The sequence below is a fragment of the Callithrix jacchus genome, chromosome 14 (assembly GCF_049354715.1).
Source record: "Callithrix jacchus isolate 240 chromosome 14, calJac240_pri, whole genome shotgun sequence".
NCBI classification, from domain to species: domain Eukaryota; kingdom Metazoa; phylum Chordata; class Mammalia; order Primates; family Cebidae; genus Callithrix; species Callithrix jacchus.
The window spans coordinates 83,760,417-83,904,595 of record NC_133515.1 but is presented as its reverse complement, the minus strand read 5'-3'; the positions used below and the strand labels follow the sequence as shown (position 1 = coordinate 83,904,595).

The 144,179-nt window shown below is 43.3% G+C and overlaps 1 protein-coding gene across 2 annotated transcripts; it reads left to right on the top strand.

Annotated features, from left to right (window-relative positions):
- The first annotated feature begins 60,036 nt into the window (after window positions 1-60,036).
- On the top strand, window positions 60,037-143,782 carry CAPN13 (calpain 13). 2 transcript variants are annotated; one of them, XM_008980924.5, is made up of 23 exons: window positions 60,037-60,174; window positions 78,626-78,855; window positions 88,708-88,780; window positions 90,317-90,438; window positions 95,884-96,020; window positions 102,624-102,798; window positions 103,756-103,830; window positions 108,407-108,498; window positions 112,162-112,236; window positions 113,323-113,468; window positions 115,285-115,430; window positions 120,554-120,565; window positions 122,687-122,895; window positions 124,095-124,128; window positions 124,484-124,567; window positions 127,917-127,974; window positions 128,056-128,114; window positions 129,730-129,798; window positions 131,997-132,072; window positions 133,986-134,114; window positions 135,152-135,207; window positions 135,749-135,806; window positions 143,324-143,782. In XM_008980924.5, the coding sequence occupies exons 2-22, from the start codon at window positions 78,658-78,660 to the stop codon at window positions 135,773-135,775; spliced, it is 2,052 nt and encodes a 683-aa protein (XP_008979172.2). In that variant the 5' UTR covers window positions 60,037-60,174; window positions 78,626-78,657; the 3' UTR covers window positions 135,776-135,806; window positions 143,324-143,782. The 2 variants fall into 2 exon arrangements, with proteins under 2 accessions (XP_008979172.2, XP_008979173.2); XM_008980925.5 differs by having other exon boundaries at window positions 78,623-78,855.
- Window positions 143,783-144,179: the final 397 nt, after the last annotated feature.

Below are 144,179 nucleotides of genomic sequence, written 5' to 3'. Positions count from 1 at the left end.
TTGTGGTTAGGAGGATGGGTTGACTCTGGTTGGTTAAGACTAATCGTGACCTAATGTGGAGCTGCTGCAGGTCAGCTTCTACTGAGATCTCATGAGGGAACAGTGGCAGTGGTAACCTAAGCAACACTGGGCTCTGCTGGAATGGAAGAAAAGGGAACTGATATTTGGCAAGACCACCAACAATGGCCACTATAGGGAAAAACAAAGACCAGTAAGTGGAGACAGATCTGGTCATAGGAAGAGGAGCTTCTAGCACTAGAGGGCAGATATGCTGGCTCTGTTCCACAGCAGCTTCCTTGGATACCAGTGGCAGACATACTAATTAATCAATCACTCTCTACCAATGACCCTGGACACAGCCTCAAAATCCACCTTAGCTTAGTCTTCCAGGCAGTCAGTAACAATAAATTACAGACAAGGTCTCAAAAGAACCCTTTTCATCTTGCTGCTCTAACAGCTAGAACTGCTCAAAGATAGAATGCGTAGACTGAGAAGGCAGTAGGAGTTCAGGCACCGATGGTGTCCAAGCACAGGCTACACGACCTGCGCACAGAGATACTGTCATGGGGATTTGGTCACAGGTGAAGGTTAGAACCCAACTAACTGTCCATGAGATTCCGTGGTTACATATGGCTTGGGAAGGAAGCTGAGGTTTAAAGCAAGTTTCAGATTCACAGGAGAGGAAGTTTTTGAGAGCCTTGTCCTACTCCTTTGCTTTTTCTCCGTGATCCTAAAAATACAGATTCCTCATGTGGGATATAACACCCTAGGCATTTGCAATTCTCTGCAGCCTTTCTAGTCTCAAAATATTAAGGTTTCTTTCTGGGATTTGCATTTGTGCAAATACTTTCATTTTAGCTTTAAAAATATTATTTTCATTAAAACACACACAAGAAATAGAGACCATGGTCATTTTATGGATGCATGAACTTGAAAAGCTGGTTATCTTGCCTAAGATTATACAGCTAAGTGGATGCCAGGGCTGACACAGGAATTCAGGTCTAATCTGCTATAGCCCAGAACCCTACTCTGGAAGCACAGGGCTGCAGCACTGAGGTGTCCTTCCTTGGGCATACACATGACAGAGACACATCCAGCACTGATATGGGCCAAATAGGCCCCTGCATCTGAACCACACTCCTCATGAGCCATGGGCCATGCTGACTCCTGCAAGAGACATGAATATCAGGGTCTCTGACTGTGGGAGGGTCACTTATCCTTCCCGGACTTCCCTTGCTCCATTCCCTGCCTCACCTACCTTGTCTAAATATGAATGCTAGCCTGGCTAAGATGCTATAGGGCTAAGATGAAATATGGAGGCAGTTCCTCCAGCTTTTCCCTTCAGAGTGGACACTCCAGGTTCACCTGAGCAGAGTGGGAGCCCTGTGGCTGCTTCTGTCCTTTGGTTCCCGGAGCCAGTAATCTCACTGGGCCAGAGTGAGAGTGGGGAGTGGCCTGGGATTAGGGCCACATCTCCTGGGCACATCTAATGGGGGTGCTTCCAGCTTATTGCCTGGACACACAGCTTCCATCTCCCTGCTCTGTTTATTCTCTAAGCCATTTTCAGCTTGTAAAAATGTATAAAAGACCAGCAAAGTGTGAAGGAAGAACTTGAAAGGAGTTCTCTGAAAGGAGCTTTTATCCCCAGTGGCTTCTGACAGCCCAGTTAGCACATTAAACACCTTCTCTTTGCCAGGCCCAGTGGAAAGCACTGAATGTACATTATCTGGGTGGTTCTTGCTGGCAGCACTATGCACGTTGGTGTGTTTCAATCAGCTCTGAAGGATGCTGCTAGAAATTTGGCAGAACCTGTCTTTGTTATTCACAATGTACAGCACAATCTAAACTTAGTAGATATTCAAAAAGTAATTAGAAGACAGACAAAAATGAATGATTCAACCCATTTCCATAGGCGAGTAAACCAAGGTTTGTGATCCTTAATGGATCGACCAAGGTATTTAGGAGTTACAGCAGAGGTGGGACTGGAGCCTAGTTCTTCAGCATCCCACTGTGCAGAAGGGCAAGACTGCAGATCCCAGGTTTGGGGGCAAGCCTAGACAATCTCAGAGATCCCTCTGTGCTCTCTAAAATTTATAGACAGATTCTGAATCAGCAAATTAGTCTGTAAGCCAGCACTCTCCAGCAAAGCTGTGATGATGGAAATGTTGCATACCCTCACCGTCCAATACAGTAGCCACTAGCCACATGTGGCTAACAAGCACTCGGATCATGGCTAGTGTGAACAAAGAGCTGAATTTCCACCATAATGGACAGCACAGCTCTAGTGTTTTTCCTTCCCCATGGCTCAGCCCTGCAACCTCTGCCATGCATTGATGCACTGAAGTTTGCAGTCAGCCATGGCACCTAGGGACGCTTTCCTATATCCCACACCAGGTCCCCTCAAACATGCCACTTATTCTCCAGTGAATGTGCTTCTTTCTACAGAAGGGGGAGGAAAACAAAATTGAAAGAGTTGAAGCAGAAAGACTATTGATTTTTAATCCTTTTTTATCATCCAAGAATTTCAAGGTGTATTCCTCATGTCATTCCATCCCTCTCCAGGGAGCTGGGAGAAACTGACCCAGAAGGCTTGGATAGCATCTAGTTGTGAATTAAACACACTTTGAAGAAAACCTCTCTAGTCAACATCATTTTTCTCAGTGAAATATTCGGATCTTTAATAACTATCATTTTCCTTTGGGTTCTTGCCAGGAGATGATTTTTTAAATAGATTAAACCATTAATCTATTAACTAGCAATTTAATTTTTAGGCTTTCATTCTTCCAAATTGTTTTCTCATCACTTAATAGAACCATGGCACATCTGAGCTGGAAGAGAGCTTAGGCATTTCCAGTCCATAAAATTGATGGGGATGAAACACTCCTTATTTAAACATGTGCCAACCACTGGAGCATGTTCTTTATAATCATAATTGTAGTTATTACCATGATCCTGTGGCATAGATAAAATTCTCCCCATCATACAGTCGGATAAGTAGCTAAGCTAGAATTTAAACCGAGGTCTATCTGGCTGTGAAGCTAAGAAGACTCTTCTGTTCTCTAAGCTTACTAGTTATTTTATAAACACCAAGGAAATAAGAGACCCACAGAGCTATAATCACTACAGCAGCCAGACTTGACTTCATATTCCTGCCTCATATTTCTGCTCCATTAAATTCTTGTTGTTGTTGTTGTTGTTGTTGTGCAAGTGATTCTCCTGCCTCAGCCTCCCAAGTAGCTGGGACTACAGGTGTGCACCGCCACTCCGGACTAATGTTTTGTATTTTTAGTAAAAATGAGGCTTCAACACGTTAGCCAGGCTATTCTCTAACTCCTGACCTCAGGTGATTCACTACCTCAGCCTCTCAAAGTGCTGGGGTTACAGGCGTGAGCAACCTCTGCCACACACTGATGCACTAGCCCGGCCTTTGCTCCATTACATTTTATCCTTAGACCTCAGATTTACAGCCCCACACTTGGCTTACACATCACCTTCCTTTTCTCTTTAGCAACACCTTACTCCTCAGGAAAAAAAAAGTAAAAAGACTGCACTTCCCATTCAAGCCCCTGCATGATTTGGTACTGACCCTTCCTGAAACACTCCTCCCAAGGGAGCTGTCTCAGCAAACCCAATGTTTGTATTCTTTGTTTTTAGAAATTAGCTTTTTGGGGGTTATGATTATAAAATATACACAAATAAATTATGTTCCTGTATACCAACAAAGGTGTTTCGGCATTAAATACAAAGATGTTTATTGCACCAACATAGCGTACAGTGAAAAGTAAAACCAATCTACATGGCCAAACATGACGGAAGGGGTAAGAATAAAGGACTTCTATTCTTTAATTAGTATTATAGAAAGCCACTAAAATGGGGTAAGAACCCATGACATGGGAGCGTTTGACTCCCCACAATAGGAATAGCTAAAGGAAAATAGAGTCTATTTTTCTAAGGACCCCTGGGCAAAATAATAATAATGTGGACTAATCAAGCTTCATATTCATTTATAAAGTTTCCAGTTTTTGACAGCCCTTACTTGAAGCAGTCCCTGATAGCAGCTGACAGAGTGAGAAATATAATGGGCGTGGAATCAGAAACCATTAATTCAAAGTGGGCCCTGGGACTTCATTGTGCCCACCTTTGAAGTGGGAAGGCTTCTGTTCACTGTCAGGAGCTATACAACTGGTAGCTGGTAGCATCCCCCCTACTGGGTCTCTCCTGATGATCTTTTGGTGAGGGAGCAGCAGCATTAGGGGCTTTCTTGCAAGCACAGAGTGAGGGCAACTCCACTCTGGTTCCCTGGCAGAAAAGGGGGCGAATCACTGCCCTGTTTGAGCTTTCAGGCCCACCAGCTTCTTCCTTAACTTGAATCAAACTGATTTGCAGGCCATGTGTGGTGCCTCACACCTATAAGCCCAGCACTTTGGGAGGCCAAGGCATGAGGATCACTTGAGGCCAGGAACTCAAGACCAGCCTGGGCAACATAGTGTCTCTACAAAAACAAAAATTAAAAAACAAAAACCAACCAACAAACAAAAACCTACCAAGTGTGGTGGCACACACCTGCAGTCCAGCTACTCAGGAGGCTGAGGCAGAAGAACTGCTTGAGCTTAGGAGGTTGAGGCTGCAATGAGCCATGATTGCACCACTGCACTCCAGCCTGGGCAACAGAACAAGATTCTGCCAATAAATAAATATTAAAAATATACCTATATTGATTTGCAGCAATCTGTCCACTTGGTGGCAGGAGTGAAGAGGCAGAAACCTGCCATGGGCTCCCCCTAGAGTTCTGCCATATTTGTGGCTTCTGCTGAACCAAAATATTAGAATTAGGCCTAACAGCAATGATGGTAACAGCCATGTGCACCTCTGGGGTTTCTCATGCTTTAGCAACCATTTAAAGGACCATTTTCATCTTTGGTAAATGAACAAGACAATTACTATTTCCACAGGAGGTTGCTACCACCAAATGCTCTTACAATTATTTAGTTCAACTGGACATGCCAGTGGAAACCACCATGGAAAGACTTCAGCTCTGTGTTGTAACATTCAACCTGGGAATTTGTCATTCAGGGCCACATAGAAACTGGATCAGTATCTGAGTATCTGAGTTTGCTTTTTATCATGTACTTAGAATCATGTACAATGTCTAAGAACTGTGGCTTTCAAAATTTTTAAGCTGCAGACCATTTTTCTCTCAAACGAAATCTCGTCTGGAACTTGATGTGCGTATCAAGTAAATAAATGGTAACTACTTTTTATGCATTTAAAAAATAATTTCTAATGAATAGAAATTTTTACAAGGTCAATCAATGACAATAATGAGGTTGTTTTAACAGAAAAGATTAAGTCGGAAATTGTGGATGAGTTGCATTTTTTGGTATACACTTCAACATCTCACTTCTGTATTTTGTTTTGGTTGAATTATATTACTAATGGACAATAATATTTCAGCACTGCTCTGAGTGTTTCAAACATGTTAATTCATTTAACTCTTAACTCTGAGATACTATTATTCCCAGGTGAGAAAATGGAGGCCCAAAGAGCAAGACATGTGGCCCAAAGTCAACAGCAAGCCAGAGCTGGGCTTCAAACCTATTCAGCCTCGTCCTGTACTCTATGAACAAATAATGATTTTCTTTTGCTGCTTCAATTAAAAGCCTGCTATATATATGTAGTTGTAATTAATAACTTTTTAATTGCCTGCCTTGCAAGCTCAGACTATTCTTTAATTAAACTTGGAAAGGAGAAGAGGTTTCATTCAAAGCTGTAAACAAAAAATAAATTAAAAAAAATAACCTAACATCAAAAGGACCCCCATTAGGGCTCAGGAAACAATTTGAAAATTCCTGACCTAGAGCAGGAGGGCCATCTTGAAGGGCCAGTCAGCCTGTCAAAACCCACATGTGAAGGATCCTCAGGGAGTAGTAGAGACAAAAAAACAGTGGCTGGCATTTTACCAAATGGAAATCTCTAGTCTCTGGCACTACCAATATTCCCCATTACAAATCTTCCAGCTGGTAAACAGAATGATGCCACTGACATTTAATTGAAATGTCAGCACATTCCGAAAGAGCCCTGATGAAACTGCCAAGTTAAAGTTATCGCTGATGACTTAAGCTAAATAGAAACAGAAAATCACCATGAACACCCCCCACCTCCCACCCCCGCACTATAATATCAGACGGAGAGAAAGCAGAGAGCTCAGCTGTCCAAGAAAAATTTACAGGTAGTTTTTAAATGGAGTTTTATTCTAGCTATGAAAAACTATGGGGTAATTGGAAAACACTTGTGAAAGTAATCAGGTCTGAGACAGGCCAATGCCCATGTAAATCAATTCAACAAGCATACATTGATTAAATTGCCTTTGGATAGTAATATTGCCTTACATTTATTTGCATAGTTTACAGTTTATAGAGGCTATGGTAGATGGCAGAAATGGCCCAATTCTTCACCACTCTCTGATCCTCACCTTATGCCACTGTAACTTTGTCACACCATCTCACTCTGCTGCTGGGCTTAACCATGTGATTTGTTTTAGCCAATGGGATGTTAGGAGATGTACCATCGGAGAGGCTAAAAAAGCACTTTCGTGTTTCCATTCATCCTTGCCCTATATATTGCCATTAGAAAACATGCCCGTGGACTAGAACCAAGGCATCGCATTGTTCCAGCCTAAGGACATCGTAAGTCAGCAATAGCTAGCTTGCTCACTTCCAAACATACGCACGAGCCCAGCCCACATCAGCAGACACATTCAGTTGGCCTGCAGCTGAGCATAATCACATATGCAAGTAGTTAGGAACAGCCAAGCCCAGATCAGCTGAAGCCCAGTCTCATGAGCTAATTCAATGAGTCCTCTTACATGCCACTGTAGTTTTGAGGGTTTTCTTCAGCATCATGAATGTGATAACAGATGTCTGGTGAAGAGACTTGCCTTGAATGGCCTCCTTTGTTCGCTCTTTGGGGAATGTGGGACAGCGCTTACTTCTCCCATCTTATAGATGAGAACACTGTGATTCATACGGTTAAGTGGATAGCCTTGATTCCTACAGCTGCTGCTTCTTATGCCTGTTCTCTGCTCATGTGTAAGTTATGAAGCTCCTCTGCGAAAGACTTAGCCAACAGCATTAACCTAGCAGCTGAATCCTCTTTTTTTTCCTTTTACATCAAAAGGGCAGGTTTTATCATTTGAAAGCACAGAGGGAGAGCACAAATCTCAGAAGTCTCTGAGCCCAAAAGGCAGGAGCTTCACAGCATATGGCTCTGCAAACTCCCTCCTGTGCCTGCTCACCCTGGGATACCTCCCTCCTGGCCTGGTTCCACTCTGCTTTGAAGAGATAGTTGATCCAGGCCATGTCAGACATGGGTTTCTCTCGCCGTCTCTGGCTGATTCCACTTGCTGGCGTTCTTCAAATGCTGCTAGGTAGGAAAACCATGGGGGAGTTATGATGAAATGATCAGACATACATTTTTTGTTCTTGCAACAGCTCACCTTCAAAACCTACTTACTTTTAATTTCCCTTACTGAAGCCCAGACTCACATAAGGTCCTTTACAATCTGGATTGACCTACATTTCAGTGTCACCACTGCCGTCTGCCCCTGCAACGTTCTCTGTTTCAAAATCAGAAATGTTTATCTCTTCCAGGGGCATTTTGAATTTTTGTTCCTACTCATACTCCTGATTCTGTTTAGAATTCTCTTCTCTTCCTTTTCCTCACCTGGTGAACCCCTATTCTTTCCTGTACAATTACACTTCTCTAAAACACTTTAAAGATCCACTTGCTTTGTGTGTTTGTTCATGCATTGCCGTGTGAGTACGAGTCTGGGAAGAGTCATGTGGCTGGCCTGGCTGCCGAGACCTGGGGCAGCCTGGTTCACGGAGCACCGTTGGAAATCTGTGGAAAGATTAGACTTTTTTCTCCTCTTGGGTCGTGCCCATGTTAAGTGTGAAATATGATGAGTCCCAAAGAAATGTGCTTTAAAAGTTCAGAGGGAGGCCAGGTGCAGTGGCTCACGCCTGTAATCCCAGCGCTTTGGGAGGCTGAGGTGGGCGGATCACTTCAGGTAGGAGTTTAAGACCAGCCTGGCCAACATCAGGAAACCCATCAAAATACAAAAATTAGTTGAGTTGAGGGTGATGGTGTGGGCCTCTAATCCCAGCTACCCGGGAGGCTGAGGCATGAGAATTGCTTGAATCTGGGAGATGGGAGATGGAGTTTGCAGTAAGCTGAGATAGCGTCACTGCACTCCAGTCTAAAAAAAAAAAAAAAGCAAGTTCAGAGGGTTCAGAGGGAGAGATAGGGTCACTTCCTTTTAGAAACAGGTAGGTCGGACCAGACCTATTTAAGTGAGTCTTTTTCTTTCAATGTTGGTTTTTCTTTTCTTTTTTAAAAATTTTTATTGGTACATAATAGGTGTATATATCTATAGAGTACATGAGCTAGTTTGATACAGGCATGCAATGTGTAAGAATCACATCAGGATAAATGGGGTATCCATCACCTCAAGCATTTTTCATGTCATTGTGTTATAAACATTCAAGTATACTTTTTAAATTATTTTTAAACATACAATAAACTATTGTTGCCTATAATCACCCTGTTGTACTATCAAATATTAGATCTTAATCATTCTATCTAAATAACCATATTTTTATACCTGTTAACCATCCCCATTCCCCTGCAGCTACCCTTCCCAGCCTCTGATAACCATCAATCTACTCTCTATCTCCTTGAGTTCATTTGTTTTAGTTTTTAGATCCCACAAATAAGTGAAAACATGTGAAGTTTGTCCTTCTGTATCTGGCTTATTTCACATGACATGATATCCTCCAGTCGCATACATGTTGTTGCAAATGACAGACTATCATTCTTTTTTATGGCTGAATAGTACTCCATTGTGTATACCTACATTTTCTTTGTCTATTCATCTGTTGATGTGGAAACTTAGGTTGCTTCCAAATCCTGACATTGTGAATAGTGCTGTCATAGATATGGGAGTGCAGATATCTCTTCATTATACTGATTTTCTTTCCTTGGGGTATATGCCTAGCAGTGGGATTGCTAAATCACATGATAGTTCTATTTTTGGTTTTTTGAGGAACCTTCGTACTGTTCTCCATAGCAGCTGTACTAATTTACATTCTCACCAACAGAGTATGAGGGTCTCCTTTTCTCCATATCCTTGCCAGTTTCATTATTGCCTGCCTTTTGGATAAAAGCCATTTCAACTGGAGTGAGATGATATCTCGTTGTAATTTTGATTTGCATTTTTCTGATGATCAATGACATTGGGCACCTTTTTTATATGTCTGTTTGCCATTTGTATGTCTTCTTTTAAGAAATGTTACCAGGCACAGTGGCTCACACCTGTAATCCCAGCACTTTGGGAGGCTGCAGTAGGCAGATCACCTGAAGTCCAGCCTGGCCAAGTCCAGTCCAGTTTAAGACCAGCCTGGCCAACATGGTAAAACCCTAGCTCTACTAAAAATAAAAAAATTAGCTGGGCATGGTGGCAGGTGCCTATAATCCCAGCTACTCAGGAGACTGAGGCAGAAGAATCACTTAAGTGCCAGAGGTGGAGGGAGTGAGCCAAGATTGCACCACTGCATTCCAGCCTGGGTGACAGAGTGAGACTCTATTTCAAAAGAAAAAAAAAATGTCTATTAGATTTTATTTTCCTGTTGAATTGTTTGAGTTTCATCCAAAATATTTATTTTGATTATTAATCTTTTGTCAGATAGATAGTTTGCAAATATTTTGTCCCATTCTGTGGGTTGTCTCTTCATTTTGTTGATTTATTTCTTTGCTGTGCAGAAGTTTTTTTTAACTTAATGTGATCTTATTTGTCCATTTTTGTTATGGTTGCCTGTGCTTGTGGGGTATTACTCAAGAAATCTTTACACAGACCAATGTCCCAGAGAGCTTCCCCAATGTTTTCTTTTAGTAATTTTATAGTTTGAGATTGCAGATTTAAGTATTTAATCCATTTTGATTTGATTTTTGTACATGATGAGAGATAGAAGTCTAGTTTCATTCTTCTGCATATGGATATCCAGTTTTCCTGAACCATTTATTGAAAAGACTGTGCTTTTCCCTAGTGTATTTTCTTCACATCTTTGTCAAAAGTGAATTCACCGTAGATGGATGGATTTGTTTCTGGGTTCTCTATGATGTTCCATTGGTCTGTGTGTCTGTTTTATGCAAATATCATGCTGGGTTTTGGTTACAATAGCTGTGTAGTGTCATTTGAAGTCAGGTATGTGATTTTTCCAGTTTTGTTCTTTTTGCTCAGGATGGCTTTGGCAATTCTTGGTCTTCTGTGGTTCCATATATATTTTAGGATTATTTTTCCAACTTTTGTAAAGACTGTCATTGATATTTTGATAGGGATTGCTTTGAATCTGTAGATTGCTTTGGGTAGTATGAACACTTAAAAATATTAATTCTCATCCATGAACATAGAATATCTTTTCATTTTTTTGTGACTTCTTCATTGCACTGATGTTTCATGTTTTCATTGTAGACATCTTTTATTTCTTTAAGTTTATTCCTAGGTATTTTATTTTGTTTGTAGCTTTCGTAAATGGAATTACTCTCTTGATTTCTTTTCAGATTATTTGCTGTTGGCATGTAGAAATGCTACTGGTTTTTATATGTTGATTTTGTATCCTGTAACTTTACCAAATTTCTTTATCTGTTCTAATAATTTGAGTAGAATTGGTATTAGTTCCTCTTTAAATAAAATTTTGGTGAAATTCAGCAGGGAAGTCATTGACTCTGGGGCTTTTCTATGCTGGTAGACTTTTTATTGTGGCTTTGATCTATTACCCATTATTGGTCTATTTAGGTTTTTGAATTTCTTCATGGTTCAATCTTGGTAGGCTGCATGCATTTAGAAATTTATCAATTGCTTCTAGATTTAATGATTTATTGACATATAGTTGCTCCTAGTAGTCTCTAATGATCCTCTGATTTTCTGTGGTAACAGTTGTACGGTTGTATTGTCTCCTTTTTTCATCTTTGAATTTATTTATTTGGGTTTTCTCTCTTTATTCTCAGTCTGGCTAAAGGTTTATCAGTTTTATCTTTCCAAAAAACAACTTTTCAGTTAGTTGATCTTTTGTACTTTTCATTTAATTTCATTTATTTCTGCTCTGATGATTATTATTTCTTCTACTAATTTTGGGTTTCATTTGTTCTTGCTTTTTACTTCCTCAAGATGCATGATTAGGTTGTTTATTTGAAGTGTTTCTTCTCTTCTGATACAGGGACTTCTTGCTATAAACTTTCCACCCAGTACTGATTTTGCTGTATCTCATAGATTTTTGTAAATTGTATTTCCATTTTCATTTGTTTTAAGAAATTTTTAAATTTCCCTACTAATTTCTTCATTGACTCACTGGTCATCCAGGCGCAAGCCTATTGTTTAATTTCCATATGTTTTTATAGTTTCCAAAGTTCCTCTTGATATTGATTTCTAGTTTTATTCTATTACGTTCAAACAAGATTTCAATTTTTAAAAATATTTTGAGAAGACTTGTTTTGTGACCTAACATATGGTCTATCCTTAAGAATGCTTCATGTATGAGGAGAAGAATGTGTATTCTGCAGCAGTTGGATAAACTGTTCTGCAAATTTCTATTAGGTCCATTTTGTGTATAGTGCAGATTAAGCCCAATGTTTCTGCATTGATTTTCTTTCTGGATGATCTGTCCAATGCTGAAAGTGAAGTGTTGAATTCCCCAACTATTATTATATTTTGGGTCTTTCTCTCTCTTTAGCTCTACTAATATTTGCTTTACATATCTGAGTACTCCAGTGTTAGGTGCATAGATATTTGCAATTGCTATATCCTCTTGCTAAATTGATCCCTTTGTCATTGTGTAATGACTTTCTCTGTCTCTTCTTCTAATTTTTGTCTTAAAATCTATGTTGTCCAATATAAATATAGTTATTCCTGCTCTTTTTCAGTTTCTCCTTGCATGGAATGTCTTTTTCCATTCCTTTATTTTCAGTGTGTGTGTCTTTATAGGTGAGGCATGTTTCTTGCAGGTAACAGATCACTGGGTCTTTTCCATTTTTTTTTTTTTTTGCAAAAAATTCACTTAGCCACTCTGTGTCTCTTGATTGGAGAATTTAGTCCATTTATATTTAATGTTATTATTCGAAAGTAAGCACTTACTACTGCCATGTTCTTGTTTGTTTTGTGATTGTTTTGTGGTCTTCTCTTCCCTCTCTCCTTCTCTCCTTCATGAATCCCTTCCTCCCTCTTTCCCTCCTTCTTTTCCTTCCTTTCTTCCTTTCTTTTTTCCTTACTTCCATACTTTCTTCCTTTTAGTGAAGGTGATTTTCCCTGCTGGTATGTTTTAATTTCTTACTTTTTATTTTTTGTGTATCTGTTTTAAATTTTTTGATTTGATCATGAGGCTTGCAAATAACATCTTATAACCCATGATTTTAAACTGATAACTTAATACTAACTGCAAAAACAAACAAGCAAAGAGAAAACTAATAAAAACCCAACACTGTATCTTTCCTGCTTTTTACTTTTTTCTTGTTTCTATGCATGTCTTATTATACTAGTCTTGAAAAGTTATTATTTTTGATAGGTTCATCTTTTAGTCTTTCTACTTAAGACATGAGTAGTTTACACAACACAATTACAGTGAAGTAATATTCTGTGTTTGTGTGTGTACTTACTATTACCAATGAGTTTCATACCTTCAGATGATTTCTTATGACTCATTAACATCCTTTCCTTTCAGGTTGAAGAACTCCCTTTAGTATTTCTTATAGGATAGGTCTGGCATTGATTAAATCTCTCAGCCTCTATTTGTCTGAGAAAGTCTATTTCTCCTTTGTATTTGAAAGATATACTATACTAGGATAAAAGTTTTTATTTTCATCACTATATGTCATGTCATTCTCTCCTGAACTGTATGGTTTCCACTGAGAAGTCTGTTGTCTGGTGTATAGAAACTCCTTTGTATGTTATTTCTTTCTTTTCTCTTGCTGCTTTTAGGATCTTTTCTTTATCCCTGACCTCTATGAGTTTGATTATTGAATGTCTTGGGGCAGTCCTATTTGGGTAAATCTACTTGATGTTTTATATCCTTCTTGTACTTGAATATTGATATCTTTCTCAAGGTTTGAAAAGTTCTCTTTTATCCCTTAAATAAACTTTCTACCTCAATCTCTCTAATTCCTCTTTAAATTCAATAACTTTTAGATTTGTTCTTTTAAGGTTATTTTCTAGATCTTGTAGGCATGCTTTATTTCTTTTTGTTCTTTTTTCCTCTGTCTCTTTTGACTGTGTATTTTCAAATAGCCTGTCTTGAAGCTCACTAATTCTTTCTTCTGCTTGATCAATTCTGTTTTTGAAAGGCTCTGATGTATTCTTCAGTATTTCAATTGAATTTTTCAGCTCCAGAATTTCTGCTTGATTTTATAAAAATTATCTCACGTCTTTGTTAAAGTTTTCTGATAGGATTCTGAGTTCCTTCTTTGTGTTGTCTTGAATTTCTTTGAGTTTCCTCAAATGGCTATTTTGAATTATCTTTCTGAAAGATCACACATCTCTGTCACTCCAGAATTAGTTGCTGATGCCTTATTTAGTTTGGTGAGGTCATATTTTCTTGGATGGTCTTGATGCTTACGAATGTTCATCAATGTCTGGACATTGAATATTTAGGTATTTATTGTAGTCTTTGCACTCTGAGCATGTTTGTGACTATCCTTCTTGAGAAGGCTTTTTGTGTATTCAGAGGGAATTGAATGTTGTCTTTGGTCACTGTAGCCATATTTGCATTAAGAGGCACTCCAAGCCCAATGCTATGACTCTTGAAGATTTGTAGAGGTACCACCTTATCAGTCTTGAGTAAGATCTGAGATAATTCTCTGGATTGCCAGGCAAAGACTCTTGTTCTCTTCCCTTACCTTCCCCCAGAGTCACTCCCTATCTCTGTGCTGAGCTGCCTGGCACTGGGGGAGGAGTAACACAAGCACCCCTTTGGCCACCACAGTTGGGACTGTGCTGAGTCAGATCAGAAGCTGGCACAGCACTGGATGTTACTCAAGGCCTGTGGCAACCAATGCCTGGATACTGTCAGTGCTCCCTAAGGCCCAAGGGCTCTTTAGTCATCAGATGGTGAATCTGGCCAGGCTTGTTTCCTTTCCTTCAGGGTGACAAGCTCCCCCTTGGCCCATGGTAGGTCCAGAAATGCCATCTGGGAGTCAGGGCTGGAGTCAGGAACCTTAGGAATCTCCTTGATGCTCTATTCCTCTGCAGCTAACCTGGCACTCACAGAACAAAATAAAGTCCTTCCCACTTTTCCTCTCCTTTTCTCAAGCAGAGGAGTCTTTTCACCATGGCCACCACTGCCCCAGCCTGGCAGCAAGTACTGCCTGGCTACTGCTGATGTTCACTCAAGACCCAAGGGTTCTTCCATGAGCTTGTGGTAAATGCTGTCAGGCCTCAGTCTCTCCCTTGAGGGCAGTAGGCTCCCCTGTGGCACAGGGTGGATCCAGAAATGCCATCCCGCAGTAAGAGAGAAGTCAGTGGGGGAGGTGCTACATGCTTTTAAGCAACCAGATCTCATGAGAACTCACTTACTACTGTGAGGACAGCATCAAGGGGATCGGTGCTTAACCATTTATGAGAAACCACCCTCATGATCCAGTCACCTCCCCCCAGGCCCCACCTCCAACACTGGGGATTACAATTGAACATGAGCTTTGGGTGACAACACAGATCCAAACCATATCATGAGTCCTAAATACCAGCTCCCTGGAAGCCTTCACAGGTACTCCTAGGTAAGATAAATTCCAATTCTAGCCAGGCATGGTGGCACATGCCCGTTGTTCCAGCTACTCAGAAGGCCGACCTCTGAGTTAGAGGCCACAGTAAGCTATGGTTGTACCACTGCACTCCAGCCTGAGTGACAGAGTGAGACCCTGTTAAAAAAAAATCCAAATTCCTCCAGCTCATTAAATTGAATGTAAGTGCCTCTTTATACTGATCTAGCTCCTTCACTTGCTGTGAGCTCATCAAAGACAAATGTCCTGTTTTGTTTACCTGTGTATTTCCACATCTTGCCACCAACCTCCTCATCCCTCACTACAAGTGCCTCTTTTAGAGCCTGGCACATATTTGAAGCTCAATGACTGCTTGCAGAATAAGGGGACACTAAAACAAGCTATGGGGCTTTAGACTCCCAGAGGTCCTTATGGGAAGTAAAGGCACTTCCTCAGAGTCTTTGGTGAGAAGTTTGGAGTACAGTAGAAATGGTGTAGTTTCTACAGTTAGAAGACCCTAGAAATGTCATTCAATCTCATTGGTCCTTAGCTTCCTAGTCTGTAAAATGGAGGAGTTATACAGTACCATCTAGTATGATCATTAAAAAAAGGGTTTCTTTTTTTAATGTGTCATAGGGGAGAATGGCAGCCATGTGTATTTTGAAAAGCTTTCACCACAGAATTTTGATGCACTAACCCATCCTCTATATGAGACTCTCTGGTCTAGGTCTGAAGAAAAGAGAGTCGGGTTGGAATGGAGGAGTACATGGAGTTCTGAGAGAACGCAGAAGCTCCAGATAGTGAATGTAAGTAGTGAAGTTGACTCCCAGAAGAAGGATGAGGAGAGGAAACATGAGAGGGCAGGATAGTAGTGAAGGAAGGTCACAGCTGGGTCTCATTATTATCCATAGAGCTCAAAGATAAATACTAGGGAAAAGTTATGAAGATCTCATTGTGGTTGTTTTATGGATCCTATCTGTTTCTGTGGGGTTCCACAGTCCAAATTCATGGAGAATGTCAGGAGAATGTGAAAGAATGCTTAGGATGACAACTTGGGAAGAATTTGGGGTAGGGAGAAGCTGTGCAGGTGCTTTTATTCTGCACTGTCCTTGTGGGAAAAGATAATCCAAAATTGAAAAATGAGGGTGGCAGTTGAGCAGGCGACTAGCAGGCCTATTGCCTACTGTGCAGGAGGAAAGGCATGTGAGTACACTGACAACCAAAAGAAAGCCCCAGAGAGGGATACCAGGAAGATTTTCAGGAGATGCCCTGTCTCCTGGCCTCCCACATTGATTTAGCCAAGGTCTTCATCATATCTTTCCTGGACTGTTTTAGGAGTCTCTCCACTGATCTCTGTACTATCTATTATTGTTTTCCTTTCCATCTACCAGCAAAGTTATCTTTTTCCTCCTCTGCTTTTATACATGTATTAAAAAGTATAATCATATATACATTTATAGATATATATGCACATATACAGATATTGGTCCCAATTATTAAAAAGGGATTGAATTATAATTTTCTGTATCTCTCTTTTCTCATCCAATAAAATCTATGAAGTTCTCTCTAAGTCTTCTGGGAATTCTCCAATTCATGCTTTTCTGTGGTTACATGCTATTCTGCAGTGTATATATACACCACAGTGTATTCAGTTTGAGGCCTCTATAAACATCAATAACTGGTTCAGCAACAATATACATATATTTCTATCTTTAGAAAGTGCTATTTTTATTATATGGGATAATTTCACAGAAGTAGGTTTGCTAGATCAAAGGATATACGTACTTTGAATATTATTAATAATAGATGTCACTGGCTAGCTTTCAAAATAGCTAAGTACATAACTATTCCAACCAAAGTGTATGAGAGTATGCTTTATTCCCCACATCCCTGCCAGCAATAGATATGAGAGTTCTTGTTTTATTTTTGTCAGTCTGGTGGGTACAAAAAATATTTCACTGTTATTTTAATTTGGATTTCTATGACTGTCAGTGAGTTGAACATATTTGATGCCATTTGCATATGCCCTTCTATTAACTGTATTTTGATATAATTTGTTCTATTTATTGTGGTTTAGTCATTTTGTTAATTTATAATTTATTTCCATAGTAAAGAAATTAACTATTTAGCTACAATCAGAATTATAAAATTTTAATAAAACGATTGTTTATCTTTGTTAGATCCTTTTTTCAAAAATATATAAACTAAATTTTTATTGAGACATAATTTACATACTATAAAATTCACACTTTTCAGTGTACAAATTCATTGGTTTTTAGTATATTCACAAGGTTGTACAACCATCACCACATTCTAATTCCAGGATATATTCATCACCCTAAAGGAACCCTGTACCTATTAGCAGTCACTTTCATTTCCTTATTTCCCCAGCCACTGACAACCACAAATATGCTGCTTATATGGATTTGCTTATTTTTGACATTTACAATGTGTGGCCTTTGTGTCTGCTTCATTCACATAGCATAGTGTTTCCAAGATTCATCCATGTGTCAAAACTTAATTCCTATTTATGGCTGAATAATAGTCCATTGAATGGCTATCCATAGTTTGTCTATTCATCAATTGATAGACAGTGAAGCACTTCCATTGTTGGCCTCATTGTGCTTTTGATTTGCCTATTGATTTTCCTACTATTAACATTGAAATAATATTACCCATTTGTATATCTTATCTGAAGAAATGTCTGTTCAGATCTTTTGCCCATTTTTAAATTAGGTTGTCTTTTAATTGTTGAATCATAATAGTTATTTATATATCATAGACAATATATATATTGCATCTACATAATTGCAAATATTTTCTCTAATTCCATATGTTATCTATTCACTTTCTTGATAGTGTCCTCTGGAGCACCAAATTTTCTAATTCAGTGAAGTCTAATATATCTATTTTTTTTTTATTGATTGTGCTTTTGGTGTCATAGCTAAAAAACTACTGCTTAATCCAGCATTATGAAGATTTATACCTATATTTTTTTCCTAAGATGTTCATAGTTTTTGGTCTTTAGGTCTTTGATCCATTGTGAGTTAATTTTTATGTAAATAGTGTTACGTAGAGTTGCAACTTAATTCTTTTGAATGTGGATAGCCAGGATCATTTGCTGTCCCAGGATCATTTGTTGAAAAGGCCATTCTATCCATAATTTATTGTATTGACACCCTTGTTGAAAAGCAATTGAACAAAAACATATGTGTTTATTTCTGGACTCTTGATTCTATAATACTGATCTGTATGTCTATGCTTATAATAGTACCATAGAGTCTTGATCACTATACTTTTGTAGTGAATTTTGAAACTGTGAAATATAAGTCCTCCAACCACATTCTTCTTCAAGATTGTTTTGGCTATTCTGGGTAACTTGTATTACCATATGAATTTTAGTACAAGCTTATAAATGTCACACAAAGAGCAACTGAGATCTCACCTAACCTATAGATCAATTTGGGTAGTATTGCCATCTTAATAAGATTAAGAATTCTAATACATAAACATGGGCTGTCTTTTCATTTTTTGGATCTTTAATTTCTTTCAAGGATATTTTATAGTTTTCTGGGTGCAAGTCTTAAGCTACTTTTGTTAAAATTATTCCTATGTATTTTATTCTATTTGATATTATAAATGTAATTATTTTCTTAGTTTCATTTTCAGAGTGCTCATTGCCAGTATATAGAAATATAGTTGATTCTATATTAATTTTTTAAAATCCTTTAAGCTTGATGAACTTGTTTATTACCAGTGTTTGAGTAGGTTCCTTAGGACTTTTTGTATGTAAGATCGTGTCTCTGCAAATAGAAATACTTACTTTTTTTTCTAATCAGCATACATTTAAAAAAAATTGCAAAATTTCCTAGCTAGAACTTTCACTCTATTGTATGTTGAATAGAAGTTTAATGTTGAACAGGAGTGGCAAAAGAAGACATATTATCTCATGGCTGACATGATGTGAAAGATTTCAGACTTTTATAATTAAGTATGATGTAAGATGTAGATTTTTTCATAGATGCCATTTATCAGATTGAAGAAGTTTCATTTTATTCTTAACTTGCTTTTATCATGAGAGGGTGTTAGACTTTCTCAAATGCTTTTCTTGGGACTTCCACCAAGATGGCTGAATAGGAATAGCTCCAGAGCCCAGTTCCCAGTGAAAGTGACAGAGAAGGCAAGTGATCTCATTTCCAACCGAGGTACCAAGTTCATCTCAATGGGACTGGTTAGACAGTAGGTGTAGCCCAAGGAGGGCAGACCAAAGCAGGATGGGGCATTGCCTCAACCAGGAAGTGCAAGGGGCCAGAGAACCCCACTCCTAGACAAAGGAAGCCATTAGGACACTAATGGCTTTTCTGGATACTCCGGCACTCTGGCTCAGATACTGCACTTTCCCACAGTCTTTACAACCCACAGACCAGGAGTTTCTTGCTGATGCCTACGGACCCGGGTTTCCAGCACAAAACTTGGCAGCTGTTTTAGCCAGCACCTACAACACCAGCAAGACAGAACCACTCATTTGCCTGAGAAAAAAAGGAGAGCTGAAGGCAGGGAGCCAAGTGATCTGGTTCAGTGGGTCCCACTGTCACAAAGACCAGCAAGCTAAGACCCACTGGCTTGAAATTCTCACAGCCAGCACAGCAGTTTGAGCTCCACCTGGGATGATGGAGCTCATTAGGGGAGGGGTGTCCCCCATTACTGAGGCAGTTCTAACCTAGTTTATGTAAACAAAATCAGAGGGAAGTTTACACAGCAGCTGGGCAGAGCCTGCAGCAGCTCAGCAAGGCCTCTGCAGGCAGACTGTGACTAGACTCCCTTCTTCCTGGACAGGGCATCTCTGAAAAAAGGCAGCAGCCCATCAGGAACTGTAAATAAAGTCTCACCTTCACAGGACAGAGCACCTGGGAAAAGGGGTGGTTGTGAGTTCCACTTCAGCAGACTTAAACATCCCAGTCCAGCAGCTCTGAAGGTAGCAGCAGAGCTCCCAGCACAGCGCTTGAGCTCTGATAAGGGACAGACTGCCTCCTTAAGTGGCTCTTGGACCCCTGTATATCCTAAGAGACACCTCATACAGGAGAGCTGTGGCTGCCATCTGGTGGGTACCCTTCTAAGACAAAGCTACCAGAGGAAGGAACAGGCAGCAATCCTTGCTGTTCTGCAGCCCCGCTGGGTGATTACCAGGCAAGCAGGGTCTGGAGTGGATCTCCAGCAGTCCTGCAGCAGAGGGGCCTGTTAGAAGGAAAACTAAAAAACAGAAATAGCTTCAACATCAACAGAAAGGACATCTACTCAGCGACCCCATCAGAAAGTCACCAATTTCAAAGACCGAAGGAAGATAAATCCACAAAGAGGGAAAGAAAACTGCACAAAATAGCTGAAATCACCAAAAACCAAAACACTTCTTCTCCTCCAAGGGATCACAACTCCTCACCATCAAGGGAACAAAACTAGATGGAGAATGAGTTTGACAAATTGACAGAAGCAGGCTTCAAAAGTGGGTAGTAACAAACTTCTCCGAGCCAAAGGAGCATGTTCTAACCCAATGGAAAGAAATTAAGAACCTTAAGAAAAGGTTAGGCAAAATGCTAACTAGAATAAACAGCTTAGAGAAGAGCATAAACAACTTGATGGAGCTGAAAAACACAGCATGAGAACTTCACAAAGCATACACAAGTTTCAATAGCTTAATTGATCAAGCAGAAGAAAGAATATCAGAGATTGAAGATCAACTCAATGAAATAAAATGAGAAGGCGAGATTAGAGAAAAAAGAGTGAAAAGAAATGAACAAAGCCTCCAAGAAATATGGGATTATGTGAAAAGACCAAATCTATGTTTGATCAGTGTACCTGAATGTGACAGGGAGAATGAAACCAAATTGGAAAACACTTTTCAGGATATAATCCAGGAGGACTTTCCCAACCTAGCAAAGCAGGACAGCATTCAAATCCAGAAAATACAGAGAACACCACAAAGATATTCCTCAAGAAGAGCAACCCCAAGGCACATAATCATCAGATTCACCAGGGTTGAAATGAAGGAAAAAAAGGTAAGGGCAGCTAGAGAGAAGGGTTGGGTTACCCAGAAAGGGAAACCCATCAGACTCACTGTGGATCTCTCAGCAGAAATCCTACAAGCCAGAAGAGGGTGGGGGCCAATATTCAACATCTTTAAAGGAAAAAATTTTCAACCCAGAATTTCATATTCAGCCAAAGTAAGCTTCATAAGTGAAGGAGAAATAAAATCCTTTATGGACAAACACTTGCTGAGAGATTTTTGTCACCACCAGGCCTGCCTTACAAGAGCTCCTGAAGGAAGCATTCAACATGGAAAGGAAGAACCAGTAGCAGCCACTGCAAAAACATACCAAATTGTAAAGACAGTTGACATAATGAAGAAACTGCATCACCTAATAGGCAAAACAACCAGCTAGCATCAAAATGGCAGGATCGAATTCACACATAATAATATTAACCTTAAATGTAAATGGGCTAAATGCCCATTCAAAAGACACAGACTGGCAAACTGGATAAAGAGTCAAGACCCATCAGTATGCTGTATTCAGGAAACCCATCTCATGTGCAAAGACACATATAGGCTCAAAGTAAAGGGATGGAGGAAGATTTGCCAAGCAAATGAAGAGCAAAAAAAAAGCAGGGGTTGCAATCCTAGTTTCTGGTAAAGCAGACTTTAAGCCAACAAAAATCAAAAGAGACAAAGAAGAGCATTACATAATGGTAAAGGGATCAATGCAACAAGAAGAGCTAACTATCCTAAATATATATATGCACCCAATACAGGAGGAGCACCCAGATACATAAAGCAAGTTCTTAATGACCTACAAAGAGGCGTAGACTCTCACACAATAATAGTGGGAGACTTAAACACTCCACTGTCAATATTAGACAGACAATGAGACAGAAAATTAACAAAGATATCCAGGACTTGGAACCAAGCAGACCTAGTAGACATCTACAGAACTCTCCACCCCAAATCCACAGAAAATACATTCTTCTCAGCACCACATCGCACTTACTCTAAAATTGACCACATAATTGGAAGTAAATCACTCCTCAGCAAATACAAAAGAACAGAAATCATAACAAACAGTCTCTCAGACCACAGTGGAATCAAATTAGAACTCAGGATTAAGAATCTTACTCAAAACCAAACGACTACATGAAAAATGAACAACCTGCTCCTGAATGACTACTGGAAAAATAATAAAATGAAAACGGAAATAAAGATGTTCTTTGAACCCAATGAGAACAAAGACACAACATACCAGAATCTCTGGGACACATTTAAAGCAGTGTCTAGAGGGAAAGTTATAGCAATAAATGTGCATGTGAGAAGTGAGGAAAGATCTAAACTCAACATCCTAATGTCACAACTAAAAGAACCAGAGGAGCAAGATCAAACAAATTCAAAAGCTAGCAGAAGACAAGAAATAACTAAGATCAGAGCAGAACTGAAGGAGATAGAGACACAAAAATACCCTTCAAAAAATCAATAAATCCAGGAGCTGGTTTTTTGAAAAGATCAACAAAATCAACAGACTGCTGGCCAGACTTGTAAAAAAGAAAAGAGAGAAGAATCAAATAGATGCAATAAAAAATGATAAAGGGGATATCAGCACTGATCCCAGAGAAATACAAACTACCATCAGAAATTACTACAAACACCTCTATACACATAAACTAGTAAATCTAGAAGAAATGGATAAATTCCTGGATACTTACACCCTCCCAAAACTAAACCAAGAAGTTGAATCCCTTAATAGATCAATAACAAGTTCTGAAGTTGAGGCAGCAATTAGTAGTCTACCAACCAAAAAAAGTTCAGGACCAGACAGGTTCACAGCCAAATTCTACCAGAGGTACAAAGAGGAGCTGGTACCATTTCTTCTGAAACTATTCCAAACAATAAAAAAAGAGGGAGTTCTCCCTAACTCATTTTATGAGACCAAAATCATCCTGATACCAAAACCTGGCAGAGACACAACTAAAAAAGAAAATTTCAGGCCAATATCCATGATGAACATTCATGTAAAAATCTTCAATAAAATAGTGGCAAACAAAATCCAACAGCACATCAAAAAGCTAATTCATAATGATCAAGTCAGCTTCATGTCTGGGATGCAAGGCTGGTTTAACATATACAAATCTATAAATATAATCCATCACATAAACAGAATTAAAGACAAAAAACACATGATTATTTCAATATATACAGAGAAGGCCTTCAACAAAATTCAATAGCCCTTTATGCTAAAAACTCTCAATAAACTAGGTATAAATGGAACATATCTCAAAATAATAAAAGCTATTTATTACAAACCCATAGCCAATATCATATTGAATGGACAAAAACTGGAAGTATTCCCTTTGAAATCTGGCACAAGACAAGGGTGCCCTCTCTCACCACTCCTATTCAACATAGTATTGGAAGTTCTGTCTGGCCAGTGTGATCAGGTAAGAAAAAGAAATAAAGTGTATTCAATTAGGAAAGGAGGAAGTCAAATTGTCTTTATTTGCAGACAACATGACTGTATATTTAGAAGACCCCATTGTCTCAGCCCAAAATTTTCTTAAGCTGATAAGCAACTTCAGCTAAGTCTCAGAATACAAAATCAATGTGTAAAAATAACAAGCATTCCTATACACCATTAACAGACAAACAGAGAGCCAAATCATGAGTGAACTCCCATTCACAATAGCTACAAAGAGAATAAAATACCTAGGAATACAACTAACAAGGGATGTAAAGGACCTCTTCAAGGAGAACTACAAACCACTGACCAAGGAAATAAGAAAGGACACAAACAGATGGAAAAACATTCCATGCTCATGGTTAGGAAGAATCAATATTGTGAAAATGGCCATACTACCCAAAGTAATTTATAGATTTAATGCTATCCCCATCAAGCTAACATTGACCTTCACAGAACTGGAATAAACCACCTCAAACTTCATATGGAACCAAAAAAGAGCCCACATAGCCAAGACAATCCTAGTCAAAAGAAAAAAAAAAAAAACTGGAGATATCACACTACCTGACTTCAAACTATATACAAGGCTATGGTAATCAAAACAGCATGGTACTGGTACCAAAACAGAGATATAGCCAATGGAACAGAACAGAGGCCTTGGAATTAATGCCACAAGTCGACAGTCATCTGATCTTTGACATACCTGACAAAAAGAAGCAATGGGGAAAGGATTTCCTATTTAATAAATGCTGCTGGGAAAACTGGCTAGCCATATCCAGAAAGCTGAAACTGGACCCCTCCCTTATACCTTATACAAAAATTAACTCCAGTTGCATTAAAGATCTAAACATAAGACCTAACACCATAAAAACCCTAGAAGAAAATCTAGGCACTACCATTCAGGACATAGGCACAGGCAAGGACTTCATGACTAAAACACCAAAAGCAATGGCAGCAACAGCCAAGATAGACAAATGGGATCTAATTAAACTTAAGAGCTTCTGCACAGCAAAAGAAACTATCATTACAGTGAACCAGCAACCAACAGAATGGGAAAAAAATTTTGCAATGACCCACCTGACAAAGGGTTAATATCCAGAATCTACAAAGAACTTAAACAAATTTACAAGAAAAAAAAACCCCCTCAAAAAGTAGGCAAAGGATATGAACAGACACTTTTCAAAAGAAGACATTTATGCAGCCAAAGAAAACGTGAAAAAAGGCTCATCATCATGGGTCATTAGAGAAATGAAAATCAAAACTACATTGAGACACCATCTCACACCAGTTAGAATGGTGATCCTTAAAAAATCTAGAGACAGATGCTGGAGAGGATGTGGAGAAATAGGAACACTTTTACACTGTTGGTGGGAGTGTAAATTAGTTCAACCATTATGGAAGACAGTGTGGCAATTCCTCAAGTATCTAGAAATAGAAATTCCATTTGACTCAGCACTCCCATTACTTGTATATACCCAAAGGATTATAAATTGTTCTTTTATAAAGACACATGCACATGTATGTTCATTGCAGCACTGTTTACAATAGCAAAGACTTGGAACCAACCCAAATGCCCATCAATAATAGACCAGATAAAGATAATGTGGTACATATACATCATTGAATATTATGCAGCCATAAAAAAGGATGAGTTCATATCCTTGCAGGGACATGGATGAAGCTAAAAACCATCATTCTCAGCAAACTAACACAAGAACAGAAAACCAAACACTGCATGTTCTCACTCATAAGTGGGTGTTGAACAATGATAACACATGGACACAGGGAGGGGAACATCACACACTGGGGCCTGTTGTGGGGTAGCGGGGGCTAGGGGAGGGATAGTAGGGAGTGGGGGGACTGGGGAGGGATAACATAAGGAGAAATACCTAATGTAGATAATGGGGGGATGGATGCAGAAAACCACCATGGCATGTGTATTACCTATGTAACAATCCTACATGATCTGCATATGTACCCCAGAACTTAAAGTAAAAATAAAAATAAATTTAAAAATGCATTTCTTGCATTTCTGAAGATGATCGTGTGGTTCTGCCCTTTATTCTGTTAATGTGCTATATAACCTTGCTTGATTTTTGCATGTTCTACCAACCTCACATTCTCAGGATAAATACCATTTGGTCATGTATGTGTATCAACATATACAAACAATATACATATTATGTGTTAAGTATATATACATACACACATATGTATTCAATTTATTTATATAATGGTAGAAATTGATATAATTGATATATACTGATATAATGGCATAATGGATTATTTTAATAAATTCTCTTACATCACAATATACTATTCTTTAGATCATTGACAGATTCTATTTGCCAACATTTCATTTAGAACTTTGCATCTATATTAATAAGCCATCTTAACATATAGTTTTCCTTCATTGTTATCTATATTGAGTTTTGTTATTAGAGTTATAGGGTAGGTTTTGTTTCTTTATATCATCTGGAATCGTTTAATTGCATTGGAATTACCTGTGCTTAAGTTATATAAGAGCTCAGCTCTGAGGACTGGTTACTAATCAGCTTTCTATTTCTTCTCTAATAATTGATAGAGTCAAGATTTCCATTTCTTCTTAATCAGTATTAGTAGAGTGTGTTATATTTGGAATTAATTTATTTTATGAAGGTTTTAAATTTTCTTACTATGCAATTCAAGCATGTAACTCTGGAACTCGTGTCCCCTTTTTTGTTTTTAAGCTTGTCTACTTATATGCTCTTTTTTCCCACTTAATTAAGCTTGTAAGAGGCATGTCTGTTTTATTAGTTTTCTCTAAGAATCTATTTATTTATTCCTTTGATTTTTTGCTTTCTTTTTTTAAACTGATTTCAAAGAGGAAATTTAAAAAGAAGCCACATATCACCTAGATGCCAATGTAAAATATAACACTTCATACAAAAATAATATAAGATACTATAAAAGCAGTACTTAATTATTAAAGAAAAACAATGAAAAATAAAGGAACCAAGGGCCAATTTAAACTAGGAAAATAACAGTGAAATAAACCAATCAGGAAATATGAATCAATAAAGAGTAAAGCTAAAATCAAAGCTCTTTCAAAACCCCAAGTTTTTCTTGCTTATGCCTTTTCTCTCTATCTCCAAGGTAGAGACCAAGTTCTTAGCCTAAAGCATGGCACCTGAAGCAATTTATGTTCAGTTCCTGTCTACCTTTTAGCTTCATTAGTTGACACTCCCCTTCTCACTTCATGATCCAATAATGCCAAATTGTTTGAGGCTACCAAAGTACATTCTCTTTCTTGCCTTCATTTAATTGAATTTACTATTTCCACTTGTTGGAATGAATTTCATCTTCTTGCACCTGGTAAACTATTTTTAATCTTTTAAGACACAAGTTTATTGCACCTATGTAGGAAGTTTCTTGAATTCTCTACCAGATAGAACAAATGTTTCTTTCTCTGAGCTACATACACCCGTATCTTTATATACTTTCATTATTGCCTTCATTGCAACTTGCATCTGCCTCTCTTACAAGACTGAGCACCTTGGAGGCAGGAATTATACCTTACTGGTCTCTATAATGACCCCTAGCTCAGTGTTTAGAGTGTATTAGTCAAGCAATATTTATTGAATGAGTGAACGAATGTCTTGGAGAGAGATCCAAGATGGCTGATTGCTAACAGCTCAGGATTGTGGCTCCCAGTGAAAGCGCAGAGAACGAGAGGATGCCACACTTTGAGACATATTTTTATCACTCACTGACCAGAAGATTCCCAGCGGAGGAGCCCCACAGGTCGCCAGTGCAACTCTTGTGGCCGGTGTGGCAGTTTTGCTTGCACCTCAGCGCAGCAGCTCTTGGCACAGAGTAAACGGGACTGGTTCCCCTTCTGACCGTCTTTGGAGCTCCGGGAAGTCAGAGTCTCCTATTACGGACTCAAGAAGGAAGCCAGACTGGAGATTCCCAGGCAGAAGAGCACCATCAGTCTTAACCCTGCTGTTTTGGCCAGCGCAGTGGGTTGCTCAGATTCCGGCTCTGGGAATCAATAAATTGGACATCCACTCAGAAACCTAATTAGAAAGGTGGTAATTGCAAAGATGACAGACGGATAAATTTATAACAAAGGGAAGAAACCAGCCTAAAAAGACTGAGAATACCCAAAATCAAATGCCTCTCCCTCTACAGGGGATTACAGTTCCTCATCAGCAACAGAACAAGACCTGATGGAGAAGGACTGTGTTCCATTAACAGAAGTAGGCTTCAGAAGATGGATGATAAGAAACTTCTGGGAGTTAAAAGAACTTGTTCTAACCCAATGTAAAGAAACTAAGAACTTTGAAAAAAGGTTTGACAAAATGCTAACAAGAATAGACAAGATAGAGAGGAATATATATGAATTAACGGAGTTGAAAAACACAACACAAGAACTTTGCGAAATATGCACAAGTTTTAATAGCCAAATTGATGAAGCAGAAGAAAGGATATCAGAGGTCGAAGATCAACTTAATGAAATAAAAAGAGAAGACAAGAATAGAGAAAAAAGGATAAAAAGGAATGAGCAAAGTCTTCAAGAAATATGGGACTATGTGAAAAGACCTAATCTACATTTGATAGGTGTACCTGAATGTGATGAAGAGAATGAATCCAAGCTGGAAAATACTCTTCAGGATATTATTCAGGAAAACTTTCCCAGCCTAGCAAGGCAGGACAATATTCAACTCCAGGTAATACAGAGAACACCACAAAGATATTCCTCAAGAAGAGCAACCCCAAGGCACATAATGATTAGATTCACCAGAGTTGAAATGAAGGAGAAAATACTAAGGGCAGCCAGAGAGAAAGGTCAGGTTACCCACAAAGGGAGGCCTATCAGACTTACAGCAGATCTCTCGGCAGAAACCCTACAAGCCAGACGAGAGTGGGGGCCAATATTCAACATCCTTAAAGAAAAGAACTTTCAGCCCAGAATTTCATATCCAGCCAAACTAAGCTTTACAACTGAAGGAAAAATAAATTTTTTTATGAACAAGCAAGTACTCAGAGATTTTATTACCAGCAGGCCTGCTTTACAAGAGCTTCTGAAAGAAGCATTACACATAGAAAGGAACAACCAGTATTAGCCTTTCCAAAAATATACCAAAAAGTAAAGAGCATCAACATAATGAAGAATTTACATCAATGAATGGACAGAACAGCCAGCTAACATCAAATGGCAGTAATCCTAAATTTAATCAACTAAATCCCTTAATCAAAAGATACAGCCAAAATCCAATGGTATGCTACATCCAGACCCATTTCACATGCAAGGATACACAAAGACTCAAAACAAAGGGATGGAGAAAGATTTACCAACCAAATGGAGAGCAAAAATAAATAAACATATAAAAAGCAGGAGTTGCAATTCTCGCTTCTGATAAAATAGATTTTAAAGCAACAAAGATATAATGGTAAAAGGATCAATGCAACAAGAAGAGCTAATGATCCTAAATATATACGCACCCAGTACAGGAACACCCAGATACGTAAGACCTATAAAGAGACTTAGACTCCCTAGACTCCCACACAATAATAGTGGGAGACTTCAACATCAATATTAGATAGATCAATGAGACAGAAAATTAATAAGGATATCCAAGACTTGAACTCAGATCCAGAACAAATAAACTTAATAAACATTTATAGAGCTCTCCACTTTAAATATACAAAATATACATTCTTATCAGTATCACATCGCACCTACTCATAGCTTTAAATGAAATATTGATCGGCCATTATTAAGCATAATTATTGGCATAAAAGAAGTTTTTAATACCCATTTTTAGAATAAAACAACATTCCTGTTCTCTCTCCCTCTTTTTCTTCCTCTGTCTTCCTCTCCTTCATTCCTTTTTTTCATTCTTTCTCTCCTTCTTTCTTAAAAAAATTTTTTTTTCTATCAATTTACTATATGTCCTGTAGCCTCCACAAATTCGATTGTATGCTTTTCCTTTAACCACCTTTTCCTTTTATATTTCTCATATTCAGGAATGGTGTAAATATTTCCCAAGTCACTTGATTCATAAATGATATAGTCTTTGCCTCTCTCTTGCTCACTGCTCATGTCATCAAATTTTGTTCGTGCCTCTTAAAATTCTTTTCAAATCTTTCCCTTGTCCTCATTTTCATGGAGAAAGTCCTGTATCCAATCTCATCATCTTTTTCTTAGATTGTAGTAATAACATTCTAATTGCTTTCTCAGCATCCAGTTTCTTTCCATCTAATGTATTCCTTACTCAGTTTTTGTTTTAGTTCTAAAACACAAGTCAGCTAATGTTTCTCCACTAACAAAATATTTGTTAATGTCCCACTACCCAAAAGATAAAATACACTGCACTCAAGACATTCCACAACCTTTTGTATATTTTTAAGTTCATGTCCAATTTCTCCCCAGCACATACCTTACTTTAGGCACAGACATCTCCATTTCCTAAGACCACCATATTCATGTATATAAATATTTGTTTAATACCTGTTGCCACCCACTTGATGGTGAACTTTATGAAATGAGAGACTGTCTTCTTTACTATTGTATCCATAGTGATCACAAATATACCTGGCATATAGCAAGTAAATAAATGTTCTTCCATTATTCTTTGCCTTTGCTGTTCTATTTATGTGGGGTGCGCTTCTCCTGTTTTCTCAGTTGGGGGATGTCTATTCATCCATCCTTGAAGGCCTAGGCAAAATAGCAATTTCTTCATGAAAGATGACCTAAACACATCCTTCCCCAATTCAAAGAAGTAACTTTCCTTCTCTGTACACCTAAAACATTTTCTTCAAAATGTCAATTTGCATTTACCTCCTTGTGCTCTAATTACCTGAGTATGCATCTCCTACTTTGCTAGACTCAAACTCTTAGAGAGGAAGAGAATGAATCTTTCTCATGTGTAGCTTCAAATACTGCACTTCGTAGTGAAGAGGTCACTTCTCAATCAACTGTTGAGATGGAAGAAGGTGGAGTCAGACTTCTGTCTTTGGTGATATAAAGTCTTGTCTCCAATTGGGAATGGGTACTTCTCTTCAGAGTACCTCTTTCACCAGTCTCTAAATCACCTGCTGTTCCTTTTCATTGAATTACAGAATCACAGAATGTCAGCACTGAAAGGGGACACTGAGATGCAGCAGTAGAAGTGATTTCTTTAAGGCACACAGTAAGGATAACAGCCCAGGCTGGGGCCAGGTAGGCTGATTCTTTTAGTCCCTTGCCTTTTCTGCTCTCTCTCTCTCTCTCTCCCCCGCCTCCCTCCCTCACACCCTTCAACCAATTGCCTCCCTAATAGGCAACAGTAAAAGGCAAAGTATCAGGAGTAAGAGAAAATGCATGGATCCAGAAGTAATTAATATCACTAAGTTTGCTGAGGGGCGGAGAGGGTTATCTTCTTTCTGATTCTACCTACAACACTGTATTATAGGCTGCACTGAACTCCTGGCAGTGATCAGAGTAGTCCATGACATTGAAAGGAGCTTTGAGGAGAGAAAGCATTACTTCTGGCTCTTCCCAAATCATTCACCTTCTAGAAAATGCTCAACACTGACCCAAACTGTGTTATAACATACTCTACCACAGCAGGGTCCAAGGCGAGCCTTGAAATGTCATGATTACCAGGAACCTAGGTCCTTAAACATGATGGCAAATGACAACCTGTATCTCAGTCTCACTCTATCTCCTCGGCAGACAACTCACAGACAGCCTCTGATTGCTATCCTGCCCCTAGTCCCTTGGCCCAGACACAGAGCAAACACAAGCTCCAGGGGATGTCAAGTCTCAGCCATCATCCAGTACCAAATTTGAAAAATAACAAAACTGTTCTTCCCTCAATAGATGTGTTTTTATTGTAATTCCTTGAAATTTGAATAGAATGCCATAACCATCTCCATAAATTGGACTTGTTTAGATTAATTAAGCTATTTATGGAATGGTGGGTAATAAACATTCAGGATTAAGGATTCTGTAACTGCTCTGCCCCAGTTACATATAGAGTTGCTAAACTCCCATAAAATCATTATGAATCAGTTACCATGCTGACAAACCATAATTGTCAAAAGTTCAGTGCAGACTTAAGGCCTTATTTAAAAGTTTGTTCTTATTTGCAGCTTTGCGCCTTCTCCTGTCTGCTGCCTCGCCCTCTCTTTATTCTTGTTTTCTTTCTTTCCATTCTCTCCATCATCTTCTCTTCTCCCACCACTTTCCCCTTTTCTTCCATTTACAATACATGCAGGTAGAATAGTACGAAGGAAAGAGCATATCCATCTGTGCTCAGGACAAGCCTCTGCCACCTGGTAGAGCTAGGACATGGGGCAGACCACTTCTCTGAGTCTGTGTCTCCCTAGCCATAAACATGGAGACATAGGCAGAGCATCCAGGACACAATGCTCGGAATAACTCTTGGCTCCCTCCCTCTCGCCTGCTAGTCCTGCCAGATTCATCCTGAGCGTGGTGGCCAGACTGGTCCTCCCCAGCCCGCCACTCCACATCTCCTCCCGACGGCTCTGATATCACAGACCAGCTGGGAGCTCAAGGCTCTTAGTGATCTGGCGCACCACCTTCCAACTTCATCACCAATTTTATCATTTTATCTGATCTCCTAGTGTTATCTGAATTTTAATTCAAATTGGATTAAAATATTTTCAACTGTGGTAAGATACACATAACATGAAGTTAACGTCCTGACCATTATTAAGTGTACACTTCAGTGATATTAAGTACATTCACAGTGTTGTGCAGCCATCATCACGGTTCATCCCCAGAGTTCTATTCATTTTGCAAAAGTGAAACTCTATACCCATTAAATGTTAACTCCCTCATATCCCCTCTCTCTGGCTCCTGGGCAACTACCATTCTACTTCTTGGCTCTACAATTTTGACTACTGTAAATATCTCATGTAAGGGAAATCATACAGCATTTGCCTTTTTGTGACTAGCTTATTTCAGTTAGCATTATGTCTCCAAGGTACATTGCTGTTGGAGCAGGTGTCAGAATTTCCTTTCTTTTGAGGGCTGAGTAATATTCCACTGTGTATACATATCACACATTGTTCATTTGTATCTTCATAAACAAACACTTGTGTGGTTTTACCGTTGGCTATTGGGAACAATGCTACTATGAATATGAGAGCAAAGATATCTGTTTGAGTTCCTGCTTTTAAATAGTTTGGGTTTATATATGTAGAAGTGAAATTGTTGGGTCATATAGTAATTCTATATTTAATTTTCTGAGAAATCAACATACTGTTTTTCCTAGTGACAAAAAATATTTGCTAAAAAGTCTTTTCACTAATTTTAAGGGTAATATACATGCTCTATGAACAACTTGGAAAATATAGAAATGTCCAGAGATGAGAATAAGCTGCTGATACTGCCATTCAGAGGTAACCTGAATTTTGAAATATTTCCATCCAGTCTTTTCTCTTCCCATCTTTACATTTATGAATTTACCATATTTTATTTCATTTTTCAAACAATTATTTCATAGTACTGCCTATGTATTCCAATATGAATTTACTATTATTTTTAGGATACAGATAATTTAGATCAATTGTTTATTAAAATTTTTCTACAAAACTATCTTTCCTTATTATAAAAGTTATGTGACAACTCTAAGAATTGAAAATTAATTAATATCTAAATTTTTTAAATTGGTGGGTTCTCTCAAACTCAAAGCACCTGCCCTGTACCTCTAGCCCTTACCTCTTTCATCTGAAAACAAGTAAAATAGTTATTTTTATCTTGAAGAAATAGGTAATAAAAATGTAAAAACCAATAGGGATTTTTTTAAAAACCTACTATCCCATGATTAAGAAAAAAAGTGTAGGCTTTGTTTTGTAAGTCGTAGGTTGCTTCTTTTTTCTTTTTGCATAATTGTTATAAAACTATATTTGCCTAGTTATTAAACTGTATAAACAATTCCATACTCTAATCTTAATAAAATTAATTGTAATGGCTTCATACTATTACCCCAAGGGCATGTATCATAATTTACCTACCTTCAGATCTTGTTTGATTCAGGGTCTGTTTGACACAGGTAAACGGATTTACTAATCATAGTCCATGGGCTGGTTCCTTCCTTCCCTCTTTCCTTCCTTCCTTCCTTCCTTCCTTCCTTCCTTCCTTCCTTCCTTCTTTTTCTTTTCTTTCTTTCCTTTCTTTCTTTCCTTCTTTCTTTTCTTTTCTTTTCTTTCTTTCTTTCTTCCTTTCTTTCTTTCTTTCTTTCTTTCTTTCTTTCTTTCTCTTTCTTTCTTTCTTTCAACAGAGTCTCACTCTGTCACCCAGGCTGAAGTGCAATGGCACTATCTCAGCTCACTGCGGCCTCCACCTCCTGGGTTCAAGCAACGCTCTTCTTCAACCTCCTGAATACCTGGGGTTACAGGCACCCAACACCACGCCCAGCTAATTTTTTTGTATTTTAGTAGAGCTTGCGCTGTATCAACTTGGCCAGGCTAGTCTTCAACTCCTGACATCGTGATCCACCCTCCTTGGCCTCCCAAAGTACTGGGATTCAGGCATAAGCCTCCATGCCCAACAAAGCCCTTCCCCTTTCTTCACTGCTGAACTGTGTCTCTCTGCTCCTGAAATGACTGCCTATGTGTCTTCCCTCCTCCCAGGAGCTTTCCTTGATTTCATTTTACCCAACTCATCTAAATACCTTCCAATACAGTTAGCACTAAAATACATGTACAGAGAAAGACACATTATAAACATGGAGAAATTCATTTCAGGAAAAATTTTACAGTGCTGAGTCTAAATCCCTGGTATGCAAACTCCTTTCAAATTAATGTTCTCCAAAACAAGTTATCATTGATAGAAATTCCATTTAAGAGATTATATATGTGGGCAACTCCCTAAGCACCTGGCATCATCACCAAAGAAGAGCATCTAACATTGAGAAGAGGACAGCCCCGAATGTTAACCAGTGCTGTGGCACATTATCCACATATGATCCTCCATAGGACCCAACTAGATTCAAAAAGAAGTTTCAGAGATGGAACATTGCCCATTGGGAAATCTGAATATTATATCTCCATCCAAACATAATGAACCAGATTCTCAGCTGCTTCCAAATTCAGTCTAGAATAATCTCACAAAATATCTTCAAACAAAATAAAATAAAATAATTTCCTTCCAAAGGATTTACATGAATAGACCATAGGTCTTTGTATCATCAAGTTTAGACTCACACCTTTTGTTTAAAAAAATCTATAATGTGAAAACTTGGAAAGGTTTCTTTCTCACATACAATTTTGAAACCAAGAGAAATCCCCTCTTTCTTACAGTCCATAACCAATTTCATCTCAGGAAACCAGGAAAAAACACAGCTTAAAATCATGCCAGTCCCTGAACGGTCAAGATAAAACTATTTACAGTTCCTGCTGCAGTTAAGCTGGTAATCCAGCCTGGGAGTATTTGTCTACGTGAGGTGAATGGACTCAAAACGAAATATCTCTCTCTCAATCAAATAAGCATTTCTCAGGAATAGGGTGTACCTAATTTAAAGATTTAAGCTGTTTGCCTTCTAAAGTGAGTTTTATGATACACTTAAAACTCATTTTAGAGAGTGAGCTTCTTAAGAATTTTTTATGTCTTTATAATTGTTTTATTGTTTTGTTCTTGGAAAAATAAAACATTGCATTTAGTAAAAGGTGAAGGGAAGGTGAAAACAGAAGTTTCTGGTTACAGTGTTTAATATCTCAGGGGCAAAAATGGCCTGGCCGAGAAAAGCTCTGCTGAGGGTCTTGAACTTCTCTGAGATCAGAGTGTGAATTAACCTCTGGATCCTGGAGTCCAGGGCCTTGTAAGCTACAGAGCCTGATTTCCTTCAGCTTCTTCTGAGGTGCTTTAGGGCCCTGTATCTAGGGTAGGTGAGAAATGAGGAGAAATCTTATTAAAAATATCAAATACATAAAAATACAGATTTAAAAATTCAAAGAGAGTGGCTCTGCCCCGGGCGTGGTGGCTCAAGCCTGTAATCCCAGCACTTTGGGAGGCCGAGGTGGGTGGATCACGAGGTCAAGAGATCGAGACCATCATGGTCAACATGGTGAAATCGCGTCTCTACTAAAAATACAAAAAATTAGCTGGGCATGGTGGCACGTGCCTGTAATCCCAGCTACTCAAGAGGCTGAGGCAGGAGAATTGCCTGAACCCAGGAGGCGGAGGTTGTGGTGAGCTGAGATCACGCCATTGCACTCCAGCCTGGGTAACAAGAGCGAAACTCCACCTCAAAAACAAAAAAAGAGTGGCTCTTTTTTAAAAAATTATGGTAACATGTATGTAACATGAAATTGACTACTTCAGGACCTCTTGTAAGTGGAATCATACAGTATTTGTCCTTTTGTGAAAGGTCTACTTCATTTAGCATTATGTCTTCAAGGTTTATCTATATTGGAGCGTGTGTCAGAATCTCCTTCCTTGCTAGGGCTGAATAATATTCCATTGTATATGACTCCCTCATTGTGTTTATCCATTTACCCATCAATGGACACTAGAGTTGCTTTCAACCTTTGGGTATGGTAAATAATGCTGCTATGAATATGGATTGTACAAATATTTGATCGAGTCTTTGCTTTCAATTATTTTGGGTATAACGAGAAGAAAAAATACTAGGTCATATGGTACTTCTATTTGTGTGGGGAACTGGCATAGAGTTATCCACTGTGTCTCCAGCATCTTGCATGCCCACCCACAGTGCGCAAAGGTTTTCATTTCAAATCCTCACTAACACTTGTTATTTTCTGGGTTTTGTTTTTGTTTTTGTTTTGTGTTGAGGAATACTCATATTAATGGGTGTAAAGTGGGATCTCACTGTTTTGATTTATAGTTCTCAAATGGCATATGAAGTGATACAAAGAAATAGTTCAGCCAAATTAAATTTAAAGGAGTTTATTAAGGAATAAACCATTCGCAAATCAGGCAGCCTTCCGAGCCAGGGTAGGCTCGGAGACTCCAGTGCAGCCACGTGTTGGAAGAAGGTTTACAGACAGAAAATGGAAAGAGACGTACAGAAAAAAGTGAGATACAGAAAACAGAAACAGCTGGATTGGTTACAGCTCAGTGTTTGCCTTATTTGAACATGGTTCAAACAGTTGGCTACATTTGATTGGTCAAAACTCGGTGATTGGCACAAGTGTAAGCTATGGTTGTTTATACCTCCACTTGTTATAGTTCAGGATGTACAGAAAACCCTTTAAGCCAACTTAAAATATCTAAGAAGGCAGCTTTAGGCTGAACTTGATTTAACAATTCCACTCATTTTATCATCTTCTCAATTTTGAGAGATTGGTCAAAACATTAGTCATTAATGTCACCACCAGCATCATAAATGTACTTATTTGGTCTTGAAACTAATTGGAAAACAGTAGAACACTGGGTTTTGCAAAGTGGAGGCAAGGACTGACTGAAAAGAGGGTATCTCCTTATGCTGGAACATCCTGTAGACATGAAAAAAACAAAGCCTGGTCTCTTCTAGGACCTATGTGTTTTCTTAAAGTCTTCATTTATTTCACATTTAGCGCAAGTGGCTCTGTTTTGGTTTGGTTTGGTCTGTTGGGGCCTTGTGAATAAACTCAGTTGAAAACAATGGCCTCTCATAAATTTGTTTAAAACCTTCCCTTTTTGTTCAGGTTCTGTTAGGTGAGAGGGTAACCAAAATTTAGGACCTTAGCACCACTCTCCATTACCACCATTTTGGGTTTCCAGATTCATCATGTCCTTCATAGGCTATGGTGTCCTCCTGGTCACACTTTTCTTTCAGCTCCTGTCATTCCAGCTGAAGACAGACCATTTGACCTTTTAGAGACAGCTGCACACAAATGTTTAAAACCTTTGAGAGAATACAGCACACGAAGAGACTACTATTGTGACTATCAGGAGGATAATACCAAGAGTTTGGAGTATTCGCCTTACCCAGGGTCCCTATAAACCAAACCACCTAAAATCAAATAGATCAAAGAAGGAGCTAGGTAGAGTCTACTCACTTAACTAAGCCATCTCTTGGCTAGTTCCCTGCAACTGAATCTCTGTAATACCTGATGTGAGGTATTTCTCCACAGGCCACAAGTGCCAGAGCTGCACAGATACTTTTGGTTAGCCAGTAAATAATCCAGAGCAATTCTATTATTTAGCATAACTTTCACAAGAGAATTTAAATTCTGTTGTGTAACTATAGCCTTTACAATGGAATCTACTACAGCATTTATCATGAAGGTTACGTTTTTAACCATTGCTTATTTTACTCTGAACCATGAAAAAAGGACCTAACAAATGATGGCCTTCTAGAAAAGTGAAGGTCTCCTGGCAATATTCTCTTTAACCCACGGTGTAGATTAAGAAGAGTGAATGTTTTATTTCTCACTGATTGTGAGGCAGCATATGTACCATTAAAGTTTCTCACCTACGTTGGGCCTTCATCTTTCATCCATCAAGGTATAAAGTTATCTTGTATAAGGCTGGCCATAAAATTCTTCACAAATAAAAGTATACCCCGTAAGTGCACACAACAGACTCCGTTTTCACTTCTAGTGTTCATAGAGGCATAAGGAAGGGAAAAATATTCAAAGATAAGAGTCTCATGATAGTAGAGAAATCTTGATCTGTGATATTGGGAAAAGCAGTTCACATAAGGATGGCATCTTCTGGGGAGAAACTTCCCTGGTCAGCTTTACCTTAAGAGTTCTAATGGGTGGTGAGCTCCAAGAGCGTGAAGGGACGCTTCTTAGTTGTGAGATTATAAACCCAAGGTTCAAGGTTCCAAAGTTTTTTTTTTTGTGGTGTGGATGGCAAGAGCAGTCTTTGTCTGATTCTCACAAGATCCAGTCTTTGAGTTCTAAATTGTGAAGGGTCTGATTGTCCTCAGTCAGTGAACCATGAAAAGCTTTCTTTACCTGGTGAAATTATACTGTGGCATAATAGTCTACTGTTGTAACATCATCCCTCTTGCACGGGAAAGCTTTTATACATCCAGAAATCATGCATTGAAAATAACAATTGAATGAAATTCCTCTGTAAATGTTTCAACGGCCCATCAGATATGAAAGTATGCCTAAAGATTTGATTGTCTTCCCAGGAATATGAGTCTGACAAAGTAAACATTAGTCATAAACTATTTTATCAATTTTGAAGTCATGACTGTAATGCCAGCATTTTGAGAGGCCAAGGCAGGTGGATCACAAGGTCAGGAGTTTAAGACCAGCCTGGCCTCTTGAACCCTGTCTCTACTAAACTACAAAAATTAGCCAGGTGCAGTGGCAGACACCTGTAATCCCTGCTGTTTGGGAGGCTGAAGAAGGAGAATTGCTTGAACCCAGGCATCAGAGGTTGCAGTGAGCCAAGATTGTGCCACTGCACTCCAGCCTGGGTGACAGAGCAAGACTCCATCTCAAAAAACAAAAAAAAAATGTCATCCCACCAATATATATTTAATTTAAATTATTTTATTTTCCATGATGAGTCAGGTAAACCTTTAATAACAAAAGCTTAAAGAACTCAGGAAGGACAAGGCAGCTGTCCTTGTCCTCCATGAGTCCTTGCTTAATTAACATTGGACTTATGTCCTCATGAATACCAGATATTTCTCCCATTTAGGTGCATAGCACTGATGACTGATGGTTTATCATACATAATTTGACTTAGACCATGGAGCTCATTTAAATTGTATATCTAAACAATTTCAGTATTGGCTGATTTAGCATGAAAATCGGGTAAAATATTTTCTTGATATTCAGTTAATTTTTGTTCTACTTGGGTTAGCAGTTTTATAAACCACTCAGTCTTCTCATTAAATTCTAGGAATTCTTACTCAGTCCAAATGATATTTCAAAGTTATCAGAAACTTGTATGAAAGAGTGCTTTTCAGGGTCTCTTCCATCCTTTCATGAACCTCCTCCTAAAAGACACCATATTTCTACATTTACATTTACATTCTAAATTCTAAATTTACATTCCCATGCTTCCATATTCTAGGATTTTGTGTGCTTGTGAAGTTTTTAGAAACTGCATCAGCATTAAGCAATTAACTGTGGAAATGACTTTTGTCCAGATACAATTGACAAGGAAATTTGGTTATTTCTGTGGTTTACAATAACTTAATATAATAACTATAATTGTGATTGATAGCATATACTTGGACATATTAAAATTTTAGAAATCCCATGTAATTTTGGAATGCATATTAATATCATTTACTAAAGTATAACCTGAAGAATGTTAAACATTATTTGTTATTTTGACAGTGTTTCCCATGTAACTTAACATGTCAAACAATCCTGTTTACCTCTCTTTCGAATGCTTCAGGGACCCTCTGTAGCATCTCAAAGTTAGAGATCAGAAAAGACAATTTTGGAACTGAAATTTGATTTTGGGGAAGCCTATCAAATATGTTAAAGGTTTAAAACACTTGATATTATGAAATAAAATTCCAGGTTACCATAAGTCATTCACTTAGTCAAAATAATGACTCAAAAAATTTTTAAAGGCAAAAACACTTACTTACTGATAGAGAGAAGACAGCTTTTCAAACAATCTGTCTCTTGTTTTACCCTCTTTTTTTGATAGTTTATTCAAAAAGCAGACAAAAATATTTCATTATCCTTTAATACTACATGAAAATCTTGTTCAAAAGAGAAGAGAAATCCAAATTTTACCCTTGCATTAGTGTACTTTTTGTTTTGTCTTTTTAAAGAGAGAGTCTTGCTCTGTTGCCCAGGCCAGAGTGCAGTGGTGTGATCTCAGCTCACTGCAATCTCTGTCTCCTGGGCTCCAGCAATTCTCCTGCATTATCAGCTTCCCAAGTAGCTGGGACTATAGGCATGTACCACCACACTTGGCTAATTTTTGTATTTAGTAGAGACGGGGTTTCTCCATGTAGGCCAGGCTGGTCTTAAACTCCTTACCTCAGATGATCTGCCTACCTCAGCCTCCCAAAATGCTGGGACTACAGGCATGAGCCTCTGTGGCCTGACATTAGTGTACTATTCATGTTAACCCCAATTTTTAATAAAACCTTATAGACAAATTTATCAGTCTTAATCAGTTTGACCATAGGTGAGATTTTTATAAGCTTTTATAACATTCACATATTTTTGTTAAAGAGTAGATCAATGCTCTAAGAAAATCCTGATGTGCTTTCATTCCAATGATGAACTTACAGAAAAAAAACTGCATAATTTTTTAACTGCATAGTTTTTTAAATTTAGCCAATATGTTCATACACAGAATCTTTTACAATTAGTTTTTCACAAACCTTTCACAATGTGTTCAAACCGCTAGCTTTATCCTATCTAATTTAAAACAATCTTTTAACCCTTTAAACTAGGCAAAAATTTACATTCCCATGCCTCCTTATAATCTTTTACTAAAAATACATTTTACTTTCCTTACATACCTTGCATGTTTTTTCAGTGGTTTTAATTACATGTTACAATGTTAAATCTTAGCAATTTTTATTTTTGATGAAAAACCTAAGTGATTTTAATTATGTACTAGGTTTGGATCCCAGGACACCAGACAGAAGTGCAGACAAGGTCTGTCTCTTTCTGGAATAGCTAGGGACATGGCTAACCCCCAATGTCCTTAGGCCTTACCTAATTGCAAGGCAAGTGAATTGAACAATTTTCAAAAGCCAAAGAAACAGTTTATGACCTTAAAGCATTTAGCAAACCTAACATCTGACCGGCCTAATTTAGACTAAATGTCTTTAGTGATTTAAGTGCTTGTTTTTCTTTAAGCCAATTAATTAGAGCTCTTTTATATAAACATCACACACAAAACACATGTATAACTACACACAGACAGAAGAAGATCCAGTAGTTATAAGATTTTTCATTTGGCAGTTTTTAAGTGTCTTCATTGGATTACTGGCTTTAGGGTGGGACCCTTCAAGGGACAGACCAGGAAAGCATGCAGTTCCTGGGGCCTAATAAGCAGACACAGCTGGAAGTAAAAAACTGATCTCCAGAATTAAGGATCCCATTTTTATATCACATCCTGGATCCCCAAAAAGAGGGAAATGCTATGGGAGAAGCCATTGCAATTCTTTTACTGTGCAATTCATCGAATGGCAACCCAAAGCCAATTAGCCCATTTTACAATCATCACATACCCCACAGGAGTCTTGCCTCTCAGTTTGGAGTGGAGATATCTTCATCCTTCCAATTGGCCAAGAGCATGCTTCTCTGATCCAAGGATAAAAAGAGCTGAGTAGTCCCCCATAATTGCCATTAGCCATCCCCAAAGTATATTTTCTACCTAATTATTACACACCATAGCTCTCTTATAATGTACAGTAATTTCTGATACCCATAAAACTCAGAACTGTCAAATAAAATGTGAAACATAACAGAACCTTAAATTTTGAGAGGAATCTATCCACTTTCAATTCCTAGAATTCCATGAGGAAAACAGAGGTTTTTTACCAAAATGGATTCTATAGCACCTCCTCTGTTTTTCTCAAGGAGTCCCAGGCTATTAGAATTTCTCTTAGGTCCTCTTGTGTGTCCATTTAGAGTGGCAAGAAGACAAAATGGAGAAAAACAATTCAGTCAACTGAGAAGAAATAAGAAAAATTTTTCTTCTTCAGAAAAATAAGATCTAAGAGGAGAAAAGAAGCCCATAAATGCCTTTTAAATATTCATATAGGTTGGATATCAACTTTTAATTAAGCTGAATTTTAACAATAGTACTCTCTAAAAAAACAAAAAAGAGCCTTTTAAATTTCTTATTACCCTACTTTAACCAGGCCAAATGGCCAATATTTCTGGCTTTTAAACTTTACCAAAAGTAACCTCACAAGTGAAGCCAACAAGCCTCAACTATGGTTGTGACTTGAGTCTATAAGGCATTTTCAAAGAAGTGGTAAGCAGTTTGTATAAATTTAGACCCAGCAATCCCATTACTGGGTATATATCCAAAGGACTATAAATCGTTCTACTCTAAGGACACATGCATACGAATGTTCATTGCAGCACTGTTTACAATAGCAAAGACCTGGAACCAACCCAAATGCCCATCGATGATAGACTGGACTGGGAAAATGCGGCACATATACACCATGGAATATTATGCAGCAATCAAAAACAATGAGTTCATGTCCTTTGTAGGGACATGGATGAATCTGGAGAACATCATTCTCAGCAAACTGACACAAGAACAGAAAATGAAATACCGCATATTCTCACTCATAGGTGGGTGATGAACAATGAGAACACATGGACACAGGGAGGGGAGCACTACACACTGGGAGGGACAGCAGGGCGGGGAGCTAAGGAGGGATAGCATGGGGAGAAATGCCAGATGCGGGTGAAGGGGAGGAAGGCAACAAATCACACTGCCACGTGTGTACCTATGCAACTGTCTTGCATGTTCTGCACATGTACCCCAAAACCTAAAATGCAATAAAAAAATTTAGAATGTTCAAAAGTATCTCAGAGAAAGGAAAATTTAAGGGAAGCTAGAAGTTGTTCATGGAGGGGAAAAGAATCAACAAATGGTAAGTCATACAGATATCAACCAGAAAGCACTCATTCCCTAAGCCAGGACTGAACCCAGGGCCACCATTGTAAAATGGCAAAGCCTTAGCTGCTGAGCTACAGCATTGGGCAGCTTCCATTGCTCTTTCCAGAAGGAGTCTAGAGGAGTCAATTTTGAGCTTGCACTACTTTTAACTGAAGATGATTTTTAGAGCCAACTATAGCATAAACCCCAACATTCCTATTCCCTAGATGGCAGAGACCAAGAGAAAGTACTGCCATGTGGTTACAAGGTCAGACTCTAAAGGACATAAAACAAGATGAAAACTAATCCAGTTCTTTGTCAGGGACCTGCAGCAACATTTATTACTGATCGTCTTGCTAGGCCATCTTGAATAGTGAGCTCATGGGGTCCTAAGCCCGTGTTTTATCCTAAGGTACTCCTCTATATGACAGAACCATACAGAATGACACACAAAGCACATCAGATTTCCTACAACTTAAGACTAGCCTCAGAGTCCTTTTTCACATTTATCAAAACTTTAAAGACGAGATAAACAGTGATTTGTACCATTCATTCAACCAGTTTGCACAGAGAGAGGGGCCAGAAATCTGACTGGTAAGAAATTCTTTACCCTTTTGCTAGCATGCCAGGCTTCTGGGTTCCCTTCGCTGAGCAGACCTAGTGACTCAGCTTGCCGTACCATAGCCCTGGAGGCAAAGCCACAACAAAAAAGAAAATTTTTTTTTGTTTCTTGGAACCACAGCCTGTCAATTTCATAAGATGCTGTCAAAAGGGTTGCATGAGGAAACTAAATTAACATTTGCCATTTTGGCCAAAGCAAAACATGTGTGATAAAACATAGACATTAGCCACTCTGCTTAACCCCCAATATCGAACTGGTGAAGCTCAAACTTGCCCCTGGTTTGGCCCTGTCATCTTTAATTCAGCCTCCAACCAGGAGTTTCAACATGTGGTATCTGGGCAAGATGGTTGCCCTCAGTAACAGAAAAGATAGGAATGGAAAAGGAAAAGAAAGAAAAGCATTGTCTGGGTGGGGAAGGCAAGGAGCTCAGGGAGGCTAGAGAAGGACTCACCTGTTGCAGCAACACTGAATCAAAAGTTCAGGCAGCCACTTTTTGGTCACAAAGGAATCTTTTCCAGCAATTCCATCAGCTCTCAAGTTTTCCTCTTTAGGGATAAAAGTTTGCCATGTTCCATGGTCCTATACGTGCCTAATCCTGTCACCCACAGCTGTCAGCAAAGAGTACAATGCAGATTAATCCAAAGAGAATAGCGGTAAACATCCCATAGTGCAAATCCATTTTTAACCAAGAGGGACTTTTCTGAGGGGAGGATCTCTAACCCAATCCTATTCTTTACCCAGGTAAAATGTACCCCATTACTAACTCAAAGCTAGTCAATTGGTGCTACAGTCTATTGCCTTTGGATTGAGATAGTAACTAAGCTGAAAGGTTAGGAGACTTAATTTTTTTTTCTTTTTTTTCTTTTACTTTAGGTGTATACTATATCCAGCATTTCTCCCCATGTTATCCCTTTTAAATTAATTGTCGCTTAAGCTTTTTATTTGCCTTTCATAGTGTTTTTAAATAAAAATATTAAAATATTTCTAGAAGCTTCTGCATATCAATAGGCATCCCTAGATGACACTAATTTGGGAGTCCTCATTTTTAAATGCACTGCAGTGCAGTTTTGTTCATTTGGAACATTCCATTCTAACTTATCTTTAGTAAGATTTTGCCATTTCTCTAAGACTTCATTGCTTCTAGGGTCTAACACTTACGCACATCTAAACCAGAAGGAACTCAGTTCTTCAGAAATTAAGGATCCCATTTTTACCTAAGATATTGGCTTTGCTCTCAGGTCCCCTTGATTAACTTAACCAATGTTTTTTTTGTTTGTTTGTCTTTGTTTTCTTCTGTGTAAGTGTGCAAGAAAAATCCCTGTGAATTTTCAAAAGCCAAATTTTACACCCCCTGCAATATTGCCATTTACTACCAGTTTCTTTCTGACCCAGTCATATGTAAGAGGCCTCTAGCTGGATCCAAGCCAGTCAAATTCAATCCTGGACCCAGTCCAGTTTCTGTGGCAACTTCCAAACCCAGTTTGGATCAGAAATTTGGTCAAACTCAGGGAGCTCAACACACAAATGTGTGGAGCTCCAAAATCTGAGACAATTCACCATGATCCTGATCCCCAGCTCCCCAGAGAGATCAACAGACACAAATGGGTCCTATGGGCACCTCACTTTGGTCACTCAGTGCTCCTGAGGTGTCATTAGAAGGTCTACTTCTGATCCCACTTCTGACACCATCTAATAAAAGAAAACCTTCAGCCGAATTAAATTTAAAGGAGTTTAATTGCGCAATGAAAAATTCATGAATTGGGCAGCCTTTTGAGCCAGGGTAGGCTCAAATACTCCAGGGAAGCCACGTGGTAGAAGAAGATTTATGGACAGAAAAAGAAAAGTAACATACAGAAAACAGAAATGAGGTACAGAAATGGCTGGATTGGTTACAGCTCAGCATTTGCCTTATTTGAACACAGTTCGAACAGTTGGCTGCATTTGATTGGACAAAATTCGGTGTTTGGCACAAGTGTAGGCTGAGGTCTGTTTACACCTCTACTTGTTATAGTTCAGGATATACAGAAAAGCCTGTAGGCCAAACGTAAAATATGTAAAGAGGCAGTTTTAAGCTAAACCTGATGTAACAGATGTTAGTACCTTTTCATGTGCTTGTAGACCATTTCTATACCTTTTTTGGAAAGACCATTTGTATGCCTTTTTTGGAAAAAAAAAGTCTATTCAAGTCCTTTGCCCATTTTTTAAACAAAGCAACCTATTTAAACATTTATTATTTTGTATTTATTTGAGCTTCCAATTAAGATTTGAAGAACAATTCCACAAATCTAAAAAGGAAGAAGGAACATATCTAAATATGATTACTCTATTCCATCTCCCATGCCAGGGCCCTTTAGCTGGGCTCAGAAGTCAGCTCTGAGAGCTCTGCACCACCGTATCCACACATGCCCCTTCCTGAAGATAAACTCTCAAGCTCCATGTTGCTTTTCAAACATCAGAGCTAATTTTTTTCCACAGTTGTGATATGGCATTTTGCCAGCCAAATCACTGTGTTTGGCAATATGTCAGCAGACTGGAGTTTCAGACCCCTTTCCTGGAGACAGAGGGATCTGGGGAAAAGACAGTTCTAATCCAGGGGCCCCTCACTGCTTTGTGAACTACATATGCAATGTGCAAGCTTAAGAAGGAAAGGAGTGAAAGCAAACGCTGTCTGAACCCCTTGTCTCTAAGACTGGTTCTGGCCCAATAGCATCTCTGACAGCAAGGTGTCCCTCACTTCTTACTAATAAAAAGAATTCAAGTGCTGGATTGAAGGGGCTTAAGAAAAGCTTCAACTGAAAAAAAGAATAACTCTTTTTCTAGCATTTAATCTGTCAGCTGCCTTCCATAAGCTCCTCTCCTGTCTCTCATGCTATATAACCCAGTTATTGAGTCAAACCGGTTCAGCTTGATTTCTTGATCAATGGCACTGGAATTACTGTTAGGACTCTGAATGACACCTGTCATTAGATTCAAGAAGGAACAGAAAAAGGAGGCAATCCTATTTTTAGGTCTCTACCTTTTCCCAAGTGCTTCTCTCCTGGTCCAGTGGCAGCCACTTTCCAGGGAGCAGGACAGCCTCCCAAGAGACCTGCTCTGCCCAGCTTATACCGGATCACAGTGTTTGGTTTCTCAGCTCCTTGGGTGTCAGCTGAGTTTCCAAATGTGCCTCAAGTTTGATCTAGTTTGGCTGTGAGTTTTCCATTCTCAGTTATTAATAATCATGGGCACAGGGTTGGCATAGATGATTAGAATTTATAGCTGTGCTTTCTCCTGTATAGCCAAGGTTGTAAATTCTTCCTCTGATGGGGTTTTCTGTACTAATTTCATGGGGCTGCCACAACAAAGTATCATACATGGAGTGGCTTAAACAACAGTAATTATCCCATAGTTCTAGAGGCTGGAAGTCTGAGACTAAGATTTTGACAGGGTCATGCTCCCTCCAAAGGTGCTAGGGAAGGATCAGTTTCAGGCCTCTCTCCTCCATTCCGGTAGGAGGCCTGTGGCAGCCTTAACTCCTGTCTTCACATGACGTTCTCCCTGTGGGCATGACTGTCTGTGTCTAAATTAGACATCCATTAAGACACCAATCACATTGACTTAGGGCCTATTTGGATCATCTTATATTTTTGATTACCTCTGTAATGATCCTCTTTCCAGGATACTGGGTGTTATGACTCCAACATAATCCTTGGGGTGGAAAAGGAATGCAATTCAACCCACAACACAAGCGGAATCTTGGTCTGGACTCAAATGGGTCAAACCAAGGCTTAGTATGAATCATGTCTAGAACTCAGCTCCTCCCTATAAAACAAATGGCTAGGACAAGGGGATTTTAAGACTGTCTTCCAGCTCTAAAATCTCCTAGTCTTAACATTTCCTTTTTTCTTCATGAAAACATATCCATTTGATGTCCATTACCCATAGGCTTGGCTCTCTACTAAGGTTTCTCTCAATCATGGCTTAAACATCTAAAATACATAGCAGCCAGTGGCATGGCATGTGCCCCAAAGGTCCCAAGGCAAGGCTCACAGGCACTGAAGGAACAGGGGACCATCAGAGGGGGAGTATGCTTTGAAGACAGACAGGACTTACCAGGACCCATCAAGCCCCTCCTCTGCCATCACAGGCCTCTGAGTGTCCCTCTGTGCTATTTACAGCTTCTGATCCCCAAAGACATCACATATGCCAGCCTTCTCAGCCTCAGCCTCAGCTCACTCTCTCTTTATCTCGCCAGGAGAGCCACTCATGCAGAACTACAAATGTTGTCTTCCGTGATAAAATTATCCTGTGCCGGCTGGGAAATCCACCCCACGCAGCGGGCAGCCCTCAACTGACAATGCAGCTCCCGGAAAACACTCAGCAGCCAAGCTCTGAACAGTGATTAGTGCAAGTGTCTGTTTTGCTTACGTGTCTTCACATAGACATCTTCAGGCTGGGTAAGTGAGAAGGACACCCAGCCTTGCGCCTCTCCACAGGCATCATCACCTGTGGGAGAGACCCATGGGAAACACTGCCATTCCCTCTCCCACTGCTGGGAGTGCATTTTCCATTTTCTTTTCCCTTTTCTTTCCCCAAACCCTGCTCATTGTAGGAAGATTTGAAACAATAGAAATGTGTAAAGAAGGCATGAAATAAAAAATCAGCCAGCCTTACTAAAAAAGGCAGTTATTGTGACATCTTGGCATTTTTGCTTCCAGAATTTTTCTAAACCATTGTGTAACACAGCTCAGATCATATTGAGTATATTATTTTGAGTCCCACTTTTTTTTGCATTTGATATTCTCACAGCATTTTGCCAAGGCTGGTTGCTAATCAACCTTCTAATAAAGACTATTTGGGGCTGGGCACGGTGACTCGCACCTGTAATCCCAGAACTCTGGGAGGCCGAGGTAGGTGAGTCACCTGAGGTCAGGAGTTTGAGACAAGCCTGACTCACATGGCGAAACCCCATCTCTACTAAAATTATAAAAATTAGCCAGGCATGGTGGCAGGTGCCTCTAATCCCAGCTATTAGGGGGCTGAGACAGGAGGATCACTTGAACCTGGGAGGCAGAGGTTGCAGTGCCAAGATTGTGCCAATGCACTCCAGCCTGGACAACAGAGTGAGAGACTCCATCTCAAAAAAAAAAAATTGTTTGGGAGACTGGCAACGCTACTGATGAAGTGGAAGCCCCATTACGAGTTGTTCTCCACATTGACTTGAATTCCTTCAGGCCCAAGATGCGTCATCTTTACCCGTACAACATTTGCCTCGAGTTGCAAAACTCCCTGCCTGGCCACTGCTTAAAGGAAAATTGGCCAAGGCACTTCTTGGCACTACAGTGAGAGAAATAGAAATCTGAGAATCTGGTTCAGGACCAATATCCCACCCGGGACATTTCCAATGTTCTCTCAGCACCTCAGCTACCAGGAGAGGAGCATGAATTGGAGAGAAGTGGCTGAGACTTGTCCTGAGTGTCCTGTGGGGTCTGATCGGGACAGAGAGCCCAGGTGGGCAGGGCCCAGCCCAGGAGGAGCCTGCATTCACACACACTCCCATGTCCCAGACACTGCCCACGCTATTGCATTTAATCCTCAGTCACTCTGCTTTGTACCAATTCATCAGCCCCATTTTAAAGACAAATTAACTGACGCGTAAAGATTTTAGCAATTTGCCGAAGATAATAAATTCAGTAACAGGCCAGGCTGAGAGTCTAACCCAATGCTGAAAGCTTTTAGATCACACCCATGCTGCCTCTCAAGGTCCTGAGAAGCCTCCCTTTCTCAAGGTAACTCAGTTGATATTCGTTCATTTTAGCAAGCTTGTCTCAAAAAATAAAGAAGCCAGGGTTGGTTGGTGTGGACAATGCAGGGTGACAGGAAGAGCTGTATGCAGGAGTGAGGGAGCCGATGCTCCACAGGTTCCGCACACCGACAGCTGATGCTCTCAGCTGAGTCCCTGCCCTGCCATAGCCCTTCATTCCTCTGCACCCTAGAGAACAGTCTCATCGAAGGTCAGCTTCCTCCCCAGAGGCAGCAGTCATACAATTGCCCATCCATGTTGAAGATATACATGATCTGCTCCCTAGCCTGAAAGCACTACAATTTCAAGGGGGCATCCAGAGCTTCCCATGGGATCAGCCAAGGCCTCTGTTGCAACAGCCTGTATTGTGAGTTCTACCCAGTTCCTCCCTCTCTCCAGCACTGCTGTCTTCCTTCCCTCCTGGCTGCTGATCCCATTGGCACTCCCCAATAAGCTTGCTGCACATAAACCTCCTTCTCAGAGTTTGTTACTCAGGGAACTTGACCTAAGACCATTAGTCATTTACACACAGTGAAAGGAGGGTATGGAAATGCACATCTTCCCTCGAAGACTCCTGCACATCAGTGCACTCCCCTAGCACTTACGGTACTGAGGGAAGAGGGTTGTATCTGAAGGACAGGAGAGGAGGGACCAGGAAGTGCTCCCAGAAAGAGCAGGCCTCGATGAGGCAGCAAAGTAGGGGCCTCTAGGCAGCCAGATGGTGCAGCCTGAGCATGGAGCTCCTGGAGGTGTCCCCACCCATGAGGGACAGGAAAGAAAGGACTCAGGAGATAAGAGACTAACCTAGGGGCTGTCAATCCTGACTGCACGTTAGCATCACCTGAGCATCTTTGGAATGTATTATTGCCAGGAGAACCCTGGCTTCACCCCTAAGATTCTGATTTGACTGATCTGGGGTAGGGCCCTGGCATGAACATTTTAAAAACTCTATCCAAGTGATTCCATTGTGGAGCCAGGCCTGTGGATCACATAGCTAACAGAGATGGGCAGGCAGAGAAAGCGAATATCTTCCCCTGAGATCTATTCCCTCTGGTGCGCAGGTCCTGACTAACACTGAGGCTCACTGCCTGGGCCCAGAGCCCATGCTCACAGAGAGGAACCCTAGCTGCTGAGCCTTTGAAAGTCAGATGACCCCCTGACAGCATTATGAAGACAGAGTTGTACTTTCTAAGTAGTGAGCCAGCTACAACCAGGGCAAGCCCAAGGAGCCTCAGGACAGGATCCCCAGCATGCTTAAACCTGTGGATTCTCTGGGCCCAACCCAGATTTACTAAATTGAATTTCTAGGGTGAGGCCTGGGAATCTGCACTGTTTAACAAACTCCCCAAGTGAACCTTATGCATGGATGTTTGAGAATGCTTAGGGCTCCCCGCCAGGGCCTTTCTAGATGTGTCCCATCACTTACATGAGAGTTTTGCTTCCTAGGTAGCCAAGGAACCCTTGCTGCTCCTGCATTTTCCAAAGCATTCAAGTAGGGGTCACTGTAAATTCCTGGAGGGACAAATCCGCTTGTCAATGAGGAGCTGAGAAGAGGACAAGAATCCTCTCCAGTAAATTCTTTCTGGTGAGTTTTTTCCTTTTAGCAGATATGGTAAACATTGCTTGTGAATTGTTCCAAATATATTTTTTTCTCATTGTACAATTGAACTGGTAGTTTTGCATAATAAAAAGTTAACATAATGAGCCAAACAAGAAATGAATAAAGCTTGATTGTTCAGTTCAGAGGCAGTACTTACACTGAGCCTACAGTCCTTATCCTCATGTGTGGCCCATTGTTCAGTGATTGAACTCTCAAAATGTAAGTATGGCTCTAAAAAGGATAAAAATGGATATTAATAGACTTGTATGGACCTCCGCAGTAGCATCATCTTATCAAGGAAGCACAAATGTTTCTTTGACCACTCAACTTGGCTCTTTGTAATCATAACTGAGCTTGATTGAAACCTGACCTTTACGAGGCATCTCTGTGTATTTCTTGTACATGGTGGTACTTGGCAGTTTTAACTTCCTCATTTAATTACTGTGTGATGGTGCCAGCATCCATATTAATGAAATTATTTTGATTATATTTCATAGATAATGTGTCAGTGGGCAATTAGCAACCCCATACAGAGCCCCACGTGGTTCCTCTGCTGGCTCAGACCCATGGCTCCTTCCTTCTTCCCTCTCTGGGGTCCCAGCTGCCTTCCTCTTTTCTTCAAGGAATTCATCTACCTACCTTGTTGGAGTTCTTTTGTCACCTCCAAAATTGACTATGAATGGAGACAGTCTTCTCAGGACATCTCTGACATCTCTGTCTTTCTCTCCCCCAAAATGAGCACAGGCATCCTTTAAATTAGTTTTTTTGCCCATCACCTTAGGGAACAGATGGAGGAGCCCAGGAGTTCACAGAAAAAGCAGCACTCGTCCAAGCTGGTTCTCCAAGGTCATTTTATTAGAGGGTACCTGAAGGTCTCTCCCATGGGGATGGAAAGCCTTTTCTTGGGCAACTGACTCCAAAATGAGGCTGTCATACCATAGTCCCCATGGATTGGGGTTGCACGGCTACCAGCCTGTGCTAGAACCTGCTTGCCTATCCTTTGTACCAATCCTTTGTGCCTGCCTCTTCTTCCCCAAGGTCCACTCACCCTACATAGGGCACTTGGGCTTCTCTTTCTTTCTTTTCTTTCTTTCTTTCTTTCTTTCTTTCTTTCTTTCTTTTTCTTTCTCTTTCTTTCTTTCTCTCTCTCTTTCTTTCCTTCTTTCTTTCTTTTTCTTTCTCTCTCTTTCTTCTTTCTTTCTTTTTCTTTCTCTTTCTTTCTTTCTCTCTCTCTTTCTTTCCTTCTTTCTTTTTCTTTCTCTCTCTCTCTCTCTTTCTTTCCTTTCTTTCTTTCTTTCTTTCTTTCTTTCTTTCTTTCTTTCTTTCTTTCTTTCTTTCTTTCTTTCTTTCTTTCTTTTTCTAAGACTGAGTCTCACTCTGTCACCCAGGCTGCAGTGCAATGGTACGATCTCAGCTCACTGCAACCTCTGCCTCCCGGGTTCAAGCAATTCTCCTGCCTCAGCCTCCTGAGTAGCTGGGACTACAGGTGCGTACCACCACACTCAGCTAATTTTTGTATTTTTAGCAGAGACAGGGTTTCACCATGTTGGCAGAGCCAGCACCCCTTAACGCTGCCCGGTCTTGAACTCCTGACCTCATGTCCACCCACCTTGGCCTCCCAAAATGCTGGGATTACAGGCATGAGCCACCGCGCCCACCCAGCACTTTGGCTTTTCTAAGTAAGTGAAATGTGTCTCCACCTGTTTACCAAATGCCTCTCCTCTGTCTGCAAGCCATTCTGCACCAACTGTGAACACTTCTGATCTGTACCTGACCCCATTCCACCCCATCCCACCCCATTTATTACGTTCCAAGAAGAAGGAAGGGTTTTTCATGAGGTCCTTGAGTGAGCTAGAGAATGACTGCAGGTAGCTTATTACATGCATTGGTTGACCTAAGCCCTCTTGCCTCGAATTCCTGAGAATTTGCTTAACAGGAGATCAAACAAATTCCTGAGAATTTGCTTAACAGGAGATCAAACAAGAATAATTTGTATCCTGCCCTTTCCTGCCTACATTCGTGTTTCTAGCCCCAAAACAGAATCTGGTTCTGGTTCTGGTCCACGAGCCTTCCTCAGGCCGCAGTGACAGTGACCAGCCTTAGGCTGTACTTTCTTGGTTCTGGTGCCCACCGAAGGAGCTCACCCTGAGCGGAACCAAAATGCAGAAAGGGGCAGAGCCAGCGCCCTCTCAGCCCTCTCAGTCCAATGCAAGGCTTCCTGCTTCTCCAGCATGGACAGGACTTGGGTTCCTCAAGGCCCCCTCCACCATGGCCCCCACATGAGAAGGAAGAAAGAGGGGTTCATTCCCTTTCAGTCTATCCATTGCTGGGGTTTCCACACTGGTAGCAGAGCTAATTTCTTCTGTGCAACAACATAGATGATCGTATTTTTCCCTCCCCTTTTTGTGTCTTTAGCCAATGCTTACAGCATAGACTTACTTGTTTTTGAAACAGAATCTTTAAGGAACAAATCAAAATGAGTTCTTTCTCACACCCTGGATTTTTTTCTTGGTCAGTGTAAGGTCTTACTTCCCTGGCCTAGGTTCTCTCCTTCATCCTTCCCAGAAATTTCCCTGGTTTCTACCTTAGAAGTGCCAGCCTCCCACTAACCTGGTTCTCCTAAATTTCCACCAGCCAGATACTAAGTCAAATTTTACTAAAGAATAGCCATCATTTATTGCACACTTACTATGTACCAGGCTCAGTATTCAACATTTTGCCTGCCTTTGCTTCTTGCAGTCTCACAATGGCCAGTGAGTTAGATTTTATTATTATCAGCATTTTGGGCATTGAGGAAACAGGCTTAGAGTTAAGCCATGTTCCACAAAATTCCACAATAAGTAAGTGGTGGGGCCAGAGCAGTTTGACTGAAGGCTTGAGTGTTTATAATGCTTGTCTTAAACATAGTATTAGATTTGTCACCTATTGCTCTGAATCTAGGAGCATGATAAGACCTGTCTTTCCCAGAGGCCCTGTGTGTCCCCAAGAATTATCTTTCTAGAGGTCAAATGACTGAAGCCCCCTTCCTCCAGTGCTGCCCTCTTGGGCCTTCTCAGCCAGTTCCAGACTCTAGTCTGAGGACTTCCTCTAACTGTAGTTCATTCATCTAGGGGAAATCATTATTATAGCCCAAGATAAATTAATGATCTCCTGCTTCAACACTCAGGTAATCCACTTGGTTTACCAAATGCCTAAAGTCCACACAAATTTATTGAGCACCTACTATGTGCCATGTATCTGATAGGAGTTGGGAATAGAGAAGATACATGATCCATTTCCTATAAGGGGTTAATGAGCCATTTGGGAAATTATCAAGTATAAGTATATGATAGCCTAAGTGAGAAAATGGTATAGTATGGTATGGTATGGTATAGCATGGAGAGGTGAGGGTGGCTGTAAGGTAGTGTCCATCGTGGATAGGAACCCAAGCTTTGGAGTCAGGTTAGACTGGGTTCAGAGCTGAGTGATCATGGGCAAGTGATTTAACCTTTCAAAGTCACCGTGTCTTCTGTATAAAACGGAAACAATGACGCCTCTCTTGTAGGGTTATAAGGAGTAGACTCCAGAAAGAACGTATAGTTACAGTGGCAATTGCTTCTATTTACTGAACATATCTGCCCCTGGTAAGTAGAAAGATTAGCAGTAATATTTAAACTGGGATTTGAAAGGTGAGTTAAGGGTTGATTGGGTAGAGGAGAGGTGATAAGAAATTACAGATATAAAAGTATCACATTTGAAGTCATAGAAACATGGAAGTGTATAGTATGTCCCAGGATTATCAAGTATTCTGGAGAACTCACAGCCTTCACTGAGGGTTTGGAATTCATTCTCTATCCACCAGTGCCCCATCTTCCCAACCTAAGGAAGAGACACCATTTTATAACATAAACATATTGTAACGATGGGGAAAAGACTTCATATACTGCTGGCCAGGCTATAAGCTAGAGCAGTCTTTTGGAAGAATATTTAATAATAGAGATCAAAATCCTTTGTAGTGTTTATAGCTCCTGACCTAGTCATTTCTCTTTTAGAAATTTATCATAAGAAACTCACTGGATGCATTTGGAACAATTTGTGTGCCAGGATTTGTAATGGCTAAAGGTGAGAAATAATCTAATGTCCAAAACCACAGGATTGGCTAATATTCTATTCTATTTTATTCCATTTTATTCTATTCTATTATGTATTGGTTAATATTACATGCAAGCGTTAGAATAGTATACAGTCGTTAAGAATCGTAGTTTTAAAGATGATATCATGACATAAAAATGTTCATGCTCTAATTTAAAATGAAAAAAGTAGGCTGCAAAATAGTACATAGTTTAATCTTAATCTTGTGAGGGAAAAAAGGGAAGGATGAGAGAGAGAAATAGGGTGATTCCACTGATAATAAGTTTAGATTAAGGACTTGATATTCTTTGTTTTAGTTATGGTTGAATTTATTTATTTTCTTAATTTTTTTAATTTTTATTTTTATTGAGACACGGTCTTGCTATGTTGCCCAGGCTGGTCTCAAACTCATGGGCTTAAGTGATCCTCCTGCCTTAGCCACCCAAGGACCTGGGACAACAGGCATCCCCCACCACTCTCAGCTGAGACTTGATAGTCTAAACACTCGCTTTAGGGGCATATACTTGCTCAAGTGATTTGCACGGGAGAAGGACCCTAAGAAGCCATTTGGGAGTGTAAGAACTAGGTCTAGAGACAATAGAGACAGGTCTATCAAGAGTTCATAACCCTAGGGAAGGCAGAGCTTCCTTAGAGAAGGTATAGTGTCCCCCAGGGACCACAATGCCTAATGGAGGGCAGCAGATGTTCTGTGGACACTCCCAGGGCTTCCCAGAAATTCCCAGGGGTAGACATTGAATTGGCAAGGGAAAGGCTCCAAGCCAGTGCATTAGGAATGTGAGCATGAGTCGACATCTCTTGCAAGCATTTGTACGCACCAATGACTGAAATGTCTGCGTGATGTGTGGCTGTGTTTAGAAAATGGAAGACAAAAGAAAAGTAGTCATTATCCCTGGGTATGAGATTATGGTGATTATTTTTCAACTTTTAAATACTTTTTCAAATGTTTCTGCGGCAAGTATTTTTATTTTATTTTTTTTGAGACAGTCTTGATGTATCACCCAGGCTGGAGTGCAGTGGTGTGATCTCAAGCTCACTGCAACCTCCGCCTCCCAGATTCGAGCAATTCTCCTGCCTCAGCCTCCTGAGTAGCTGGGATTATAGGCATGCACCACCACGCCTGGCTAATTTTTGTATTTTTAGCAGAGACAGGGTTTCACCATGTTGCTGGGATTATAGGCATGCACCACCATGCCTGGCTAATTTTTGTATTTTTAGCAGAGACTGGGTTTCACCATGTTGCCCAGGCTGGTCTTGAACTTCTGGCTTCAAGTGATTCATCTGCCTTGGCCTCCCAAAATGCTGGGATTACAGGCTGCACCGAACCTGTGACGAGTATTTTATAATTAAAAAATCAGTGATTTTTAAACCATTTCTGGCTTCCTTATGTTCCTCTTGCCTGCATGCCTCCTGCTGCCCCACCATGCACACACACTCTGTGTTCTCATCTATGCATAATGAAGGAAACTCTGGCTTTTTGGGGGTTCTATCCCCCAGGACACAAGAAGGAACTGGGGTGGAATAGACCTGGGCTTGACTTAGCAGTTTGTAATCTGCTTAGCAGGTAGAATGGCACAGCAAACTCGAGCTGGGTGACCTCCAGGCACTTCGCATGTTTCGGCATTGATAAAAATCACCACACTTTGTTGACTTTGCCATTTCTACCCACAGAGGAATGCACAAATACATGAAATCTGTGAAATGATCCATTTAACTATGCGGTAGACACTCTGTATACCTGTTTACTGTCCCAAAACAGTCCCCTTGGTCATGTTTTACAGGGTGATTTGATCATTCCCTAAGTCAACACAGGGTTTGTTTTCTCGTGAAGAAAAAGAGGATAAGGCTCATCAAAATTAGCTGACTCAGGACAGTTTACCTTGAAGGTAAACGAAAGGACAGTATGAGAAAGGGTACAAAGGAGCTTCTGGGTTCTGGTAACGCTGTTTCTGAATCTGGATGCTGGTAACTTGGGTTTCACTTTGTGAACATTTATCAAGCTGTACACTGGATTTGCACGTTCTCACCACTCTTACCACAGCCTGCACCTTGACCCTCTCCTCCTGGCTGGCTCCGCACATCCTGCACTTCCCAGGAAGGTGTCTCATGACTCCTCAGTGGGAGTACTTCCTACTTTTTCCTGTTCAGGGGTCTCCTAGAACCTGCAAGTCTCCTTCACAGCACTGATTGCAAGAGAAATGATCTGGCTGCTTTTGTGGTTATTGGTTTCATGTGTGTCTCTCACTAGATCCTAAGCAACTGGGCTTGTGTGTCCACTGGGCCTGCTGCTGTGTTCCCTGAGCCTGGTGCAGTGCCTGGCAAGATGGCAGCATGAGAAACAGTCTGTAAGGGAATTATGGAGAGCCAGAGAGGGAGACAGAACAGAAGAGTTGGAGGAAGAAGACAGGAAGGGGAAGGGAGGAGAGAGGAAGAGTTGGGTCTCACAAGATCTGAGTATTCCAAGGCATGGCTAGAGGTTGGGGAGTGAGAGCACTCAGGAGTGTGTTGACATGATTGAGTAAGGAGTCTCTGGAGAAAGAAGTCTCTCTGAGAGAAGGTGGTCTCTCTGTGGGCAAGATTGCTTCAAAGACTGTAGCCTAGGTTCATAAGGGGAGGACGGGGACCCTGAGCCTAGTCTTGCTCCAGTTTTTTTCTGGCTCAGAAACAATTGCACAAAAGAGCTATTTATTTGCATTTCTTTAAGACACTGAGCACTAAATGTCAGCAGCATGAGTGCGGAGACCAGCCACGTCAGGGGCAGCCACAGTGTGGCAGAGAAAGTGCAGGTGTGGCCACGGCACAGTGGCAATGAAAGCACTTCCTACACCCACAGTTGGCACCAGAGAACCAGCCCCCACAGGCCAGGCTTGGGTGGCCAGAGAAGGATCAGTGCATTTGGTAGACTAAGTAGTGGCAGAGGAGGCCTCTGTAGGGCCTCGTGACACAGCGGCCATCACATACAGTGAAAGAGAATGGGGCTCACAGGGAGAGGAGGGCTGTGGTGGGTCCCATGCATGCCCCAAAAAGCTGCATCTCAGGGCAGCTATGCAGTGCCCAGCAGGAAATGCCAGAAAGACACTGGAAAAACTTAAGGAGTATGCCACGTGGCCTTCCGAGTTGGAGCAAGTCCAGCTATAGAATTTACTGTGAGGTGTTCCCCAGTTTATAAACCCTGGCTGGAATTCTCTGGAAAACATAAATCACTAAGAGTTGGCTTTTAAAAATTACCTTTACATGGGGAGGAAGAACATTAAAGAATCAAAGATGCCAGAAAAGAAAACAGCCCCCGGGATTTGTGAACAGGTGCTCTTGACAGGGTGCCTCACCTAAGCCATTCTTCCAGCACAATTATCACCCAGAGCGGCTTGTTTCTTGGCACCTAGAACACTCCATTGGGAGCTGCTTCCCTTTTTAACTCAGCACTCCCAAAGACTGCTCTGGGAACAATGGCTCCCAGTCTTAGGGGGGAAAGTATATTTTTAGAGATGGGAGATGACAAAATCATCATCAATAAGCAAGAAAACTCCCAATTATTTTCCTTGAGATTCTGTCTTGTGATATATTATGTGGGTAGAGCTTTCTGAAGCATTTTCTCACCATTTTTTCGGAAACTATGGCTTTCCAACATTTTTTTATTGCCTACCCTATTAGTAAAATCATTTTAAATATGCACCACAAATATCTGCATATTTATTCACTGATTATATTTATGCAATTGTGTGTATGTGTGCGTGTGTGTATGTGTGCATGTGTGTGTGTGTATTGTTTACTGTATTTATAGTGAAAGTTCTAATAGAAGGTGTCCACTGGGGTGCAGGCATCCCACTAAACAAAAACAAGGCAGACAGGGAAAGCGTCATAATTCTCAGCTCATGGATTAATAGACTAAGCCTTGGAGAGGAAGGGACTTGCCCAGCTCACATAGCCAAAAGTTGCAAAACTGAGGTTCAAACTCACTTCCATGCTTTCCAGCTTCTCAGATTCTTCATGCACATGCCAAATATCTCTTTCTATGCATCAGAATTTGGAAATGGACCAGTCACATCAGTTTTTGGTGATTTATACGTCGTTTCCCCACTTTACCTATTTTATCATTATTGCCTATAGCACAAGGCATGCTATGCTCTCAGGGTTCTGGAATTGGCATCTAGAGAACACCTATGAATGAGGAGGAAGATTATCAAGGAATTAAAGATGCTGGAAAAGCAAAGAGCCCCTTGGATTTGAGAACAGGAAGCATGCCCTTTACATGCCTCACTCTTTCTGCCCCATCCATAAGCAGGGATGATACAGAAACCTTCCCTGGGTCTCACCATGCCTGGGGTTAATGTGTTCTGTGGTGTATTTACAGAAAGATGATGCTCTCTGTAGTATACAGAGATCTGATGTGACTGACATGGAGTGGCCACTCTTTTTTTTTTTTGAGATGGAGTTTCACTCTTGTTGCCCAGGCTCGAGTGAAATGGCACTACCTCAGCTCACTGCAATTTCTGCCTCCCGGATTCAAGCGATTCTTCTGCCTCAGCCTCCCAAGAAGCAAGGATTACAGGCGTGTGCCACTATACTTTGCTAATTTTTTGTATTCTTAGTAGAGACGGGGTTTCTACATGTTAGTCAGGCTGGTCTCAAACTCCTGACCTCAGGTGATCTGCCCACTTTGGTCTCCCAAAGTGCTAGGATTACAGGCGTGAGCCACTGTACCTGGCCAGAGTGGCCACTGTTGACACAGGAGACGTGGCAATGGTACTTCCCTGTATGAAAATGAGGCTTGAAGGAAGGTTGCTTGCCTTTCTTCAGCAGAGGTGTTTTGTGAAACAAAACAAAACCCTGATTCCCTGAAGCAGAATAAAGACAAAGAAACTGAAATATCTGGAAATAAAACCACAAGAGTCAAGAAATGGGCAGCTCAGGGGCCCCGGGCAGTGAGGTGGGACCAGCAGATAAGCTTGGGTGGAGTATCTGGAAGCTGCTGCTGTTTACAGCCTCTGTCCGCTCCCTCTCCAAAAGGCACCAGGTCCCAGTGCTGGTCACTGTTTAACGAAGGTGGAGCCTGCCCTTACCTGGTACAATATTTATAAGGAAAATCCAGAGGGCAGGAGCAAGCAGACACCAGCACTGCTCTCTCTCCCAGACGCTGTGCTCTCCTCTGCCAGTCTCCTCCACCACTCTCCATCCTGAGAGCCTGTGGAAGCTGCCCTGTCTCTCCTCCTCCATCAGATACCCCTGTCTAGGAAACAGGTAAGGGGTGCGTGGTCATCTCCCAGAGCTGTGGACCAAGGCAATCCTCTAAACATTAGTGAGGATGTACAGTTCTCTAGAGAGCTTCATGATGTCAAGTCTGAGTTCCCACCTACGGAGGTGTACATTCAGTAGCTCTGAAAATGGGATGTTTCTGATGCAAGTGGTCCAAGTGTATGCTTTAAGAAAAACTAGGGCAAAGGGTGAGTTAATTATCCAAGAGAAATGAATCGTAATTTTGCATAGTTCGTGCAAAGAGTATATTTCTTAATCATTCTGTCACCTTTGATTTCTGCTCATTCTCAGTTGCGACCTTGAGGACTGTGTTCACTATAAGGGACATGCTGATGACGGGAATCATGTCTTCTTTGTTCACTGATGTGTAGTTTCTGATACATAGTAGGTGCTTAATAAACATTCGCTGAAAGGAAGAGTGGGCCCCAGGACCTTTGTTTTCTAATCATCTTGCTTATTAGCTGTAGGAATGAAGTTGAAAACTCTGGGTTAATCACAAAAGACAGATCATTACAACTTCAGAGATTCAGAAGGTTCCTATATGCTTCTAGCAGTGTTGTGGTCACACACGTGTCTCTGTAACTGCTAAAGTTGAGTAATCTTTGAGATGTGACGCTGTTCTCAGGGAGACAGTTCCAGCTGCTCAGCTTGGACCCAAGTTAACCAGATAGAATAAGCGCAGATATTTTTCCTCTATAGTTACAGTTGGGTCCTTAACTACCGACTGCCCCATTTGTCCTGGGTTACAAACACAACTTTGCTTACCCCCAAGTGGCAATAACTAGATCTTCAATCAGATTATTTTCTTGAATTGTCTCACCTTTGTACCCAGCTTGATATAAGTGGTGGTTTTTTTTTGACAGTTAGAGGAGTGGCGGCTGCAGGAAGGCTTACTTATTAGTAGATTGGTTGATGGAAATGTGATAATCTACCAACTGTGTAATAGGCAAAAGGTATATGTAGCATGAGTTCATTATCTCAATTTGTAGATGGAAAAAGTGAGGAACCGGTGAGTGACTTGCTGCTAAAATTCATACCAGTTGCAAATGACAGAGCTAGAGTTCTGCTGTGCCTGATAGGTACCCTGTCTTGTCCCCTAGTTATTGGGTTGTATTCAGTTACCTTCTTAAAAGAACGCTTAGAAGGAAAGGTGCTATAAAGAAATGGACACATTAGGCCAGGCACTGTGGCTCATACCTGTCATCTCAACATTTTGGGAGGCCGAGGTGGATGGATTGCTCGAGCCCAGGAGTTCAAGACCAGCCTGGGCAACATGGTGAAACCCTGTCTCTACAAAAAAAATGTAAAAATTTGGGGGCTGGGAAAAAGATTAGCTATGCGGGGTGGTGCACACCTGTAGTCCCAGCTATTGGGGGCAGGAGGGATGATCGCTTGAGCGAGGTTGAGGCTGCAGTGAGCTAGGATCATGCCACTGTACTACAGCCTGAGCGACAGAGTAAGACACTGTATTGAAAAAAAAAAAAAAAGGCCAACCTACTGGCCTTGAGGTACACTCTGTCAAGCATTGTGCTTGATACTTCCATACGTTGAGCTGTGTGATTTGGGGCATGTTCCTTAACCTCTTAGGGTCTCAGTTTTCTCATCACTAAAACATGGTAGCAACAGTAATCTGCCTCAAAAGGTCATTGAAAGGATCAAATGAGATGGTGTATGGAAAGCACTTAGCAGTACTCGAACATATGGCAAGTGCTCACAATGTTTTTGTCATCATTGTTGTTGTTTTTTTTAGCTTGGCTTCTCTATAAAACAAAGCCCCAGGCAAAGCTTAAGTGTGACTGTACCTACTTGGTAGGCAAGACACCAGGGGAATGAGAGTCAGGGAAGTGGGAAATGAGAGGAAAAAAGGGGAAGCAGTGAGGGATGATGTGACATCCACCTGGCTTCTCTTCACAAAGAGGCAAGGCCAGCCACTTGGCCAAAGCAGGGTCCCTCTGGACTGGCGTTGCAGATGCACTGTGCCTTGTAAAAGTCTATCCAAGTGAGGGTGGAGAGGACCTTTATATGGTGGCTCACTCTGTCTCCTCTCTTCTTGTTCAAAGCTTGCCCTATGGGGAGTTAACTGCCCTGCACTTCCAGTTTGTTTCTTCTGACCCCCTTGGCAGCCACTGGGAAAACTAGATCTAATTGCTAGAGGCTCAGCACCTCATATGAGTCCAGAAGCGGTCAGAAGAACCACTTCCTTGGCTAGAGTAGAAAAGGGACCAAGAATCCTAGAGACAGGTTGAGGCTAAGAGAACCTGAGACAGCACCTAAGAAAGGTTTAATAAAGACCAAAACATCGTTATTCATATCTGCTGAACACCGTGTATAGCACTAATGTTCCTGCCTATACGTCACCTCTTTCTCCCACGAGAAAACCACAAAGGGGACCCTGGATGGGCTGGTCCATCCCATCTCTCCTCAATGTTTGGAAGAAGTCAGGTTGAGGGCATCCTAACTCTCAGAACTGTCCATGGTGGAGCATGCCACTGATAGCAAGAAAGTCCACAGCCTTGCAAAAGACCAGAGCAGAATCAAGAGGAGGTATTGATTTTCTACCAAACTTGGGGCTCCATCTTTTGAACAAGTGCTTCCTAAAGCGTGGTGTACCTAGAACACTAATTTTGGGGGCTGTTGCTAGGGACTCCTTGATATAAAGCATTTACGATCAAATATTTGGATGAACGTTGCCTCCTACTCTTCCCTCCTCAGAGAATCGTAATTCATGTTTACTAAAAAAGGCTCAGAGAAGGCCAAAACAAACCAGTTGCACTGAATCCACCAGAGCTTCCCATACTGAACTCCAGTCGGAAATGCAGCTTTGGACCATGTGTCTGTGGACCTGGTCTCTTTTGTCTTGATTCCTAAATTCTCAGGGGACTCTTCTCCACTGTGCACTGCTTTTGTTTTGCATAAACCCTTTGAAGAAAAAATTCTGCAATATAAGGGAAGGCTGTGTGGTGTATGAGAAGCTTACCAATCTGCAAAGCTGATTCTCCCAGGAAACAACTAGGAAAGCTCAGCCAGGCCTTGTTTCTGCATCTTAATAATAAAGAGAGGTGAACAAGGCAATCCCCAAGGGGTCTCCCAGCCTCCTGTAATCCATGATACTCATGTTGCAAGGCAGCTAAAGGTCACCTAGTCTACCTTTTGCATTGCCTCAGGGACAAACTATTTAGTGAATAAAGAGATCCAAATTTTTAAGACATGTTATAGGGGTATGAAGTGAAGGTTTGACCACCACTGCCCTCTCTGGTGAATTGAACATGAAATGGGGATGTGTACCATGTCCCAGGATAGTGGCTGGGACAATGAGTTGCCTCTAAGGATGTGGGCTGGAGGACAGCCAGGGATCTGGGGTCAACATCCTCAGTTCAGCCAAATAAGTCCCGAGGGACCTTTAAAACTGGGAGTACCCGGGAGGTTTACTTCCTTTTCCTCTGAAAGAATGGGCCCTCGGTCAGCACTCTGCCCTCTGATCTCCACTGCTCAGCCATGTCCACCTCCCATGCCTGTGGATCAGGTCTGATCAGCACTTCCCGTGCAGCTGAGGACTGAGCCAGACCCCATCCCAGCCTACAGACTAGAGACAGAGAGTGGCGTTGTCTCCATCAGAATCACACACCTGCCTTCAGGAGAGGCACCCAGTGGCCCACTAGAGGCCATTGGTTCCCAATGGCCTGAAGACGAAGAGCTGATGAAGAGATGACAGGAACCTTTGCCCCACCCCGTTCTCCTCACCAAACATTCTGCCTTCTCCCCGGTCTAATCCTTAACCAGACGTGGCTGTCAACCAGCTGAACTATATATACCATTAATCCCCATATCAGAAAGCTCTAGCTTTCTTGCAGGAACTTAAGATACTGTCAGATGGCATGACCCTGGCAGAAGATGAGGGCAGAGGCTTTCTGCAGGGGCTGGTTCCTGGGACTCCAGCCAGCAAGCCACCCCAAGCATGTTCCATCAACCTGGGGCTGCCCTTAGCCAGTGCTGTCATCCCCTCGGACTTGTCCTCAAACGCTCTTCTCTCTGAGCCAGGTCATCTTCCCAGGTGGAGGGACTCCCCACAGCTACCTGCCTGTTCTGGAACATAGCTCAGGCAGCAAGAGAGGAGGAGGTCTCCTGGGATCTCGTCCCCCTCTCTTCTCAGGCAGAGGCTCCCAGGCCTGTCCCCTCTGCCCAGGTCCTGTCCTTCCCACCATCTCCCCAATGGGACCTGTACTAGCTGGTGTTTAGGCCTTTTCTGCTCCTCTCTCTTTCCTTCTTGCCCTTAGTCTTTGCCTTTGGAAGCTCTGGCTCTCCCAGCTTTCTTTTCTTTCTTCTTTTTTTATTTTTTATTTTTTTTTATTTTTGAGATGGAGTCTCACACTGTTGCCCAGGATGAAGTGCAGTGGCGCCATCTCGGCTCACTGCAACCTCTACCTCCCAGGTTCAAGCGATTCTCCTGCCTCAGCCTCCCAAGTAGCTGGGATTACAGGCATGTGCCACCACACCCAGCTAATTTTTTGTATTTTTAGTAGAGACAGGGTTTCACAATGTTGGCCAGGCTGGTCTCAAATGCCTAACCACATGATCCACCTGCCTCGGCCTCCCTAAGTGCTGGAATTATAGGCGTGAGCCATAGCACCTGGCTGCCCTCCCAGCTTTCTTAGGGCTAGAGAGGGAAAGAATGACAGAAGGAACATGGGAAACCTCAGAGGCCTAACCACCACCCTCCCCAGCCTGCCTTTCTCTGCTTCACTCACTCAGACACACATTTACATTCTTATTAAGACAAACACACACACACACACACACACACACACTAAGCTCCTTTTCCATGTTGCCTTTAGACATATTTCATATAGAAAGCTCTTGTTTTTTTAAAACTTTTCTCCTCCCACTGGTCCATACTCTGATTCCCGAGATCAGACCCCATGTGCTTGGATGGAGGCTTGTTCCAGAAGAAGTTCAGCCTAGGCCTTCCTGGGGACCTTCATCATATGCCTCAGAGCTCCTGGTCAGAAAAGGGAATGGCTGCCTTGGCCAATGTGCTTGGCCACTGGTGCTACTGGATCTGTCTCCAACCCTCTGCCACCTTCCACCAGAGCTTCCACACCAGGGCACAGCCCACTCACCTCTGCAGCCTCCACGGGTCAGGCCTGAGAGACCCAGAATGGCCAGGCGCACACTGGAATGCCCAGGTACCTGGGCCAGAGGCCCAACAGCTGACTCCACTGCCCTTTCTCTCCCCGCCATGTTGTGGCTAGAGGCAGCACGGGGGGGTGGTGGGCTTTAAAGAGCTCCACCTGGGAGTCACAGCAACTGCACTCCCTGTTTTTCAGCCATGCGTTGAGAATTCACATCCGAGGGATAAGAAAGCAGGGTGATATTTGGACACAGTTCCGGCATCATGGATGCTGGGCCGGCGTGAGAATCCCTTCTCCTGTTGAACTGTGTCCTCCCTGCGTCCTGGCCATCTCAGTCCTCAAGCTGTCTTCCTCAGTCTCCGTCCCTGCTGACTAACTGTTCCCCACTCCCCTTCTGTCTCCTGGCCACTCCCTGACTTTCTCTTGGTGTGGTTGCTCTGCCCTGGCCTCTGTCTCATCCATTTTTAATCTTTGTCCACTTAAATGAAAAAGCCTAAGAAGATAGGCCCAGGGAAATCCTTTAAGAATAAATGAATTATATAAATGTGGCCTCAACTTCCAAAGAAACTTAAAAGAGAGAGAGAGAGAGAAAGAGAAAGAGAGAGAAAGGAAAAAGACCTAAACCTAACCTTCTGTGATTCAAGGCTTTGGGAAGTGAGCAGGCCTGGAGCTTCGGGTCTGCCTGGCGTACTGGTCTGAACAGTGGCTCTCAAGACCCTGCATTTTAACTTGGCACATGGCAGACCCCAACTTCCTAAGTCCACCGAATTTGTATTTGTTTCAGAAAAAATTTGAACTGGCTCAATGGGAAGGGTATCTCTTCTTCAAGCATGAAAAAAAATCCATACCCAGAAATCTAAGCACAGATTAAATATTACAGTGTTTCTGAGACTTGTACCATTTTAGATCCCAGAAAAAAGAATGCTCTACCTTGTTCTTAAAATATAGCTGAGTCTACTCAACCCTATCATAATTGAATGACACCTATCAAATATCTCTGGGGAGGGGAAAGGAGGAGCTTTCCATGCAAAGACAGGTTTCAGTTTTTTGAGTGTTGGCATGAGCCTAAACTCAGTTGAAAGGAATAATACTTTCTGTGGGTTCCTATTTTATTGTCTAACAATATCATTGAGGCTACATAAGAACCTATAGTTTCAGTTCCAGAAATACGGAATGTTACAGTGGAAAAGCACTTGAAAGAGCGAGACCAGGCTTCTTAGTGATCCAAGTGGGGAGATGAAGGCTAGGGAAGGCAACGAGGTGCCCAAGACCCATAGAGTTTAATGGAGCTGCACAGACGCTTTCTGCCAGGCAAACCTTCTCTTGGTGACCCCCAGGGCCTCCAGAGAAGGACCCATCAGTGGAGTTCTCTGAGCTCCCTTGCACCATGATTCAAGAAGAGGCTGGGTCCACACAGCAAGGGCAGTAGGGAGAGAAGAGGCTGGGGTTGCCCTGCCTGTGGAACCTCAGAAAGTCGCTTCTGCTTTCTGCCTCTCTTGTGCCAAACTGTTGATCTCCTTGGCAGTCAGCCCCAGTGCTGAACCCAGAGTCGCTGGCAGGCAATAGAGAGGTCTATTCTGAGCATTTACTTCCCTGGCACCTGTTCCAGGTCTAGATGTAGCTTTCTATGTCTGAAGACATGAGAGAGGCTTCTTTCATTTTATTCGTGGTCTCTTCCATGGGCCTTGGTGGGTCAGAGATTATCTCAGAGGATGAGAAACACTAGCTTTCCTGCACCCCTCTCAGCCCTGATTAGGCAGAAAGTAGGATGCCCTTGGCAGGGACAGAGGCATGCTTTACTCACAGGCCAGATCACCCCAGATTTGAAGCTGGGGTGGGACGGGAGTCAAGTCCAAGCATTGCCCAAACTTCTCCTGTTCACCTTGGGCCCCAGTTTCCCCTTCTGCAAAGTGGGCCCTGCACAGTCTTCCTCTGAGGTCTGACTTTCTGGGGACCACTAATCCCACAGTGGTCTTCGGGCCACACAGGTGTGGAAACTCATTGAAATGATTCTAAAGTGCAGAGTTGTTCACGGACAGCGCTGGTCTGGTGGTTAAGTTCAGTCTTCATAACCTGATGTTTAAGTTCATTCTCACACTTACACCATCTCCTATAAGCTCTCTTTGAGAAATAGTCACATGTTCTCCCAACTTGCTGTAGATTTGTATATACACAAAAATTTCTGTCTTCTTCTCTCTCTCTCTCCCACCCGTCTCTCTTCCCCCTCCTTCCTTTTCCCCCCTCTCTGTTTTCCTTTCTCCTTCCTTCTACTCTCTTTCCTTGTTCTCTTCTCTCTCTCTGCTTCAGTCTCTCTCCCCAAAGCCCTGAGGTATGCCAACGTGGTATATAGCTGAAAGTGGTTTGCACGTTTTGTTTTTCCACTAGAGAGCAGTTAAGTGCCTTATTTTCTCCACTCGGATACCTAAATTATTCTCGATGTGTTAAACAGTGTAATTAAACACACACATACACACACAAGTCGCAGGCCCCTTCCCCCACCCTTCCTTGTTCCTTGTCAGCAGAGAGTGTCAGCCCCAGCCTTCAAGCTCTGTTAGTTTTAATTTGAGTTGTGGAATTAGTAATGGGTTTTGCTGGAACACTGTTGTGGGAAATAGATTGCTCCTCGTGCAGGGTTTGGGCACCATTTCAAATGGGTATTTGTTAAGGGGAAAACCGTCCCTTGTCGTGTTCTGCTACATTACATCAGATTTATTTCCATTGTTCTGAAAAACACCAGCCAGGAGAGGGCTACATGCAGTACTCCTGGGCAGGGAACCATTGAATGCAGCTTCCTGTTTCTTAGCTGACTGAAAACACAAAATGCAAACAAAATTACTCTTTGTTGCTGGGATATGCTAGGAGCATCCTGCAGTCAGGGACACCAGGGCAAACTGTCACTGGGGTGGGGAGGTGGTCCCATCACCGACAAAAAGTTGCTGAGTGGTTTGGTGGGCAAAATAAGATGCTGAAGAAAAGCAGAGAGAGCCCAGCAGATTGAAGTTGGAAGGGATCCACCCAATTCAAGGTCTCTTCTGGGCCCCCCGTATAGAGTCATCCAGCCCCTGCTCAACCATTTCCACCTAAGAGTACTCACACCCTTCCTTGTTCAGTGGTAATTCATGTATTAGCAGTTCTCTTCTTCAGTAACATCCAATAAGGTTGCATGTGAATATTTACATTAAATGTAAATGATTTGAAACTGAATAAAAATTAAAATCCAGTCCCTGAATTACACTAGCCATATTCCAAGTGTCTAATAGCTACGTGTTGCCAGTGTGGTCGCTGTATTAGACAGCACAGATAAAGAACACTTCCATCATTGCACAAAGTCTAATCAAAATCACTCTTCCCCCACTATCTGATTCCTTCCACCATCTGAACTGCACAGATCACATGTTCTTCCTTTGCTTTCATATCCTTTCTGCTGGACATGTGCTTGGCCTCAGGGACTCCTGGCCATCACGTAGGACAGGGTAAGCAGCAGAGGAAAAAGACCCCTGGGACAAAATAGAGGCTGTGGGACACTGGCCCAGCTGGTGATGGTGACAGACAGCATGGTCTATGGCATGGCAGGCAGGTGGAGGTGGTGACAGTCTCAACACATGGAAAGAACACAACTGTGAAACCTGGAGAAACCTGAGGTTGGGAGTTCAGAGGTGACTGGCTGGTGCCTGGCATGCCCACCACCTGGTATAGGGTTGAAGTCACTGAGCTCAAGTTCAGGGCCAGGCAGGACACTCAAGGAGTTGCTAGTAGAGTAATGGACACAAGCTTTTACTATGTGCCATGCCAATCCCTTTACAAGAATCTTCTTATTTAATATCTGTATGCTGCTATGAGGCTGGATTTATTACCTCCACCTCCAGTCCACTTTATAAGTAAGGAAAGAAAGCTCAGAGATACTAAGAGTATTGGTCAAGATTGTTGGGTTAGTAAGTGACAGCTGGATTCAAACCCAAGTTTCAACCTGATTCTACACACCTGCGACCACCATTCCATGCTGCCTCTTTTTTCTTTTTTCTGAAGACACAAGGCAGAGATCAATTTTCTGAACTGGAACATAACCTTGGCAGTCAAGGAGACTTAGGGGTTGGGAGTCCAGTTGTGGGGCCACCTCTGGCCCCACATATCCGTTGTCTTACAGCAGGTTTATTCTGGAGGGAGGGGGACCAGGGCTGCAGGGGCTGAGTCTGAGGGTCACTATAGCCCCTCAGTCTGCCTTCCTTCCAATAAGCATCTGTAGATCTCCAACTCTTCCTCCGAGGAAGGGATTTCCAGGTTTTCTAATTAGCTGGATTGCCTCCAGCCAAATATGAAAATTTGCCACCTCTTTCAGGTGGATAAAACTCCATGCCAGGAGCCCATGCTTGCAAGCAGAGGGCTTGCCTCCCTGCCAGGCACCCTTATGTTACTCAAACACTCATTTTCAGATACCATTGAGAGCACCAATGAGCCTCTTGGAATGTAGCCCTAGAGCTGAACACAGATGTCCATGTGGGGTCAAGAGTGACTTTGTACAGGGTACTGGGGCTAGTCCACCCTAGAGCAGTGCCTTACTGCCACTGAAGCTGTTCAGAGCCTGTCAAGTCTTTCATAGGTTCGTCTCATTTTAAATAGGAAGTCAAGTGAGGCATACAAAATATTTTCAAAATGAAATTTAGCCAAGATAGATTCTGCTATTTACTTGCATAGTTAACTTTTTCAATGTAAAGACACGTTTGCAATTTTCTTAGTTAATTTCATCTTCTTGGTTTTGAAGTCACTTAGAATTTTGATTCTGCTTTCTGCTTGGTGAATTGTTCTTGATTTCCACTATTAAAAATGATGAAAGAGTTTAAAAGGATTTTCATTTTTATTTCAACATCTTCTGTTAGGACTAAGATAAAAATGTGGACTAGGACAGGACATGGGACAGAGCTGTGACTGTTACAGTGCAATTATTCTTGTCTTTTCCACAGCCATTCATCCCTAATCTCTGGGATAAACCATGAATTCTGTTTACTACACTGTATTCTACTTTACTATGCTACATTGCACTGTACTACAATACTATGTGATATATAACCTACTGATATATAGTCTACATGCGGGGAATAGGCGGAGATTTTATCAAATACTTTTTTTAAATCAAGATATATATATATATATATATATATATCTTGATTTAATTATATATATATATATATATATATAATTCTCTTCCTTCAAAGTGGGACTCTATTCTGGGGAAGAAAGGAAAAGGGAGGGAAAATTAAGTAATTGGCTTTGGCAAAGCTATATTTGCTAATATGGATACCAGCTTTATTTCCTAAGTACGCAAAGTATTTCTTTGCAAGTCTATTTCAGAATTTTGATATATATGTGAGACTTCTTAAAAATACTATTATAGTGGTATAAAAAATTTTTAAATCTGTTTTTTAGAAGAATGTGTTCATTATAATTTTTCTATTTTAAAAACAGAGTCTCTTACAAAGTTTCCTAGATTAAATTTCCATAAGAATTAATATTGGCTCAAATTATAAAAATTAGACTTATAAGCAAATATTAGTAATACATTTGTATTAGTGTAAAGAATGTTGTTCATCAAAAGATACTGTAAAGAAGTGAAGAAGATAAGCCACAAACTGGGAGAAAGTATTTACAAGACATATAACCAACAGAAGACAAATATCCAGAGTGAGTAGGGAATTCCTACAAATCAATAAGAAAAAGACAACCTAATAGACAAATGGGCACAAGATATGAATATTTATTCCTCAAGAGAGGGAACATGAATGGAGAATAAACATATTGAGAGATGCTCAATCTTACCAGTAATCAGGGAAACAATTAAGACCACGAGGAGTTGCCATTTACTCCCACGAGATGGGTACAAATAAATAGCCTGCCAATACCAAGAGTTAGTGAGGATATATAGCAATGAGAACTCTTTTACACTGCTGGTGAAGTTATAAATTGGCACAACGCTGGAAAATAATTTGGCATACTTAATGAAGTTGAGTATATGCATTCCCTAAACCCAGAAATTCTACTCCTTGTAATACAAACTAGAGAAACTCTTGCATGTTTATCAGGAGATACGTACGATAACATTTATAGCATAATTTTTCATTAAAACAAAGAGAAGAACATTAAATGTCCATTGCGAGAAGTGCAAATAAATCATAAGATAACATACAGCAATGAAATAAATGAAACCTCACTACTTTTTAACCATGGAGTGCAGGGAGAAGCAAGTTATTGAAGACTATATAAGCTATATACAGTGTTTAATTTTTGAAACAACTCTACTTAGAATATATAAAAACCATATATTTAAGCTATAAACTTTGATGAGTTTTGACATGTGTACACATGTGAAATCATCACCATGCTCAAAATAGAAAATATTTCTATCACTCCCAAAAGTTTTCTCATAACCCATTTCTCCCTCTACCCCCATTTCTGAGCAACCACTGAACTTCTTTCTGTCACGGTACATTAGTTTGCATTTCTAGGATTTTACGTAAGTCATATAATATGTATTCTACTTTGACTGGCTTTCACATAGCATAATGATTTTAGAGATTTATTCATGTTGCATGTATCAATAGTTTATTTCTTTTTATTGCTGAGTAGTACTTTATTTTATGGGTGCATCACAATTTCTTTATTCATTCACTTTTTCTGGACATTGGATTGTTTCCAACTTTTGGTTATTAAATATAAGTCTGTTTTAATTATGCACAAGTCTTTGTATGAACATAAGTTTTCATTTTTCTTGGGTAAATTCCTAGGACTGGAATGGCTGGATCATTTTGTAGGTGTATGTTGTAACATTTTAGGAAAATACCACAGTTTTCTAATGTAGTCATAACAATTTACATATCTGCTGAAAGTATGTGGAAGTTCCAGTTTTCCCTCTCCTCCTAAACAGTATAATTGGTCCCTTTGAATTTTAGGCTGTTAGAAAATGGCCTATAGTGAGCTCTCCTTGTGATATTAATTTGCATTTCACTGATAACTTATGATATGGAACATCTTTTCATGTTGGGTTAGTGCCTGTTTTTATATATTCTTTGGTGTTTTGTCTGTTCAGATCTTTGGGCCATGTCAATGGATTTTTTTTTCGTATTATTGGTTTGTAAGATTTCTTTATGTGTTGTGGATTCAAGTCCTTTGTCTAATATATGTGCTACAAATATTTTCACCTTGTCTGAAATGTGCATTTTTGTTTTCTTAATGGTATGTTTTAAGCTTTTGATGAAGTCTAATTTATCAATTTTCTTATTATGGTTCATATTTTTTGTATTCTATCAAAAACACTTTTACTTACCCCAAGTTTGCAAACGTTTTCTTCTGAAAGTGTTATAATTTAAGTTTTACCTTTAGGTCTATGATCATTTTGGCTGGGTTTTTGTGTATGGTGTGAAGTAAGATCCATGTTTGTTTGTACTTTTCCCATATAGAAATCCTGTTGATCCAGCACCATTTTTAGGAGGGGAGGGGTAAGGGAAGACTTCTTTCTCTCATTGAATTAACCTTGAAAACTTTCTCAAATTAATAGGCCATGTATGTGTTGATTTATTCTAGATTCTCTACCTTTCTCCATTGATCTATTTGTCTATATTTTTGCGAGTATAGTAGCTTTATAACATGTATTAAAGTTGGGTTGGTAAGTCCTTCAGTTTTTTCTTCTTTTTAAAAATTTCTTTGGTTATTTTAGATTCTTTCCATTTAGATGTAAATCTTAGAATCTGCTTATCAATTTCTAACAAAAAAAAAAAGTGCATGCTAGAATTTTGGTTGGGATTGTATTGAACCTATAGATAAATTTAGAAAAAACTGCCATCTTGGCAGTATTGAGCCTTCCAATAAATGAACCAGAAATATCTCTCCATTTATTTAGTTCTTTTTAATTTTTCTCAGCGATGTTTTACACTTTTTTATGTAGATATCTTTAATGTATTTAGTTAGGTTTTTTTTCTCAAGTATTTTGTATTTTGGATGTTGCTATCTCCTATTCTTTCTTGCTATCATATAATAATTCAATTTTTTAAATATTAACCTTGTGGCCGGGGGCAGTGGCTCACGCCTGTAATCCCAGCACTTTGGGAGGCCAAGGCAGGTGGATCACGAGGTCAAGAGATCGAGACCATCCTGGTCAACGTGGTGAAACCCCGTCTCTACTAAAAATACAAAAAATTAGCTGGGCATGGTGGCACGTGCCTGTAATCCCAGCTACTCAGGAGGCTGAGGCAGGAGAATTGCCTGAACCCAGGAGGCGGAGGTTGCGGTGAGCCGAGATAACGCCATTGCACTCCAGCCTGGGTAAAAAAAGAGAAACTCTGTCTCAAAAAAAAAAAAAAAAATTAACCTTGTATATTGTGATGTTACTAAATTTAAGCATTAGTTCAGGTAGTTGTTTTCTAGATTTCCTACAATCAAAATGCCAAAATAGGACCAGTTCTCTCCTTGTTTCTGATTTTTTTACCTTGAATTTTCTTGTTGCATTGGCTAGGACCTTCATGACGGTGGTAAATAGAACTATGACAGTGGGCATTCTTGCCTTGATTCCGATCTTAAAGGGAAGAAAATGCACTTTCCGTCATTAAATACGATGTTAGCTGTAAATTTTTCAACAGATACCCTTCTAAGGATGTTACCTTCTATTTCTAGTATTCTAAGAGTTTTTATAATAAATTATGTCTTTGTAGCTTTTTACTGTGGTAGATTGCAAGTGGATTTTAAAACATATAAATCAACCTAACACTCCTGGAATAAACCCAACTTGGTTATGATGTGATATCTCTTCTTTTTTTTTTTTTTTACATTATTGGATTTGATTTTCTAAAATTTTAAGGCTCTTTGTTTCTCTATTTATGAGGATATTGGTCTGCAATTCTTTTTCACGAAGAAGATTTCTTTATGAGGTTTTGTTTTTAGTATTTTGCTGAACTGATAAAAATACATTCAGCAATATTTCCTTTCTCTAATTTTTGAGGAATTTCATGTAAGATTAGTGGTATCTGAGCCTGGGGCTTTCTTCTGGATAAAACTTTTGATAGTAAATTCAATTTCTTTACTATATATGGCATTATTCAGATAGTCTGTTTCTTCTTGTGTCAACTTTGATAAATTGTATTTTTCAAGAAAGTGATTCATTGTATGTAACTTAGCAGATTTGTTGGCATTGGGTTGTTAATGGTATTCTTCTATTAACCCTTCCATGTCTATATGATGTGTGGTGACAACCCCTTTATCAAATGTTAATATTGGCGATTTATGTTTTCCCTCTTTCACTCCTGCTAAAGTTGACTAGGGGTTTATCAATATGGTTGATCTTTCCAAAGAGGCAGATTTTTGCTTTTCTCATTTTATCTGTTGTCTGTCTTCTGTTTTATTAATTTCTGCTCTTCTCTGTCTTCTGTTTTATTAATTTCTGCTCTTGTCTTTCTTATTTACATCCTTCTACTTATGTCAGGTCTTCTTAATTCTCTTAGGATATTATCTTTGATTCATAACTTATTTAAAAGTGTGTTTAATTCCAGATATTTGAGATTGACATAAATATACCATTATTGAATTCCATCTGTGAATTTTCACATAGAGGAAAAGCACATAGTTTGGGGGGAAAAGAGAAACTGGGACAATAAATGCTCTTATCCTATTTCTGGGTGAATATAATTTAGGTCATTTATCTGTATATTACTATAACTATTTCTGAGAGAGAGAAATACAAGCAGGTTAGGACAAGATTAGAGTCAGATAAATAAATAATAATATATTTTCATAAAATATTTCATGGTTTAAATCTCCTTCCATATATTTTCTTGTTTGATTTTTCAACAAAGTATCACTGTGCCCATTTGACAGATGAAGAAACTGAGGTGCTTAGTGTGTATGGGACAGAATGGGAACTTGAGTCAGGTTGTTCTGAAGTCGCTTAATTCTTGTGCATCTTTTCCATGAAATGTTAATAAAAGCTCTTCAATGAAAGGACTTACTGGTTGTATGTGGGAAACACTAGAAGCAAACTTAAGTTTCTTTATCCAAGGACTTCTTGGAGCTTTTTGTGAATTTCCATAAAGACTATTCAGTATCAGATATTTTCCAAAATAATTTGACCTCATAATTTGTTATTTGTGGAGTGTTTCATGAAGCAACTGCTTCATAGGACACATTCAAGAATTGCTGATATGTAACATTTAATCTGCTGACATTCAGGAGATTTTATTGAATACCTACCCTGTGCCAGGCCTCGTGCTAGGTGCTGGCAGAGCAAGATGTTGCTAAGACATATTGGTATGACTCAGCGGTATCTAAGACATTTCTCCCATTAAGGAGCCCTCATCATTTTTCCATTAATTCAAATAATGTTTACATACTTATCACTGTTGCTGCTCTGCTATTTTTTCCTGTGTCTGCTGGCATCCTCTGTCTATTCTCTGAGGACCTTACCAACATGACCCAATTCACGTTTAATCTGCACACTCCCTGAAATACGCAGCTAGGGCTAGGAGAGTTGTTGTACCAGGCTGGGGTTAGTCACTGCCATGGCCTGAATTGTACCACCCCACACACAAAATCATATGAAACCCTAACCCTCAACATGATTGTACCTAGAGATAAGGTCTTTGGGAGGCAATTAAGCTTAAAAGAGATAATAACAATGGGGCCTAATCTGCTGAAACCATGATCTTATAAGAAGAAGAAGAGGGGCCGGGCGCGGTGGCTCAAGCCTGTAATCCCAGCACTTTGGGAGGCCGAGGCGGGTGGATCATGAGGTCAACAGATCGATACCATCCTGGTCAACATGGTGAAACCGCGTCTCTACTAAAAATACAAAAAATTAGCTGGGCACAGTGGCACGTGCCTGTAATCCCAGCTACTCAGGAGGCTGAGGCAGGAGAATTGCCTGAACCCAGGAGGCAGAGGTAGTGGTGAGCCAAGATTGTGCCATTGCACTCCAGCCTGGGTAACAAGAGCGAAACTCCATCTCAAAAAAAAAAAAATAAGAAGAAGAGGAAGAGGAAAAGATCTCTTCCCCACCCTCCACCACATACTGGCACTCTGATCTCTGATTTCCAGCCTCCACAACTATGAGAAATAAACCCTGTTGTTAACCTATGTATGCCTGGTGTTCCATTATTGGAATGCTAAGCATTGGGAGTTATTTATATCCTGCTCAAGGTCACTGCCAAAGTCTGATTGCAAAAATTCAAAAAATTGCAACCTCAGGCATAAATGAGGTTAAGCCCTGCAGTCTGTGGTGTTTTGCTGTGGCAGCCTGAGCTCACTAAGTCACCCAACTCAGCAGAGGACACAGGGAAGCTCGTTTGATAGACACCAAGGGGAGCCAAAGAGGCTGCTGCTTGCTTCTCAGCCTAATTCTGAGCCTGACTCCTGAGCTCACACAGCTTCTCACATGAAGAACTTGATATCAATTATTTTTGTCATGTTTCTAGCTCCTCGTGTCATGTTTCTAGCTCCTCGTGTGTGTCTTTTCTTGCAACAACCAAGAGCTCCCCCAGCAGCAAAATAAACTTTATCTTGAATATTAGGTAGGCTTTTCATCAGTTTTGTTTCCCCTTAAATTAGTAATTTCTCCTGCCTTTGGCTACCCTGAAAAGTGAGACTAATGAGGTAGAGAAGAGAGCAAAGAAACAGCTCTCCCAAAAGTGACAGCAGGAAAATCAGGTGGTCTCTTCTGCTGTGTGCAAAAGTGAAATGTCAGATGCTGTGGGCTCTTCCTGAGAATGTGAGCCTACAGGCTGTTCCCTGGTGAAGCCATGAGCAGCTCAGAGAGAAAGAAGAACTGTCTGTGTGGAGGTGGAATAAGCTTCCCCTGTTCCCCTGCCTTCTTCTCCCTTCCCCATCAAGAGTCTCCTCCCAGAGCAGCCCACCTCCTCCAGCAGCAGACCTTCCCTTCCCCAGGGCCTGGGCAGCCCATGCAGTGAGTGCAGAGCAGTAACAGAGTCCAGGGCCCATGTCTGACTACCCACCCTGCCCCTCACCCTGCAGGCCCCTCTGAGCCTAGCCTGTCCTGGGTATGAGCAAGTCCTTGTCTCAGACAGTGCTGGACCTCTGCACAGTCCTTTCCTGCTGAGAATAGCAATGATCGTCATTCTAATAACCACCATGTATTGACTGCTTTCTATTTACCAGTCACTGTGCTGAGTGTCCATCAGCCTGGTTTCATCTGAGTCTCACAACAACCCTATGACGTGTGTAATAGAATCATCATCTCTATTTCACAGATGAGGCAAGTGAATCTTACAATGGGAATTCCTAGAGTCTGGTCAGTTCCCTACCCAGTAGTGGACAGTGGGGCCCCTCCAGATGGGCTGGAAACCAATCCCCACATGTAAGACCTTTATATGATTCCAACGGAGAAATGAAGCAACATTCTTTAGAAATTCATTTTTTACATGCAATTAAGGGCTACTTACAGGCAATCCCATAATTGTATTATTAAGGCTAACTACAATTTGGTTTTCATAAGCCAAAATGAGCTCATTGCTAGAGTTTATCACACATTATAATTCAATGTTTTCCTAAGAGGTAGGAGGCTTGGCAGTCACTGTTCCTGAGCACACAGAGAACTGGTAGACCCGTGATTTTCACAACTCTTCATTACCAAGTGCCATTGCCTTGGTAGACCCGTGATTTTCACAACTCTTCATTACCAAGTGCCATTGCCTTGGTAGACCCGTGATTTTCACAACTCTTCATTACCAAGTGCCATTGCCTTGGTAGACCCGTGATTTTCACAACTCTTCATTACCAAGTGCCATTGCCTTGGTAGACCCGTGATTTTCACAACTCTTCATTACCAAGTGCCATTGCCTTGGTAGACCCGTGATTTTCACAACTCTTCATTACCAAGTGCCATTGCCTTGGTAGACCCGTGATTTTCACAACTCTTCATTACCAAGTGCCATTGCCTTTTGTCTTGAATTGACAATCAATCTCTATCACTGTTTTCTTACTCTGGAATGATACCTTGCCATTTTAGTTTTATCACTACTTAATTTGTTGTGGGTCTTCTTTTCAACCCTGCTGTGAGTGGTGAGGCATACTGAATATTTTGTGCCATGATTCTCCAAGAACTTGATTGAAGAAATGGACCCGTACATTAGGTTAAACCAAACGGAACGGTCTGGGAATGAGGATGCTTGAATCCTAGTTCAGGCTCGCTGGCCGTGCCACCAGGGACAGCGCGGACTTGTAAAGGGTGGTATATCGGATTGCCTTTCTGGGGCTCATATCTGATGATGCAAAGGACTAGGCTCATCCTTGAAGGTATCCCTTTTTCTCATCAGCAGCAAAGGACCTTGGAAGTCTTCTAAGGAGAGTCATGGCATATAATCAGGAGCCTTCAGCAGAGACTCCCATCATCAAGTTCCGCAACCAAGACTTTACCACATTGTGGAATCACTGTCTGAGCACAGGCCAGATGTTTGAAGATGAGACATTTCCTGCAGCAGATTCTTCCATAGGCCAGAAGCTGTTGAAGAGCAAAGTCGTCTCCAGCATGCTATGGAAGCGGCCACAGGTGAGTGAGCCCCACAGGGGCATACTCAGCTCCAGGGTCCTTCGAGCTGCCTGTCATGGCACCTTCAGACAAAAGGAGGCTTGGAGTCATGGAGCCTAGAGTCTGGGCCAAACCAAACTAGAAGGAGAATGAAATTCACCACGTCCCTCTGCTCCACTGTTGTTGCTACTCAGCCGGTTGGGAAGATGCTATAGCAGGAACCAGGAACCCAGACTCCTGAGTTCTAAGCCAGTTCTAACACTAAGTACATCACTAAATTTAAATGCTTCAGTTTTTCATCTGAGAAATGGGAAACCATAGGTTTCCCATTGTGAAGATTGTGGTTGTTGCTCTTTGGAGTCTCCTCCACCCCTTAATTGAACCCCCATCTATTGCTCTGTCACCCTCTCTTCTCTTTGGGTATCTGTATCTTTATATTCTTTTCTCCTTTCTTGTTAGAATTTGCTCAAAGGGAAGATATCGGGTCAGCTGTTTACAGTATAGGATTAATTAAAATAATCACCTCCCTCTCTGTTTTATATTCACATTCTCCATCTTAGAGTGGCTTGTCCACCTGTAAGAGAATTTTAGACATCAACTGTAAAATTAGGGAGATATTGCAGGGCAACATTCAGACCATCCTGACTCTGCAACCCCAGTAGACAGCCACTAGCTCTACCTTGCAGCCAGGTGAGCCCTGCTGGGTGTTCTAGAACTATCTCAATTTTAGGGCATGACAATGCCACAGAAAATTTCTCAACTGACTCATTCTGCTAATCTCATCAGCACTACTGTTGATGCAAAGCCTCTGGATAAGGACCACTCTACCTGGCTGCCCAAACCTCTATTCATGATTCTGCAGGTTGCCAGCATAACCTAGAATGAGAGAAAATGATATAATGTCTAGTAAGCTAATCATTGAAATATCTGCAACAATTATTGAGCACTGATTAAATGCCAAGCATTGTCCAAACACTTCCCATAAAGCCAAGATAGGTTATAGAGTAAAGGTATTTTCTAATGATGGCTATTAAGAGGCTGTGAGGTCCCCTAACATATTTGTCTGGTCTGTGGATATCTAATTCAGTTCCGCTGAATGTGGGAGGGAGAAATGAAGACATCAGGCTCTGGGAGGCAACACCTCTTGCTCTACGTGGGGGCAGATTTGAAGCTTTGGTGAAGGGAAGGGTTAGCAGGGATCATGTAGGGTTTGGGATGCTGCTTAGAGAAAAATGGGGTGTTTCAGCCTTCTAGGGTCCTCTTATCAGCCATTGGCAATAAGTCCTCAACAATGACTCTCTTCTTCTGTCCTTTACCTCCTAAGGAGAGCTGAAGCAGAGAATTCTATTTAAAGGAGTTCCAAAGGGTCATTTTTTCCCCTTTGCTATTTTCAGAAGCTGAGATTATTTTTTAAAATGGTGGGATTTTTTTCTCCCAAGATGCTGAGCAATAGATGTGAGACCATATTTATAGTGTTTAAGAATATATGACACTTCTCTTGAGAAAGGGTTGAGAGATTCTAATTATCTGATTCTCACGGCAACTCAATTTGTGATGTCTTTTGGGGGCAGGGAGAAACTGAGGCAAACAGAAGTGAAATTACAAAGAATAATTCCAGGAACCCAAAATAGAGGCAATCAGGGGCCGAATCTGTTTTTCTCATTACTACCCTCCTCATCTAAAAGTTTACCTGAGCTCTGCCAGCAGGCTGGGTGATGGGAAGGTAATTTTCATCCTGACATTTTTTTTTAATGTCATATTTCTTTGTCTTTCTTATCACAACTGGCAAGGCTTACCTTTGTATTGTACTTTCCAGAGCTTTCCATGTGTCTTCTCATACTTTGTCTCCTTTGTTTTCTCCTAATTTTATAGAAAAGAAAACTGACATTCAGACAGGTGATGTGACATGCCAAGGTGACATAATTAGCAAGGGAAGGATCCAGAATTTAAATGAAGATTCCTTCCACCTGCTGCACTTTTCCTCCCACTGACTGAAGTGCCTAATAGGGACTCTTAGAATTTGGATGAACAAGTACATGAGTGAATGGATGAATGAAGAACTTTACCTACGGGTGTCTGATACATGTTTCAAGTTCATATGTATGAGAAAGAAACCTTGAGTCGACCTATTTTCCAAGTAGAACAGTAGAGGAGCCAATGTACTCACCCCTTCGACACTGTGATGTCCTTGACCCACACTATGCAGCTGTGACTACAGAGAGCACTGGAAGAGAAATCATGCCAGCCTGGCCCAATCCCAGTAGTGATGGCCACAACCCACAGAGTGCTGACCATATGGCAGACCTGGCTTTAGGGGTTTTGACTTGTCAATCCTCACAGTAACTCTATGATGAGGTACTATTATTAGCCTCATTTTGCAGATGAGAAGCAGAATCAGATATTAGGGGGACCTGCCCAAAGTCATATAGTTAGATGATAGTGGAGCTGAAATTTGAACTCAGGAGCCTGATTCCAAGACCTGAGCTCCTAACACCATGCTGCATGGCCCCAGAAGGCCTTATCATAAGCTCATGTCCTATTCTGGGCTCCTGCCTGTTACTTAGTAACGTTTTTTGCACCATTAGAATCTTCTACCTCATGTGAGTAAACAGGAATCAATCTCTCTCTAAAGTCAATCTCTCTGTGTATGTTCTGCCCTTTTTTCCATTTTTAGAGATAAAATGATACATGTACCACATCTGATTACTCTAAGGACTAAATGAGTACAATATTAGAACAGTGTCTAACACAGTGTAAACACTAGGTAAACACTAGTTATTGTCACTGTGATTAATTTGGGAGCATGTCCTAAGGTAGCAGCCTCAGGGGCAATTCCCTGGGATTTTTGGGCTTTCACAGTCCTGCCTTCTCAGCTTCAGCCCTTGGTCAGTGTCAGAAAACTCTTACCGGGAAAAATGTGGGTCAGAGGAAAGTATTGAGGGGCTGAAGGTAGGCTGGCAGGGGGTATAGGAAATGCCTTTCTTCTCTTGTTCTGCTTTCTTTCTTTCTTTTTTTTTTTTTTTTGACAGAGTCTGGTTCTGTCACCCAGGCTGGATTAAGTGGCACAATCTCAGCTCACTGCAACCTCCACCTCTTGGATTCAAGTGATTCTCTTGCCTCAGCCTCCCAAGTAGCTATGATTATAAGAATGAGCCACCATGCCTGGGTAATTTTTTGTATTTTAGTAGAGACAGAATTTCACCATGTTTGCCAGGCCAGTCTTGAACTCCTGACCTCAAGTGAGCCACCCACCTTGTCTTCCCAAAGTGCTGAGATTACAGGCATGAGCCACCACACCCGATCTCATGTTCTGCTTTTTATCACTATTTTTAGAAGGTTGACTCCCAAGCTATAGCTTGCTGAGTGCCTGTCCAGAGAGATCTGACCTCAACTATATAATGGCTGAGGTAGCACCAAGGTGCTTTAGGCCATCTCCACATTCTAGGTTTCTCCAGACAGTGAGAAAGCTCCTCCTATAGGCAACTGGTAAACCACCAGGGACATCATTCTGTCCTGAGTTTTCATCCCAGCTTGGCAGGTTCAGCACTAGCCCAAGAGTCAGGGGCATGAGAAGCAAGCTTAGTTTTCTATGCCTGGTGCAGAAAAGTTGTTTTGTATCCTATACCTTCCTCTGTCTCTCTTCCCCACCATCTTACTTACCTTTTCCTTCCTCTAGCTCTTGTCCTCCTTTCCTGTAACAATTCACCCAATAATCTAATCCATTTGCTACTAAAACGTTTTCTGAAGTAGAACGAAGCCCCGTTTGCATCTTGCTTCATTCTGTTTCCAAGCCCTCTCCCTCCCCTAGTCAGGCTCTGTAACAGCCTATGACAGTGCCCTGTGCAAATGGCACTGAGAGGACCCGACTCCTCATCAGTCTCAATGCTTCCTACAACCCCAGTCTCAGCAAGGGACAGGGCTAAGGATTACACTTACATATGGGGTATCTATGTGATATTTCCCTGAGCTAAATTTGGTACTTAGAGTGACTCTTTTTTAGGATAATTTTTACTTCATGGATAATTTATCAAGCATGTACATGTGTGAAGTATTATACTAAGCACTTTACATGCAATCTTTCATTTACTTACCCTCACAGTCCTGTGAGGTAGGTAATATTACCATCCTCATTAAATTGATCAGCACCATCCATTAGAACATTCTGTGATGATAGAAATGTTCTTCCTGCACTGTTTAATACAGTAGCCACTAATCACATGTGGCTATTGAGCACTTGAAATGTGACCGATGCAACTGAGGGATTTAAATTTCATTGAATTTAAATTAACTTAAATGTAAGTATCCTCATATGGCTCAAGGCTACCCTATTGGGCAGTACACAATGGTAGGCCGTAGCTCTTCACAACAATCACCAATGTATGTCAGACAAACAGACTGAAATTTCATCTTTGTACCCATTTTGTAGTAAAAAACATTTTACTTCTCAACTGAAAAATGGGCTGTGTGCCCAAAACACGTTGTTTAACAGGTGTTCAAAGCTCGGCACAGCCCCATTGTGGCTTCCTGCCTATGGCCATCCTAGAATGAGGCACTGCCTATCCAGGCGACACCTCTCTTTCCATGCAGCCAGAGCGGTTTCTGAAAGGATCATTTAACTAAAAACAATTCACCTTGGGACCAAAATGTGTTCTTCAGGAAAGGAAGAGGTTAATAAAGTAGAGTTATAAGTGTGGGTTAGGTTATGAAAACATTCTGTGAGGCAATCAGTAACAAAACATAGCAGAAAGTGACCCTGCCAACAGCCAAGTGTCATTCAGCCAAAGAACTTTGATACGAATAAATCAAAGCCCTCTAGCAAAAATAGAAAAGGGAGTGACGCTGCCACCCATCCCAGACTGAACTCTGGCCACCGTGTGAAAGGGCCAAATACCAAGATGCTAGATGCGGGCTCTCTCATCTAAGAGCAGCCTGCCTTGTTGAGGTTGTGGAAGTCTTTAGAGAGAATGCAGGAATATGCCAAGTGCGGTCACACGGAAGACATTATTTCTTACCATATTTCTCTGCCTACCTCTGGAGACAATTAGGGAGAGCAGCTGGCTTGGGACCACATCAGAGAGGGTATTTTCTAAGATTCCAGAAGTCCTTGCACTGCAGGAGCTCTGGCATACCTAAAATAACAGAGATTACCCCAAAACTTTGCCTAGAGAAAGATCTCTACAGTCCAGAATTAAGTACGTTCCTAAGATTACTTAGCTTGACTACTGCTACTGGCTTCTGTATTACTCAGAGTTCTCCAGAGAAGAATCATTAATATATATCCTGCTGACATGTTTATTGCTAGTAAATATATCAAAAATATCATATATATATATATATATGTACCAGTGTGTATATCTTATTGATATCTTGACGTATATCCTAACAGATATCCTACTGATATATTTATGATGAGAGATTTGCTAGTAGGGATTGGCTCACATACTTACAGAGGCTGAGAAGTCTCACAATGTGCCACCTGCAATTGGAGACCCAGCAAAGCCCGTGATGTAGTTAAATCTGAGTGGGAGGCCAGAGAACCAGGGGAATGGATGATGTAATTCCCTCTCCAAAGACAGGAAACGACTAATGTCTCAGCTCAAGGAGTCAGGCAGAGAAAGGGCAAATTCTCCCTTTCTTTATCGTTTGTTCTATTGAGGCCCTGAATAGACTGGATGGTGCCCACCCACCCTGGAAACGTAATCTGCTTTGCTAAATCCACCAATTCAAATGTTAATGTCATGCAGAAGCACCTTCATGGACATGCCCAGAAATAGTGTTTAGCCAAGTATCTCGGCACTCAGCGATCCAGTTGGGATGGTATATAAAATTAACTATCTCAGCTTCCTTCTGTACTAATAACGTTTCAGAGCCCTCAAAGGCCAAGTCCATCTCACAGGAGCCAAAAACATAAAGTTGAGAAGATGCTGACTGCTGGTGTGGTCAGAGTGAAGAACAGGACACTGTGGAGGCGGATACCTGATTCAGAGCCTGTTTCCTGTGTGACAAATCACTTACCTTCTCTGAACCTGCTCCCTGGCCCTGGCCGGGCTTCAGAATCCCCTGAGAAGCTATGCAAATCCTATGTTTCCGAATGACCTATAAAATTAAAGTTGTGGGAGGCAGGGCACAGCAGCCTCCCTGTCTGTGAAGCTGCTGGGTGATTCACAATTGGCTGGAGACTGCCCATGGCTGGCAGTTCAGCCTGAATCTAATCTAGGTTCTCATCACACCAACTTCACCACTGCCCCGATGTGCCTGGGCCATCTGGTAACAGGTGGCCTGCCCAGAGTCAGCACATTCCCATTCTCCCAGCCATCTTTACCTGTTTCCTAATGGGCCTTGTCTCAGGAAGTCAGCCTGGCAGACTAGAATGCTCTGGGTACCATCTCCATCCCTTCCTACCATCTCTCTTTTTGGATTATCAGTCACAGCTCTAAAGTCCAGGGTCTGGGAGGAACAAGAAGCTTAGAGAACGGGAGACATAGAAGCTGCTTTGTGCCCACCGTTGATGTGAATGATTCCTGTGTTTTCCCATAAACTTGAAGTTGACTATTGACTTGTGGTTTGAGATCATCGCCATTTAAATTTTATCACATCAAAGTATCTTTCTGTTCCTAAGTAGCTAAAGTTTTGTTTTTAATTTTAACTTTTATTATTCTAGTAAATCATAAAAAGTTGTGTATTTATCAAATAGCCTTCATAGCATTTATTGAAAGGATACAAATTTTTCTCCATTTGGCCCATGTAAGTGCTACTTCATATTATTAGATGTCTTCTATGATACCATCCTTGCATTCTGTATTTTCTACAGCAAATCCTTTATCATGATAACAAATTATCCAAAATCAGTCTGGTATGGATAGATGCTTTCTCTCAGGTTGGGCATCAAGTCTATGCTGGCTTCTCAATGGTATCAGGATTCTTTTTTAATTTTTTATTTTTACACTGAAACTGTAAGAGAGTGGAATTGTCTATTCTCTGAAAGTTTGAGGGAACTCAGAAGAAAAATTGCATGTACCTGTAAGCCTTTACAGGGCATTTGGGTGATACCTTTGATAACTTTAAAATACTATTCCAAAGCTTTTAGTCTTCTTAGCTTATTTGCTAACATGAGTCCATTTTAGCCAAATTAATTTTTGTCAGAAAATCATCAGATTTTTCATTGATTGGCATAGAATTCTACATCATGATTTTATATTTCTAAAGTCCTATTTCTTTTCTTTTTTTTTCTTTTTTGAGACAGAGTCTCACTCTGTCGCCAGGCACCATGCTGGAGTGCCGGGGTGTAACCTCGGCTCACAGCAACCTCCACTTCCCGGGTTCAAGCAATTCTCCTGCCTCAGCCTCCCAAGCAGCTGGGATTACAGGCACATGCCACCACACCCAGCTAATTTTTGCGTTTTTTAGTAGAAACGGGGTTTTACCATGTTGGCCAGGATGGTCTCGATCTCTTGACCTCATGATCTGCCGGCCTCAGCCTCCCAAAGTGCTGGGATTACAGGCGAGAGCCGCCACGCCCGGCCCTAAAGCCCTATTTTAATTCTATTTTTATTTCGGTTTCTCTATCATATTTGCCAAAGGTTGGGTCTGTGTAACCCTCCCCCAAATATTAGGTTGGTACAAAAGTAATTGCAATTTTTGCCATTACTTTCAATGTCAAAAACCATTATTAGCCATTACTTTCAAGGGCAAATAATAGAACAATTTATTTATTTATCTTGCTGTTATTCTGGTTTACAATTCACAAATTGTTCTTTTCAGTTCTTCGTCCTATTTTTCTGAAGCTCTTTTTGTCTTTTTCTTTTTAAGATCTGTGAATTGACTGCTTAATTCATGTTTTTATTCCATCTCGTTTAAGAATGAATGCACTGAGGCTATGGGTTTGTCTCAGTATAGCCTTTTTAACTTTGCAAATATTGCAAAGAAGGGGATCAATATTTATTGAACATGTGCTATGTCAGACACTGTACTAAGTATTTCACATCCTTCATCATTTGTAAATGGAAGGACTGGTCCAGCTTTGCAGGGCTGTTGGGAGCCTTACCAGAGAGAATCCAGGAGCAAGGGACCTGCCCTCAGCAAGGGTTTGATGAATGATAGCCATTGCCTTGATTGCATCATCATTAGACTCTCCCAACTGTCCTTACATTTTGTATTATTGTTCCCATTTTACACATGAGGAAACTGAGGCACAGCAAAGTAAAGGGAATTGCTCAAGGTCTCCCAGGGAAAAATGTCAGAGAAGGATTCCACACCAGGTCTGTCTGAATGGGCTCTCCGAGCACCCCTACCCTTGCTCTGGGGATCCCTAGAGAAAAACTAGCAGGACCTCAGGGAAGAACTGTGGCCAAGGTCAAGAAAATGAAGCAACGCCATCTTTGTTCCTGGTCAGAAAATGCCACAGCCTCCACCTCTTCTTTACTTCCCACAAGAAAAGGATCTTTGACAGAAGGCCTCCTTCGAGACCTTAAGTCCCCTTTTCCAATAGAGACAGGAGACAAGTAAAGGCTACTGAGGTGCCCTCCGCAGTTTTAAAACTGGCCTCACTTGGAACCCTGCATGCAGCCAGAGCACCTCGGGTTGTCCTTCCCTTTTTCTTGTGCTGGGGGAGATCCCGAAGTTCTGCACACTGTGGCTCTGGCAGAGGGTTGGACCTGGTGCCACCCCAGGGTCTCCCTCACCCAGGAGGACCTGGGCCTGAGAGTCCCCCCCGCCCGCCGGCATATGATGGGGTTGGTTAGTTGTGGAGAAAGCAGTAGGAGGAGTTTGGTAAATGATGCCCGCAGCCAGGCCCCTGTGTTTGCAGGTGGGCACACCTTCATTTGCCCCTTGGTGTGCGAATCTTCCAGGAAACTTAGGCAGTTTGTGAAGAGCTGGCAGGTTCTACAAGGTGCATGACTCTGTACATGAATGGCTACTTAGCAAATGAATCCAATTCCAGTTTGCAGGCCTGCTCTCTGCGGACCTATTGGTCAATGTGAAAAGAAATAAAACAAGGACAAATAACCAAATTATGCAAATCTAGGAAGAGCTGCACAGGGGGGAGGCCAAGGCCATCTTGGCAGCTGCTAGTGGGGCAAGTCTACAGGGCAGGCCAGTGCTGGGCAGGAGCCAGCCTGTGGCCCAGTATTCTCCCAGAGTGTTCAGGGACCCCCTTTGGGAACTCTCACAATCTCAGTGCCTGCTGGCAGTTCCTCATATTCTTCCCAGGTGTGGCAGCACTGGGGGAATCCTCCAGTAGGTGCTTTCTCTGGCTGGCAGGCACTTTGTGTGTTAGAGGTTAGGGAAGGTCCAGGCACTGAGTGCCAGCTCCTCACACAAGGGAACTGGGGCCTTCCAGACCCAATATGCGAGTTACTCAGGAGTGGGCAAAGAGCTGAGTCATGTGCATCGTGTGTCCCTTATAGCACAGGGCTAGACTTAAACCTGGAGTCCAGAATACCTATGCTAATTTCTGAGAGATACCATTTCACAAAAGCTTTATTATGAAAGCTATAGTACTTTATTATGTCTATAAATGTCTCCTCTAATAACTGTGTTCTATTCGTTTTTTATGGCTTATTTGCAACCTCTTAATAAAACACTGGCTTGTTGAGATGGAATGGCTATTTGATCCGAGGACTCGAAGCCCTTATTTATGTTATCTCTTTGGGTAGTATGCTAATTCATTTATGGCCTGTCTTGACAGTTACATTTACACCCCTGTGATACCTGCTGCCTTCCTGGTAGTAATAAAGGCTGAAGAACTAGGGCAAACTTTCCTAACTCCTATTTAAGAATTAACCTCTACCCTTGAAAAACAAAGTTAATGATGCCACTTTGGGACACAAAGGAATAAACGATGCTCATAGCTTTTCTCCCTCTTTCCTAAAGGAGTTACCAGGGGGTGATCCTCACTTCATTCGGGATGGTGTAAGCAGATTTGACATCAAACAAGGAAAAGCAGGTAAGAGTGCAACATCTTCCCTCCCTGCTCCAGATAGGGAAGGGAGAGTGCTGCCCACCCACGGAGTCCTGCCCCACTTAGGAGGGAGGAAGGTCAGTTCCCTTAATGCTGCTGTGGATGAACTGCTCATGCCCAGTCCTGCAGCCTGCAATGAGTAGGGGAAACGAAGACAGGAAAACGGAAAGCAAATATACCCTGAGTTTCTGCAATGACCATGCAAGACACCTTGCACGACTGCAGCAACTCCATTTTATATACGTGGACATGGAGAGTCTGAGAGGTAAAATAATTTGCTTAATGTCACACACTCAGTTAGTAACAGAGTAAAGAATCCAGCACTCTCTGACTGCTTCCCTCCCCACCGGACAGCCCCAGAAAAAAGGAGCTGCTGAGTGCTGGAAGGCATGGACAGGGAAAAAGGCGGGGCTGTCCCACACCTGGTACAGCCCAGGTGTGGCCAAGAGAAACCTCAGAAAGAGAAGCCTTGGAGTGCAAGGGCAGAGCTGGCTGAAGAGTGGATAGGAGTTGGGAGACAGCAAAGACAACAACCCTTCTGAGAACACACTAAGCTTTCAAAATGTCAGCTTGCAAATTATAGGTCCTGTACTTGAACTTCACCTGGTGGAACTACCGTGCCTTGGACCGAGTCAATAGAGCCTGCCTGGCCACCAGCCAATGAGTCCCCTTTTAGGGTTTCACCTCACTGGAGAAAGGACCTCTCTGAGGGCATCTTTGTGGCTTCTGTACTGAACCCAGTGCCTGGCATGAAATGGCATTCAAAGACAAATTGATCATGTTAGGGGTGAAGGAGAAAGGACTCAGGGAGGGGAGGAGAGTACTCAGAAGGACTTACAAGGACATCCAAGGAGAAACTCAAGGCCATGCATCCCTCATGGAGGAAAAGGAGAGAATCTCCCCCTACTTTTGCACAAGAAGGGGCTGAGCTAATAGCAAAGAAAAACACAAATCAGTTTTCCTCAATTGTATAGAGCATTATTGCTAAAATTTGCTGTAATTTTAGCTCTGAGCACCTCTGGCAAAAAGAGAATCAGAGGCCAGATGTGCTGGCTCACACCTGTAATCTCAGCACTTTGGGAGGCTGAGGTGGGTAGATCACTTGAGGTCAGGAGTTTGAGACCAGCCTGGACAACATGGTGAAACCCCGTCTCTACTAAAAATACCAAAATTAGCCAGGTATGGTGGCATGCACCTGTAGTCCCAGCTACTCAGGAGGCTTAGGCAGGAGAATCGCTTGAACCCAGGAGGTGGAGACAGCAGTGAGCTGAGATCGCACCATTGCACTCCAGCCTGGGCAAAAGAGCAAGACTGGGAGCACCACCACCACCACCGCCTCTTACTTATCTTGCTTGGAGCCAGCCCCTGTGACTCCCTCACTCTGTTCAATCTCAGAGGGGGGAAAAAAATGCGTGATCCAGAAGGAACTGTGTGGCCTTTGGTGGCCAGGACTTTTGAAATTATGGGACATGGCTTCCAAATGTGTTCAGTCAGCCTTTCCTGGCTTATCTCCCCTCACAGGTGACTGCTGGTTCCTGGCAGCACTGGGCGCCTTGACTCAGAACCCACAATACATGCGGAAGATCCTGGTAGATGAAAGACAAAGCTTTTCACACCAGTATGCAGGGATTTTCCGCTTCCGGGTACGTGTTCTCCTGCGACGCTGGTTATAAGACAGGGTTCTCTGTGGGTACAGGAAAGGTGGGAGTCTTAAGTTTTCTCCTGGCCTGGCAGCCTGAGATGAAAGTGATAGTTGTAGCCGGGCGCGGTGGCTCAAGCCTGTAATCCCAGCACTTTGGGAGGCTGAGGCAGGTGGATCACGAGGTCAAGAGATCGAGACCATCCTGGTCAACATGGTGAAACCCCGTCTCTACTAAAAATACAAAAAATTAGCTGGGCATGGTGGCGCGTGCCTGTAATCCCAGCTACTCAGGATGCTGAGGCAGGATAATTGCCTGAACCCAGGAGGCGGAGGTCGCAGTGAGCTGAGATCGCGCCATTGCACTCTAGCCTGGGTAACGAGCGAAACTCCCTCTCAAAAAAAAAAAAAAAAGTGATAGTTGTGTTACCCTCCCTACCTCCAAAAACAGGATTCGAGCCTGTAATGTGACAACACACAGGGAAGATGAGAGTTGAAATGTTTTCGTGTAAATAAAAAGAAATGACAGAAATGATTAGCAAAAGAGTCATTGATTGAGAACCCTGTAACTAACAGTGAGTTTTTGTCTCTGTCTATTCCTGGGCCATATCACGCTATTTCGATTAGAGTAGCTTTATAGACAGCAGTAACATCTGGTGGGATAAGTTCTCCTTCATTATTCATTACCGTTTGCTCAAAAATATCTTGGTAATTCTTGCACATTTATTCTTCCATGAAAAATTTTAACTTATTTTGTCTATTTTTTTAAAGCCACCTAATACAGAATACAGAAGCACTCAGTTTATGTATTAATTTAGAAAAATTATATTTTTATTATTTTAAGTTTTTGTTTCCAGAAACATGGGATACCTTTCTATTTATTCATAACTAGTTTTATGCCCTTCATTAAAGTGTTATATTCATTTTGATGCTGTATCCTTCTTGATAAATTCATTCTCAAACATTTTATAATTTTGTGGCTCATGGAAATGAGGTCTTTTCCCCCTCATTTTGAAGTAGATGTTGCTAAAAAAGAGAACAGCTACTACTTGTTATATATTAAACTGCATCTAGCCACCTTACCAAATTCTTTTATTAGTTCTTAATTTAACAGAATCTGGACTGGTTTGGTTATCTAAAACATTATCTGCAAAGCGGTCCTTTTGTTTCTCCTTTTAATATTTATAGAACTTACTTTGCCCTCTTGCCTCCATGTCACGTTAGCTAGAACTTCACAATTTTGAATGAGTGACAAGAGCCAAATCCTGCCTTCTCTTGATTTTTAGTAATGTGCTTTCTTGATTTAAACTTCTTTCAGTACATTCAAGTTGCTAAAAATTGCATTGGAATTTTTGTACCTATATCATGCATAAAATTGGTTTCTAGTTTGTTATTTTTATCATGTTTAAGTTCTGCCAGCTTTTTAAAACAAACTGATTGAGCTTTGAAATAAGCAGAATAATAGAAGCTAATCATTGATTAAATGTCCTTTGAAAGTAAAATAGACAACAGTGAAATTACCGGGGCCTGCCTCCCTTTTAAATGTGATTTCTTTAATTCTTTCAATGTATTCAGTAGCTATTGATCTGTTCAGGCTTCTTATTTCTACCAAAGTTCATTCTTAAAATTTATACTCAACTAGAAAAATCAACTGTTTATTTGGTATTTTCAAATATATTGCCACCAAGTTGCTTATATAAATCTCTGACAATTCATTTAACCTCTTGTAATCTGTGACCAAATCTACTTTCTCAATCTGTGCTTTATTTTTACTTTTCCTTTTTTTTTTTTTTTTTGCATCTAATCAATCTGTTGTGTGGGCGTTTTTGTTTCTGTTTTGTTTTTTAACAAATCAACTTTTGATTTTCATTAGTCTTTCTATTCTTTTCGTTTTGAGGTTTTGTTCTCTATATAACTAATTATTTCAATTCTATCTTTATTCCTTTATACTTTCGCCTAATTTTATTGTTTTTTTGTGATTTTCTGAAACTGCACACTTAATATTGTTAGTCTTTTTACTTTCCTCTGAGATGTGTATCTATACGTTTTTATACAAAAAGTCTTACTTTTATTAATTTTTAAGATAACACATTTTTAGTTTTTGTATCTTTTTTCATTTAGGGGTTGTCTCTTTAATGTTTATTTGATTTTCAAGTGATTGAGTTTTACAAGAGGTAATCTTTTAGTTGCTGAGTGTCTGTTTTATTATAATCAGAGAATATAATTCATAACTATCTACATTTGGGGAGATGAATAGTTTTATTTCTAGCCAAGTCTACAGCAGTTTTTATAAATGGCTCCTGGACACACAAGAACAATCTGTATTATCCAGTGGTTGTGAGTTTTACACACTGAACCGAGCTTTATGATTTGCTGTTGTGTCATCTCCCACTACGTCTTTCATCTTGACTTTCTTTTTGTCTGCTTGATTCATTAGATTATAAAGAGCAGTTCCTCCCATAGTTATTGTTTGGAGAAGTCTTAGGCTTTCAAGTGCTCTGGCTTTACACTTTTCCTGTTATATTCCTTGCCCGAAGGTTTATGAGCTTGCTATCTTCTTATTGCAACAAAACTTGTACGATATCCCTATTTGTTGCATTTAATGCTGTGGCCTTGGATTCCTCTTTACCTGATATTCCTGTTGCCACTCTAGCTTCCTGTTGTGTCGATTTCCCTGTAATATTTTTGTTCCTCTCTTTATTATTAATTTCATGTTCACTTTGTTATAGGTGTGTTTCTCATAAACATATTTAAAACTTATCACCTACCACTGTTTCTCCCACCCTTTGTTTCTCCTTAAGAATATTGTTCTAATTAAACCTTTGTTAGATAGAATTTTCTTGAATAATTTCCTCAGAAGACATGAGAGGTTTTCCTTTGCTCTCACTTAAGAATGATATTTCGGTTAGGTTTCGGATTCTTGGATCATGTTTCTTTTCCTGAAAGTCTGTAAACATTATTTGATTGTCTTGCAGCTTCCAATGCTGCAGAAGACAAACCCCTTGTTAATCTATTCTCTGGACTTCGAATATTTCTTTGCATACAACATGGTCTCTCTAACTGCAAGTCTATAAGAAGTGCTCTCTCTCCTTGAGGTTCAGAAATTTCTCTGGAAAATATCTATATGTACACCTTTTAAGAATTCAGTGATTCTTTTCAATCTGAAGACCTCCATCCTTCCACTCTACTAAGTTTCCCTCTGTTATTTCTGGGCCCTTCCTTTATCCTGTTCTCACCTCCTTACATTCAACAATTTGCATATTTGGTCTTCTGTCAGGCAGGTGATGCTACTGCTGCTGGTCCAAGGACCACACCAAGGAGTGAGCTAGAGGATCCAGGATTGAGCTGTGTCTTGGCTCATCCCAGAGCACCAGCATTGGTGGAGCTACTTAGGTGGTTAAGACAACTCAAGGCTCGGGCAAGACACACTCTGCCCCTTTGGGTGGTGAAGAAAGTCACATAGTTCCCCAGAAGCAGCTGGGGTGCACTGATCTCTTTAGATCTCTTCTCATTGCTGCCAGCTTGGGTATTGCTCTCCAAAAGTTACCCAGTGCCCAGGCCACCTCAGATGCTTTGCCCTAAAACACTCTGTCAGAGTTTTTTACAGGGAAACTCAGACAGGTTTCCCTGTCAGATCACTGGGTGTTGGCAAAATAGCCTCCAGCATGGTTCTTGGAAGGTACAAATAGGATCCAAATGCCAGCCCTCCCCATCCAGAGGCATGGATCAGGATATGCAGGTGATGGCCTCATTCTTGACCACCAGTCAGGCCCTTTTCATCCTCTCTGAGAGTGGCAAACTTGCCTGATGTCCCCTTTGCATACAGGAAGCAAGCTTGGTCAGCATTACTAGTGTGGGAAGATATGGGTAAGAGTTATTTTTAAGATGAACTAACCAGAGAAGCTCATTCAAGCCAGGACTTACTTATTCTTAATGTCCTACTGTGTGCCAGGCATTATCCTAGGTGCTGAACCAAATAGCCACTGAAAGAGTCTCTACTCTCATAACTGCAATCTTGTTTTCGCTGTCTCATCTTTTGTGATTTTATCTGATCCTAATCACAACCTATTAGGCAGTTCTTACTCTTGCCACCATTTGACAGATGAGAAAACTGTGTCCCAAAGAATTAAGTATCTGGCTCAACATCTGTTGCTTGAGTAATAAGAGGCAAGACCAGCATTCAAGTACAGTTCCATCGACTGACTGCTGTCTACTACATGCTGCTATCCAATTAATCACAAAATCTAGATTGTCCTTTTGGTACTCTCTTCTGAGGATTGGGATTAGCTTCCCTCAGTGCTTCGGATGCATTTTGTGATCACCCTCCTGAAAACATTCGTGTTGCCCCTCAACCTCACTGCTGACACATCTTCCTGCTCACTGCAATAGGAACAGAAGTCTACAGCTGTGGAGGAACAGCCATAGTGCACTGCCTCATTAGCTACTATAAAAACATCTTTGCTTTGTCTTACTATCTGTCTCAATCTCCATCTCTGCTCTGAAACTGCATCCTCAGCTGGATGCAACAGCCCGACATCTGGGACATCCAGCTGTGGAAAAGGCCATGTGGATGACAGAGCCCATCCACCCAGCTTTCCATGGAGTCCACCTAGTAAAAATTTGCCTTTGCCAAAGCTCAGGGCTGAAGCCAGCAGCCCTCCTGCTTCTCCTACACAGGAGAGGCCAGTGAAGAGAATCCAAAAAGCTGGCTTTGTTATGAATTCTCCTCATTTGGCCATGTCCCCGGGTGAACCATTTAGAGTTGAATGCTAAAGATTAAAACAGGCTGTTTTGGAAAGAAACATCTGGTTCATTTGTGCTCTTAGCAGTAGCAATGCCAGCCAGTTTCCTTTCTGCTGCTATAATGGCAGGGCCAGCTTGATGGGAGAAGAGGAGGGCTGGAAGAAGGCTGTCACTGCTCAGTCCTCCTGAGCCATCTGTGTCATTGTCTCCAGGCCTTTACCCACAGTGTGCCCGCTGTCTGGGATACCTTCCCTGTCATCCTGCCAGGTTCTTAAATCCTGCCCAATCCCTCAAACCCTTGGCTCCTGCAGGCTCTGCCTGTCTCATGCTAGCCCTGAGCCTACCACTCTCCTCTGTTGGTAGTATTTCTTCCCTGTTGTCATTTTGTGCACAAGAAGTACCTGCAGGGTCTCATGTGTGTCACTGATGCTCACAAAGGACTTGCCAAAGTAAGGCCAAAATGAAGCTAGAACCCAAGTCTGCTTCTTCTCTGCATGTGTCTTTTTGGACTAACTTGGTCTGTGACTCATTTTCTCCATCTGCCAGTGGAGATGACATGCTTGTCTCCTGCCCGGCAACCTGGGCTGGTACTTTGTTCTGAAGAGAGTTAGTTATTGCATTGTAGAGGTCATATAATTAGGTTGGAGGATCCAGGAGCTCCCTCCTGCCTCAACTCTTGTAAAGCATATGCTTGGCTCTCTTCCAGTTCTGGCAATGTGGCCAGTGGGTAGAAGTGGTGATTGATGACCGCCTGCCCGTCCAGGAAGATCAATGCCTCTTTGTGCATCCTCTCCACAACAACCAAGAGTTCTGGCCCTGCCTGCTGGAGAAAGCCTATGCCAAGTAAGTACGACCCTGCTGCCCATCAGCCCAGAGTTTCAGTGCTGGTCCCACCTACCCAGTGGCTCTCAGCAGCTCTCTTGAATGCAAACAGTCCCCCTTGGAGCATTGCAGCCTTTGCCACCTGGCTGGGCATCCTCCATAAACAATCACCACATGCAAAGGTCAGCGTTGGGGCCATCAGGAGGGTCCCACAGGCACATAGTGAAGGGCGGGCAGGGCAGCGGCTGGACAGAGAAATGCACTGACAATATTATTGCAAGGCTGGTATCAGGGCCCAAAGAAACATATTTAAGAATATCATGGTCAAAGTCTGATGAGAGAGTAAACAATCCTGGCTCTCTGACTCACAGAAAGTCAGGCCGAGGCTATGTGGAGGAGGTAGCATTTGAGTGAGGCTTCAAAGGATGGGTAGGATTTCAGCAAGGAGAAAGGGGATAGGTGGGAGGAGGCATCTCCAGCAATAGGAGTGACTCAAATAAAGGCATCATCGGGGTGGTCCAGGCAGTTGGGCACCCGGTGCAGCTGCTTTGAGATGGCATCTATGTCTGGGGGTGGGGCAGGACATGCGCATTCTCATATGGTCAAAATACCATGACTTAGGGACCACCTTTGGGTGCTGACAAGCTTAAGACCGTATACACATCCCGATTCACATGTTGTACTTAGATTCTTTGGGTTGCTCTTATTCAACAGATGTTTATTGAGCATTTAACCATATGCCAGGCACTGTGCTTGGCACTGGGACAGAAGCTCTCAGACTGACTCAAGTAGGATGTGTGCAGGACTATGTGTGTTGGGGGCAGTATGCACGTGTGTGTGTGAGGAAGGGGTACTGTCCTAAACACCCACACAGGTGATGAAGATAGGCTCAAACTTTCCATAATCAACACAATATAAACACAAAGAGTGATGACATATCCCTCTCCTGCTATGAGACTGCAACAGTTAGAATCCAGAGGATGCCAAGTGCTCACCAGCATGTGGGGATCCAGGACCCTCAAACAGCGTGGGAGGGAGTGTGCACCCAGGCAGCCTTCTGAAGGACAACCCAACAGTACTTAGCTTGGCTACACGCACATCTCACCCTGATAAGGACACTCCTGGGAGCCTTTAGGGGGACACACCTGAGGATGACTTGACTGCCATGAGGATAGTGTATAGTGTCCATCACTGAGGTCAGTGGGTACAATGGGGTGGGCACACTCGATGGAGAGCCACACAGCAGTCAGAAACCACAGATCCCATCTGTTTGCTGTGATCAGGACAGTCCTTAGAGGCAGGGTCCTTGGGGCCCCCTAGAAGCGTCCTTAGTAGGTGTGAGATGTGCCTGTAGCCAAGATAAGTATTGTCAGGTTGTCCTTCAGAGGCTGCCTGTGTACACACTCCTTCCTGTGCTGCTTGGGGGCTCCTGGATCCCCACATCCTGGTGAATGCTTGGCATTCTCCAGCTTTCTAACTTTTGCAAATGAGGTGAGAGGCACTGAGCAACCCCTCACACAGTTATTTATGGAAATGGAAACTCTATGCCCTGCAATTCTCATTTCACAAGAACGCATACAAACAAAAGTTGCACATTAAGCATCCTGAAATGCTTTTCTTGGGGTGCAGGAGAAAACAAATGTGAATAAAAGGAAGGAAAGGGTTGGATGTGGTGGCTCACACCTGTAATCCCAGCACTTTGGAAAGCCAAGTCAGGCAGATCACAAGGTCAGGAGTTTGAGAGCAGCCTGACCAACATGGTGAAACTCTACTAAATATACAAAAATTCGTTGGGTGTAGTGGCATGCACCTGTAATCCCAGCTACTCAGGAGGATCGCTTGAACCCGGGAGGCAGAGGTTGCAGTGAGCTGAGACTGCGCCATTGCACTCCAGGCTGTGTGACAGAGCAAGACTCCATCTCAAATAAAAGGAAAGAAGGAAGAAGGAAGAAAAGAAAAAAGAAAGTTCATGATATGAAATGAAACAAAAAAAGAGCAAGGTCTTGCAGTAATATTATGGAGGAGGAAGGTGGGGCACCTGGAAATAGGACAGGAAAGCATGCAGAGGCCCAAGGACGAGGACTCTCATGGGGCTGGCTCTCGGGGACTAGAGAAAGGCCCTGGCATTGGTTTGGCTGCGGCTGCTGTGGTCTCTGCTTTGCTCTGCTTTGCTCCTGTCGGCAGCTGGCCTGCTCCTTCTCCTCCCACCCAGCCTCCTCCCTTTCTGGTGTATCTTCTTCTGGTGCCTCCTCGCTCAGCCTTTCTCAGGACCTCACCTCCTCTGAACACCTCAACAGGCCACCCAGCCTCATGCCTCTGTCTTTACCTTCTGCTGCTTTCCACCGGATTCCCTGCCCAATACCTGATTCTAATCCAGAGAGTTGGAGTCTTATTGGTCAAGCTTGGGTCAGGACCCCATCGGCCCAATCAGCCATGACCTGGGTCAAGTGGCTACAAAAGGGCAGGAGCTGGGAAGGGGACACTTGCCCGCAGAAGGGACTGTGTGTGAGGCAAGCACTGTGAGGGGTGAGGGAAACGTCAGAGCTGGGGATCATTGCCAGCAGATGAAAGCAGAGAGGAACGCACCCTTGAGTAGAAAATGAGTAGAGAGCATCATAGATCCAGAAAACTCTGGAGACATCCTAACCAGCCTCTCAGCCGACAAATGGAGAAGCTGAGTCTCCAAATTGTGATGATGGTAGGTGCACCTAGTTCCACTGGGTCTGCTGGGTCTTTACTTACCTGGCAAGGGGATATCATTATCTCCCCCGTCCATTCTGCAGCCTTGCTGAGTGAAGTCCTGGGCCTTAGAGGTGGTGATCGCACCACAGTCCACCCCAGTCCCAGTCCTTCTGGAAGTCACAGTCCAAACAGCGAGGTGCCTCAACACCTCTTTTTGTGCATTCTTTCTTTTTGAGGCACACTTGTGAAAAACTAAAGTTTTTGCTCATTTCATGTCAGGAAGAGGTGCTCATTAGCATTTGAGAATGAAGCCCAGATAACAGCCAAGGTTGTTGAACCAATCCACATGTTTGGGAGGTTAATTCACTTCTAAGCTACTTAGGCAAACACTGCCATTATCTTTTCTATGGATTCAGCCTTCATCTTTTCTGGGCCTCGTTTTATCCTTATGTAAAAAGGGGGAGACCAGTGGTTCCCTGGGAGAATTAGAAAACTTGTAGAATGAAATGATGACTTGGACCCCATTTTGTTAACAGATGACCTAAAGGCAATCATTCAGCTTGAAAAGAAATAGGAATGTAGACCTGGCATCCTCATTCCACTGCTTAAAGATATCTAGCAGAGGATAAAATCTCTCAAACTATGAAAGCCGTTTAAAAGATCCCCCATCCCTCACTGTCCAAAAAAAGGAAGCTCTAAAATGCAGGGGTGAATCACATAGAATTATAGTGTTTCAGAGGCAGAAGGGACATCTGTCAGCATCAAACCGCACCTTCTTTGAAAGCTGAAACTGAGTCTCAGCGAGGTGAAATAGCTGGCCCAAGATCACTCTCAGATGAGGATGCGGTGAGCACTATTTTCCCTAGTCACTATTTCCCATGCCTTCCCCCCATCCCTGACACTGTCAGTCCTACAGGAAAAGGGTTTAGCTTTTTGCTGCTTATGGAGCTCAGTGTCTGGCACACGAGGACCACAGCCCAAACGCAGAGAGCCCATCTGTCCAGATGGAGAAGGACCTCTTCCCTCCAAGGGTGCAGGAAACATCCCAGTGAACACGTGGACTCCAAACTTTCCACTCCTCTTGCAGCTGGGGATTCTGGAAATTAATTGGTCAAGTCAAATGAAAACTGTATTTAGGGGTTTTGTTTTCCCCAGAGGTCATGAAATAGAGGGAGATTGAGGGATGAGAGCTGGTAGGCTGCTTACCATCCTTTATAGAATCTCTGCAGCATCTCAGCATCCACTCCAGCTCTATCTGAATTCTTCCATCTTTCATATGATTGCCAGGCAGGAAGACATTTTCCCAAATGAGGCTGAAGCAGAGGGATGAGGACAATGCTGTCTCAGAATTCCTGGTTCAGGTGATGAGGAATAGTGGTGGCTGCAATGAACACAGTTCTCTCTCTCTCTCTCTCCTTTCTATTTTCTGTCAGCAAAAGGGGCTAAGAATAGTTGCTGTGTTCCTGAAAGTCAGCAGGATCTGTAAGCTCATGTTTGGAAAGCAGAAAGATAGCTCCTTGTCAAAACTCCCAGCTGCTGCTGGGACAGGTTTCATGGGCATTGTGGATACATAGTGAGAGAAGGCTTCAGAAGACACCGGGAGTGCCTTTGGTTGGGTTGGATGACTCTGAGGTGACTGCCAGACGCTGTGGGTGCAGAACATCAGACAGGCCCACGGGCAGTGAGACAATGAAGTGAGGGAGGGGCCAGGCCCCATCGCAGCTTTTCTGAAGTACTGTTCTTTTTATTTATTTATTGAAACAGAATCTTGTTCTGTTGGCCAGGCTGGAGTGCAGTGCCACAAACTCGGCTCACTTCAACCTCCGTCTCCCAGGCTCAAGCAATTCTCCTGTCTCAGCCTCCCGAGTAGCTGAGATTACAGGCTTGTGCCACTATGCCAAGCTAATTTTTGTATTTTTAGTAGAGACAGGGTTTTACCATGTTGGCCAGGCTGGTCTTGAACTCCCGACCTCAGATAATCCTCCCACCTCAGACTCCCAGAGTGCTGGGATTATAGGTGCGAGCCACTGTGCCCAGCCAGAGTGCTGTTCTTGAGCACAGCTCTGTTTGAAGCCAGGAGAGGCACTCTGAGCGTATCACCAGGAAAGGGTTGTTGCAAAGGGCTGGAGGTCACACTGGCGGAGAATGGGTTCCCAAACCCCAGTCCTTGTGAATTTCCAGCACCCTCAGCCACACCTTTGTAATTGGAACAGATGCCAGAACCCACATGGGACATCGAGGGAGTGCACAGCTCAGTCCCCACCAGGTACACTCACCACCAAAGAAGGCTCTACAGTTGACTGAGCAAATGCTCCAGAGATAAGAGTCTAGACCCTGGGTCAGAGAGAGGGAGAGCAGGAGGATAAGATTTAGAAATACTTTTAAAACAGGTCAAGATAAATCTGTCATGTGGTGGCTCCTGTAGAATGTGCCTCTGTTCTGGGAATCCTCAGTTTTCTTTAACAAAAGACTTTCTAAGCCATTCCTTCTAAGCATTTGTGCCTGGGGCAGTGTCCTGCTGATAGTCACTGCTTGCTGTGTATTTGCTGAAGTGAATTTCCTGGAATTCTGTGTGATCCCCAGGAGGAGAGAATGTCATAGGTGAAAAGAGTAAGAAAGGAATGTTGAGGGCTGATCCAGTCTACCCTGCAGCTTCCAGTTAAAAGGCCAAGTGCAGGGAGGGGGAAGGGTCTTGTCCAGGGTGGAAGACCCAGTTGGAGGGAGCAGCAGAATGGACCCAGGCCCTGATCCCTGTGTGATTTTGCATTACCAGAACTAAAGCTGCAGCAAGGACTTCCTCCACTGCCTACCACCCTGTGGAAGGCTCTGCCTCTGCCTGCCCACTGGAGACAGGAACGCATAGGTCCCTGGCAAGAAGCCCAAGTGACAGAGGCAGCAGTGAATGTGGCTTCTGCTGGGTGGCTTTGATGCCAGGGTCTCCTGCCTTATCTGACCTCAGTTCCATTTCCTTTGTGGGCCTTCCCTGCCTAAATTTTAAGATTCCATGGAACCCTTCCAGTTTACCCCATGGATGGAAGCTGAAGTTCTCAAAACAAATCTCACTGTCTGGTCCCTGTATAAGAGGTTCCACGGTGATTGATCAGGCCACCCTCACTCCTGGGGAGTATTAGGCCTCTTGGATCTGGCCCTGCCCATCTCCCCAGAAACCAAAACGCCATAGGTGGGGATGGAGGTGGGGTGGCAGGAAGAGATGCTTTGGACAACGGAGCAAGAGTTTTAAGCTGTTGGGGCATGTTACATAAGACTCATGCTTACCTATGTTACCTTCAGTTAAGCTATGATTTCCCTGATGATCGGGGGGTGAGTGGGTAACTCTGGGAATGGAAATTCTGGGCCAGGGTTTGTGTAGAGTGAGAACAGAGGCTGGCAGTATCCACCACTAGCATCAGGGTAAGGCTGTGAGGAATGGGGTCCTTAAACACATGCCTTTCATAGCCCCTGGCCCACAGTCAGTACTTCACATTGCTGTTAAACTGAATGGGAAGCAGGAGATACTCATCACCATAAAATCCAGTACTAATTTAGGGATGGCCCCATGCCAGGCATTGTGTGGAACATAGCCCCATGAGGCTCATTAATGTGCCCAAGGTCAAGCAGCCGAAAATGTGGCAAAGGTGAGGTTCAACCCCTGGCCTATGGCTCCAGCACATGCACTCCTAGCCTCTCGTCAGTGCTGCCACTTAAAGGACTGTGCAGGCTTGGGGGACCAGGGGAGGAAGGTACAGAGGAAAGTAGGAGCCCCTGGAGTGGCAGACAGTGTTAGAATCTCCATCCAGGCAAATGGAAGGTGGGTGGCCATGATCAGGAGTGGATCAGGAAGCCCCTCACCCGGGAAATAGGTAGAGGGTCAGTGCACAAGCTCCCATCCCTGAGCATCACACCAAAGGCACCATGATGGTTCATCTGCCATTCCCTTCCCAGGCTGCTCGGATCCTATTCTGACCTGCACTATGGCTTCCTCGAGGATGGCCTGGTGGACCTCACAGGAGGCGTGGTCACCAACATCCACCTGCGCTCCTCTCCTCAGGACCTGGTGATGGCAGTGAAGACAGCAATCAAGGCAGGCTCCCTGATAACCTGTAACACTCCAAAAGGGGTAAGTCAGTGGGGAGCCCTTTTGTACCAGTTCGAGGCTTTCCTCAGCCAGGTGATATGGAAAGCTGCCACCATTAACGAACACTGACAGTATGCTTTACTCGGGTCATGTCATTGGACCCTACAGTAGCCTTTCTCTAACACAGAGATTGCAGAATTCACTTCACAGAAGAGGAAGCGGGCTCACAGAGGCTACCTAAGGTACTCACCATCACACGGCTCATAAGTGGCTGGACAGATCTTCCAATACTACTGCCTTCAGAGCCTGGACCTACTGCTATAGCTCCAGAGAAACCAGTGGGCTTTACCACACCCTGGAGAAGGCCACTGCAGCTCCTGCTGCTGGGGTCACTCCTTTATATTTTGCCTTAAGTTTACACAGAGCCCCCCAGGGCCCTTTGATGCTCACTAACTCTAATGCCAGCATCCAACGGCAGCATGACCCGTTTTGAAAAGCTTGGGTGACCCTCCAAATTATTTGAGTCTATTCTGAGACATCTGGTTTCTATCCACAGGATGCTTCCTTCATCTTGAAACATGCTTTGAGTCACATCGCTAATCCAAAATGCCACCAGATACCCAAAATGCACTTTAAACTCCAATTACTCAGAATGTGGGAATCAAGTGATTCCCGACTCCTGCAAATGTCCCAGCAGACATATTTGTGCAGAGTCTCACTGATGATGAGAGACCTGGGTTGGAGAGAGCAACCCAGGTCCTTGGGACTCCATGGGGTTCCATCACTCATGGGGGTGGTTCCCTGAGGCATGAAATCCCTGGGGCCTCAGACACCCAATGGCCTTCCAACTCTGCCACTCTAGAAGAGTTCCAGGCTATACACCATTCCCAAGTGAGTCAGTGGGGCCCAGATGACTCAGCTGCTGTTTGGACCATGTTTTTCTATTTCTTTGAAGAACCTGTAGATGTCTAATGATTGGTCTGCTTTTCTGCTTTGAAGCTAACAGATACAGCGGAGCAGATGGAGAATGGGCTGGTGAGTCTGCACGCCTACACCGTGACTGGGGCCGAGCAGGTAAGACTGGCTGCTGGCCTGTCCAACTCTCCCCTGGCCTCTGCCTCAGTGTTCTTGTTCCTCTCAACAGGGGCCAGAATCACATGCAAGCCCAACAAAGATGAAATGAGGATTTGTCACCCTTGCCCCTGTGGTGGCATGCACCATGGACAGCTTCTGTTCATTCAGAAGTTCTGACTCCTGTTGTCGACCTTTCTGGGAACCCACAAGATCTTGCTGTCCTATTGCTGATCTCAGACAGTTCTGAGTGTCTATCTAGACTGGGAGATTAGCCCCAAAGGAGGTAGAATGAACTACCCAATTGACTTCCGGGGGGGGACGTTTTACCCTGATAGGGGTTTTATTTGTTACATGCAAGCTAAATTGTTGTAACAAAGACACTCCAAAATATAAGGACTTAAGACAAAATTCATTTCTCTCTCAGGTAAGCAGGTGATGCCAGGGCTAGTAGGTGGCTCTGCCATCCTCCACATGGGCCTTCTACCCGTGAGCCCAAGACAGCGCTCTAATCCCTCATCTACCAGCCAGGGGAGAAAAAGAGACTGGCAGACATTCATACATCCATATAGAAGGCATGAATTGGAAAAGGCATGCATCATTTCTCTCATATCTCATTAGTCTTAGCTTGATTATATGGCCACACCAAGGCCAAGGGAGGCTGGGCCATACACCGTCTTGCTTGGCCCCATATGCCCAGATAAAACTTTATTTTCATGGAAGAGAGGGAGGGTGGCGCTGGAGAACAATCATTCTCCTCAATGGAAGAATTGACTTTGGCTGGAGAAAATGTATGTGATCACTATGTGTAGTATAATTTGGCCTGGAAAACACTACTGAAGTCCAACCTCCATTCATAAAGAAGCTGAGTCAGTTAGGAGAGATGTCTTTCATGAGGTTAGACAGATGGCACCTGGGAGATAGCTGGTCTGGATACTATGTCTCTTTCAGGTCCATCTACACTTGTCACCACAAGTGTGGTGACAGCACTTCCTGGCCATGGGATGGTTTTCTGCAAGTGTTTCCCTGGTCTCTGTATTTCCCACAACACTTGAGGTCTAATAATGTCTTCCAAGCCCTAAGAGACCGAGTTCCAAACTTTAGGGCTCATCATTTCTCCCAGGGCTTTATGGACCCAGGACTGAAGAGCATCAGGTTCTATGTGTGGCTTTCCCATACTTGCCCTGCCTCTCCTCCTTTCCCACATCCTTCCTCTCTCTAGCCACCTGCCTTTCTTGTCCATGGACCTGAGTCCAGTTGTTCCATTGTTTCATGTTTTGATCGGTGTCCCAATCACAAAACCAAGACAATATCTCCTGTCTCTAATGAATGCTTTTTGGACAATAGGTAATTGTCCAAAATTGACCTCAGCACTTCCAGATTCATGGAAAGAGAGCCATGATCAATTAGTACCATCTATTTGAGGCATGAGATGAGGAAGTCATGGTACCTTTGCAGTGCATTTGGCATTCTTGCACAAGACCCTTTTTATACATAGAGATAGCCTTTGTTTCTCCTCTGAACACAGGGGAGAAGGGACTCATGTACCCAGAGGTCCAGATGACCTTGGAGCATGCATCCCTGCAGAGGGTGGCTGTGGAGATGGCAGTAACTGCTGGTTGCAGAGCAGCTATGTCAACACCTAGGGTGACAGAAGGGAATTCAGGAGTCCAAGTGCGGGCTCAGCTGCTGTTTGGGCTCCTGATCATGACATCCACAGCCCAAACATTTGTGCCCCCATAGTGTATACTTGGAGTTGTTTTAATAATACACTGAATGGTCTGAACAGAACGCCTCACCTGGAGACAGGTGATCAAGACCGAATGTCCCATGTAATCTACCCCTGCTCCACCATTCCATGTGGCTGACACTTCCCAGAACATGTTCTAAGAAGCACTAGACTCTGTGAAAATGGGTTTCCAAATACATTTGGAAAATGCAACTCACTGTATCCCCTTCTTAGAGATTCACAGTGTACATTCGCATTTTAAAGGCTCCAAGAGGCCTGTATGAACAGTGCAAACACTGCTGGTTTTTATTGTATCATTAGCCACAAAACCATTTTTGCTAGGAATAACTTAATGACCGATGGAACTGGCATTCGGGATAATTCATTTCAGGAAGTACTACTTCTGGGTAGATAATTTGGGCCACCTCCTGCCTAGTAGCACCCTTTCTGAGCACTGAGCAGGGTCGGGACACAGTCAGCAGCCAGGGAGTGAAGAAGCTCTTGGCTGGCCCATTCGTAGGTGTAGCCATGGCCTTGGTCTCGAATGTGTCCCCTGCACTCCCAGAGCAAGGCCCGTGTAAGCACCAATAGGTCACTGTCATAAAGGAGGGACACAAGGGCCCAAGAACTTTACTGGGTTAAAAATTCCTCCTCCAGAGAGAGGAGGTTATAACTCTGAACCAAAAGCTCTAAGATTAAGCCAGCCCATAAATGTGGTATGCTTTTTAATCTGCTCATCCTCCCTCTAGGCAGGACACAGACAGGAAGATAAAAGAAATTGGCATTTTTTATTATGCACCTAGCTCAGTCAGCGATTCCCCTGGGCAAAGGGGTGAATGTTTATCTACATGCCTCGTTTTGCCCTGCTTTCAGCCCCTTTGAATCACAGGCTGCTTTTCTCCTCAATGCCCACAGGAGCCTCTGAGTATCTGTGAGGCACTGAGGTGGCTCATTAAGCTGTTTGGGACACCAGCCGATCATTTCTTGTGTCCCCGCTCTATGGGCTCTGTCAGGTGCTGGCAGTTAACAATAAACTGTGTCCCAGGCTTAGGGTGCCTCAGGGTAGGACCGACAGGGGTGGGGAACCTGGGTTTGAGCCTCTTGGAGGCACCTCTTGGAGGCAAGTGAGAGCCCCTTCTGCTGAAGTACTGGCCAGGGGGCAGGGCAGACAAGGGAAGCCACAGAAAAGTAGTTTATCTGAGCTGGGCTCCTGGGCCTGGCTGTGACTGTGGTGCTCCAACACAGCAGTGCCCTGCTGGTGAGTGGGGCACTGACCAGGCGGCTCGAGGGTTACAGTCAAGGCCAAGGTCACAACCATATTCCAGAATGGACTTTTACTCATGCCCAATTCCAAAACTGGGAGTCAGGGCTTTGGAAACTTACCATGGCTGGATGGGAATTCTGCCTCTGCCATTGTCTTAGCGGTCTTGAGAAAGTTGCTTAACTTCCCTGATGCTGCTTCCTTAGCGCAGAGTTAGGCAGCCCCTAGCTCTGAGCCCTGCCTCCACTTGTGGCTTCTTTTCTGTACAGCGATCGACTATTCTCTTCAGAGTGTTGTCCTTCTCCTCTGACCAAGAATCATGAGCAAGTTCGCCCCTTTCCTCGCCCCTCTAGGCCTCCATCTCCTCAGACAACATTAGCACAGGACAATCTCACAGCTACAGCTCAATCAAATGTTAATTCCTCTCGCCATGCTGAGGGCTGCTGCTCCCAGGAAAGCAGGTTCAAGGGTTAGTTGCTGTGTTCCTGTCACTTTCCCATAGTCCTGCCCTCTGGCTTAAGTGGTGTGAGGGAGCAAAGCGTTCCTTATCTGAAGTGAGTGATGATGAGTTTCCCCAGACAGGGGAAAAGGAGAGAAGAAAGGAAGGAGGAAAGGATGGAGGGAGAGAATAGGGAAGGCAGGGGGTAAAGATGGAGGGAAGGGAGGGATGGAGGGAGGATAAAAAGGAGGGGGGGGAAGAAAGTAAGAAGGAAGGAGAAGGAGGAAGGAAGAGATGGCAGGAGGAAGGGAGGAAGAGAGGGAGGAAGGGAGGGAGGGAGAAAGGGAAGAAAGGAGGCAAAAAGAAAGGGAGGGAGGAGAAGGAATGAAAGAAGAAAGGGCAGATGAGAGGGAGTAAGGGAAAGAAGGAGAGTAGGAAGGGAGGGAAGAAGGAAAGGGAGAGAAAGAGGGAAGGAGGGAGGAAAGGAAGGAAGAAGGGAAGGAAGAAAAGAAGGGAGAAAGGGAGGCAGGGTGGGCAGGTAGGTTCAGGCCATTGTTGGCCATCTTCTCGCAGACCAAGGTGTCTCATCAGCTCCGGGATGCCGGACCAGGAGGGCTAGTGTCAGCTATCTTGGTTCCCCGGCCATCTCAGCCTTGCTCAAATCTGCCTCCTCTACCCTCCTCACTCATGGCAGTGCTGTTGAGACTGCACCATAGCTCCCACTGGGCTGCCAGCAGAGAAGCAGGCTGGGTCTGTGGAACAGAGATGCCATCCATGTCAGGGCTTGGAGGAGGCTGGAAACCCATAAAGTCCTCCTCTGAAGCTGAAGCGACATCCCCTGCTGTTTATCTGCTATTAAATCTCAACTCACTCAGGTTCTGGGACACAGTCTTAGGAAATGATAAAGTTGCATCTGCCCTTGCAAGGGGCTGAGCAGACTGAGGGGCCATTTCCTTGTCTATCTCATTCCAACGCTGTGCATGCAGCAGAGACATTGATTTTTTTTCCCCTTTCCATTTATTCTGGCTACAGCCAAATGAGGTCAGAAGTTAAATTGGTCCTTGGAGGTAAAAAGCAGCTGCATTCATCCCCCTTTCTGCTGACTTTTGCTGGAGAGCCCTGACAGTTTCCTTTTCTGTTTTCTTTACAGGTTCAATACAGAAGGCGCTGGGAAGAAATTATCTCCCTGTGGAACCCCTGGGGCTGGGAAGGGGCCGAATGGAGAGGACGCTGGAGTGATGGGTATGGTTTCTGGAAACCTCTCTCCATCCTTCAGAGAGCTTGGTTTCAGTAGAGCTTCCTGCCCATGAGAGAGGGACTGTCTCGCCTGCTGTGCATCTCACCGCAGGCCTGTCCAGCTCTCTCTCACCTACGTGGGGCTATCTGTCCATCTCATGCTTCTGTAATGCCATTTGCCAAGCATCTATGAGGCACCTACTGCGTACACTCAGTACTAAGTGCACTGTGATTAGTGGGTGCTGTGAGGTATATACTGATGACAAGACCCCGTGTCCTTTCTCAAGAAGGTTACAGTCTACAGCAGGGACTGCACGTTTCTAGAATTAGTGCAAGTGGCGGGAGACAGTGCAGGCTGGAGCCAAGCCCCTACTTGACAAAAGACAGATAGAGAGAGAAGGAACTTCATGCTTTGGAGGTATCCCATAGGATTCTGATCCTGAACATGTCATATCTTCAGGGTGGGAAAGGCTTCTTATCTGGGGGCAGTTGGGGAAACTGACTCAAGGATCTCAATCTACTCAGCTCACCAGTCTTTCCCTACTGCTCCGGATGCCCATGTATACCCGGTGCCTGGGATGCAAATTATAAAGCTGTGCCTGCGCATGTTTACAGCAGGAGGGACAGGAGCTAAGACGTCCCATGGGGGGCCCAGCTGTGTGGTCAGTGCTTTCCCCAAGGAACTGGGCTAGCATTTCCCAGCTACCAGAGGTGTGGACCCCTAGGCCCACAGCCCCTTGCTAATTGTGAAAGAGACAGTGGTCCTGAGAAGACAGAGGGGCCACAACAGGTTACTTGCTCCTCTGGGGGCAGCCAGTGAGGCTCAGCCTGGTCTCATTCCTCCAGGGGTTTTTGTCCATCCATGAAAAGTGTGGTGACACAATAGCTGCTGCATTGTCACCGGTGGGGCTGGGGGTGGGGAACATGATCTGAAAGGAAGTGCAATGTGTTCAGACAAATAGGGGAACAGGCCCAGCACACAGTGAAATCAGTACAGTGAGGACAGTGCATTCTGGAAGGCAAATGCAGAGCCAGCCAGTTCTAGGCCTGATACCCCAGGCTAAGCTATGGCAGGACTGCTCTGACCCTCCACGACCCTGGCACTCCTGGGCACTCAGCCAATGCGGAATAAAGGTGTGATTGGGGTGGAGGGCTAGGAAAGCAGAGATGGAATAAGGGAGGAAACAGCACAGTGAATTCCTAGAATAAACCTGGCTGTGACCTCAGATGCTCCCGGGAGAATCAGGCAGCCGAACCCCTCTCCTTTCTCTTATCTCGCCTGTATTCTTTCTCCCTTCCCAGGAGTATCCTTTGCCCTTTCCAATATAAATCCTATGACCTCTGGCCTTTTCCAGTTCTCCTTCCCAGTCATCATCCCAAGTTGCTAAATATGACCCAGAGGGTGACAGGATCAGCCAGCATCCCTGATTTGAGGCTGCCTGTTGGGCTAGAAGTAGAGGGAAGGCAAATGGCAATGACAGATTCCCTAGGGTAGCAGAAGAGGCAATACAGTCATAATTGATATTTTGCCCACTTTTCCCTTGCTAAATATCAAATGACCAGTGAAAGCAACAAGGGACACCAGGGTTCGGGGAAAAGAAGCTTCCCATGGGCTGGCATGTTCAGGCCAAGCTTCATGGATGAGATTGAACTTGAGTTGGCCTTGTGGTGAAGAAAGTATACTTCAGAAGACATCACTAGATAGGAGGGGGGCACATACGCTATGTCACCCAGCTGGGAACATCGATTGTCTGTTCAGGGCCAACAAGCCGGCCTGAGGCAGAGGAAGCTGGGAGAGAGAGTGCTGGGAGCCAGCAGCGGAGAGCCTGATGCCAGAAGTCTGGATTTATCCCCTACAGGCATGGGCAAGGCTTTTGAACAGGGCTGTGATGTGTGCAGAGGAGGGACTGGGGGAGATGGATCTAGCAGCGCTTGCTCTGTTGGATGACGTATTATACCTTGGCTGACTGCTGAGGGTCACCACTTTGTACCAGAAACCACTCCGGAAGGAAGTGACGGGGACTGCATAACCACTGTCTCCAAGCAGGTGGTCAATTTCTTCCCTAGTTTTCAGAAATGGAGATGGATGGAGAGCGCCCGATGGTCTAATCTCAACCATAATTGAAATTTCAGTCGCACACACTTAAAGGCAAACTTGCATGAATCGATAGTGTATTGATTTACACTACATTTGTTCTCCCTTACACACTACAGAAAATGTAATTATCACTTAATTATAAAATTGCCATTTTACAATAACACATCTGACTGCCTCAGCCGGAAGCCGGAAGCCTGAGTGGTGGTCCCTGTCTTGCTGTCCTAGCACAGAGGGGACACAGACTCCCCATTCAAGCTCACCCACGAGAAAGGTCTCACTGAGCTTTTGTGCCTCTGAAACCCATTTGCTATAAGCATGCCTTCCCTCTAAGGAGTGGGTTGAAGAAGGGACAGCTGCTCCCTTCTGCCTGTGAGGGTCTCTTCCTCGCCACAGACCCAAGTACTGGCTTCTGGAACACATCGTTTCAACAAGTGGGCAGCATTAATTAACTAAGCAAACAAAAAAAAAATCACTGTATGCTATTAGGCATGCAATTACTTTTACACCCACCTAATACATGCCAAGGCATGGGTGAAACACCTGTGATGATAGGATGGCCAGCCAGGCTCAGGAATCTCATGACTCTGTGAGTCTAGTGAGACATAGCAACTGATACACAAAGTAAGAGTAACACAGTGGGTGATGGAAGCTCAAAAGACCTGTAGCAGAGGGCAGTTGGGGAACAAGCAGGGCTTCCCAGAGGCAGTGCCCTTTAAGAGGAAAGATGAGCATGAGCAGGTTACAGAACTGAGAGGAGGAAGAGGGTGTCAGGTGCAGGGAGCATCAGGGTGAACATTGGGGGTGGGGGAGGGGTATTAAGAAAATGAAGATACTATTGCTGGAGAACAGAATTCAAGAGTGGGGGTAAGTTGGGGAAGTAAGAAACTGGTAACAACGAAAAGGGTGGCAGAGGCCAATGTTTTCTTTAAAGGGTTTGAACTTCACCTTGAGAATAATATGGAACCACTGATATGTTTTAAGCAGGGAAATCATACAATCAAGTTTACATTGTAGAAAGATCATTTCAATGTCAGTGTGGGAAACAGATGGGAAAGTGGGCAGAACTGAGTTCAGGGAGACCAGGTGAATATCCAGAGGGAAGGGCAGATAGCCTGAACCAGGATAACAGCAGGAGGGATAGAAATAAGTACATGGCTTTGAGGGGGATTTAAGAGGTAGGATCAATAAATGAATGCCATTTGATGATTGTTTGGATGTGGAGGTGTGAAAGAGGGACTTATGTTCTCGTTCAGGCAATAGGAGATGGCAGAGGATGGGTATGGTCAGGAACAGGCTGATTTGGGGTCACCTTGGGACTCTAGTGGAGATGTGGGGTGGACTGCAGCATAGGTTCATCTAGACCTCAGGAAAGAAGACCAGGCTCAGGACAGATGTTTGGAAGTTGTCAACATGTAGAGAATAACTGGGTCCTGTCCTAGGTAGAATGACACTTGCCATGTGCTCCCCAGGAACTAATGGCGGTGTGTGCAGAGGGTCCCTGTTGACCCACACATGGTTGAGATAAAATGCACTGGAAAATTTCACCCTGTGGTTTGTGTTTCCACGCTCAGGTCTCAGGAGTGGACGGAAACCCATGACCCACGGAAAAGCTGGCTACATAAGGAACAGACAGATGGCGAGTTTTGGTATTTACCCTTCTTACACACGGTGTTTTAAATCTTTAACAATTACCCAAGTCTTCAATCCCTACCCTTTTCCCTAAACATTTATTAAGATGGAAAATAGCTTTGCAGAGACCTGTTCAGAGGGAGTCTGTTTTCTCTACCAAGACACAAAAACTTTGGATGGAAGGTTATTGTGGGCTTCCTCTTGGTGGGAAAGTTATTTCAGTTAATAAAGCTGAACTTTCTAGGACATTTTAATGGTAAAAGAGAATATTGGCACAAAAGGTTTGAAATTTACGGTTTCCTGGAAGCTAGTATGCATGGTTATCATGCCCATATTTTTCTGTACTGTCTTGCTGGGACCCTCAAGCTCCCCAGTTGCATCTAGTGTGGCCTTAAAAACAGCAGCAGGATGCAGACCCTGGAGCTCTGGGTGAGACGTTGGCTTCATCACCCAGAAGTCACACAGGACTAGATGTTTTGAAAACACATTATCAGCCATATGATCACATCTCAGAACATGACATGTACATTTCTCAGAGGATTGTCTGGTTTACTGAGTAATGTGTTTCAATGAAAATCAGCATGTGTAGAAAGGAGCCCATATCTAAATAATTAAGAATCAGAGGGACAAATATAAATTATAAGGAAATCCTACCCAGTATCTCTGGGTTAATTACATTAGGAGGTGGGATTTTAGGTGTGGAATCCATTTTAGGCTGATAAAGACCTCAAAAATAAATTTGGCAAAACGCCCTAGGGGAAAAGCAATTTTCCTAGCATCTTAGAGGACCCAGAGCAGACAGAGACTGGCAGTCGTCCCACTGGCCATTCAAGGGCTCACCATTGGATCAAGGGTTAAGGAGACGGCAATTAATGATAAAGCTTCTGCCAGGTGACAGGCAGACTCCAGAACTTGACTGTGCCCTTGCCCTCCCAGACCCTGGAGCAGAAGGACTGAAAAGACAGAAGGGTGCTTGATGGTAAATGAGCCAGGATCAGACACTGGTCTCTGGGCAGCACAGTGGCTATGCTGTAAAGTCATAGGAACCCCACCCTGGGGACACAACCACTGATCACTAAGTGATGTATATCTGTTTTTAATAGGATGTCGTGTCAAGATTTCCAACAGAATTTCTTAAACATGTTTGTATGTAGCCAAATTCCAATCACCCTGGACTATGGAAACAAGCTTGACGAAGGATGGTCCCAAATAATGTGTAAGAAGCAAGTGATTCTAGGAAACCGTGCAGGTAATGATTACGCTGGGGTCACACTGCCCAACTGGAGGCTGGCTGCCCAGCCCAACCGTTCCATGGCTTCAGCTCTCTCTGTCCCTTGATTCTGGGCCATGAGCCTGAAGCTGAAAGGAGGGGAGTTTGTCAGCATGAAGGGACGGTGACTGCTCCTCCAAGGATACCTAGTAATGGGATTGCTGGCAGGGGCCAAGCAGGATACTCTCTGATGTGATTCTCCCCCAGCCCTCCATGCTGTGCCACTATCCTTCCACTAATCCCCTCCTACATCCTGGGAGGACAGCAGGCTCACCACCCTCCAGTAAACGTCCAGGGAAAGGGGGACGGCTAAAGAAAGAACACAGGAAAAGAGCTGGGGCCTAAGTTAGACCCTTGTCTTTGCCACATACTGGCCTTACGATGCTAGAACCATAATTGGTTATCCTGTCCTCAGCCTCCCCAACATTCAGCAGTGAAATTAGTCATACCTGTCTGTCCTTGAGCCTGGAGAGCACCACCCAGACACAGGGGAGACTATCCGTGCCCTGTCTTGGCCGGTGTGTCCCTGCTGAAGTCCCACAAGTAGGTGCCTCTGAGCCCATCTTTGGGTTCCCCTGAGATGAATCTTGTTGATCTTGACCTTGGGAAAGTCACATTCCCTCCCTGTACCTCCCATTCCCTGTTTGTGGCATTGATGAGTGAAACAGTTCCCTGTGACAAGGAACCACAGTGTCCTTATACATCCTTGATAAAAGAGGCTGCATAAACAACACATTTGTGAGTGTGAGTATGTTTGTTGTGTGTTTGCACCCAGGGATGTGTATGCATCCCTTCCTCTGGGCCCCTGCCTGTCGTGATGGTTTGCTTGAATGAGCCCATACCCCAGGGTGTCCCTCTTTTCAACCTCCAGGCTCTAGTGATCTACAGAACTACTGCTCAGAGAACCTTGCTACCAGGAGGCCTTGGGCAGAACCCCAGGAGCTGCTGAGTCACTCTTGAGCAGCAAATTTACTGATTCTTCTTTGTGAGCTGCACCTCTCTGATTATAGGGCCAAAGCCCTCTCCCCTGGATACAATGCATATCAATGAACTAACAAAATCTGTACATCAGGGCCATTTTTAGTAATCATTTACTATTGAAAAAGAAAAGGGAGCCAGCTATCAAGCACCTGCTATGTGCTGCTAGATGCATTTTAATGCACCATCTTACCCAGTCCTCACAGAATGCCCGTGCTGATGGTCATCTGTGTCTCCCCATTCCCCTTGCGGAGATTCCCCATTGTCAGCCCAATCAGCCCAATCTACACAGTGATCAGTGTATGAATTTTCATCTCTATCTTGACTTATCTTCATTCTTACATGCATTTGAATCTAATGGTTTTCACGTTAGCTCACTCTCTCTCGTTCTGGCTTTGATAAGCATGCTTGGATAGAAGAATACTGCAACTGCCATCTCTCTGCCTGTTTTCCTGTCTCTAGCTGTGTTTGGGTGGTTCATGCCATTTCAAGGCTCTGATGGTTACCACCAATGCATAAGCTCACATGTAGCTGGGAACTCTGGAATTTCACTTAAAATAGCCTTTGACTTTACAGTGAGGAATATTTTTCACTCAGTGGGAACTATACAACCTCTCCTGTATTCAAGAGGAGGCAGCCAAGGTTTAGAAAATAAACTCATATCTCAACTAGTAACTGTGGGGATTGGGACCCAGGGCTTAGGTCTCCAATAGAGAGTTCACAACACAACCCCTCAGAGCTCTCTGCGCTGGACATGGCCCTGCCCAGGAGTCCCAGGAGTGGAGCAGAGCTCTAGTAACACTCTTTTCCAATGCAGGAGTACCTGAAGTTGCTGAATACAACTTCTCTGTGCAAGAGGAACCGGAAGGCCCCAATGTTGTTGTGTGCTTCACAGTCGCGGTCACGCCACCAAATTTGAAGGCAGAAGATGAGATACCTCCACTCAGATTCGAAGTGATTTCGGTAAGACAGTCTGCTTCAGGGCCTTCCCTTTTAGAAATGCAGTGTAAACCTTGAGCTTGGGAGAATAGCTCTGTCCAGGCTGGGAGATCTGGCTACACCACAGCCTTGGCGATAAAGCCCAAAGAGGCTGTAGCATTCATCCAGTCCAAGTTTAAATGGGCAAAAAAATCTGAGGCCAGAGAGATGATACTCTGCCATGATTACAGCGGAACTCACCTCCTGCCTATGTTGCTTGTCAGTGTTTCCTGGGATGCTGCAGAATCTAATGCTTGCTACTCAAAAAGTGGTCTGGGCCAAGACCAGCTGTTCTAACAAAGCAAATTCTGGACTTACTCCAGAACTTCTGAATCAGAGTGTTTAAGGACAGAGCCTGAAAATCTACGTTTTCACAATCTATATTTTCTCCAAAGGCTTATGTACATTAAAGTTTGAGAATTATTGGCTAAGCTTTGCAAGTTGTTGAGAAAAAAAAAAAGCTGTCTAAACTGTTCTGAGTGTAAACCCAGGAGGTATGTTTTTCTCTTACGTTTAGACCAAAGTCGAGCCATAGTTTGGTGGCTGCCATGCAAACTTCTGCTTGGCTACTCATCCGAGGCCAGGTTTTCAGTCCTCCTAGGCTCTTTCTCCTTTCGCGGTTTTATGAAACTCTTATTTTAGTTTTGGGGGTCTGTTACATAGGTAAACACATGTCATGGGAGTTTGTTGTACAGATTATTCCATTACCCAGGTATTAAGCTCAGTACCCAATAGTGATCTTTTCTGCTCCTCTCCCTCCTCCCACCCTCCCTGCTTAAGTAGATCCCAGTATCTGTTGTTTCTTTCTTTGTGTTCTTAGTTCTTATTATTTAGCTCCCACTTTTAAGTGAGAGCGTGCCATATTTGGTTTTTTGTTTCTGCATTAGTTTGTTAAAGATAATAGCTTCTAGCTCCATCCAGGTTCCCAGAAAAAACATGGTCTCATTCTTTTTGTGGCTGCATAGTATTTTATGGTATATATGCACCACATTTTCTTTATCCAGTCTGTGATTGGTGGGGATTTATGTTGATTCCTTGTCCTTGCTGTTGTGAAGGGTGCTGCAATAAACATTCACATGCATGTGTCTTTATGGTAGAATGCTTTCTATTCCTCTGGGTGTATATCCAACAATGGGATACCTAGGGGAACTCACTTTTTAGACACCATTTAAGAAAAAAAAAAAAGCTACAAAAGAAAATCTGATATCTCTACTCCCTGCTATTCCTCCAAACAGTTCAATGCATCCCTCAAATAAAGTGAAGTTTCTTAAATCATACACTCCACAGCTTCTTTGCACTAATGTGGATAATTAAGATCATGTATTCATTGCATGCTGGAATCCTCTCTCCTTATACTAGAGTTGAAGAAACTGAGTCCCCAAAAGGTGAAGTGACATGGTCAGAGTTACTTGCAGAGCTGAGACTGGATTCCAGAGGTCCCCCAAGACTTCAGTCAAACACACAAGTCACCTTTCTGAGCACCAGGGCTATCAGAGGTCCTTTAACAGACTTGGATAGAGCTTGGAATATAGTGTCTCTAGGAATGATTTCAGTTTCCGTTCACTGAGCTGAAGGCAAAATTCACAGCCTTGGGTCTCAGTGCATTTATGGACAGGCAGGGCTCCTGGGTACCCCAGACATGGCTGAACAGTCCTGTGCACTGGCTGTGGTTCACACTAATAAGAGGGCCTCACAGTGAGAGAATACACATCATGTCTCTCTTATCAGAAATGCTTTGGACCAGAAGTATTTTGCATTTGATATTTGGAGGATTTTGGAATCTTTGCATTACATACTTACTGACTCAGCGTCTCTAATCCAAAAATTCGAAATCCAAAATGCTACAATGAGCACTTCCTTTGAGTAACATGTTGGTGTACAGAAAGTTTTGGATTTTGGAGCATTTTGGATTTCAGATGTTTGGATTAAGGTTGCCCAACCTGTACTTCAGAAGTACAAGCATGTTCACGTTCATTGTCTCAAAAGCCCAATTAGCCCCAATTTTGTAGGTGTAGAAGCTAAAGCCCAGAGAGGAATGCCCTATGCAAGGTGGCTTCAGAGGTGACAGGGATGCTTGATCCCAGGACTTAGGGTCTCAGGTCCAGGGCTCTCAGTAGGGTTTGGTGCATGCCTTTCTGGTGATACCAACAGCCCCAAAACCACAGAGATTCTGGCTGTAGCAGAAGGAGAGCTTTTGTGTTCTGCTTTCCTTGACCATGTTTCTATTCCAAATTTCAGGAATTTGGTGGGGAGAAATTTCTAGGGTTTAGCACAGTAATTTTGAGGTGCCTCAAACCTGCTGATGCTATCAAAGGATATCTCTTAAGTATATAGTAGTACACAGTTGTCATTTTCATCATCACCTGGTACCTGAACACCTTTTCCACTTTAGGGGAATCCTGGTGGGAAGCATGGCCCAGCCTCCTACTGCAAGCAGATAAAGAAGCCAAATATTCCCTGAGCCAAGCCCTTCAATGCAAAAGTTGTAGACTTGTGACCCTGGCTTGCCCAGTTAGATGATCCCTTCATTCCCCTAACCCCTCATATACACACACTCAGTCACTCAGAGCCTTGACACATGAGAAAATAACTAAAACAGGTGGAATGGCTGGGGATTACTTACTGTATATCCATTTTGTCTGGCCCCTGCCCACCTCTGGGCTGCATTTTCCTGCAACCCATGAGCTGTCCTTCCAAGAAGCACTTTTCAGCTCACCCCAGCCTGAGTTAGTTTCCAGGGCTTTCAGTCCAGAATTCCTGCTGACTCAGGTGCCTTCTTAGAGGGCCCTAATTCTCAGATTCTCCAGCTCTGGATTCTCTGGGAAGAAAAGGCTGGAGGCAGAGGGAAAGATCTGGGAAAGGCTGAGAAGGAATTGAGGCCCCCGGTCTGCCCAGCCAGGATTGACCAGCTCAAGCACCAAAGAGGCCTACCAGAAACATCTCGGCCAATGCTTCCCTTCTCTGAGCCAAAACAGAAACCCAGAGAGGGATCAGAGCTGACCCAGCACACACATCACTTCTGAGGCTCTGCTTACATGGTGACCAGGGGCATGGTGTTGATTCGCCCAAAGTCTTCACCATTCAGGAACCCTACCTAGATTGTAACCACAACATTTTAAAATGATATCAAGCCCACTTCCCTACTTTGCTGCCAGAGATGTGCTATTTCTCACCATTCCCCAATTTGCGGAAGGAACACGCAGCCCCAAGAGCTCCTCAGGCTTCCTGGAGATCCCAGCAGATCTTGCAAGATCCTGGTTGAGTTAAACACCAAAGAACAGTTCAGATCTGGACAACTCAAATGGCACTTGAGTTGCTTTCACAGTGCAGCTGAGAAACAGCTATGTACCTGCCAGCAGTCAGGCTCTCAGAAGGCTCCTGGGCTCACATGGTATCTGTGGCTCCATTGCTGACCTCATGCTATGATGATGTTCCAGCTCTGGCATGAGGCTGTGACTCCCCAGTTGCTGTGGGAGCACTGCTCTGCTTTATGTCCAGCAAGACAGACCCCAATGGGGTATTTGATCACCAAATCAGTCCACCAAATCAGATGTGATATGAATAGGCAAGGAGAAGACAGGACAGTGAAAAGGACGAGGGTGGACAAGCCATTTCATCCTCACCTCCCCCAAAGTTCCTCCCCAAGGCCTGGACTTTCCACCTTCCTCCCAGGTCACACTTGGCCTCCAGAGAAGTCGGCCTGGGAAAACTGAGAGGTCTGTACACATAGGTGGGGCCCAGGGTCAACAGTGGAAAAGAATCAAAACCCAAGCCAGCTAAGGAAGACATCACCTGGTGGTGGCAGGGCTTGATTACAAAGTGAGCAGCACAGCTTGCCCTATTCCAAACTCTGCTTCTTAAACTGCTGAGCCTCAGTTCCTACACCCATAAAATAGGAAGCCCAGCATCAGCTTGGATTTTATTGTGGATATTATTGTGAATATCCAACACATTACATAAAAGTGCTTTGCAAACTGTAAAGAGGCTTACAATGGAACTGCATGCTCAGGTATCCCTTCTGCATGAAAAGACTGGAACATGGGTATCTCCCCATTCATAGGCACATGTACATTCCTACAAGCATGGGGGGTGGGGGTGCAAGAACAAATTCCCATCTATTTACAGTGGTCTGACGGAATAAAAGAAGTTGACTTCTCAGGGATGCTCCCTATGGTATGAGTTTACATTTGCACCAGGTTCTGTGCTATCTGCAGGCCCTGTCAAAATCTCCCCCTTCATTCCAATGCGATCATCATTGCTGTGAAAAGTATCCACACCTTGCTGGGCCGAACAAAGAACACTGCCTCCTCTCAGACACCTTTTCTGCCTCAGTTTCCCTTCTCTTGCTGTTCTCTGCAACTGAGTGGGTTTCACTTTTTACAACCCCACACAGAGAATGAGTAACCAGTCATCCCAGTTCACCCCTAGGTGTGCCAAGGAACAGGCAGACCACACAAGGAGGAGGAACATGTTCCATGAACAAATGTTTTGAGGTTCTCATTGATCCATTACATAAAGCTATCAGAGGAAATCTTAACACCTAGTGGATCACCAGATCAGTCCACAGCACAGGGAGATACGTGGGCTCACATCTTCAGGCTGCAAGAGCCATGGTCTTGGAAAGGGCTGTAAGTTCTACCACACTATTGGTGATTCTCACCGTCCACTTGGAGAAGGTGCAATATTCTCCAGCACCTTTGTTATCACAGATATAAGTAAAGTTTGTAAAATTCATACCTAATACATTTAGGACAGTCATGTCTGCTTACAGCTGTTATGTGTCTGTTAAAACTAGTCTGGAGATTGGTCCATGAATGCTTTGTTGAATCACGAAAGTTAGAAAGCAATAGTGTTTGAAGACTCTAAGGGATGCTGTATCTTGTTTCTAGTAAGAAAAACTTCTTTTGTGTTTACTTCATCTTATTAGACAGTGATATATCAGTGTATAAAACATGCTTTGTGGCATAATAGGTATAAAATAAATTTTTTAAAGAGAGGAAGAAAAGGAGGAGGAATGCAGGGATGAAACCAGTGAGCCAAGCTGTTCAGTTCTGCTTGTCTTTTTGTTTGGATTTGAGTTCCTAAATCTGCCTTTCTGTTTCCAACAGGCTGGCTCGCAGGTATGGCTCCACGTCACCCTTGTCCCGTGCCTCTGCTGCTGTCTGTTGGTGAAGTGTTAGGCCTCTTCCAATGCTCGTGGCCTCCATGTGTTCAGTGGCTGCAAATTCAGTCTCGCTAAGTCTTACATCAGACACAGGTCTAGAATCCCTAAACAGGTTCACAAAGCAGGAGGATATTTGGCTGTCCTGGTCTGAAGCTTGGACCCTTTGTGCTGTTCTCTTCTTAACATTCAAGTGAAACATCCTCAGGCACATGGACCCTGATAGATAAGATTGATGGAACTGGTTCCTTTTCATTTAAGATGAAAGCAGCACTAAGGGTACCTTGGAAAGATCTTCAGCCTTCTAAAGTAGTCAGTTTCCAAATTCACCATAAGCAGGATGCATGATCTCCAAATGCAGCTTCAAGGTACATCCTTGAGCCCCTCTTGCAAGAAACTGCTGCCTTCCTAAACAGATCATCTGGCTCAGGATTGGTGAAAGGTGACTTACCCATAGGAGGAAAGATGGAGAAGGAAGATGGAGCTTGGAATACCTGTCCTCACAGGCACTCAGATCCACCCCTCTGCCTACGGCTGAGAGCTCTGAGCCACCAAGAGGGAGGTGCATCTGCCCAGGGACCGCAGATGAAAGGGGGAAGCAGGATGTGGCCATAGACCACAAAGAGTGACTAGCACCTCCAGGCCCTCCGGGGGAGCCTGTCTGTGACAGTGGTGGCCCAGCCACAGAGCTGGGGTCAGGATCTGACTCTGGTCCCTGACACCCCACCCATGAAGTGGAGGGTTGGGATGGGCATTGAGAGAAACACTCAGGTGCAAGAAGCCATCAGCATCTCAGGTCCCAGAGCTGGAGAACAGGGCGGCACTTAATCCAGGAAAAAGCACAGGTCCCATCCCTGGAACTACAGAGTCAGGTCTGTGCACAACCAGCCCTGCTTTGTGGTTTGTTGATGCTGGGCACTCAACAGTGGACCAAGAACCGCCCCCATTGTTCCCCCACACTCACACTCCTCATTGCCACTGAGCAAGTCTGTTCTGAAGGATTGGGAGCCTGAACAGGACTATGAGGTGCCAACAGAGGGAGCAAGACAGGATAACGGATAAGCAGGGAGGCCCTTGCCTTCTAATTGTAGGAGGCACGCTGCCCACACACCTCTGCATGCCCAGTGCCTCTCCATGTGCCCACACATGCGTGTACACTCATGTGTGGGCACTGCTGACTCTGGAGAAGAACTCATTCCATCATTACTTTTGCCATAAGGGTCCAAGCGAGTCAGGCTCCCAAACCTGCTGAGGCTGCTGTTAATGTCGGCAGAATCGTGTTGGAAACGCCACCCTGCCATACCCCTGTGGCAGTGGCCTATCTCCTGTTTCACCTGGGAGCCCAGCCCTGTCCCTACCCTCGAAAAGAAACTTCCCCCTTTCCTGTTTTCCCTGCCAGGCATGGCTCATAAATAATCATTTCCTGCTGCATAACCATTCTAAATGGAATCCCTATGCTTGACTGTGGTGGGGAAAATTTGTTTAGCAAGGGGTTTTTATTATATAATGTGTATGTGACATCTGGTAATAGGAAATGCATTATATTTATTGTTTTATCTCTAAGAAAATATTGAAATAAAAGGAAAATGATCAGGGCCCATTATTCTCCAATGAGAAGAAATCTCGGGCCTTCACTGGAGAGATGAAACAGAGAGAGTGAAAAGAATTCAATTCTGTAATAGTATAGCAGTCCAAAGCACTTTGCTAAACATTCAGGGGAGAAGGGGCTTTCAAGACCCCAGAAGAAAATCAGTGTTGAAATGATCTCACTAGTTTCCATGGAAGTTTTCTTTCTATATAAGCAGGGAAAGAAAACTCAGAAATCCAGGATACAGTTAGACTTATTGAGATAAAACTATGTGTAGTATTTCCTTGCCTTCATTGTAGTGTCCACGCTCTAGAAGAAATGATAGTCTAAACCCTACTGCTTTTTGAGAGTTTGGCTGAGCACGGTCTCCATTTGCAAAGCCTGTAATGTTAATTTGGTGAATGAAGAGGGTCTGGAAGGTGGTGGGTCTCCCTTGGTGCCTGGGGTCCACGCACAGAGGAGGCTTCCTAACAATAATTGCGTTTCGTCTAGGTCCCGTGGTTCCAGCAGATATTTCCACCCACGTTTTTTTTCCCGTTCGGAAATGCTGTCCAAGTCCAAGACCCAGATAAAAAATTCCACCGCAACTTCACCAAAACCTGTCAGCTGGCCCCTGGGAACTATGTTGTGACTGTACAGACCCAGAGAAAATCAGTGGAGTTCTTGCTGCGAATCTTCCTGAAAACGCCGAAAAATGGCAGGTATGAAACCCTCTGGGATTCTGAATGTTTTCTTCTACTTAACTTTATAAAAACACATTGTGTCATTATGGGCAGGGCTCTGTGCATTCATGCAGCATGTGCTATGTCAGTGGGGACATGATATGGGTCCTGCTCTAGAGTGGAGGCGGGGGCAAGAAAGTCTATGAACCAAGAATCAGACTACAAGCAGGATGGGGCCATGCCAGATCAAAAGCAAAGTGGCATGGGAGGACTGAGTGGCAAGAGGGGCTGAGGAAGACTTCTTGAGGAAAATGGCACTTGAGCCGGCCTTTGAAGAAAAATATAATTTAATAGTTTACAAGGGGACCAGTGCAGTAGCTTATGCCTGTAATCCCAGAACTTTGGGAGGCCAAGGCAGGGATGACCTGAGGTTGGGAGTTTGAGACCAGCCTAACCAACATGGAGAAACAATGTCTCTACTAAAAATACAAAATTAGCCGGGTATGGTAGCACATGCCTGTAATCTTAGCTGCTCAGGAGTTTGAGGCAGGTGAATTGCTTGAACCCGGGAGGTGGAGGTTGCAGTGAGCCAAGATCATGCCATTGCACTCCAGCCTGGGCAACAAGAGCTAAATTCTGTCTCAAAAAAAAAAAAAAAAAGTTTAAAAGGGAAGGCAGTGGTGACCATGGGAAGGTGGGTAGAAGATAAAAGCATGAATGGCAACAGGGAAGTGACTGTGCACAGGGCTGCTTGGAGAGTAAGTAGCATTGGCATCTACACAGGAAGGTGTACATGGCCAGCATGTCACACGGCCTGAATGTGGAGTGTAGCAGGGAGACAGTGAAAGATGGACCTGAAAGAAAGAGTCCATCACAGAGGGTCTTGCATGCCAACTTGATCATTCAAGACTGGGACCAACAGGTGCTCATCCCCACTGGGCTCCTTGTCTCCTCTTGGGCCTGAGGCAGATGTCACCATCATCATGGCCATCTTCCCCGCTGAGCGTGGGTGAGGCCTTCTCAGTCCAGCATGCCAGGCTGCCATCATACCACCAATCAGGAATGGAACCTAAGACAGAGCCTATCTGCCATTCTGGCAATGGGGGTTGTTGGACGTGTGTATCTGGTTGTGGAAGGAACCATATACTAAACAGTTAAAGACCCTACCATGTCCAGCCAAAAGGCTGAGCTTGTGGCCACAGTGCTGTAACTTGTCACACTGTCCTCTGATTTTCTAGGCACGTGAGCAGCCATTTCAACCACAGCCTGACGGTAGGTATGCAGCAAGCTTTGGCTGGCCAGCCTCATTGGCCCCATCCCATCCCCAAGAGTTTCCATCTCCTTCTTTGCCCGCCTGCCCCGCTGACCAATGAAAAGAGAGACACCATGACAGGCCAATGATAGCTCAAAGGGGTGGGGTAGGGGGGAAGACCAGGCCTCCAAGGCCAGGCTCAACCCATTCCTCTCCCTTCTACAAACTTCAGTTGTCTCATTCCCCAGAAGGCTTTTTCCAACTGCCAGCTAAAACCTTTCTCAGATCTTGTCAGGGATTGTTGCGCCCTTGCTGTACTAGATGGCTTCCTCCTTCCCCAGGAGTCTAACATCGGCTATTTTCCCTTTGATCCAGGGAAGTCCTTCAGAACATGGCATTTCTGAAGTCCTTCAGAACATGGCATCCCACGAAAGCATTTTCTACAGATTCGCTCAGCAGGTATGGTACCCAGGGGCCCTACGCAGGAGAGGAGATAGAGGGCCTGAGGGAGGGACAGCTCTCACCGGCCCTTATTAAGATGCAGAGAGGAGAAGTGACTTGATGGGTTATTTTACCTGACTCTCTTTCTGGATCATCTCCACAACTACTCTGGCTGCCAAGTTCTGTAGAGACGTGGCACCCCACCCAAAGTCATCTGGGTGACGTCAAGATGGAACATAGAGCTTAGAAAGGGAGAGGATAATTATGGGGTGTGAGGTGTATTGCCTTCTAAATCTTGAAACAAGCAATTGGCAGTCACCCTTGAAACTTTTCCTTCTCCTACTCGGCCACCTCCCACCAAGCTGGCTTCATTCCTCCCGAGAGCTAGCCAGCTTCAGAAAGCACATACGGCATCCTTGCTGCTAAGCCACCTATACGCACACAGGATATTCTTAATGGCTTAATTAATTGTTATAAAGAACTCCTTGACTTGTCAGAATAAAACAGCTGCCAGGGGCTCTGCACAATGGGCCTCTTACCGTTAATCATTGGGTTGGTGTGGAAAGTGGAAAGTGATACTGATGATCATCTATACACTGCCAGCTTGAACCAGGAAGAGGCCAAGGACAGAAAGGATGCCATGGAGCAGTAGTCACCCAGAAGCAGCCTGAGCCAAAGAAGGAATAAATGAGGAGACCAGGCGTGGTGGCCCATGTCTATAATCCCAGCATTTTGGGAGGCTGAGGCGGGTGGATCACGAGGTCGCGATTGAGACCATCCCAGCCAACATGGTGAAACCCCGTCTCTACTAAAAAACTACAAAAATTAGCTGGGCATGGTGGCACACGCCTATAGTCCTAGCTACTTGGGAAGGTGAGGTAGGAGAATTGCTTGAGCCCAGAAGGGGAGGTTGCAGTGAGCCGAGATCACGCAACTGGTGACAGAGCAAGACTCTGTCTCAAAAAAAAAAAAAAAATGAAGACTGTGGCTGGAATGAGGGGCATGTGTTGCAAAGAGCAGCTGAACACAGGTACACAGACCTCCATGAAGTCAGTACCAGCCCAGGATCCAGGTCCACCATCCGGGCTGATTCAGGAAGCACTGCACTCAGTGCATGACAAGACCAGCCAGGATGACCGTCCCCAGTCTGCCAGCTCCCAAAGGCAGGGATGATATCACAGGCATGTCTTGTTCCCAGGGCTGATCACTGTCCTTGGCATGAAGAGGTGCTCAGTCATGTCTATTGAATTAAGACAGATCACCTCCCCCAGAGCTGATGCCTGAGTGAAGGTTAGCTGCCCCAAGGTGGTTAGCAGGGCCTGATTAGGATGCCTGAGACCAAGCTTTCTTCAGCAGCAGGTGGCAAATTCTCACACATGGTCCAAGCACCTGCACCTGTAAAATAAAATTGTTTGTCATATGTGAAGATGGGACAGATTTTCTGATCAGGACTTTTCCAAACAACAGCCAAATGCCTCCTCGACCGGTGGCCCATATGGGGCCTTCATGGGAATTAGAATAAGACCCTGATGTGGCATTCTGCCAGGTACATGGCTGGGAAGCAAAACAGAGAATGGATTCCAGCCCCCTTTCATCTCTCGGCTGGGCACTCTTGAGCAGGGGGCCCACCTGGCATTATTCTGTACATCCTACAAGCTATCCTCAGGGTCTGTGTCCTCCAGAGAAAGTTTAAAGCAAAATATTCCCCCACGCACTCACTGTGCTCTCTCTTCTGATCTTTTCTTTCACTTTAACTGGATTTAAACTAATACAGTGACTTGCTGCTAGCAGTAGTTCCCGTCACTCACCGTGGTAGTGGAGATAGCTTTATAACCCACGGTCCACCTGTGGGAAATGAAGGATGCACTTAGACTCTGAGATGGGCCAGCTCTACCCACCAGGTAGCCAGCCTTTACCTAGCACCCAGACATTCCAAGTGCCACACTAAGCTTGGGGAATGCCAAGGAATAGCTCTTGGGGATCTTGAATTGTGGTGGCCAAGGCAAGCATGCAATTTTTTTAGATTGTTTCGGCAACCCTCACCTTCATTCCCACCCTCATCTCCTCAAACCCTTTTGGTTGGTTATGGAGTACCAGACCCAGGGCAGAGTCTGTCCTCACATGGAATATGGAGGAAGAAAGAGACAAGGCTCATGCCCCAAAGCTGCTTATAACCTAGTGGATGATTCCATGGAAGTTGGAGCTCCTCATTAGCATGCTAACTGCTATTCAAAGTGAGGTGTCTTGAGTTTTGAAAAGAAACTCAGTTGTAGTGGGCATGCAACAACTTTCCTAATAAAACCCAAAGTTTGAGATGTTGGAGAAATGACCTGAGGACCATTTTCAGACACTGGCAGGATGTTCTCCTCAGGGGTATCCTGAGGGGTCATTGTTCTAGGTGAGGACCCCATCAGGACAGGCTCTGGGGCTGCTTGTGCTTCCAGTTCAAGGTGGTAAGGCCAATCCTGGGAGATGGAAGGTGCTGATTCTCAGATGACTCCCCAGGAGGCGCCCTCTTCCACCTGACCAGTGCCAGTCTACAGGGCCACCTGCTGATAACTCTCTCCAGTGCCAGCTTCCCATGAAAATGCTTTCCCAGGGTGATAGCAGCATGGCATCCCCAGGCTACATGTGAGGAACAGCCGCATATAGAACAGCTCCACATCTCTGTAAAATTGTCATAAAGGCACTGCCTGTCAATCTGCTGGATGCCCCCAGTATAAGATTGAATCGAATACAGTTAACTTCCCCGGAAGTTGAGGCCAGGAAGAGTTCCTCCCTCCCCAACCTCAATTGCTTCCTGCTCTTAATCCAAAGAAAACCATGATGTCTCCCTTTTTGCTTCAGTGGCTGGGAAAATTAATGCTAAGTAATGTGTTCAATGATGGCAATTTCTCTTAGCCCCCATTTCTGGTATTTTTAACTCCTATTATGACACACATGCACATATACACATGCACACAGTAGTCATATATTTTCCTAGTGTCTTCCTGTAAGCAGATGGGGAATACATCTGAAGGGTTGAGTTAATTCATTCAACAATTCTTATGCTGAGAGGCTCCCAAGTGCCAGGGATGGTGGGGAGGAAGCAAACACTGCTTTCAGTCCAGTAATGGATAAAAAGAGAAATGCAAGGTCACCCACACCAGGGGCCAAGCATCAGGAGTGACCAGCGTGATGGATGTCCAGAGGAGGGAGTCACTACCATGGCTGGGAGCCATCAGGTAAGCCTTCGTGATGAAGGCAATATGGGTATGTTGTGGGGACGAAGTGCTTGGAAATCTGAGTGCTTTTGCAGGCAGACAGATGTGCCTCTCAGATCCTGGCACTGATAATAATTCCTGCATTCCTTCCTTGTTTGGATCAGAGGCTGGACATTGATGCCACCCAACTCCGCAGCCTTCTCAACCAAGAGCTTCTGAGAGGTAAGAGCAGCCCAAGGGCAAGTTGGCCCCATCCTCCTCCCCATGTCAACACTCCAGTCCTTCCTGTGCTTCTCTACTCAGGCGCTTCAGAGGACACATTCTCCTTGGATGAGTGCCGCAGCATGGTGGCTCTGATGGAAGTATCCTTTGCGGTCATGCCTCCCATGCTCTGAGCTCCCCTCTGCTCTGTGGGCTTCCCGGGGCCCTAATTAGGATAGTAGGGAACCCTTTTCTCACTCTCAATATTTTCTCTTCTTCCCTGTCCCTGAGTTTCTGGGGATTCCCTACTAACTCACCAATGCTCCACAGCAACAATGACAATAGTTACCATCTATCAAGCACCTACTCTGTGCCGATACTATAATTCTTGAAGCAACCCCGATACAAAAAGTATCATCTCATCATACAGTGGAAGAAACAGGAGTTCAGAGAGGTTAAGTAATTTGCCCAGATCACACAGCTAGTCGGGACTCATGCCCAGATTTGAAGTCAGAGCTTTCAGTTTCCAAAGTCCATGCTCTAACCTTATCCTAAACCACCCCGTATAGCACTAAGGGGAACTATTTTCCTTTCACCCATTGCCTTTCTACTGGAGGAGTCTCCATTATTTAAATATCTTACTCAATATGTCCCCACTTCAATCAAGATAACTACCACCAAAACCTAGAAAACTACCTGGTCTACACAGCAGTTCCACCCCATCACTGTTATGATGCTGTGTTTGCAGTGGGAGAGGCTGGGTGGAGGCAGTTCAGGGACTCACTCCAGGCCCACGGCTATAACTGCAGGACCAATAATTGAACCCCAGGTTCCTGCCCTTCCTCCCAATTTCCACCCCCCAGTGAGCCATCCTGCTCCTGTGCAACCCTCTCTTGGCAGGCAGGAGAGGCTGACTCCATGAGTGTGGACCCCCAGATGCTGCCCTGCCAGCCCCTCACTCAGCAGTGTGCTGTCCCCTGAGACACACTGCCCCACTCCCGCACTGTTGACAAGGCTCAATTGGAACTGTGAAGCCGGCCATTGTAGAATAAGAGGGCTTTTTGATGAAATCATAAATCAGGCCCTGTCTCTGCTGGTCGTGGTTTAGAATCTGTCAGAGACACTGCCCATCTCCCATAGAGGAATCTAAATGGTCTTCACAGTCCCATGGCCTGGGATGGGTAATCCCAGGGGAGGTCACATTTGCTGGACCCCTGCAAAGCAGACAGGTCTCTTTCAGCCTCCTTCCTACTCACTCACTGGCTTCCCTTCCAATTCTCAGAGGTTAATACTTTTCCGTTCATTAGTCATCACTGAACCAATCATACGGAGCAGCCAAGGCTGGCTTTAACATGCCCGCGGGATGTGTTCCCTCTGCACTTAAGCACACAGGGCTCTACATGCTCACCTGTGGCCACTGCTTCTGGGGTTGCTGAGACTCCTTCATGCTCCTTCCCAACCTCCAGAGTCAGAGTGCCCACTCCAACTGGCGGAGGCTGTGTTCTAGGCCCCTCTCTTCCCTCGGATGCAAGTGATATTGGCCTCTTTTCCTCAGGGCTTCCTTCTTCCAAACATTCATTTTTCTTTGTAAAACATATCTAAGCCAGGTCCCTTTCAGACACAGTGGGAGCCAGCTGGCATGGGTCCAACATCTAGGTGACGTTGGACCAACTGTGTTGCTAGTGATGGGTGGAGTTGCTCCGGCTTCATTGGCAGGACACAGCTCATCTGCTGCACCGTGCACACTGGTTGGTTCACTCTTAACTCCTTACCCAGCTGAAAGTGAATGGGCGCCTAGACCAAGAGGAGTTTGCTCGACTATGGGAGCGCCTTGTCCAGTGCCAGGTACAGGCACAATCTCTGTGACTAGCACTCTCATTCCATCCAGTTAGCAAGGATTTCCAGGGTTCAGGGGTACGAAAGAAGAGGAAACATCATCCCTGCCCTCAAGGAGAGCCCACATGTCTCGGGGAACATATGTGGAACTCTAGAAGGCACAAGGCAATGCGCGATTAGGTGTCGGGATGAGGGATGCTTTGAGGTGGGAGGAGAATGCTGTCCCTGTAAGCTAAAGCTGCCCACTAGCATCTTCCCCACCCTCCATCTACTGCAACACCTGCTAGCTTATTCCCATCCAATCCCTCTGCCAGAGGATCTGTCAAAAACACAGATGTGGCCTGAGGCCTCAGTGTGGCCTCCCCATTGTTCCTAGGACAAAGTCTAAACCCTCAGGGTGGCACACAAGACCCTCTGAGTGGGTCCCTATTCGGGGCCCAGGAGACGCCCTTTCCACTCATCCCACCCTCTCCTTTAGACTCCAGTAGGAGATGCCTCACTATTTCCTATAAATGTCACACCTGTGCCCCTTCAGCCTGGCCCTCCCATCTCCCCCCTCCCTGAGATTGGCCAGTGCCCACCCACCCTGAGAGTCCAACCTCTACCACATCTTCCCTGCAGAATCTTCCCTGGGGGCTCTGCTGGACCCCATGACCCAGCGAGTGCCCCTCCGGCCCGTAACACTGGAACCCATATCTGTCAGGGCCAGCCACAGTGTGTTGTCACATCATCTTGTACTTATCAACAACATCACATTAGGAAAGCAATACCTGTCATAATAGAAAAACAGAAAATATAGATGGGCAAAATAAACTTAGAAGACATGATCTTGCCAACCAAAGAGAAACCATGAACACCTACTGAACACGCTTCAGAATTGTTCTTGTAGTGTGCATACCCACACATGCCAGATAGAAGTATAATCTGTTTTTAAAAACTAATAAATGCCAATAAATACATTGTCTAGCCATGCCACTAAATACTTTCATAACATGCTTAAAGGCTGAAGAAAGAAAGTGTTCCTGTGTGGCTATTTCAGTATACATCTCCTGACCCTGACCAGGGGTCACCTGGTTTCTCATTTCATTGCAGGGCACTGCAACGGCCGGCATGTCCGCTCCCCTAAGAGATTGTGAGCAAGGGTTCCCTCATATCCACCCTTCCTCAGCACCTCCATAGTGTCTAAAACAGCAGGGGTTCAGAAATGCTGAATAATTGACCGAACTAAGAAATTCTGAATGAGCAAGTGACTGCCTGAGAACACTCTAGTTCTGTCCTTGCACTCACCAAAAGCCAAATAAGTTCCCCCAAAAATTGTCCAGCTGCTGTTTCGCAATAGTTGTCTCTTACAGTTGGCCTCAGCACATGCCTGCGTGTGGGTACTTTGCTTTGGAGTAGCTCCTGGGGACAGCTAGGCATAGACCCAAATGAGAGTCCTGAGCTCAGTCCTGCGGCACTTACACACCCAATCCAAGGCAAGGTGCTCCCTGCCTGAGCATCAGTGCCCTCATCTGTGAAATACGATGTTGATCAGGATTATAAGGAGAATTAGGTAGAGGTGGAAAAGACCTGGGTAGAGGCAAAAGCCACCCACACAAAAGCAACCTGTTCCAGTGACCAGTTTCTGCCCCTGTGCTGGGCTCCAGGATGCAATTCTAACCTGCTTTCCGTTACAGAGCTGTCACTAATGTGCAAAGCACTCTCCCAAGCACTTTATATTCGGTCATTTACTCCCTGCCACAAACCTATGAGGTAGGCACTGTAATCAGCCCTATGCTACAGATGAGGAAGCTGAGGAAGGAAACGGAAGAAGATGAAGTCATGGCCCAAGGTTATACAGCCAGTAAACAGTCCATGATTTAAACCCTAGCAGTTTTTTTTTAAGCCTGTGCTCTTAACCACTACCCTATGCAATCTCTTTAGAGAGCCCTACACTCCCCTCGAAAGCAGAAAACTGCCCTATGTGTCAGAGCTCAGCCTAGGGATGCAGAAGAGGAAGGCGCATGGGTGAGAGGAGAAGCCACAGCCCCTTGGTGGGCAGCCAGGAGGGTCAGTTCACCAGGTGTGGCCACTCTGTCCTCCCAGTCCTCAGTGCTGAGACCGTGCCTTCCTCTGAGGTTTAGGGAAGCAAGCTCCCAGGATGGTAAAGGGATATCCAGGACCTCCCCCATCTTCACACAAACTTCTTGCTTCTCTTCCCCTATTAGCATGTTTTCCAGAAGGTTCAGACAAGCCCTGGAATCCTCCTAAGCTCGGACTTGGGGAAGGCCATAGATAATACAGGTACAATGGGGACTTTGGAGCTGTGGTGTCTGGGTACTGGGGGTGGGTGTGATGCCCATGCCCCTAGAAGCAAGGCTGGCACAGCAATGCCAGGCAATCAGGAGAGGGGCTTGCCACAGTCCCCATGTCCTCCCCAGTTCACACTGACCCTGGGGGGCCTCCAGAGTTGCAGACTCAGGCATAGTTGCCCCTGGCTGAGTTTTCATGTGCCAGTCAATTTTCCCGGCTGCCTTTCCTCCCTAGCACAGCTCGAATTGTGAGAAAATAGCCTCCGCGTGATTGATGCCCTACCAGGAATCACGCTCTTCTCGGAGACGCGCTTCCAGCTCAGTATCTGGGCCATCAGGGTTAAATACCCACAAGCAGGCTGCTGATCTCTCTCATCTCTCTTCACAGAGGGTTTGGGGCTCAATTAAATCAAATGGCATTTGTCTGCCTCAAGTAGGCAAAGGCTCTCCGTCCTGGGATAATGATAATAATACCTTAGGGTGCACAAGGGCTTCATGGTTCACCGAGCTCTTCTGTTCGCGTCATCTCGTTTGACTGTCTCAACTACCCTGAGAACTGGGAAGGGCAAGAATTGTTACTTCCGTGGTCCCAGTGGGGAAAACGGATCACAAAAGGGTTGCACAAGGAAATGACCACCTTCCCTTGAAAAAAGTAAAATCACATTTCCCCGGGTTAACACTAGAAGGAAAGTCTCCATCATCCATCGTCCCATGGCTCCTGTCCTGGAGACAGGGTAGATAAACCAGACTGCTACCCACAGCTGTAGCCTGGATCCTTCCTCGTAAAGCTTCATAACATAGAGCTGGGCCTCTCAAAACTGAGCTGCCTCCGAATCCCCTTCAGGTCTTGTTAAGGCACAAATTGCTGCACTTCTGATCAGGTGGTCTGGGGTGGGGCTCAGGAATTGGCATTTCTAACAAGCTCCCAGGGGATGCTCAAGCCCCTGGTCTGGGGGCCACGCTTTAAGAATCCATTAAAGATGAAATCTTTCAAAAAGACCTCCCTCATGACTTCAGAATGATAAAAGAAAAAAAAAAATAGAAAATAGTTCGAATTCAACTCAAAAGGCTTCAGCAGCCAGGCAAGTAAGTGAAAGGGGCGACGGAGCTCAGAAAACAGGTGACTGAGAATGTGGCAAGCAGGAGAGGGCCTGGCCTACCTAAAGGTATTCAAGTTCATGTTTTATTAACTCTGCTAGAGAAACCACGTGTGTCTCTGGCTGCTGGAGGCCGGCAGGCACCAAGCTTGTCCCCATGATGGATGGTTTGGCTTGCAGGGTTCTACCTGCTAAGTCTTGCAAAACCTGACTGTGTACCAGTGTGCACTTGGCCCCTGTGAGGTCAGTGACTCCCTGGAGCTTATAACTAGAAGTGCAGGATGATAAGGCGCCGATCTCCTGCCTGAGGCCACCTTCTGCGTCCTGTTCTCCCCCCGAGGGTCAGTCTTTCCCTGGATGGACTTAGGACTGCATCTCCTTCTTCCAGGGACCACTCCCACCTACACTAGCAGCATCCATATACAATCCACCTGCAGTCAGGGGTGGGGAGGAAGCTCGTTTGTCAAGGTCATTAGAAGAGAGAGGTTTGACAGAGGCAGGGCTAGAAGCAACCCCCAGGTGTCCCAGCAGCTCTCCCCTTAGGTGGGAATGATCGGATGACTGCAAAGGCTGATGTGTCCCCAGAGCAGTGTCTTCAGTATCTTCACTTGGCCTCTGGCCAGACTCCAGAACTAGGTCCCTGGGGCCGAACAACCAACAAGAAAGACACTGAAGGCAGGAAGGCTGGGTGGGAGGAGTTGGCGAGAGGTTGCTGGGCCTTCTGAACAGGGCTCTCAGACCTTGAGAGGCAGCAGAAACCCCCAGCCCCAGCCCTAGCCTCCACTCACTTGTTTACCTGTGGCCCCAGAATTCCTTAGAGGAATCATCCTCAGCCGCGAGGTGCTGCATCTGGTGACCCTCAGGTACAGCGACAGCTTCGGCAGAGTCAGCTTCCCCAGCCTGGTCTGCTTCCTGATGCGGCTTGAAGCCGTGGCAAGTAAGTGTCATGGGGGGCGGGAGGGCATCCCAGAGACCTTGGCAGTGACCGGAGAACACTGGAGAGGACCAGCCATCCCCTTCCCCATCTCACCCCACGCCAGGTCTGTGTGAGGCCTCGGCAGCAGGGTGGGCTGGCAGCCTGCGTGAGGTGCCAACTAAGGCCAGCTCCCTCTGCACCCCCCTCTCTGCTGCCATTCCCCACCCCCAGTCTCTTTTCCATCATCACCCCGCCCAGCCCCTCTCTCAGGAACAAGGCTAATTGAAATCAGGCTGCCCCCTTTCCAGGTTGTGTTCATCATGGAAACCTGCTCTTCAGTTATGTAATGAAGGATTTTGGTCTTTGCTGAAGGAATGTCACACACAAGTGAATAAGTGGGGGCAGGAGGCCCAGGCTTCAGAAATCCAACTGTGTGGGCAGAGGTTGCCACACGTTTTAGCAGCGTGACCCTTTGCTTTTAATGAAATCTAGTGTAAGACCGGGCCATAGTGGGGCCGCTGTGATTGCGGGACAGAGGCCAGACCCCTCCCCACTCATAAACCTCTCACTGCCCTGCCACGAGGCACCGCTGCAAACCCTGCAGCTCTGAGCTGGGCAGAAGGATTGAGAGGCTAGGGCTCTGGAAGGTAAAAGAGAAGCCCAAGGCACAAGCCTTGGCCCCCACACAGTTCTCAGTTGGTTGCACGAAGGAGGAACCCAAATAGTAGAGCACTGAAAGAATGACAAGCCTTCACATCCCCAGGGCACAGTGTGGATGGATGCAGGGGCGTGGAGTGCAAAGAAGCCGGGAGAGGGAGGGGCGTGTGGGCGGAGCAGGCGCAGAGCCCCTCTGAGGAGGTCAACCCGAGCCACCCACCCCGTGCATAGCTCAGTTGGACAGAGATGAGGACGGGCGACAGGCTCACGCCGTGGGGCATGAGGGCTGCTTTACAGAACCACCTCCTGTGCCTTTAGCTTCTTATGGGCCTAGGCCCACCTCCCCTGAACTGCCCAGATTCCCTCCTCAGTCAATCAGAACCTTCCCTCCTTTATCCTAGAGACTTTCCGCAAGCTCTCCAGGGATGGAAAAGGACTCTACCTGACGGAAATGGAGGTGAGATTGACTTCCCCTCCCTATGGGCATTTTTTTCCCCGAGGATATTGATTCCAGGGGGCATTTTTCTCCCTGAAGATATCGAACACTCTGTCAAAGGCCAGCCAAGCTGTCTCCCCCACCTCCAATTACTGCCTTATATATCGCTGGCCCCCAGGCTGCTTTAGGATGTTGGCGGACAGATTTTATTTTTTTCCAATAGCTTAATAAAGCAGAGGATTATGTGGGAGTCATAAATTCAGGAGGGAACAGAAGGACAGCCCGCTGAGCTCGCTGTACATTTAACGTATTCCCATTGAGTTTTAGAGGCTCCTGACCAGCCAGCTAGTCGACCTCAGATGTGCATCTCACTCTGCCTGGCTGTTCAGGGAGTAGCAGAGGATGTGCTGTGAGACCTCCCTGCACACCACTTGGGTTGGAATTAGCTGGAAGGGGTGATGAGACTGGACTGAGGTCTTCTGAGGGAGGAGGGTCACGTTTGCCCTGCTCTGTATTAAGCTAACAAGTGTAAAGGATTGTAATGATTATGCTTATTTTTCAGTGGATGAACCTGGTCATGTACAGCTAAAGCAAAGAGGAGAGCAGACCCCACAGCTCAGGTAACATATGGTAGCTTCGGAATCTTTTCCCCCTGGGAGCATGATTCTCCCTTCTTCTCCAGGAACTGCACTTAAGACTCTCCTTGGGAGAGGCTCCCCAGGGCTGACAGACCCTTACCTAAGTGCACCAAGGCTTAGCTGCTCAAGGCCTTTGAGTTTCAAGGCCAGTGTTGCAGATTTCATGCAGACTGTGTCGACCCGTGGACCTTTACGGAATGGAGTGGCTTGAAAGGCATGAATGAGGGTTTAGTATTCTTTACTGAAGTTCCAAAGATAAAAGATGATCTTTCAGCACAGGAAAGGCAAGAGAAATAGTAGAAATGGAATGGTCTAGAGCAACAGAAACGGTCAGGCCTTGGGGAGAGAAGAGCGGGCTCTAGCCCCAGCTGTACCCTTGTCTCACTGTGCTGCTTTGGACAGATTATGGACATCTGTAGGCATCAGTGTTTATCCCTCTGGCATGAGTGTGCTGAAGAATTAACACTCACTCTACATTCATTTTCCTGGAACAGACCCTGGAGTTACTTAGTCCACACCCCAACCCTGCTGTAGCAGAAGCCCCATCAGTCTTCTAGAATCTTTTAGGACTGGGGAGCTCAAGATGCTGTGGTTCCCATTGTTGGGCCTCTCCGAGTGTTAGGTATTTCTTATCTAGAGGCAATCATCTACTTCCCTGAAACTTTCTACTCATACTTCTAACTCTACTCTCTGGACCACTGTAGAAAAAAATACTAGACATGTCTGGCCTAGAAATATTGAGAATTACTTTGCTGTTTTGCCCAAAGCCTGTCTTCTTTAGTTATTCCTGCTGGATCTCCATCCAGACCTCCTGGTGACCATTCTCTAGGTGCCAATGTACCTTCGAAGTATACAGTTCTCCACGCAGCCAGCTGTGATCAATATCACCTAAAACTCTATTGTTTTTGTAAACAGTATTTAATCTCCCATTCGTCTACCTTGATGTCAAGAGACAGACACTGTTTCCATAAATAATAATGTTTGAGCAAAAATATTTCCTGATGAACATTTGATGCTTTCCAGTGATCAAAATTAACAAATACTGCTGAGATCATAATTTGACCCAACCATATTTCCTTGAGTTCTCCTTTCACTCCTTTTTAAAATAGAACATTTGATTATTTCCAGTTTTATTGTGCCTGTTCCGATCTGCATGATTTCTAATATTAAACATGACTCTTCTATTGTATCTTTAAGCTAATTTGATACATAGGGCCTGAAGGCCTAAACTTTCAAAAATAACTGGATTCTCTCTTATTATCTGTTCTCCAGTACAGGGTCCCAATTCTCTCTTAACTAATGTTTCCACCCTTTCTATTTTTGAAAAATATGTCAGAAGGAAGTGTAATATTAGATGCATCATTGTGTTTACTTTGGTTTCTTTCATTAATGCCTATCATCACCCCCAGGAGTGCCTCCCTAGCTTCCTCATTAATCACCACACTCTGGCATCACATCATTAAAGCACATCTACTCATTTGGCTCATGGGTTGCTTTGCAGAATTGGAGGCAGGAAAGTGAAGTAGTTCTACCTCCAAATCTACAAACCACCTTCCTCTGTAACCATTTCCCCCCCTTCTTCCTGCTGTGTTAGAGGGCACATCCCTTTGAGGATGTTCTGTATCTCATTACCCTTTACCTTCTCAAGTGCCTAATTGAATGAATTCTCTCTCCTATATTCTGAATACTAAACCTGTCTCTGTCTTCTGGAGTCATTTAACTCCCCTTTAAAAATGTGTATCTTTTAAATTTCTTCCATCTCCTACCCTTCCAGCTAAACTCCAACTCTTTCCTCTCATTACAGCCGAATTTCACAGAAGAGCTCATCATCTTCATGCTCTCACCTTCCACTCTCCCTAACTGCTTCTGTTCAGATTTCCTCAACATCATCTCTCTCCCTGACTTTCACATGGCCTCCTTATCTGATTTTCCTATATCCACTCATATCCCTCAAATCAATTTCCTGCAGCCAGACTACACTTTTAAAAATTCAAATCCAATCATTACATTCTCCAGGCTTAGAAACCCTTCAAGGTCTTCTCATTGCTCGAAGGAAAAATCTGGCGTCATTAACATGGACCACAAGAGCCTGCCTCCTCTGCCCCTGCTTACCGTCTAACCACAACTTGTGCCTCTTTTTCCTGCTCTCTACTCCCACCACACCATTACATCTTTACTTTCTTCTATTTTCCATGCTTTTCCCAGCCCCAAACTTTGGCCTTACTGTCTGCTGTGTCTTGGCTATCAGTCACCAAACTCCTGATTCTTTATGTCTTAGCCCAGTTGGGTTCCCATGTTATGGGTTCCCATATTACTCACTCACATATCACCCCTCCCCAGTCATAACATTCAACGTACACTTGATTGTTGCCCATTCCATCTTTTAAAGAAATTTATTGGGATATAACTCACACATTGTACAGTTCACTCATTTAAAGTATAGATTTCAGTGGTTTTTAGCATAGTCAGAGTTGTGCAACCATCACCGCAATATGATTTTTGGAACATTTTTATCACCACAAAGAGAAACCCCATGCCCATCTAGCACTCCCACAGCAGTTGCTCCCCAATTGTGTCCCACTCTCTAGCCTGAGGCAACCGCCAATCTACCTTCTAAATCTATAGATTTACCTATTCTGGACATTTCGTATGAGTGGATTCATACAACACATGGTCCTTTATGGCTGGCTTCTTTCACTTAGCACAGTGTTGTCAGGATTCATCCATGCTGTAGTGTGTACCAGTACTTAATTCCATTTAAGTACCAAATAAAATTTCACTGTTGCTATACCCCATTTTATTCATCTATTCCTCAGTTGATAGACATGTGAATTGTTTCTAGGGTTGACTATTATGAATCCTGCTATGAATGTTTGTGCACACATTTTTGGGTGACATATGTTTTCATTTCACTTGGGTGTATAGTTTTTGGGTGATATATGTTTTCATTTCACTTGGGTGTATGGAACTGCTGGATCATATGGAAACTCTATTTGTAACCTTTTGAGGAACCACCAAAGTGTTTTCCAAAGCAGCTATACCATTTTACATTCCCACCAGCTGCAAATGAGAATTCCAGTTTCTCCATATCCTCAGCAACCCTTGTCATTGTCTGCTTTTACAGCAATCCTAGAGAGTGTGACATCTCACTGTGGGTTTGATTTGCATTTTCATGGTGACTAATGATTTCAATCATCTTCTCAGTGCACATGGATTATTTGTATATCTTCTTTGGAGAAATGTTCATTTAGGTTTTTTTGTCCATTTTTAAGCTGGATTATTTATATTTTACTACTGAGGAGTTGTTGGTGTTCTTTGTATATTCTAGATACTAATTCCTTATATATGTGATTTGCAAATTTTTTCTCCCCTTCTGTAGGTTGTCTTTTCAGTTTTTTGAGGCTATCATCTGTAGCATATGAGTCTTTAAATTTGATGAAGTCTAATTAGATAAATTTATCTATTTTTTTTCTTTTGTCATATATTTTGGTGGTACAGCTGAGAAATCATTGCCTAACCCAAGGTCAAAAGTATTTTTTCCTGTTTTTCTTCTAAAAGTTTTAGAGTTTTGCTCTTTCATTTAGGTCTTTGGTGCATTTTGAGGTAATTTTTTATGCGGTGTGGAGTAGGGCTCTAATTTCATTCTTTTGCATTCATTCATTTGTCCCAGCACCAGTTGTTGAAAAGACTATTCATTCTCCTGTTTCATTGTCTTGGAATCCTTTTCAAAAATTAATATAAGAATTTATGTATGCACTTTCCTTTCTGTCCCATTGATTTATATGTGTACCTTATGCCAGTATCATACTGTGCTGATTGCTATAATTTTATAGTAAGTTTTGATACCTGGAAGTGCGAGTTTTCCAACTTTGTTTTACTTTTCAAGACCCTTTTGGCTATTCTGTGTTCCTTGCATTTACATATAAATTTTAGAATCAACTTATCAGTTTCTGGGATTTTGATAGAGATTACATTAAATCTAAAGGTAAATTTGGGGAATATTGCCATCTTCACAATATACAATCTTTTGTTCTATGTGTCTCTTCATTTTTACAGATCTTCTTTAATTTTTTTGAACAATAATTTGCAGTTTTCAGTGTAGAAGTCTTACACTTTCCTTGTTAAATTTATTCCTAACTATTGTATTTTGGGATACAATTTTAAATGAAACCGTTAATATTATTTTAAGATTTTCATTGCTAGTATATAAGCAATAAAATTATTTTTATATTGATCTTATATCCTGCAATCTTGCTAAACTTGTCTGTTAGCTCCAATATTTTTAAAGGGCTTCCTTAGAATTTTATATATTCAAAAATTGTGTATCTGCAGGTAAAGAGAGTTTCATTTTTTTATTCCAATACAGATGCTTTGTATTTCTTTTTCTTACCTAATTGTCCTGGCTAGGATCCCTAATACAATGCTGAATAGAGGTGAAAAAAGCAGACAACCTTGCATTCCTGATCTTGGGAGAAAACACCCGGTCTTTTGCCATTAAACATGATGACGTTTTTCATAGATGCCATTTGCCAGTTTGAGGAAGTTCTCTTCTATTTGTAGCTGGCTGTTAACACGCTTTTCCTTACGTGCCTGATGTGAGTATTCTCTGCTAGACTGTAAGCCTGGCTATGTCTTGTTTGTGGCTATTTCCTTAGCACAGAGCGAAACACTTACTATAAAGAAGCTGGTTGGTAACTTTTTTCCAGATAACTGAAAGAAATTGTTCTTTCAGGTTTATATCTGCCTTTGTTTTGTTCTCATCCTAATGTGTCCATATTAGCTTATACCCTAGTCTTCCTACTCTTTTAGCTGTTGTCTATTTCCTTCCCCTCAGGTGTGCTGGGAGGCAGATAGTCCACATCATCTCGTTATTATCTCTAACGCATCATGACCCATATTATCTTATGAAGGCCTATTTTTCCCTCACTTTTTTGAAAAAGTTGAAAGTGTCCAGCTCTCATCAGTTCTACCCAATATTCCATTGCTTTGCTATTACAAAGTTTCTTTCTTCTAGGAGTTCTAACACTCCGAGGTCAGCAAAAAGACTTTTTTTTAGCCAGGATTCAATCCAGAGAAGTCCCTCTCCTTGGTCACTTGATCCTCTGTGCTACAAAGTGTCACTGGAGCAAGCAAAGGCTTTGTCCTGAGTTAAGCGAGCTTCTCCCCAAAGATGAAGGTTATTGGAATTCCATCACCCGTCTACTTTGTTTCCAGGTCACTCCCTGCAGACGGTGTGTGAGAGGTCTTCTATATGCCCTTGGCCTCACTGGGCAAGTTGAGAATACAGTATTCACTGTGAGAATACTTCTGTTCCTCTCTCTGGTCATCTCCAGCCCATCTGTTCTCCTCTGACGTAGCAGATTGGGTCACAGATATATGCAACTGGGCTGAACTCCTTGTCTGCTCTTCCCATCATATATATTTACTTTGAACAAAATATATGCCTTGTTGTCACATTGCAGGCAATACCTATATTAAAATATAAAGTTCATACTTGAAAGAATGCTAATAATTAGTTCATTGGTCTGTGCTCCTTGGACACTTGGGATCGTATTGATTTTAATTGATTTCAGAGTCTAGAGGTTTAATACACAGCAAATCACACCCTGCTGAGAGTTTGTCCAGCTAATGTCATCTAAATCTGTGTTGATCTACTGTCAATATGCCAGTAAAATGCCTTATTCTAACAAAATTGGTATTTATAACAATTTCCTGCTGTATAAAACACAGTGTCCAGAGGAAAAAGCCACCTCTCTTAGTCTGCAGGATTTAGGTGAAATATGACAACAGTGGCCCTGGTCTTACTGATAACCAACAACAGTTTTCTGCAGGGTGAGTCTGCTTGTAGCCTAGTAAATCCATCTTTCCCATCTCATTCTGTTCATCCAAACAAATTCCTTTTGGGATACCTGGCTAGGCGTTGGGTTAAAGACTGACACCCTGGGGCAGATAGAACTGTCAGAGTTTAAGTTAAACTCTACTATACTTGTGAGTTGAGAGTTGTGAGTCTGTATGTGCCTCTGGTGATGTGAAAACTCTCAACACCATTGGCAAGCATACACCTGGTAGTTACCAGGCACCTTGAGATGCCAGGGTGTCCAGGCTTCTGGAGCTGGCTTTGGAAGAAAAATGTATCCAACTGGGGAACTGATATGTACACTCCAAGGGCATAAACCAAGGAGGAGGAAGAGTTGGAATCTAGGAAACAGAAGGTCCAACACTGGACAGAGGCAGGGACGTCCAAGGACCAGTGCTGTGCAGCAGAGCAAGAGAGTGAGCCATCCCGAGGGGAGCTGGAGGGATGACCTTTGGGAAAAATGGAAGCAGTCATTGATCAGATTACTTAATTACAAGAAAAATAATGTTCAGAATCATTTTGAAATTCTGCTGGAGAGCTTTGGAAGAATTAGTAGTATAATGACTTAAACTAAGCAGACAAAAAAATGAGGTGGTTATTAACTCTTGCAAAAATGAAGAGTTATAGAAGAAAGAAAATGTGATCTTAGAATACTTTTTCACTCAGCAGCAAACAGTACATATAAATTGTAATAAAATAAAAATGGAATATTGATTTAACAAAAATGTGATATAAATATATTAGAAGGACGGAAGGAGGGAAAGTGAGGAGCAACTGCCCCGTCTTCCATCGTAAGAAGTCAATAGGCATTTAAAATCGACAAATCAAGAGTTAACTGCACAAGCATTCTACCTAGAAATATGGAGGTAAACATCAGAAGAAAGAGTTTAGGTATGGGAATTAAGGATAGAAATGGGACAGGAAGCTGCCATTTTTTCTTCGTGCCTTGTAGTACTATTTGAATTTTTAAATTATGTATCTTGGACTGAATTTATATGAAAAAAATAAATAGGCAAACTAGCAAGTGGTCTGAGACACAAGAGTTGAGGGTTCGAGAGAGGAGGACTAAGACAGGGAAGAAGAGTTGAGGCCTCTTTACCCCATGGATAGGGCGGCTGGCTGATTACTGCAGAAACATGTCTGTGCATGAATGTCACTTTAATCCAAGCCCCTTGTACTTGAGAAAAGCCACTCCTCTGCAGAAGCCCAAAACCAGCCATCTGGAGCCAGCTGGGACAGAGTTCAGGGCTGTTGTTACTATAGCAACCCCTGGCCTCAGCCCTTCCAACCTACCCAGAGATGGAAGGAACATCCCTTCCCCAAGTTTCCCTACACTCCAGTGCCAGCACTCAGGGTGCCAGATGGGCTATGGTGTAAACTCAAGCTTGGGGAAGGACAGGCAGGGGGTGCCTTTTGAGGAATTTTGAAGAATGGGGTAGGGTCATTCCCATCCATTAAGGGGCCATGGGCATGTTGGGGTCTGTCAGCCTTGCCAGCAAGAAGTGCCATTGGTTCCTCCACTGTGGGATGATCCAGAACAACATCTGTAGGAATGGAGACCCACTTCTGCGGTCACTCAAAGGAAGAAGTTCCTTTACTCACCCCGGGCTTTCTGCATTTGCGCCTCCATGCCTTTCTCTAGGACAAGCTCCCAGTGATCACTCAAGAATCCGGCTCTCATTCTAAGAGGCTGTGCTGCCCCCTGTGGTTGTGATACATCTAAACCGGCCCTGTGTGAAACGGAGTCCAAGCTGTTTTCCAACAGCCTGGGCTCGGTCCTTGCCTCGCCCAGGCCCTGGTAAGCCTGTGGCCACCAAGCAGCTCATCGGAGCACTTTGGGATGTGCTCAGCCTACGTTGCCCTGGAAAATGAAGCAGGAGATGTCTCCCTGTGGGAAAGCAGAAGTTGCCTCAGAGTGCCCTGTCACCAGTTGGATTCATTTCTTGGAAGAGCCAGAATGAGCCAGTTTGCCCATCCTTGGGTGCTATGGGTGACACGGGAGCTGCCCGCTGGGTGTTTGCAGAATAATTACACTTTCTTGTGTCTGAATCCTCATGATTTCACAACCAAATGGCAAAAATAAAACATGTTATCCATAAAAGTCTCTCACTCAGATTCTGTCTCAAAAATACATTTGGGGAAGAGGAAAGGTAGCCAGCAAGGCAGACGCTTCCCTCACTCTCTCCTCGTCCATGGTGCAGTCACTGGGTATCTCAAAAAGGCTAGGTCCACAGAGGATGGAAGAGATGCCACTGCATAACTAGACCAGAGCCCACTCCAAAGAATTTGCAGTTGGAAAGCTCATTTCTGGAAGCATCAACGCAGTGAGGGAATCCTTGCAAATGGGTGCATCAAAAGGATAGAAAAGTGGGAAGCTTGCTGAGTGGGACTTTCTGAGTGGCATGGTCAGAGGACAGGATGGTGTAGACAGGGCTGCATCATCATCCTCTCACCCATGCCAGGAGCGAGGGCAGTGCTCAGAAGTGACTGCATGCTGT

Coding starts and splice junctions, on each gene's coding strand:
- CAPN13 (XM_008980924.5), top strand. CDS start 78,658: ATGGCATATAATCAGGAGCCTTCAGCAGAGACTCCCATCATCAAGTTC. Junction 102,799..103,755: donor CCTGTAACACTCCAAAAGGG/GTAAGTCAGTGG, acceptor TCTGCTTTGAAG/CTAACAGATACAGCGGAGCA. Junction 134,115..135,151: donor GCGGCTTGAAGCCGTGGCAA/GTAAGTGTCATG, acceptor CCTTTATCCTAG/AGACTTTCCGCAAGCTCTCC.